Raw genomic sequence first — 112,313 nt, 5'->3', positions numbered from 1 at the left:
CTTAAATAGAACAATTTTCTCAGAGTGGACTTTTGGACGACAGCAGCTGGAACCAACCAAAACCTATTACAGACTCACTTAACAGGTACAATTCCTGTCCTCCAGTTCACCATCACTGTCCTCAGCTAAGTGGACCTGGATACTGACTTATTCCTCAGTCCTTATTCCTTCAGTCTGTGTCTATCAGAAAAGAGGGTGAGACTGCTGGGGTCTCCTCTGCATGATTTTCCTTCTGGAAAAGTGCAGTGTCTTTTCGTGCATATCACATACTACATGCTTTTCAAGACAGGGAATGATCACTGCTGTCATCTGACAGACAATGATGTAGACTAGTTGTGCAAGTGCACATCACTGTTACACACACAAGGCCACACTTTTGTACCACAAAAAATAAAACACAAGCCATGTATAGCGCAGGCAGACACCATGGCTAATCCCAGCTGTTGGGTATTGATGGCACCTGGCCACAAGCTTCTTTATTTTATGTGAAGGATCAGGCTGGTCCAAGAATGGTGAAGTCACATATAAGCTGGAAAATTATCTTTCCCTTTCCCAGTTTTATACAGAGCACTGCTGTGACAGCATAAATGTGGATGAGCTGCCAGCGAGCTGATCTAGATTTCTCTTTCACTACCACTGAGAATATTCCTTCTGTAATCTCATTCATTTCTGATAAACTTCTTTTTCCAAAAGTGTATAGGCTCCAGCTGAACAATACTTTTGTACTAGTTCTTGATATTGCAAGGGCAAAAAAATGTTGCCCTGATTTCTTACAAATAATTTTTTCTCACCGTCTACAAGAAAGCAAAAGATAAATACAGCACAACAGTCCTAGTCAAAGGCCGTATTTGCATAAAATTAAATGAGCTTTTTAACAGCCATCAGACATAATACTGGTTTTGAAAACAATTACGCCGTAGGGTTGGGATCCTTCAAATTCCTGCTCAGATGAAGAAAAACTGAGATGGTCCAGTGGGAAAAGCAAAGATACAACTAATCTTGGGTCCTGATAAAACTTTCTGTGCAGGTCAACAGTTCTGTTCTTCTTGCCATATATTGCCCCCTTATGGACAACAGGTGACCAGAAACAGCAACAAAACGGATTCTTGAAAAAAACCACCACTATTATTTATAAATTATTTATTGGAAAATACGTGTTTCTTATCTCCAAAATACCCAGATGGAAGATGGATTACTGTAAGAAGTAGGAAGTGGAGGCCAGGAGAGTTGTTGTGAGTACAGTGCTATTCCAGAGCAACTTCAATGGCTTGGATGCTGGAACAGGAGCCTGTGCAAGAGCCTGGTGACAGTCACAGTGACACAAGGCTGTTGGAAGACAGAAGCAGAGCCCGAAATGACCATTGCAATAGGAAGAGCGTGAAAATCCTGAAGAGCAAATACTCTGAACTTAGGTAAGAATATACAGTTACACCATGCATAGAGTGGTAACAATTTGTTTTGCAGCTGTTTTTGAGGAATGGGTCTGTAGGTTTTTTCAGTGGATGATAAGCTGAACAGCCTTGTGCTATTGGACAAAAGGCAAACATTTTATGGGAGTAGATAAACATAAGTTATACTTAAGGAAAAAACTCTTCCTGACTCCGTACTAGATTGCCTACATTTCTTGTATTAGGCAGTAGATCAGTTGGAGAACATACAGAGAAGGAAAAGTTACTTTCAGAGGTGTGGAAAATATAACTTCTGAGAAAACAGAATAAAAATTGTATTTAAGCAAAGAAAAGATTGAGCAGAGACACAATAATGTAAAAAAGTATCTGCAAACTGGAAGAAAATATATCTTTTTGCATGTCACTTGTGAGAAAGGTCACTGCTTCTATCATAGCAAGGAACATTTACATTTGGCACAAGGAAAAAGTCTGGAGCCACATGGAACATCAAGTACCAGATTGCTTGTCGGAGAGGTTACAGAATTTAAAATCTTATTGGACAAAAGAACCTCCTGGAGCAAAGTGATGATGAATTCTGCACACCAGCCTTCAAGACTGTGGGCCTAAAAATAGCTCTGAAATGTTACCACAGAGACCATAGAAGATGCTGGTTAACAATGCCTTAACATTTGTAGAAGGAACTCCAAGCCAACTTCTTAGTATTTACTGAAAGGACCCTAAGAAGTGGCAGAACAATGTAAATCACACATCAGAATGGATCTATTAAAGAATAATGAAAATGACAGAAAAACTGAGAAGTGTGAGATAAGTTAGTTAGGATGCTATCAGAGATTTAGAGGCAGTTTTTAACACAGAGAACATTTGAAACACAGCTGAGAAGCACTTTTTTTCCCTTTTGTCTCCTTTTTGTAGACAGTGTCTTGTTTTCATGGCAGGGAAAGATGCACTAGGAGGGAAAGAGAAAGAGCACGTATTCTTTGCCCTCCAGAAAAGGTGCAAAGTATCAATGGGAGCCCAGCTTCAGGCAGTACTGATAACCCAGGACAAGCATCTCTTTGCCAGTCATCCTGCAGCTGGAGCATACTCTGAATGGACTGTGTCAGGCATCTCTGGAAGGCTTACTTACAGATTTGCAACAGGAGTCCTGCTGTCAGAACCCAGGCAGTAATAACCTCATTGAGGAAAGAAGTAAGCCTTCTTTATGTCCCCAGAGCACCAGGTGAGTCTGCAAGGCAGTGGCCGGCTCTTGGATGTGCTTGGTTGAGATAGTGACACAGAATCGTGGTGTGAGGAAGGAAGCCATTGGTATCTTCTTGGAGATGAATGTGCTGAGAGCCACTCGCTTTACAGTTTCAGCTCTCCTCCTCCCTCCTGGATGAAAGTCACAGCAACCAACTCCTGGGCTGCAAGGATTTGCTTTCTCCTGAAGAAGCTCTTGGTTGCTAAGCAGTAACTATGTGGGCATTAGACCTCCACAAAATCTTGGGGATCTGCCTCACCAGAATGTCATGGTGAAGCTCAAACATCCCACTGAGATGTGATTACATGCAAAGTTTCCATTATATAGTGCTAATTTTACTGCAACAGCTTAAATTTTTTTTTTTTTGAAGGGGTTAGAGAAGAGACTTTTGTTGACAGCTTGGGCAGGTGGATTCAGCATGGTGATCAATAGTATGAAATCTAGTTGGAAGCCAGCAACTAGTGGTGTACACCAGGGCTCAGTACTGGGTTCAATATTTTTCAACATCTTTATTAATGAATTAGATGATGAGGCAGGGTGTACCCTCAGCAAGTTTGCTGATGACACAAAAGTGGGAGGAGTGGCTGATATGCTCGAGGTCAGGCTGCCATCCAGAGGGACCTTGACAGGCTGGAGATATGAGATGAAAGGAACATCATCAAGTTCAACAAGGGGAGTTGCAAAGTCCTGCTCCTGGGGAGAACAAGCATCAGTATAAGCTGGGCACTGACAGACTAAGAAGCAGAAAAGGAGCTGGGGGTTCTGGGGGTCCGTCAGGACTGTGGACCTCCGCCTGGAGCGCAGCCTTTGTGCCGAGCCTTGGCTGGCAGGGGTGCTGTGGGTCCCGCACGGCAGCTGTGCCGTGGCTGTGGGCACCAGTGAAGATTCCCAGCCAGTTCCTCTGTCCTCCCTGACCACCTCCTTCAGGTACCCTGTGCTAGCTCGAGTTGTGCCGGTTGTCTGGGGAGAGCGGAGGGGTGGGGGGTCTCGGACGGTGGGCAGTGTCCCTGGGGGGAGCCGAGGGGGGCACGCAGGTGGGGAGGGCAGCCCTTGGAGCTGGCTGTCCCACGGGGCTGCTTTTGCTGCCACTTTTCAGCCGGCAAGGAGACCCTCTGGGAGGCCCTTGCCTCCCCTCTCCCACCGCTTTCTGGTGCTTTCTTTGTTTTTCTGTTCCTAGCACCTGGAAAGTTCTGAACATGTCTCTTGGCAGGACATGGCATCGGGAGCTGAGGAGGCTCTGGAGCAGAGTGCCTCTGCTGCGGCGGCCGCCACCAGCCAGCTGCAGCGGGCAGACAACCCATGCTCCATCTGCCTGGGCGAGATCAATAATGCAGCACGCATTGATGGATGCTTCCACACCTTCTGCTTCGACTGCATCCAGCAGTGGGCTGCCACAAAAGCTGTGTGCCCGCTCTGCAGGCAGCCTTTTAACCACGTCCTGCACACGGTGAGGGCAGACGATGACAACCAGGAGCACGTGGTTGGTTTGTCTGCCCGCCAGCAGAGGACCACGGCCAGGGAGCGGGTGCGCAGCAGATCCCCGCAGCGGCGTTACCACCTGCGCCCAAGGCCCACCACTGACGAGCCTGCAGCTGGGAGAAGGGGGCCTGTGGGGAGGAACCGAGGGGCACGAGGTGGCACAGCTCCAGGGCGCTCTGATGCTGCTGCCCGGCAGGCTGCAGGGGAGAACCCGGCGGATAGACCCGTCCTCCGCTACGACCTGCCGGCACTGAGAGCACGGCTGATTAGTTTCATGGAACTTGAATAAAAATTAGGTTTATCTTTAGAAGCTTTTTGGGGTGTGTTTTTTTCAAAACCAAAGCACAAGGCATTGCAGGGAATGCTTTCCAGCCTCCCCACCTCCCCCTTCCAACCACAGGGGTAGAGCTGTCTAAGTCCCTTGAGCCCTGTCCCTGCTGGGTCCTCCTGCTGGTGCCTCCGCACCCAAACGGCCCTGTCATCCTCCAGTCACAGCCCTCTGAGCCTTTCTCTGACACTTCTCCTCAACAGCAGCCCAACTCCTCCAGCCCCAAACACTCTGGCTGTGGCTGGGAGGCAGGAAATGTCGGAAACACCCCTTACCTTGAGGGTGACAGAGAAATGGTACAGGTTGCTCAGAGAACTGGTGGAGTCTCCATCCTTGGAAATCCTTAAAAGCCACCTGGACATTGTCCTGGGCAACCAGCTGTAGGTGGCACTGCTTGACAAGGGGGTTGCACTAGATGACCTCCAGAGGTCCTTCTAACTTCAACTAATTTTTTAATTCTGTGATTCAGGTGATGGAGTTGTTAGATTGGTAGATCTTTGGGATTCAAGAGGAAATGGCATCGTTTTACAAAGTAGCATATATAATGAAAGATACAGACCCAACTCATTCGAGTTACTGAGTAAACCTGGAATTATGTGGCTCAGAAACATTACCCTGTCTTCTGCTGTTCTGCTTGGATGTTCCACACAGCCCATTTTTCCAAAAATGAAATACTCTTCCTGTCCCCTCAACCTGAGTTACAAGAACTGGTGTGTGGCATAAAACTGCCCACATACTCATGAGGTGCACCAGGATCATTCCAGGAGTGAGATCAGAGAAAACAGTATTTTAAAAATTTTTCAGTCCTTCTTGTGAAGCCACACTTGCATGATGTACTCCCACACATGCATACTTTGTAGACTAAAGTAGGAGAAAGTGAGAGCGCTTCTCACACTGCTGCAGTCACTGAATTAGACACTTGCAAAAACAGAAATCAGTGCTGTCACTACAGGCTGCAGGAGAAATGAGACAGAAAATGTGATAGGTGCTATAGCTGCTAGTTTGCTTACTTGTAGATGTTACTGGTTGTAGATGTACAAGGACACTGCAAGCAGAGTATAAACATTTTAAAAGTGAAAAGCAATCATGTACTGGCTAACCCATGAAAGGCAGGTATGATTAAACAAGCTATTGGGTGACTGTTCGTATGCTTACCACACTCATGAGCCAATAAAACAGTCTTTGCTAGCCAAGCAGGCATCATTCAGGACGGATGGTATACCGTATACTCGGGTGCTGTACCAGAGCTGGCCTAGATTCATGGTACGAATTCTCTCCCACCTTGGAGAGAATGGGGAAGTTCATAGTAGGGATTACAGAGTGCTAGCTGCACACAGAAAGTCAAGAATTTCCTTATGAAGAAGTTTTTCATTTTAAAAAAATGCCTATTTGGCAAAGCTGGACTGTGCAAATTTCAGTGAGACTTGCATAACAGAATTGCACTTTTCCAGAATTACAGCAAGAGACATGTAGCTGTGAAATTACTGTAAGTCAAGCGCACATCACCCTTAGCTACCACTTTCAGCTGCAGTTAGGAGTTGTTGCTTTGTGGAGACCAGCTGTTTCATGTGCCAGCACATCCTGTACTCTTTCTGCCACCTGATTTGAAACTTGCCATTCTGTCATTCCTGGTTTTTTGTTCCCCTCAGGGTTGAAGCTAGGGGCTGAGAGGGGTGATTTAGCAGTTTACTCTGCTGCACCTCTGCAGGGCTAAGAAAGTGCAACTGCACTCCAGCATCACAGTCCTTTTGGGTGGCTCCCTTGGTGACAGTCCTGAGGAAGCTGGCCCTGCCGGCAGCATCTGTCTTCTCGCCATTAGCCTCATTGCTGCAGTTTCATTCTCCTTTGTCTACAAACCAGACTGGAAACCTCAGCCGAAGAAGGTGATGAATCAAGGACAGCAGTTCCACAGCTCTCAGCTGGGCAGGGGAGGTATCCAAGGAACCGGACAACATCAAGCCATAGTCTGGGAACTGTCGCTCTGGATTCATTTCAGTGCCACAAGTCCAACATAACATTTGCTTTTCCAGTGTGTACCTATGTGATCACTGGATTCATATACAGTCTAATTAACTGTACATTAAAAAGAGGAGTTAGACACACTGTTAAATGTCTGTTACAGATTGACAAAAATAAGCCTCTGGTCCTAACATCCATTTCTCTCTTGCCTATTCACTCCTTTCTTTGTGCAGAAAAAGACAGCATTCACATCTTCCTCAGGCTGTGACTCTGTAACATGTCCAAGCTTTTGCTTCCCTGTGCTAACATCCTGCTGTCTACACGTTGGTGGGGTCAGTCATGGATTTACTGTTTTGTTGGCATCCTCTTAAGGGTTACAGACACGTTACCTTTTCCTTTAACCCATTGCTTCATCGTCTTTAATGTCCTCTATAACCACTGCACTGCAGGTAATAGAACTGCCTTGCAGCTTCAAGACAGTGTATGAGCAGAGCATGTGTACCACCTCAAAACACAGATACTTAACTATAAAAGGCAGATAACTATTTTAAGCTTGGAAAGTTGCATCCAACCTGTTTAATTCAAGATCAAAACTGTATCAACTAAGGGAAGAGTTTCACTAATGTGAAGATCTTAAATTATTTCTAGTCTTGTTTGAAAAACAGCAGTGTAAAACCAGTAACGACAAAGACAGAGCTCTGTATAAGTGCTTGGGATTTCTTGTCACTCATTTTGCTGTTAGCAGAGATCTTGCTTTTTTTAAAGATGAGGAATATACTACAAAGCAGCCAGAAAGCAATCTTTTGGTAGCAGAACAAAAAATGCTTCCTTGCATTGGGCTGGGGAAGAGGCCTTTTTTTTTTTTCCTGCTAAATCAAATGTGACCTACCTACCTTTATCTGTTAACTCAAGAAGAAGATGTACCTCAGGCACAATTAAGACCCAAAGTAAGCCCACGAACATTTCTTGCCGCAGAAGTACTGTTCAGATACACTCTAACTGCTGCTCTCCTTCCGTGGGGACTCCCAGGATCCAGCAGCCATGGAAGAATAACTGGAAGAAAAGCTGATGGCATTTTTCCACCATGGATATGCAGGTGTCCTGGGAATCCCACACTTCAAGGGTTGTCTGATTCATTGCTCTTTAATTGCCAAAACAAGTCACATGTGATCAGCAAGCCAAAACTATTCAGGCTCCACTGAACTTAAACATGTGCAACAATAACTGCATTGCTGTGCAGCAAAGCTGAGTCTCACTGCATTGCAATCACAGAATGTAGCATGAATTTCTGCTGGAGAAGCATATAATATATATGGGCCTGAGCAAAAAAAATGCAATTTTTAACTTGGACTCAGTGACACAATAGGCTTTTTTTTTTTTTCAAAACCACTAAGAAATGCCACAGTTTAACTTCCAAAATCTGGTTTTATACTTTAGAGAATAATGCCCTTTCTGCACCTGGGCAGGCTATTATTATGTATTCCTGTGTAATTCTGCTGTGACTAAACCACAGAAAACCTTTTACCTATTTCAGTACACATTCTTTGAAAGGAAAGCCCTCACTTGGTACATTAAATACCAATACAGATTACTCCCTAAGCTCTAGCAGTCATTTAATAGTTATTTACACTGATAGTTGCATATCTAGCACATAATATTTTTATTACTATGTGTTTCAGACAAAAAGCCCTTCATGGATAAAGAGAATGATACTGCTAGCCAGCGTGGGACACCAAGGCTGTGCTGGAGTAGCATGCAAAGCTACCTCCCTTGGGACAAAGTATGCAGGGTTTAATTAGTATATGTTGGGGGTTTTTTTCTGAGGGCTGTGCTTCATTCTACAAGTATCATTTGTCAGTAATTTATTTTTTTTTAAAGATAGCAGGAAGCGGACAGACACATACTTAAAACACAATTATAGCTTTAGGCTAAATAATCTCTGTTAATTTTATTTCAAAATGTAGTTTGCGTTGTGATGAATATGAAAATAAGAGTTGTGGGACTACATATGCCCTGTGCCTTCTGAGCCGGGCTCATGAAGTGATGTGAGATAGACTTTTACAACCTCAGAAGACTGGGCTATATAAAGGGATGCTCAGATAAAGGGTCTCCCTTTGCCAGCCCCAGGATTAAAAGCCAGACTGGCTTCTTGCCTGCTCAGCAGAAGCCAGTTCTGTCCTGTACCTGTTGTGGCTGGGGTCCAGCTCTCCATTCCTCACTACTCAGTAGTGTGGTAACAGTCTGGCAGGTTGACATTCAGCTGACCGCTGCATTAATGGTTTATGACAAGCTATGGGTGACTTTCATCTCTGTTTGCAGCACTGTTTGTTCAGGGTTGAGAACAGTATGATTCAGAAGTACAGCATCTCTGTAATACAAGTCCTGAATAGGAAGGTGTCATTTCTGCACAGGTATTTTCCAGAGTGAAACTGCACTTGAAATGGTGCATTTTCCAATTGTTGACAAAATCATTGCGGGTCTGGGGTAGACATCTGCTCCATTTCCTTCCAGCTTTGTTCCTGTAGGAAGTGCACTGCAGGGTGGTCTCTGGTCAGCAAATGCTACTTTCCATTATCACAGAAAATTCGACAAACTCAACATGAAAAATGAAAGTACTTTTCTAGTTCAATCTCCCTTCCACAGCACGTGGCTGGAAGAGATGGTCTCCCTTACTGGTTGTGTGACTATCTGAGCATACTGAGCTTCTTGATAGCTGGTAAATCCATCAGCAAAATGACAGTAATATAATCATGATTCCACCACAGACTGTGATTTTTCAAATCCATTTTAAACCTCACCATGGCAGAGGTCCTATTTATTATTCTGAAATGAGGATGAATCAAAAAGATCATATTTTCATATAATTCTTAAATCCGTCTTTACATACCTATTAAAAACTCTGCAGTGCTAATAGAAATCAGATTTCACATGTGTATCACAGACAGTATCACAGTACTGTGCATTTAGCAACAGTTTATTGGTACTGTGCCCTGGTGGGTCTATATCTTAAAACAGGCTTAGTGATAACACGTAATTAAGTTCCACAACAGTAGTGGTGAGGGGGAGATTTTTAATATACCTATGTATGAAATAAGGTGGCACTAGACCATTTTCAGTACAAACAGTTAAATTTCAGTGACATTTCCCTTTTTAAAAAGAGCTAGGGCAAGGGCAAAGTTGTGCCTGCATGCATGCCCTGCGTTTTGCAGACACATTGCCAAGTTCCTCCACCTGACGTCGCGTGGAAGCATTAAACTCTCTCTCTGCAGCAGAAAGACCTAAGCGAGGTTTGTGGATCAATACTAGTGATAATAGCAATATTTCAGTTCAGCACTATTTTGACAGTAGAATTAATGTTTCTCTTCTTACAGTCAGGCCTGTATTCTTATCTCAGTGCACAAGGGTTTATGAGCCTAATCTAAAATCTGCTGAAGTGAAAAGAAATTGTTCCTTTTAATGCAATCTGTTTCAGATCAGTCCAAATATTTATTAACAATATTTACAGTGCTAGGCATCAGCTTTTGTACTTTCAGAATGAAAATAACCCCTAAAATTATTGGTGAACTCTTTTACAGTTCTTTGTGTAACTCGTAAAATGTACTTCTATGTAATTCTAAGCATGGAATGATGATTGGACTGTGTACACAAACCACACAGCCCTGTCAGCATTTGCACAAACTCTTAGTTATTATCAGCCATGCTAACTAACATCCCCTGCTGAAAAATAAGTCACGCTGTTTTTAGGTTATTTCTAAATGCTAAACACATCAAGCACAAGAAAAATACAGTGACTGGGAGTTTTTTATCCTCTAGGATAATGTTACAAACTACTACAGCCAGAAAAAAATAGATGAAACAAGCCTCAAAATGTCAATTAATCTGAATGCAAAGTTGTACAGACTGCACTGTACATTCAAGCGTCTGGGGAGAGTTATCTTCTGGAAAGTGAATTCCTGAACTTTGTACCACTTTGTGCCCATCAGGCAAGTAAAAGATCACAGCAGACGTATCTCTAGGCTTTCCAAGGGCAGGAGAGTTTGCACCATGTATTGTAAGTCCTAGCAGCTGAATTGTGGCTTTCAGGATTTGCTTTCCTCACTAATAGGAATTTTTTCCCTATGCTGAATCTTAATTCTTGTAAATTGTTTTTGTTTAGTGTGCACTTTGTTCTGTCTCTCTGGACAAGATACTCTCTCTAGGCATTTCTTTGTCTGACATAGCTGAATGCAGACCAGATTTAGACATTCAAATCAGTACTGTTTAGGCTCTTTGAGTGACAGTTTCGATTTAAAATAATTTATCCAGCTTTCACATAAACAGTAAACACACTTTTTGATACTGCCTAATCTAAAAGCTGAACCTTATACAAAAATTAGCAAGAAAACAGTCAGGTCGGTTTTTTTAAAATTGAACCAAATATTTCTAAGAATGAGGTGCCTCCAATAAAAACATTTTGCCAAGCTCAAATGTTGCAATAGTACCTGAGTAATAATGCATTGCATTAGATGAGGCCTTCGCTTTTCATGTTAAAACCGCTATTTACTAATAAGCAGTTACCTTTGACAAGGCAATTGCTTCTTACCTTCATTGAAAAAGCAACCCAAATAATTTCATGTCATTTTGCAATCCTTCTCACTGGCTGCCCTCTTGGCAATACACCACATTGGTGTCCTTGAACAATTCCACACTTGGGACAGCAGTGATCAGGGTGAGAATGCAGGTAAAATTGCCCCAAAGCTGGGATTTTTCAGATTTAGCTCAAACCACCACATTAACCTCTCGAGACAGCCAAACCTCTGGCGAGCTGTATGGCTACTGGAGCCTGAGGAATGCACCCTGCCAACACCACTGACCTGCCTCTTAGTTTATCACCATCTGCTCTGTGATGCAGCCTGCCTTCTGCCTCCTTTTCCTCCTCAGCCTTCGTGATAACACTACCCTCAATAGCCTTTCTGTCTTTCTTTCCAATTAATTCTGGACCTTTTTCTCACCATCCTGCACACCTCTACAAAACACTCGCTTGAGTCAGCAGGTGACCACTTTGCTTTTTCATTCCCCTCTCTCCCTAGCAAAGACTCAGAACTGGCACTCTTTAATTGAAATGCCAAGGAGAGCTGTGGCTTAAAATAAATGGTCACAGGATCTTGTTTATCTTGCCTCAACCATCCCGTCCGAGCCTGCTATGACAGCGTGGAGTGTGGCTCCTCTGGGACATCAAGCATACAGCAGGCTAAAGCAGCAAGTACATGCCTTGATGGTGTTAAATCATAAATAAAATAGCAGCAGCAGGCACCTCCTCTGAGCATAAAAAAGCAGAAGCCTCCCTGTAACTCATTTAAGTCCTCTCTTCAGAAGCAAACCCTCTCCGTTAGACTCCTGAAATCTGCTTTACTTCAGGGAGTACAGCTCTTCAACCAAGCTCAGAAATTAGTCTGGCAGTGTAGTCCCCTGCGGCAGAAATCTCCAGAGCAGGCACAGCATGAAAAGCATTGTTTGCCTGCCTTAATTTCCCCCCCTCAGCATTCAATGCAGTTCGGTACCACTGGCACTTGTGCGTTCAGCCCTTGGGGTAGGCGAGAAGACAGCCATACCACCAATGTGTGAAGTGCTTGGGAAAATGGTTTGAAAAAGACAAGGGGGAAAATCAGCATCCCACTTCTCTGCTGGCACCAGCCACTTTTAGCCTGCTTGTGTTGATGGCCCTGAAACGCTGTGCCTTGCTGGTTCTAGTGTAGATAACAGGCATGAGCAAGGCAGATGCAGGGAAATATCCACAAGCACGAAATTAGGAGCATCAAGTCGGTAAGTGTGAAGGTAAAAAGCAGTGATGGAAAAGGGGTGATCCACAATAAGGTTGCTGGCAATCTGACTCTTCTCTAAGGTGCCAGGTGGCAACCTTCCCTTCACCATCAAAACAACCTAGCCAACAAATTTGAGGATGAAAGATATAGGGAAGACTTTTACCACTACTCTCAAGTTCCTCATACATGTATTTCATGAGCACCTGTTTCCAGGTAAGATATTTACTGACACAGTTAAGTAGCTGTCTGTTAGTCTGCTGTGAACAGGGTAGGTATATGTTGCATACTTAAACTTTACAGGACTGATATGAAGACTAGTCTGGGACTCACGCATTTTGGAAACATGCAGACTTCTAAGTTCTCAAGTTTTCTTAATTAGTGCATTTAAAGAAAAGAGTTGGCAAACAATAACACAAGATATATTAAACTGCAGAATGGTTCAGTTGTTGAGATTTTTGCAGTTTTTCAAACATGTCATCTTAGATTCAGGTTCTGATTGTCCTGGCAAATGATGAAATGATGGCTCTCGTATATTGCAGTGAGAGATGCATTTATTTTATACACAGGCTCATCATCAACTTTAAAAAGGACAGCTAGCACTGTCATTATTTTCACAGGGAAAGTACATTTCCCCCCCCTCTTAATGTTAATTTCTAACAAAACTTTTTTTTCCCTTCAAAAGTACGGCTGTGTATATCACTAGGTGCACGCTCTATCTGAAGGAGTTGATTTTCTCTCCTCACTCAGGTTGATTACGTGTCTGAGCACTAACTACCATTGCTGATGATGTGCGGGAGAGCTGCGTGCGTGGCATTCATTGGTGAAGACTAGACATCCCTCCCTCACACCCCCTTCCTCTCCCTGTCCACTGACACTGTAATTGTCAGTTTTCCTGAGAGTGTGAGGCAGGGGATTAGCTGTGCTTCACAAACTCCGGCAGCTCCATGCCCGTGTGCAGGGTAAGCGCTCCAGCCTTCTCCAGGGCGAAGGCTGGGTGAGCAGCATCAGTGAATTTGTGCCTGATGGTGAACAGCACCAGTCCTCTCTCTGCATTGAAGAACAACAGTCTCCCACCACTGTAATCCAACAGGATGCCGATCCTGGTTGGGTGTTCTGTCACACGAACATCGCTCATCACACCAGTGTGAAGAAATCTGTACAGAAAGCTACAGGAAAATGGAAAGCAGAGTACAGTGAGCCTCCTCATGGTGATTTACCAGAAAAAACCTGCCACTTAATTCCCACCTATTAACAGGTGGCCGCATACAGCAGCGTATCATGTGGCAAAAGCATTTTGCTCAGTACATAAGCAAAGTGAATGTGGCATTGCTTCAAAGCCTTGCCTGGCATGCTGATGAGTCCTTTCACTTGGCATCTTTGGACTCTCAGGATAAAAGCAGACTTGCTGTAATCATATTCATCTATATCTTTCTTATTACATGTCTTTGTGGGGATTTAAGCATGAGCTCTGCTTTGGCACAACCCTTTGCATCTCAGATGTTTCATTTAGGCAGTTATGTTCATGTATCTATATGACGTCACACTGAAAAAGCACACTTGTTTAGATCAAGAGCACCTTTATGCCATTAACAGGGTTATGCCTTACAAACCTCCAAGCAGCCTTACACTGGCCTGCTGAAGACTACTCCAGTGCCCAGCAGTCCTGCCACTGTGGCAGGTGGGTGCCTGTTGCTGTGGAGAACAAGGCATGAGAAGGCATTCCCTAGGGAGGCTTGACATCTCCTGCAAATGGATATAGACTCTAAAAAGACTGCATTTATGGAAATAAATAAATTTGCTGGGTTTTTGTGAAGCAGTTCAGGATATGAGCCTGGAATGACAAAGCAGTTGCAAATGAGTTTTTTAAGTTTTATTCACTGGCTGGATGAAGGGCAGTAAATTGGTCTGTTTGAGATTAGTTTTATTTCTCAAGATGCTTTATAAGATTTTTTAATTAAGAAGAGGTCTAAAGTTCCCTTGCAGTTGCCCTTTTCTTATTACTCAAATTTGCAGAAAGCAAGCAGACAGATCCTTTCTGCTCTCATGATTCTTGAAGCTGGCCAGCTTTATTTACAAGAAGTACAAGTGACCTCCCAAGCAGCTAGGCTGACTCAGCTTTACCTGGTTTGTGTAGGACAGCACCGCATGCACCAGGAGGTATCACTCAGCCCCAGGACACTGCTCCGTGATGTTGCCTCGTAGACAATCCCAATCCTGTAGCTTCTGCAGGCAGAGACAATGGTTTCCCAGTAATGACATCCTCGAGCAGGCAGCAGCTCACCCAGGACTGAAGGAAACCTGTTTGTGGAAGAGGTGTACAGTAAAGTGAGTGTGGTGGTAGACCAAGCATAATGTGCTATTTCTTACAGTCATGTCATGCAGCTGCATCTAAAATTACTAACGGGTTGCACTCTGTTCTTCTAACTGCAGGGTTTGCTGTGGGTTAGCCCTGGCTGGCAACTAAGCCCTACGCAGCCACTCGCTCACTCCTCCCCAGCAGCGGGATGGGTGAGAGAATCAGAAGAGTGAAAGTGAGAAAACTCGTGGGTTGAAATAAACACAGTTTAATAGGACAAACATAAAGAAGGAAAATAATAATAATAATAATAAAAATACAAAACGAGTGATGAACAGCACAATTTCTTATCACCTGAAGTCAATACCACACAAGGCACACAGCTGCCCAGCCTCCCAGCCCACAACACAGAAGAAAAGCAAGACAAGGAGTTCATTCACCACTGCCCATGGGCAGGCAGGTGTTCAGCCATCTCCAGGAAAGCAGGGCTCTGTCACGTGTAAGGGTGACTTGGAAAGACAAATGCCATCACACCAAGGTTGATGCTGCATAAAATCCCCAGCTGCTGTGCAAGACCCTCAGATGCTGCACAAGACCCCCAGCTGCAAACGGGACATGACATCGTATGGTATGGAATACCCCTTTGGCCAGTTGGGGTCAGCTGTCCTGGCCGTGTCCCCTCCCAGCTTCTTGCGCTCCCCCCGCCTTCTCGGCAGTACGAGAAGAAGAAAAGTCCTCGACTACATAGCAACAACTAAAAACATCAGTGTGTTATCAACATTGTTTTCATCCTAAATCCAAAACACAGCACTACTCCAGCTGTCAGAAAGAAAATTAACTCTGTCCCTGCTGAAACCAGGACAGGGTTTTATCAAACATTTGAATTTCATTACTGAGAGTCATTTCATCTTTGCACTGATATGGACTCATCTTGAGGACTGAAAACTATGCAACTTTACCAAAAAGTATATGAAGGCAACAAAAGGTGGAAAAGGTGACTTTGGAGGCAAAAACCACTTCATATTTAGCAGGATTTTTCAAACTAGAAAGCATGGCTGTTTCAAGTAGACACAGTGACAAACATCTTGTGTGCATTCAGCTGTAACAGTAAAAAAAAAATTGCTTAAACCAGAAATACATAATTACCTTTTAAGAAGTCATATCAGCATGGCATAACTTATACAAGTGGACCTGTGCTTGTGATGGGACTGATATCAGTATGTCAAAAAAAATAAATCACATTTGCAATGGATGGAGCTAGTTGGCTACAACCATTCTAACATATCCCAAGAGCATTTCCTAGTTCTCCAGAGCCACAGATGCTTTGGAAAACGTTACCAATAATGCCCTTAGTACAGGAGTGAAGTAAAACGATGGATTACTTCTATTCACAGGGTTTTCAAACGTAAGCCCACAAATCTTGCCTTTTTGGGGCAGCAACAAGTTGTTTTGAGACTGAAGTGCTCTGAAGGATTAAGCAGTGACCATGGACTGAGGCAAACCCAGCAGTCCCAGTAGGTACCACTGCCTTTGACTTTCTGGAAGGTCCTCAGTGTGACACTGAACCCTTCCCAGCACCTATATCAATGCTGCTACTGGCTTTATTGAGATATTGCAGTGTTTGAAGGGGGGTGGGGGTGTCAATCACACAATGTTCAGGGGCTACGTGACTGAAAAGATTCAGTTTTTCTACAAAATTAGTTAGTGCCATGTGAAAGCTACCTATAGGTAAAAATAAGAGTGAGGAACCCATGCTGAACCCCACAGGGTGGTCATGCTCGTCTTACTGCTACTCACCCAGTGAATTTGGCTTTCTCAGGAAGGCAGATCACCGTTGCATTGGAGGAGATTTGCAAAGCAGGATGGGCTGTGTCACTCAGCAGGCGAAATCGAGTCCCTGGTACAATTCATGACAAAGAAACACCAGTTCTGAGAGGCTGGCAGCATTAATGCAGCATTAAGATGAATCATAAAATGTTAAGCAACAATTACTGCCATCTTAGCTGGACAGAGTTGTGTCTGCTGGTAGGTAGGAACAGCAGAAAATTGGGTGCAATTGCAAGGACTCTCCCAGGCTGTGCCTGATTGGGATGGCACTCTATTATTCAGAAATATAACGAAATCTTTGGTATTCAAGAAGGTTGAATACTTTCCAATCAAGTGGTTTTTCAAAATAGCAAATTTGAATTTTGAGGCTGGTCTGGAAGAACCATACATGATTTAACACTATTTATCTGTAAACCTTGAAGTTTAAATCATCCATTACATTTTAAAGCTGCTCTGCATACTTCCTCATCCCTGAAACTCAAAGTCCATATGGTTTTAATTGCAGGGGTTTTTAAAGATCATGGCATCTTTTAACAGAATGTGCTCTGCCAAACTCAAGCAAACTGAGATCCCTGAAGAATATTTAATCATTTCATATCTCTGACAGAATCAAATGTTTTTGCTGTTGAGGTCACATCAGTTTTACATTGACATACATCTACCAACTTCAAGAGAAGTAGTCCTTGATTGTACTAATTTTAAGCAGATAAAATACAATCCCCTTCATCTCAATAACTTGCTTACTCCCATATCAGAAATTTCAGTTATGACTTCCAGAACAAAATACCATCTTTGGCCTCTTTGCCCCTCCACCCATTGTTTTGACATCAGAAAATGGTGATCTACCTTTAGTTGAGATGAGAGCTGCTTCACTTTGTTCACTTGTCCCAAATGGGTTGACAGCCCTCAAGTAGAAGAAATAGTTCACATTGGGTTCCAGGGATACTTTCATTTCAGGTCTCTTAATACCAGCAAAAGATCTGTAAATTTTGAAGATTTTCATACGTGAAACTGTATGCAGATATCCATACCAGGACAGAATAATTTATGCAAGGAGCTAAGCCACCTAACAATATTGTTGACTACTGAAACAACAGGCACCATAGAGCAACTCCAAATCAGAAAGGTGAATGCTGTTTTCACAAACAACTGGGTTATGTAGGACCTTCAGCATTTTACTTGAGGGATCCTTATTAATTTGACAAATTTTCAGCCCATTGTTCCTGTACCACCTTCTCACTCAGTGCAGTCATGTGGTGTAATGCTCACTTCATGTTAATTTTGCTGCATAAGTCATCACATAAAATGCAAGCAGCAGAGAATCAAATTCTCCTCCACCTCCTGTAAAAAGGCTGCATTACAAAATGAACAAGCTTCTGAAGAAAAAAACCTTTGTAATTAATTCAGTTGCACGACAGTGAATGTGCTTGTTGTGTTTGTACTGATCCAAAAGAATGGATACCCTTATCTGAGACCGCACAGAAACTGCATTTCTTGTTATGAACTCCTTGTTCACAAATTGTTCATCAACAAAGTTTTGGCTCTGTCTCCCTCATAGTGCTGTGAGCTCTTAACAGGCTGTTTTTGCAAGAGGCAGCAGCAGGGGAACTGCCTTTGCACAGTGTCCTGCTTTGACTAAGTCTCCCCTTTGTGGTGCCTCAAAAGCTCCAGCCCTCACATCCTCCACTGCTGATGTCTTGACACACTGCAGGAAGGCGAGAGTCAGCACCCACTCAATCTGCTTCACAGGCACTTTGAAGTACCAGTGAAAGCACTCTGGATGGCTAGAAAGATGCCAGTTTTATTTTCTATATTGTCAGGAGTACGAAAGATTGGCTTAACAAATTCTCATACAACAAATCCTGATTTTCCTCATTTTTGCCTTGTACGATAAAAGCAAAGCTAGACAGCAGATACCCACTGCATTGTACACCTGCAGGCAAAGACTGTTTACTTGTATAAATTAGACCATTGCCTCCCAGAAATGCTTACAAGAATCTTCAAGGTGAGTATTTAAACTTTCAAGGGCAATGCAGGTCTTTTGAGATAACCCCTCCATCCTCTGCATTGAAAGACGATCACCTCGATAGTGTGAGGAAGGGCTGGATGCAGGAGTCTTGCTCTGTTCTCCAGCAAACTCACAAACAGGAGACGTGGCTTTGGAGTGCAAGGCACTTTCTCTTCCACCTCAGGTTTGAGAGTGAAGCCCAGGATGGTCTCCCTCCTCCAGGTAATGTCCCTATGGGGACCTAGATTAAACAAATTACCTTTTCCAGCACTAATTACTGTGGCTCCAGAGGAGGTAAGGCAGGCAAGTCAGCAGTCAGATCAGATCATTGCTATTCATTTCCAGTGACTGTTTTTCTGCGTATGTCCCACCAGAGAGCAGTATAATCTGAAGAATGATCAGTGCTCATCCATCAGGATTTTTCACACGCCTGTCTCTGCTGCATTTATCACATGAAGGTAAAATCCCACAGCCCTGCACGCAGCAAATTCCTGCAAACACCACATACAGCGCTGCATCTAGGACAACGGCATCCTGAGGGAAGACTGGTGTATCATCCTTGTCTCAGTACATCCTTTTGTACTGAGACCTGTCGTTAAAAGTGATTGAAAGCATTGAGAAAAAGCACTGGAGGCTCCTGTGACTTTTTTTTCTTCCTTCTTCAATTTGAAAGAATTTCAGAGAGTTTGGGGCTCTTGTGTGATCGGGGGGGGACATGCCACCTTTAAGAAATGTGTTACATTAATGCTGGAACTGACACAGTAAACAGAAGCAGGTTGCTCAGACAAGGTAGCAATTGCACAATTTGCGTCAGCCTCATGAACCACAAGAGCACTTCAGCAAGGCACCAGGAGTTCAGCAGGCTGGTTGGTTCTTACTGAAAGGTTCAGGGAAGAGGTGCAACCTGATGAGTTGCCTGATGAGAACCTGAGACCTTTAGACTTGAAAGAGGAAAAAGGCTCATTTGGGTATAGGGGACAAGACAAAAAGGAAAGATGAGCTGAAGTAAAATCAAGATGGGAACAGAGCAAGGAGGCATCTATAAAAGAAGTGCGAGGAAAAAAAAAAAACCAAACCCCAAAAAAACCTGAAGATGGAAGCAGAGGCATGGGAAAAAAGTGGGCACCTAAGCTTTGAAGAAATTTGTCCATGCTTCCTAGACATGTCTCACCCAATCTGTTCCTTAAAAGCACCATCCTGACATTTTTGGTGTGAATCTGAAGCACAGACCGCTAGAAAGAAGTTTTGAGCCAACAGTTACAAGTGAGATGAAGGGAGGATATGCTAAGAGATTTATCAGAAGCTGTTTGTGCACATGTAGATCAATGTCTTTTAAGCACAGTGATGCCCTCTATATGGCTTGCTCTTCTGTCTTCTGGAAAATGTCATGTAAATCAGTGTCCTTCCAAAGAAATTAGGAGACTTTCTTTTTCACTGTGTGCTATTTAACTGATGGTCAGTTAATAAAACACAACATTTTTTCTAAGTCCAAGTGGACAGGTACATTCTGGTCTAATGAGTAGACCTGGGGTATTCATATTCTGGAGTCTGGATCACAGAGCCTGGGTATTCAGAAAAGAGTTTGGGTCCTGCCAATTGCAGAATAGGGTCAGCCATCAAAGTTCAGGCTTGGGTATCTTTTAAATCTGAAATTCTCCAAATCAGAATTTGGTTGCATGTTTAAATCTGAGAGCGATAGCATGCCTCTTTTCAGCTGTAATAGTGAGACAGAAAAGTCTGGAGTTTAAGCAGATCTGGTCAGTAAAACAGTGATCAGATTTTCGAATAGCATTCTCTGCTTGGTAATCTATTTTAGCCAGCTTTAAGCTGCCTAGGAGTAAAAGCCCATCAATTTTAGCTATGATTAAGGCTTAAAAAACAGTCCTGCTGCTGCCAACTAATGAAACAGAATATGCCAACAAGAAGACATTTAATTTGCAAGACTCTGAGCCAGCTCCAAGCTCACAAGAGGCTGCATGCAAAGAAGAAATAGATCTTGCTATAGTCTCTCTGTTTAGAGGACAGGTGAAGGAGGAAAGAGAATACTGAAGGCTCCCCAGCAATCACTGTAGTTTGTCATGCTTCAGGCTGACCCACTGATGAAAAAGCAAAGATGAGGAGAGGGTATGATTACTGCTTAGCTTACAGCATACAGGTTATGCACAAGAGAACAGAAGGGAAAATGCATCCTGACTGTGTTGGGGGAAAGTCTGTTTCATTTCCAAGTTCTTGTAACAATCATTGCAGCTAGATCTTCCTTAAGCTCACCTAAAGTATTGAACAATGTAATTTTGGTCATGAAAGAAAGAGAAATCCACCTACAATATTTTTTATGTCACCTATTTTTTACTTTAAATACACCTGCCCACTTTATACATGATTGGAAATGTAATAATGTTATTACGAAAGCACGAGACATCCTACCCTTTAGCCTAAATGTTATCATATTTGCACTGTCCCTACAATGCCTTGGTATCATGATACAAAATTCAGTGTATAGAAATTCAAGAAATATTTGAAGTCTCAAAATCCAGCCTCCAAATTTCAGGTACATGCTATTCAAAGCAGAACAGAAAGGTGTTACATGTTTCTTCACCTTTAAATTGCCAAGGGATATTATAGTAGCAGTTGTGTGTTAAAGTTGTGATTTTCCTGGGTTTAGGGATATCTGATGCTGTATTTTGGTGCATGTTTCTCTCACCAGTATCCTCATTTATTTCAAGGAAACAACACCTAGAGGATATTTTTTTAATATTTGCATGAACCCAGCAAATTATTTGCTTTGCAGTGATTCAGAACGCCCTCTGTGCCATAATTGTCATCTCCACCTCCAAGATCCCACTGAAAAAGCACCTCCAAACCTGTGCTGGTACCACCAATGTGGAGTTAGAGCTGAAAGCATGCAAGCTTCTCAAGACACGTGCAGAAGCACACAGAAGGGTTGTACCATGGGTGGAAAAAAGCTCTTGGACCTAAACATAAAGAACAAATAGCTGTGAGTTTGCTCCCAGCTGTGCTGCATGCTTTCTTTCCTCTCCTCTGTCCCAGGTCTGGCTGTGTTGGGGTTAGATCACCAAAGTACCACCTGCAACGGTCCTTGTTGCTATCTGAGATGGCAAGCTCGGCGCAGCCAGAGGGAAGGAAGATTCCCTGTTTTTCACACCTTGTTTCCTGAGCTGGCAGGACAGTCATGTGAGCAATGCAACAGGAGGGAGCCTTGCTCTCCTTTTTCCAGCATTAGACCTGCTCTATGAGTAGACAGAAAATTTGGGTTGCTAGCAATGCCAGTCTTGCATTGGCAGAGCGGATGACACTCAGTTACTTCCACTTTTATGAACTCACTGCATACTGTACTAATTTCTGCCTCCCCAAGTCTTACAGATTTCTCATGATGTGATACATGGTTTCCATCTGAACAGCCCACACACCTAATCCCTGGACTACATTTCTCACAGTTTTCCATCTTCCACCCACAGCTCCATTGACTTCTCAATAAAAGGAGGCTGAACGGCGAGAAAATAGCAGAGCTCTGGAAACTGAAGGAAACATTTCAAAGCCTCATAAAGATTCTGGAAACAGAATCAACCCAGGAAGTAGCTTTAAAACCACAGCAGCAGGGCAGGGACTCATTGTTGCAGAAGATTTAAGATGGTTTTATACGAAATTATGTCCCTCAGGTGGCAAGCTGGCAAGGAGAGAGAACCCAAAATATAGAAATTTTTTTTGTGGTGTTTAGAAGGAAACTTTTTATGAGGAGTTATTTTGAGATGTTCTTCAAATTCTCTCCCTGGGGAGCTGAGACTGCTCCAGGACTGCTCCACGGACATCCTTGGAGATTTTCAAAAGCCACCTGGGCAACTGGCTTGAGCAGGGGGGTTGGACCAGATGACCTCCAGAAGACCCTTCAAACCTCAACCATCCTGTGGTTCTGTGACATGTGAAAGGCTACAGGGGGCCAGCCCAGACCAGGGCGTCCACACACATCTCCAGCTGTTTGATGGGAGTATTTTTCCCTGCCTGCTCCCTTAGCAGTGTCACTTGCCCTGGATGAGCTCCCAAAACAATATGTGCAAAAGCAGCGTTGTGGAATGGGATGGATAATGCTGCCTTCTCCAGGGCTTCCCTTGGATGTCCTTCCCCCACCTCTACTTTCCCACTGTGCTCCCAGCAGCACTTTTAAGAAATTTCCAGGGTTGCTGAGATATGTGTTTGAACTCCCACCCAGGGACTGGGAAATGGCTCAACTATGGGGCCACTGCACGCAGGGGAGGCACAGGCTGGCTGTCAAAGGTTCCACGCTTGGCAGGTCTCCAAGATAACTGTTGCTCAGGAAAACTGTGGAGGACAAACTCCAAGCTTTCAAGAAAAGCAACCAGAAGAAACTACAGCATTCCCAGGCCCAAACACTCCTAAGGTGTGCACAGACACAATTTTATTCCACCTGATATAGGTACCCAACACAGGGAGCTTAGAGTTTCTATTGAACTTCCACAAGGCAGCTTCTCACTTTATCATAGAATAATAGAATGGGTTGGAAGGGACCTCAAAGATTGCCTAGTTCCAAACCACCTCCACTAGATCACGTTGCCCAAAGCCCCATCCAACCTGGCCTTGAACACTTCCAGGGAGGGGGCATCCACAACTTCCCTGGGCAACCTGTTCCAGTGCCTCACCACCCTCACAGTAAAGAATTTCTTCCTAACATCTCATCTAAATCTACCCTCCTTCAGCTCAAACCCATTACCCCTCATCCTATCACTCCATGCCCATGTAAACAGTCCCTCCCCAGCTTTCCTGCAGGCCCCCTTCAGGTACAGGAAGGCTGCAATAAGATCTCCCTGGAGCCTTCTCTTCTCCAGGCTGAACAACCCCAACTCTCTCAGCCTGTCCTCAGAGGAGAGGTGCTGCAGCCCTCTCATCATCTTTCTGGCCCTCCTCTGGACTCGCTCCAACAGCTCCATGTCTCTCCTGTACCGGGGCCCCCAGAGCTGGACGCAGTACTCCAGGTGGGGTCTCACATGAGCAGAGCAGAGGGGCAGAATCCCCTCCCTTGACCTGTTGGTCACGCTGCTTTTGACGTAGCCCAGGATCTGGTTGGCTTTCCGGGCTGTGAATGCACATTGCCGGCTCCTGTTGAGCTTGTCGACCACCAGTACCCCCAAGTCCTTCTCTGCAGGGCTGCTCTCAACCCATTCTCTGCCCAGTGTGTAGCTGTGCTCGGGATTGCGCTGACCCACGTGCAGGACCTTGCACTTGGCCTTGCTGAACTTCATGTGTTTCGCACGGGCCCACCTCTCCAGCCTGTCAAGGTCCCTCTGGATGGCATCGCTTATATCAGCTACATAAAGAATTGATTTCCAGTCCTAACTAGTACCTTGGGGGCCTTGGATGGGAGTAATATAGGCAGTATGCTCCATCAACCAGCGGGTTCTTTTTTCCTTGGCTTTATGCAAAAAAACCCCAGACACCCCCCCCCCCCCAAAAAAAAACCTAAAAAAAAAAGATCTCCATCAAGGAAACATCAAGTGCCATTATAGAAGCTTTTGAGGTTAATCTCAAGGTGCTGCTTTTGGGAAAGGAAAGCAGAGCATTGCTTTGAGGGAAAATAGGTGGTAAAAGATGGCCTTTGACATTGTAAAAAGAGGTCTGAGCCCTCTAAATGCAGAAATTTAAACTACAGCAATTCTGAGAAAATTCATGATTTTGTCCTGTGGGAATTTTTCACGCTTGCAAAGTAAAAGGCCACCTTTTACCCACAGGGAGGCCAAAAAGTCAAATGTGACTCAGTATAATTATAAACATGTTAGATTTTGCACAAGCTCACTTGAAAAAAAAGAGAATGGGTCAGTTCCGGCAACTTTTTGCCACAGTTAGCAAGCAAACTGCTTGGTGTTATCCACACCTCACTTACAGATTACAGAAACTAGCACACTTTCTGGTTCGGTTTTGAGAAAAAAGAGGAAATTCCAGTTAACAGCAAAGAAACTTGAGGGTGAACACAAAGCACAGGTTTTGAGAGCAGGTACATTATCCCTGACCAACAGCGACTTTGGCAGGCTGACAGGGACCTGATGGCCTCATGAAATATGTATGAAACGGAGCAGGTCATGGCTATCCTCTGAGAGGCAGGAGAGGTGGTAAAGACCTCTCCTTATTGCATTAATAAAGCACACTGGTACTGCGTGGGAAAAAAGGTCTCCCAACCCCACAGAAGTTTTTTATTTTACTTTTTAACCTACTTTTGTAAGGAGCAAGGCACACACAATTTCACTGTCGTACTTGTCTCCTAGAAACCTGTGAACCCTTTAGTTCACTTAAGTAATTTTGACTGCAAGGGGTGGAGTTCCTCCCTCTCTGCAACATCTCCATGAAGTCCACGTGAACTAGCCCCAATCAGGCTCCCTGGGAGGCGAAGACAGATAAACTCAGCTGGGCTGAGGCTCTTCCATAAGGTTCCATATGGCAAGTCACTCCACAACTCCCAAAGCTTCTCAGGCCTCTGCAACTGTATTTTGCTGGAAAGTTGTTGTCATTGTTTTTAGAAAAACAAACAAACAAAAAGCGCAAGCCCCAAGGACATACACAGCACCACATAATTTTCTCTGCATTTCAACACAGTGCATGGTTTCACAGCTCACTGGTGCCTACATCCCTCCTTGCCCTCTCCTCTATGCAGCACAGACAGCGTAGTGGAAACCAGAGAGGGTCTGGCATAAGCAGACACCCCAATTTCAAAGCTGCTCATTGGGTTGCTTGCTCTTTGACCCCTGTACAGAGCCAGGCAGCGCTGGGCTCAGATGTGCTTTGGGAGAGATCTGCCCACACATCCAGACAGTGCAGATGGGTCACATTACTGGGACACCTGTATGATCCTCACTATGCCCCAGGCTGGCTCCCATCTTGTTCACCACAAAGCAGAGAGCAAACAGGGCCAGGGTCCTCCATCGCACTCCTTCCTGTGAAGCTCAGCTGCCCTCCCCTGCCCTGCCTGGGGCTGTGGCTGTGGCAGCTGCAGGGCAGGGATTGCTTCCCCAGCCAGCACAGCCCTGCAACTTCTGGTTGATTGCAGACAGCACAATGTCTCCAGGGTTTTGACCCCAAATGAAGGGGATTGCCCGGTTAAGCAGAATAAAAAGGAAGTATTTTTATGTCTCAGCCTAATCTCATAGATTAGTGCCTGTCCTGTAAATTCCTCAGCATGCAGAAGCAGATTTCTTCCTTGCACAACTGAAGGCAGAATAATCTCTTGCATAACGACACACAGTCTGGGGGATGCTCATTAGCCGCTGCCTAATCCGACCGAGTGGCGCTTGCGACCGCAGCACTGACCTGAGACCCTCTCCTTCTGGTGAGTGCTGTCGGCAGTACTCCAGGGTGAAGGACTCCACTGATGCTGAGCCAGCGTGCCAGCGGACGGTGGCCATGTCCCAGCACACCATGCAGTCCTCGGCCTTGATGATGGGGACAGTGGGCGCTGGGGACACACGGACACGTTAGCTGTACCGCAAGGTGGGCTCCAGCAGCTGGCCAGGGATGCTCATGAGGGAAAGGAAGAGTCACCTCCCCAAAAATCCACGGGATAGATAGTTTTGCCCATCCAGCAATGACCTTTTGCTTGTTTGTGTTTCAATGGTAGAGGGCTATGTCATGGGGAAAAAAAACATGCTGGGAAAGTCACTGTGAATATTTGTGCAGTTTTGCACATTCTTAGAATGCTCTTGTAGATTTTTATGCCTTTCCTTAAGCACATGTTCCTCATTTCTACCAATCTTCAAGGAGCAGAGCACCAAGGCAGTAATGCCTACAGCTCTCCCTGTATCACCTCAATCCTGCCCTCAGCAGTCCCTGCATAAACTGCATCAGAAACACATGTGCTGCTGCAGAATTGATGGGGAGATGCTGACTTTCTGCTTAATTACGCCCTGTTTATTTTTGCAATGCTAAGATTTGATCCTCTAATTTCTCTTTTTTAGAGCCTCAGTTCAAGAACTACAGGCCCAACTGCAAGACAGAAAACTGAATGTAAAGTAGTGCACTGAATGAAAGTAATCAAAAGCTATTGTGTGAAATTGCACATCCAACATCATAGGCTGAAAATGGATTAGTTGTATTGACTTTCTCTTTCTAGGGAATAGCAACATAAACGAACCTTACAACCTCCTGTTGAAACTCAGAAACAGTCTTAATACCAATCCTTAGAAGAAAGGTTATTAATTAAAAAGACATCACAGAAAGTTGTTTTGCTTTTAAAGAGATTTGGTTCCAAACAGGAGGCCTTAGACAAAAGTAGAAATTAGATAATTAATGACAAGATAATCTTATAGAACTGCAACCATCATTCCTGATGCATTCTGTTTTGTAGAAAAGGAAAGAAAAACACCTACCAGTACATATTGATTTCCTGGTTTAGTGAAAATCAGGAGGTTAGCAGTTCAGGTTAAGATGTACTTGATGTTTTACTACAGGAACAGCTAATCTAGGTATTCAGCAGAAGAAAGAATCTGTGGGATAGATTCTCATCTGGTAACCCATCTGTGTGGCTCCCTTAGCAATAATCCTTTAATTCTCTTCTGACATATTTGAATGTCTGTTTTTAAATGCATCTGCTTCTAAAGAATAAAAAATTAATAGCTAAATCCCCTAATATATGCATTCAGCAACTGACACACATACCCACATTTATGTATGTGCAAATAGTCTGTCACAAGACATCAAGCATTTTTTTTTATTTGAAATTATCTATCTGAAGAGTAGATGGAGTCAGCATACCAGAAAAAGTTGTTACTCTGCTTCTGGGATTTTTTTTAATAAATTAACTGCAGTTAAAATATATATCTGATTTCCTGGTAATATTTCAGCATTCATATAAGTGATCTTGTAAGAGGCAAAGAGCTGAAAAGGGTAAGTTCTTACTCTGTCCCTCAGATACAGGGTGAGAATCACATAGGTTTTGAACAACAGAAGAAGGTGCATTCACTCCTATGTCTTTAGAATTGCAAAGAGCCTTCATCTGGAGATCGGTTTGAGGGATACTTGCTGCCTTCAGCATCATTCCCTTGCAGAAAATACTGCTTGGAAACAGCATGTTCCCGAGGGGAGGGGAGGACAGGAGACGGGAGGTGCTGGGGAGGATGCTGCAGCAGCACCCACCTGCATTCCCCACAACTCCCCTGGCCCACTGCCAGTTCCATGGGCACACTCCTAACAGGGAAACCTTGCAGGGTTCCCAACACCTGGAGAGGCACAGCTTTGATCCACTATTAATGTGTATGCTCCTGTAACTGCATATACCAACAAATTATTTTCTTGTACACGCAAACTTTTTTTTTTGAATTACTGAAAAAAAAACCACCTCTCTAAATTCTTGCTGCTGAGTTCACTGTGCTTCTTGAAGAATAAAAGTACTCTAGCTTTATATCAAAGTAGCTGGGCTCACACCAAAGAACTGTTTTCCATTACCAGTGCTCATCTTTCCACGTGTGATGTTGAGGGGACACAGTGGTTTTGCATCTGTCAGTACTCAGCAGTGTCCCCACAAGTGCATCTGGGGCTTGGTGCACTTCAGACAGTGTTCACTGCAGCTTCAGGGAAGGTGTTTAATGAGCCTTTATTTGATCTAGTTTATTTGTTTTCTTAAAGAAACAGGCCAAAGGAAGGCATCAAAGACTCAAGGAAATTAACTTCTTCAGAAGACTTCAGTTTTGGGAAAAAGAATGGTAAGCTTGACACCAAAAGGCAAAGACAGTTCTTAAAATATAATAGCTTCAGAGGTGAGAACTCTTTATATTACAATTTATTAGCTAGTAATAACACATTAGTATTTGACCATTTTGCAGGAATCTGCACCATGATCACAATTACATTGTTGAGGCCATAAAATTTGAATTTCTCCCTTGAATTCTCTGAAAAGTCATCTTTGCTAAAAATATGAATAGCAAATTGAATACCAAGGAGAATTATCAACAAATTTGAAGTCTGGTGGATTAAGAAAAAGGCTTGAAGTTGTGGTTGCTGCCAAGTGATTTCAACAATACACTCAATGTTGTACAGTTATTTCATTATGAAATTGTTAAATACCCTTGTCTGTATTTTGTGACTGTAAGAACGGAATGGCTGTTCTTATCCTGTAGCACTAAAAAAATTGTCTGGCAAGAGGGCCTCAGACACAAGATGCTTCACCTTGCTCATAATTCAAGAAGCAATAGTTTTGTCAATACAAATTATTAAAGAAATCAAAGCTCAGAAAAATTAATCAGTCAAATGAAGCTCATAAACAATACTCATCTAATTACTCATCTGGATTTATAACAAACAGCAGCAGAGCCTCTTAACCACACCTGAGATTCGTGTCCCACTGAGCTAGGCACACCATGTGACCTAGGTAAAGCAGGCCTTCCCCTGAAAAGTTAATAATTTAAATCAATGCAATGTGGATGTATTTGGGAGGATGGCAGAGAGGCAAAAACCGCAGCCATCGTCTCATTTTCCACAGGAGAAGCAGCAGCAGGGAGCAGCTGGGTGGCTTTCCCAGAGCTGCCCTGGAGCATTGCAGCGCACGCAGAAGAGAAATTCATCACATGCTGCCCCAATGTTCCAGTCGCGAGGCCTGGAAATGTCTTCAAGTCTAAATGCCTTCAAGTTTCCTCCCAGGAGCAACTATGCTGCTATCTCTCAGCAAAAAGAGAAATGACCGCGAGTTGCCTACTATCTGCCAGATGGGTTAATGAAGCAGTTTCTTCTATTTCAGTAACATTATGGACTAGAATTTGTCTAAGGACCTGAAGCTTATAATAATCAAAAGCCAAAATATGTACGTACCTGTTTTAAAAATGGCTTTTTCACTGGGTAAGCTACAGCCTGTACCATTCACAGCCATGACCCACACACTGTAGCAGCGATCCGGCTCCAGGTCCTCCAAAATGCAGTGGCTCTCCTTCACTGTCACTCTGTACTCTTCCACCAAAGCTAGGAGGAACACACACATACATCGGATGTCACGCTCACATGTTGCACTGGTGGAGCCTACAACTGTGCCTCTCGACTAACATGTAAAAAATTTTTAAAAATCCAGGAACCGTTACTAGCCAACATCTCCATATTTTACTGTGACTCAGTTTTGACAGAAAGTTTCTGACATGCCCTTGAGTTGAGTGCACTCAAACCCCACTGACAGCAGGGGGAGATTATGGCCCTCAGTCCTACTAAGGACTCAACTGCAAATTTTGGACATACAATCAGCAGTTGTCAACCTTGGTTTCACTGCTCTATAACATAACAATTTCTCACAATAGACTTTAGAGCCCTGAGCTACAAATTAGCCATTACAAAAAGCCCTTAGCATCCTTTAGCATGCACACACATGCATTTGTGCAGAGCTCAGTGACTTTATGATCAGTCTGAGCTTTTTAATGAATAAGCAATTCAATCCTCTTTTCTCAATTTCATACTTAACATTTGAAATATTTTGTAATTTTGAAAAAAAAGTAATTTTGAAAAAATCTTTGTCTACATGTGGAAATACCAATTATCTTTTCCTGTCATTTTTTTTATTAGGACACATTTCCAAAGTACATGCAGGGCCCTAAAAACCTAATGAAGCCCGTCCCTTTGGGACCTCTAACTGCAGTCCCCTTGAGTACCCACAGGGCAGCACGGACACATCCTCTATGAAGGTCAGGCTGCTTCATAAAAGGGCGCCCTAACAGGGAAATAGTCACTTCTCAGCAAACAACTACCTGGAACTTTACTGATCATGATATTTATATTGCATTTTGGAGGACAAAGGGGAGGAAAGGGTATAGCATCTACCTCCCACCCTCCTCCACCATTACCCATTCTTAATCCTATGCATGATGTCTTCACAGCCTCTCTTCTTTCTGCATCCTGGGCCCTGCCCTGCCATTTGGCCTCCCCTCTGCCTACCCCAGACCAGAGCAGAAAGGACTCCTGCTGTCATGAAGGCAAGACCTTACACACCCCCTGCATCTTTGCTGGCTTGTGGCTCCTCCATACAGTAGACTTGGAAGCAGTCAATGGCGTCCCCATCGTTCACAGCCCAGTAAACGGCAATAGAGGTGCTGGTGGCTGAGTTTGGTTCCTGAGGTAAGACAGTTGGTGTCTGTGGGACTGAGAGGAAAGTTGACGGTTGTTATTCACACTCCTGCATTTTCAGCCAAATTACCTACAAGTTCGTGAGGCAACCTGGTTACTTATTTTCACTCAGGTTGCTTATTTCCACAGAACAAGTACAGCAAGTACATGAAATATGGATAATACTGACGCAGTTCTGGAGCCATAGGTCCTCCTAAATTAGGAACAGAAAAGTTAGTTGCTCAGCATTGGAATCTGTCCATTTCCCTCACAGTCTGGACAACGCAAGATCCAGTCCTAGTACTGGGACCACCTGAACACAGCACAAAGCGTGTGCCCGTGCCCTGCCCAGTTCTTGGGGTCCTTCCATATGGAGCAAGACCATCATACAGATGAGTCATGGCATTGCTGCTCATTTCTGACCACTGGCAAGGAGGGTCCCAGGGCTGTGGCAATCCTGGACACACAGAGCTGTCATACAACTCCAGTGATCCTTCTCCTTTCCCCAGGAGACCTGCTACCTTCAGTCACAGGGAGGGCTCTCCAGCTCTACACTCCACTTTCAAACAGTGTGTCAAATCCACTAAGACTGACAGCAGGAGGGATGTGTTTTAGGTAAAGGAAGGCTCAGAGCTCCTGCACTAACAGCCTGAGGAGCAGGAGGCTTCCTGCAGCCTTGGTCCACCCCTGCCCAGAAGTGGGCTCCTACTTCAGGTGCACTACCAGGTGCTCTTGCGTGGCATGGTCATTTTCCCCAAAGACACAGTGAATCCTTGGGGCGCAGGTCAACCTGAGCTCTGCCAAAGCACCTGAACCTCATGGGATAACCAGGAGCATCCTTCACAAAGAGTGCTTCAAAGATCTCCAAGGTTTTCCAAATTTCATATAAACTTTGTCTCCTGATCGGCAAAGATCCATCCCTGATGAGATATTGTTCCCCTCTACGATTATGGCTTAAAAGAGAGGGATGGGAAAGAAAGAAGCAAAAAGCCCCAAAAGATGCTCATTTTAAAGTGATTGCAGGGAATGAAAATATATGGTTCTATTTCTTCATCCAGTGAATTTCCATATTGCATGAATTCTCTTAGAATCTCAGCAGAAAGCTTTTGCTTTTTTTCAGTTATCTTCCCAGTAATGATGATGATGATCCCCTCTGGTATGAACAAGGCAAATGCAGATGCTGGCTGTTTCCTTATGATTTATACAGAAAGCTACCAGTACAGTGGGATTACATCTGCTTCTATTGAAAAAAAAAAATAAAATTCTTCCATTGCTAAAAACAATCTGCATTTGTCTTTTGACTTCATCTAGAGTTAGTCAATTTAAAAATTGATCATCTTTAGGAAAAGACTTCCTTTTAGTGGACCCAGTGGGGAAACCAGCTTTTTTTTTTTTCCTGTGAAGTTGCCTAGAAACTGCTATTTATGATCACAGAAACCCCACAACTGCAAGAATTATTATTATGCCAAATCTGAACAGAAGCTAGCTTAATGAATGAAACTTCTGAAAAAAGTTATAGATCAAAATTCAGTTTGTTAACATTGAGAAACATTTGATTTCTAATTTCCTGTAGCATTATATGAAACAAACTTTTGAAAGGAAGTAATTTCAAAGCAGGAAGTTGAACTATTCTCTTCAGAAACAGAACATTTATGTGTTATCAAAGTGCTAGTCCCTTTTAAAATTAATTTTAGTCAAAAAAATGAGATATTTTTACCCCAAGTTTCACTAAATCATATTTTTCAGTATAAAAGTGTGACATTTTCTCATCAATTCAGTTTCAATTGAAGTGTTGTGGTGTGAGGAAGCTTCTCCTTCATGCTATCTAAACACCATGGCCCCCAGGAGAAAAAATAATAATCCCAATTATTTTAAGGATAATTACCCCTTTCCAATGGAATGTGAAATAACATTTCCTTGGCTTTGTGGACTTGAAGAAGGACAGCAGTTACATTCCTCTGTGACTTTAATGGAAGACTGTTATAATCAGCAAGGGTCCTCACCTTCTGGTATAAAAGTGCAGGACTCACAGCAGGCTTTGGAAATAATAATTTTTCAATTTTTCAATTTTACCCACTCCTCTTGTGGCACGGCCTGGGTTCCAGTATGCTCAATGGCATGCTGCAAGGGTTTTTTATGCTTATGCATTTGTTAATGGGGTGGCTTAAGGAGGCAGAATTTGATGGAAAAGGGCTTTTCAATAGTGGATATGGAAAATTTGGAAATGCAGAGCATTTTGAAAGAAAGATTTTTCTGAAAGTAAATAGAAAATAAAGTTCTATTAAATTTTTCATAGCCTATGAAAAGACTATGCTTTCTGAAGGAAAAACACAGTCAACACACTGGAGGGAAGGGATGCCATCCAGAGGGACCTTGACAGGCTGGAGAGGTGGGCCCGTGCGAAACACATGAAGTTCAGCAAGGCCAAGTGCAAGGTCCTGCACGTGGGTCAGCGCAATCCCGAGCACAGCTACACGCTGGGCAGAGAATGGGTTGAGAGCAGCCCTGCAGAGAAGGACTTGGGGGTACTGGTGGTCGACAAGCTCAACAGGAGCCGGCAATGTGCATTCACAGCCCGGAAAGCCAACCAGATCCTGGGCTACGTCAAAAGCAGCGTGACCAACAGGTCAAGGGAGGGGATTCTGCCCCTCTGCTCTGCTCATGTGAGACCCCACCTGGAGTACTGCGTCCAGCTCTGGGGGCCCCGGTACAGGAGAGACATGGAGCTGTTGGAGCGAGTCCAGAGGAGGGCCAGAAAGATGATGAGAGGGCTGCAGCACCTCTCCTCTGAGGACAGGCTGAGAGAGTTGGGGTTGTTCAGCCTGGAGAAGAGAAGGCTCCAGGGAGATCTTATTGCAGCCTTCCTGTACCTGAAGGGGGCCTGCAGGAAAGCTGGGGAGGGACTGTTTACATGGGCATGGAGTGATAGGATGAGGGGTAATGGGTTTGAGCTGAAGGAGGGTAGATTTAGATGAGATGTTAGGAAGAAATTCTTTACTGTGAGGGTGGTGAGGCACTGGAACAGGTTGCCCAGGGAAGTTGTGGATGCCCCATCCCTGGAGGTGTTGTTGGATGGGGCTTTAGGCAAACTGGTCTAGTGGGGGGTGTCCCTCCATGGCAGAGGAGTTGGAACTAGGCAATCTTTAGGTCCCTTCCAACCCAAACCATTCTTTGATTCTATTATTCTATATGTGAACTGGAGAAACATGGCAAATTCACATGTATTTCATCAAACAGCTTCAGTCCAAAAAAAAAAAAAAAAAAAAATCAGAGTGTGTCTGACATTTGACTCCAGTATGTGATAAATGATATACTCGAGGTGTTCAATTCCAAGTAAAGTTTCATGTAGGCGTTTACCTCTATTTTCCTTCAGGAAGGGTGTAATCTTGGAAAAAAAAAAAATTTTTCTTTACTGATCACCAAAGTAAAAATCACAATAACAACTGAAATACTCGGTAGTGGAAGTGAAGAATGAAAACCAGGTATTTTAGAATGAGAAAAGAAGAAAGGAAAAAGAATGAGGAGATTGGAAGGTCACTTGCTAGTGGCCAGTCATTCATTTCCAGTTTGCCAAAGCAAACTAGCCTGGAGCCATTTGGTGTTCAGCAAACACACTAGCTAATGCAAATCAAATGGACAAGTGGATCTGAGCAGTTTGGGGAAAAACATGTTGAAGTGACTTGTGGTAAAAGGAAATGACAAAATGGGTCTGTCCTCCTGGATGACCTTGCCAGTAGGTAGCAGCCCAGGAAGAAAGAATGGTTGCACCCATGGGATGGCAAGAGGGAGTTTAAGAACTAAATCAAGATACATAGCACATTTGCACAACTAAGTTAACTACGGCTGAGAGTGGGTTACAAAAAAGATCTTTTCATCTGACTTCCTAAAGAAATGAGGCTGTCCAACCTTACCTGAGAAGTTTTGAATGCCACAAGCAAATTCATAGAAATCTGAGACCTTAACTTCCTTGTCAGAGATACTCAGCTCCTCTAGGTCTAATAAAAGTAGGAGTGTGGACGAGAGTGACAATCTCCTCACAGTGACACAGCAGTCTCTCTGCTCCACACCCCTGTATCTTAGGGAAATCAATGCTCTAGTTCCAGTGCTCAGCGACCAAACACGTGAGAAAGAGGCATTACTTGAAAAGCCAGAGAGTGACTACAATGGTGGTGGTGTGCGTGATGGTGAATGGGAGATCACAAAGCATGACAGTGAGATGCAAGATCCCAAACCAAACCTTCTCTTGAGAAAGAAACACTGGAGTGAGACCCCATTCGAGGAAAATGAATCCACAAAGTGGTGCTGGCAAACTCTTGATTGACATCTGTCCAGATCCAGATAATTTCTATAGGTATATGTATGGGCAGAGCAGAAAGCCCAAACAGGCAGGCAACTTACAGGATATGAAATATCAAATAGAGATGAATAAACCCCTATATCATGTGTAATTTTCACCACTGCCCTTTGAAGCAAAGGCTGTTTCCAGCTACAGCTAAGCACTTTCCCTTCATGTCCCATGGGGGTTTCAGGTGCCACTGTTCATGTGGCACAAGCCCAGGGACCGTGGCCGTCAGCCGGCCCCCTGCTCTCCTCCCCACACCAGCAATGCTGGAGCTGCCCCTCTGGGAGGAGGAGAGTTCAGGAGATCCTTTGATTGCCTCTTCTCTGTCCCTGCCTGCAAGAGAACAGCAACTTCTTTAGCCCTGGGAGATTTACAGATAGAGACCTTCTGCTAGTCTGAGGTATGGATATATTAAATGATGCAAGAATCCCCCACTTCAGCATTTTTCCCTCTGTTGCTCATCTTAGTGTCCTACTATAAGCCAAACACTTGTGCACAATTAGACTTCATTTTACATTCAACTCTGATTGCTAATTACATGGTTTGCAAATTTATACTTCTCAAATAGATTCTGTTTTTAGCTTCGTAAGATTTCCAAAGCATTGCCAAAATGTTAGATTTTGTAAAGACAATATTCAGAGATGCTTACCAGCCACATGTTTTAAGGAGTGCTGGTTGCTTTGTCCTGGACTGTCTGCATAGTGCTCGAACAGTGAAAAAGCACTGGGCACCTTTTCTAAAGACAGAGTAGTATCCATTGCAGAAAGTAACCTATTTGGAAAAAAAGCACATAGCTGTAAAAATACCTTGTGACACCACATAGTTGCCAAAGGCCAGAAGAAAAGACCATGCAATGTATGTTTCTTTAAGTATTTCCCATGAACTTGTGGACAACATGCAAGGAGAAGCTGTTTCCCTGATTTTGAACATTTAGAGCATACTGTGATTTCAGATCAGGAGTGCAGAGAGAATGCACATGGTCTGTATACACTTGACACATAAGGATTTGAAGTTCATAGCAAGACTCCCAAAAGCACTGGGATTCAGACTTACTAACGCAGTGCCTTTAAAGGTTACAAACCTTAGAGATAAACTACAGCAGCTGACTCCAGAGATGTAATGTAAAGCAGCTGCTTGTGGCAAGCAAAAAAACCCCAAAAACAAACATGAAGAGGAAGATGGATTCCACTTAATTAGTCCATATTTGCTGAGTTCATTATAGGAAAAAACCCAACATACTTTAACTCTGAGGTAGAAGTAGCTTCAAGGAAATGAAAGTTGTTTTTTTTTTTCCAAGGAAACTGAATTTTACCTTTCTCCCCTTCTTTTTTTCAGTCACCAAAGTAGTTAATTATGTATAATCTTAACAAAGCACAACAAATAAAAAACTTATTTTCTTTAGAAAAACAGGCATTGTTATATAGACATGTTCTTAACCTTTTTCAGGTGTTATCAAAGTAATAACCAAACTCATGCATACAGCAGAATAAACTCTACATTTAGTGCATAAGTTAACAAATAAAGACCAAAGAAAGCCTTGGAAAATCATTTCATCACATTATACCTGCTCTATTCTTATGCAATAAACTACATGCAGATACATATGGCCAGACTGTCACATTTTGACTTAGAATGGGGGAGTACAAGTGTTTAGTCCTAATTCTGCGGATTAATGGGAACCATGAAGGGCTGTTTGGAACATTCACTTCAGACCACTCTCCTGTGGTTGGAATTTGACCACCAATTGGAACCCTCATGTCATTGTTATACATCAGCACGTGTATCGCTGTGATGGCTGAGGCAGCACTGACAAGGGTATGTTTGTTGTGCACCACGCAACACCCAGGCCCTTTGGGCAAAGTCAGTGGTGGTGGTGTGGGCAAAGCAGGTTTGGGGGCTTGCATAAGAGAAGCCTGCAGCCAGCCTGTCTGAATATTTATTGTTCACCTTGGAAAATTCATTGGGGGAACATAGGCTTATAATTGAACACTTCTCCTATAAAGGCTGGGTCTCACCAAAATGACTCCCTTGAGAAAATCACACATGGCAGAGAACTGTTTCCGACTGCGTATATTTACTGATATGTGCAGGCAGGCCAGGATGCAGCTGTGATGAGGCAACAGCCCTCTAGCACATCCTGAATCAGGTAGTACCAATGAAAAGGTATGGGAAAACATCAGCCCATAGTCTCCTGGAAAGCTTTTGAAAGCTACTTAATCTCATTTTTTTCTGGAATTGTGTTCAGAAGGATAGCCCAACAACTCCAGCCATGTGAGTGACACTTTGCATTATAACCTTGCAGAGACCAAGTAATACAGAACAGGACTAGTGAAAAAAGAACATACCAGTGATGACTAAGAGATGGAAGCATGGTCAAAATGTTTTTTTAGTATATGTGTGTATAGTAACTACTACAAGGAACATCTGTTTAAAAATGTCTGTGTGGAGATAGATTTAAAATTGAACTGACATTTTAAAACGCTACTTGTTTAATTGATGTATTACAGAACATGTGGAAAACACTTCAAAACTAGTCAGTTACAGCAACAAGTATAAAACCTCTTCTCATAATTTCATTATTTCAAGGTTTATAAAAGTAGCTGTGAATATTAGCAGCGTGTTTTCAAAGCTTGCAAATACTAAATGAAGCATCCAGAATGCCAGGCACAGTAATCACTAAGGTGCACTTAAACCATAGTTCATACCTTTTATTCAATTCTTTAGATGACTAAAGGAGGGAAAAAAGAAACAAATTTAACAGTTTTCAAAACCCTGAAAATGTTGAAGAGACATTCATCTAACAGCCTTGCTATTCTCCACAGACATAAAATACATAGAGCTTTATTGACTTGATGTCATCTGAGATACTGCTCATTCACACCAGCAGAATTGGTTCCTTAAGAATATTCTACTTCAAAGCTCTGGCTCAGCAGGCTATTAGAGTCTCAATCTGGTTTTAAACACCTGAGGGGTCAGTTTTCAATATCCAGGTTTAAAGACCAGAGCACAGTCAGATACTTCCTTAAACCAATGCTTTTACAGAAAGAAACCACTTACACATTAAGAACACTTAAATCCAAATTCGGGCTGAAATCTCCTTAATAACTTCTGGTTACTAGAAACTGTGTGAGATTTGTACTTGTGGAGTGAGAGTTTCTCGCATACTCCATGAATCTTCAGCTAACTTTTCCTGACTTGTGGACAGAAAAGTTCCTGTCCTCTATCGCTAACAGAAAGGGGCAGGGATTCTAATAATTTTCCCACCCCACAAAAGAATTTCAGCTAACAAAGTTATCTTTTTGCCAAAGCACTGATCCAGCAACTCACAAAGTTCAGGAAAATAAGATATATTTCTCATTCGCCCCAAAATGGCCAATCTCCTATGGCATTCACTTGGTTACAGGATATTAAGACATTGCATAGCTTGGAGCAGGGGAGAAAGCCAAGTATTACTCCACCATTTCCATAAATGCTGATAAATCGACTGGGGGCTTGTATTTGGAAAGCTGTTTTACAAATGATCAGTCTTTAGACAGTAATTTGAACTTTTCATTTCTTGCATCCCAGCATAGTTTCTCTGCAACTTCCAGACTATATGCTAATTCCACAACAGTACAAGATCATTGTCCCAGAAATCCCACCTGCTTCAAGACTGCTTATACACTTCTATAAAGGAGAAAGCATCACAGCTCACTTATGGACAAGTCTTGCAGCACAAGAACAATGTTGAGGGACCCAGGCCATTAATGATTAACCTGCAAGACCCTCTGACACCAGCTTACAACTGACAACTGTATGAGCTAGGTAACTCACGTCATGCAGAGTCACAAGGGATGTTTTTTACACCCAGAAAGGACGATTACAGACATGCACCTCACATGCACGTTCCTACACCTAAGCCAATTGCTGTGGGTTAACCCTGGCCAGCAACTAAGCACCACACAGCAGTAAACATTTATCGTGCCTCAGTAATCTGAATGTGTAACTACTGTCTGTGTCTGCTCATTAAAAAAAAACAAAACAACAAAACAAAAGAACAACCTCATAACTCAAGAACAACTCTGTTTCTGGTACAGATAATTTTCAGTTACACTTTCTTGTTTCACCTTTATTTTTCATACAGTAAAGTACCTTTTACTATAAAATTCTTACTCCTCAGTGAATAATTAATTCTAGACAAAGTGACTCTTGGCCTCCTCTTCACAAAACAAAACAGAACTATTTTAATGTCATAAGACATGTTTTCATCCTATGCATCATCTTTGCAATTCTCTCTGAGCATTCACATGACAAAAGCAATGATCTAGCAGTTTCAGAGTGGAATAGCTGAGCTTGCAGGATTTAGCTATCTTAAAAAAAAAAAGAAAAAAGGAAGGTAAATAACTCATTCTCAGCCTAGGTACTGTGTAAGTGCTTTCCTAACTAGTATCATAAAAACTACAATATGAAAGCCATTTTTACTTACATTTAGGAAAACAAATCCATCAAGTTCTTCCATTTCTTTTACTGTTGTCTCCAAAGTTTCCTTCGCTGAATCAACAGTTTGCTGGAAGTTAACCATCTGCTCATACAGGTACTCCATTTTCATCTTCTTCACTTCCTCAAAGTTATCTGATTTCTCATCATATTGTGCCACCACTTTCTTAAGCATCTCTTCGTTCTGCTTTTCCAATAACTCTGCATTTTTCTTACAGTTTTCCTGCAAAGTAAAAACAGATGTAAATTGATCTGCTGAATAAAATTATAACATTTTATGAATACACAGAAACTCAATTACCCATACATGAGCCATCCACCAGACTCCTTCTGTCATCCTGAGAATAAGAGAGCTTTATTTTTGTAAGCAAGCTCATCTGGGAGAAATAGCGCTAGAGAAATACATTAAAAACAATGGTAGATTTTTTTTTTTACCATGTTTAATTGTAAACTTCTATATTTAAGCATTGAGACAGGAAGTATGACTACAACATAGATAAATATCCATACTTTCAACTGAAATTAATGCAGTCCTCAAGACTGAGAGGGCCTTAAGAACTTAGGCAATAAGAAGTTACGACATTGGGCAACTAGTTTAGCTGCTTCACACTGGATTCTAAATAAACACACAAACAGTTTGAGTTTTTTATAAGCATAAACAGAATTAAGGGAACTTTTTCCTCCAGTGCTTGACAGTCACATATTCCACTTTGCAATAATGTGCAAAAAAAGCAATCTTTGTCTTCCCCTAAAGTTAACACCTTCCTGTGGGAGCTTAGTGGAATCAATGTGTCCTGGTTTTCAGCTGGGATACAGTTAATTTTCACAATAAGCTGGGAGGGGACATAGCCAGAGCAGGTGACCCAAACTAGCCAAAGGGATATTTGATAACACAATGTCATGCTCAGTATACAAGGGGGGAGCTGGCCAGGGAGGAATCATCGCTGCTTGGGGACAGGCTGGACATTGGGTTTCAGGCGATGAGCAAATTGCACTGTGTATCACCTGCTTTGTATATTCTTTTATAAGCACTGTTGTTATTTTCCTCTTCCTTTGCTGTCCTATTAAACTGTTCTGATCCCAACCCATGAGTTTTACCTTTTTCTTCTGATTATCCTCCCCATCCCACCAGGGAGGGGGGTGGGGGGAGGAGTGAGCAAGCAGCCACATGGTGCTTAGCTGCCAGCTGGGGCTAAACCACAACACAATGATGCTACAAAACAAGGCAAGCATATCTTAGAAGTAATTTTGTAGGGGGAAAGAAAACTAATGCAATAAAACACTAGGCTTACCTCAACAGAGTTAAATAGTGATTCAATATCACTCACAAACTCTTCAATCTTCATCGACTTTTCTTCCACTGCTATTAGCAATTCACCTAAGTGATCCTGAAATTTAAAATGTTTCAGTAACATAAGTATGTTATTTTATAAAGATTTTGCATACAGCTTATTTTAGGTGAATATTTTTGTTTTGCCATAAGCCACCATTGAGCTACTGCTAAATTAAGTTCAAGTATCTCCCTGGCTACAAAGACAAGCACAGAAATAGCAATTGGAATGGTCACAAAACTGTTTCCAAAGCAAAAAAAGTGAGCTCAGTTCAACAAGTAGCTGAGTGTCTCTACAGGTTGTTGAACACTACAAACTCTAGTGCAGTTTTACTAGAGACTGAGGGTATTCAGAGCATCATGAGGGTCCTTGAGAAACTGCAGGAACAAGCCCATAAAAAATAAAGCAAGGCAGATAATTATGAGGCTAACAGATTATGCAGTGTTGTGATTTTTTAATTAGAATTTTAAAGATATTTCCTATAAACCAGAATTCATCAAAATCACTGGTTGAATTAGATGCAGAAACAAAAGTAGTCCAAGGGACAACAGGCAACTCAGACAACTCAGAACTTTTTCTTAGTCCTTGCTGACCTTTTGTGAAAGCAAGCTGGCCATCTGCTCAGGTGCAATTTATAATTTATAAAAATATTTAGTTTTAATTAGCTGGCATAAATTTAAAAGGAAGGTTAACTTCCTTTGTTAACAGGTTCCTATTATGGCAAATGTCTACAGCTAGATCTGTTGAAAACTAGCATGTCTTTCCATTCATTATAAATGTCACATTGAACTGTACAATTGAAGGCTCACTTTATAAATATTTAGGGCCAATCACCAGGATTCAGAGGCAAACTTCTGTTTGTCAAGATAACCTATAAAATCAGACAGATGCCACCCATAGCTTATTTAATTTACATGAAGCTATGTTCCTACAGTTAAAATTCAGGCAACAAGCATTTTCCTATCTTAATGTTTTCTCAGCAATTATACAGAAGTAACAAGAAACATACAAATGCCATTTCAGAGTAACCTGAGTCCTAAGTGCTAGAAATCATGTGAAGCCAAGCGTGTGTTGTGGCCAGATTTAATACTGGCTTCATGTCCATGCTCCACAGCCAGGGAGTGATATCATGGGACGTTTATTTGCGCCTTAACTTGACTCGCTGTAACGTAGGTACATTCGAGGCATGGCTGGGGTCTGTGACTTTATTACTGACTTACTGGTGGCTAATTGTCACTTCTAAGTCAAGCATCAATGGCCATATATAAAAAGTAACTCTGTTGTCATACATTTGCACATCATGGACATAAGTTGTAAATACTGATACTTGAAACTGCCACATTGACTCCTCCTATTTTTAATTTATCTTTCTTGCATATGAGTTAACATAAAGATAATGTAAATACTGTTGATACAAGCCCTTCTAGAATTTTAATGAAATTACACAAAATCTGTATTACCATCAACTGAACATGTGCCAGGAAAGAGACCTCACCTTTGAGATACTGGGGTGAGATTAAAGAGCTGGTAAACAAGGAAGGAACATCTGTATACTTCTACATGAACAAATCTGATATGGTAAAAGTGAGACATCACATGCATACTGTTTTCACAAGCAGAACTGCAATTTAATGAAGAATAGCTTCTACAGAAACAAAAACATTTTCACTAGTACTGGTCACAAAGGACTAGGCTACTGAAATGGAGGGTATTTTTATCTATCTTTTTGAGTGCTACAACTTAGAGATAGTGGGAAGAAGTAGGACTTGCTAAACTCTGACCTGCGCTACAGCTAAAACACTACTGGGACAGATGAGCATGAACTGAACAGAAAATGAAGTTTCAACAAAACTGTTAGTGTAAACTGTACAACTAGTCTAACATCTCCAAGCAAGCAAAAAAACGTAACTGAGATGGGGAACAATTTACGATGATACTGGTCCCCACATATGGAGGTTTCTATACCTTGTTAAGTGAAATGAGCTGCTGTTACTAAAATTTTCTTTCCACAGAAACAATACTCTTCCCATTTCTTCCCCTACGCATACAAACCAGAACAAACTTATACAGGTGAGCAGGCTAACAGATGGAAAGTCTGGTAAGAGCTACATACAAACAAGGTCATTCAAACCTATGAACAACTAAAAATATCAGCTTAGCAAGCCTAGAACTCTAGAGAATACCTTAATAAGATAGTCTTCCTTCAATATCTCTAACAGGTGTTTAGGAATAGTTTTTATTTTATAGATACTGTGATTTAGCCTCTGGACTGCTCTCTGAAGCCTCTCCCCTGACAACACAGGAGGTCTGGAAAAATTGGCTTCAGTAGCTCCTTCCCTCAGCCACATTAATTCTTACCTTCATCTTGGTTGCAGCATCATCTAGTGTTGTGACTTCATGGTCTTTATGTTCTCCAAAAAGCTTGTCAATAGCAGATATAGGGCATTTGCAGTGGTAACAATATGTGTCCGCTTGCACTTTCTTCAGTTCTCTTTGTGGGCTCTCAACTTGAGGAATGTTTGTTGCTGATTTTTCAGGATACATCACCACAAAGCCTGAATCTTCAAGCTCAATAGGTGTTCTTTGCTCTGGCTCATTAACAAATTCATAATTATCACCAACATGCTCAAAAGAGTCCCTGTCTTCAAATAGTAGCTCCTCATGTGTGAATTGAGATGATATTTCATCTTGCAATAGTTCTTCTTGCGTAATCACATCATAGTCCATTGACTCAGGAAGATCTTCATAAACATCAGGGTGCTGCTCCTCTCTTGAAAAGTCTGGCTCCTCTGTCTTCTGAATGGTAGGGACATGTGAAAGATTTTCCTGGGTATACTGATCATCTTCACTGTCTTCAACAGGAGTACGGACACATGGGACATATTTTTGCATTTTGGGAATTGCTCTTATTTCGTGCTGTTCTTCCTGCTTATTAGTAGCTTCTTGATATGCATCTCCCTGATAATCCACTAGTTGACTAAACATTTGATGACTAGATTGGTCTGGCAACTCCTCAGATGTTTCTACAGGTACATTTTCTTCTTCTCTTTGTTCAGTGGTATCACTTCTTGCACCTGAAAGAATTTCTTTGCTTCCAAAAGGAATAGCATGTATTGGTTTACAAATTGTTGCTTTAATGTCACTGTCAACCTGGACCTTCTCTCTCTCCACAACACCCCTTTCTGGCAGAACCTCAGTTATGATGCACTGAACATCACCAGCCCCCTGCTTGTGTTTGTCCTCTGATCTCTGAACTGAAATTACTCTACTAAAGGACTCATCCTCTGACATCTGATCCTTTTGAGGCTGTATGGCCTTACTTGGAATTTCATCTTTAAGAATGTATTTTTCAAAATATATTCCTGTTCCATCATCTGTATCTGAATTTCTACTAGGGAAAGATGCATTAGAATTACCACTTTCCTCATCAGAAGGAGTCTCATCCTTTGTTTTTTCTCCTACTGCTTCTGCATAGAGGTCCTTGTATAAAAATGACAGAGCAGGTGGCTCCTCTAGAAGCTCTGGATTAACTGCAGCAACAGTGGTAGGAAACAACAGAGATCGTTCTAGCACTCCTTCTTCTGAATCAAAGAGTGGGGTCCCTGGTGACTTCCGTTCATCTTCTACATTTGTAACCTTTTTACTGCTTATATCAAGTGATTTTGGCAGAGGTAAAGGGTTTGGAGCATCTGCATAGATCTGCATTTTGCTTTCTCCTTTCACAGCACCATAAAAGACTTCATCCAGATCCTCAAGTAATGAAAACTCCTCTTCCAAAGTATCTACCTCAGCACTTTCTTTAAAAGAAGTGGCTTCTTCCACAGGTTCATTGGGATCTTCTGTCACAGGAAACAATGAACTTGGTCTTTCAAAATGTGGCTTAATTGTGGATTTGTCATCAATCAATGTATATTTTTCAAAATAATCCATATCAGCCATACCATTATTAGGATCCAACACAGAATTATTGTTTTCTGGCAACATGGGATTTTTTTCTTGTGTTTCTCCACTTTCCTCAACATCATCATTTTTTACCAATTCTTCTAGTTCATGGCTTGCAGGCTTTTCCAACACAGAGCCTTCTGAAATTTCTGTGGTTGTTCCAGAAGCTAGGGCTCTATGGCTATCGTCAGCTAATTTTCTTTTAAATGAAGGATTTGTTTCCAAGTATTCTAGTTTATCTGGCATGTGTTTACTTTCTTCTTGATCAACAGAAGAAATATGTGTAGGAGCATGAATATTGAGTATTTCATAACCTTCTGAAATTATATTAAATAGATCTTTTTGTTCAGTAGGCTCTGGAGCATGCTGACTGTCTTCTACAGAGCTTACATGTTCCATTTCTTCCTCTTCTTCTCTCGGGTAATGCTCAGGCCCTTCAGGCACTTTGTCTACCTCTGGATGTTGCATTGCTTCCATTTTTGTAGGGTTCCCAATCCTAGTTTCATGCTTCGGAACTTTTTCTGGACCTGGATTATGTCCTCCCAGAGATGGTAAATCATACCTTTGTGCTCTGTGACTAGTTTCTGAGGACACCCTGTGGGAAGTTTCACTTGACAGTGAATCAGAAACTCTAAACATATGTCCTTTATTCTTTGTAGCACCATGAACTGTAAGTTCTGTGCAACTTCCAGCTGGGAATTGTTTTGATCCAAAATCAGAAGTTTCATTTGGAGAAAGTTGAATTCCTTGCCTGTCCACTTCTGTAGCTCTTATTGGACTAATTGAACGAGCTTTCACCTCTTCTGCCAGCCAGCTAGCTAACCCAAAAGATGAAATATCTGGATTCTGCTTTTCATCAGAACTAGAGCTAACGGACTTCATCTCTGCTGAAGGAAGGCTACCCCATTCACCAGAATAATGCTGAGTTTCATAAACAAGATCTGATGAAACAGCTCCCAGATGCTCTAAGGATGTATGCTTTTGGTCTGCAAAATACGGTTGTATTTCATGTCTATCCTCTTCTTCAGTATAAATGCCTGAAATTATGCTAGATTGCTTTCCAAGCATGCCTACTACATCAGATACAGATAATGGAATATTTTGTTTCTCTTCATCATCACTGAAAAGCACTGATACTGACTTTTCAGGTAATGTATCAAAAGGTACAAATGAATCTGATGACACTGCTTGCTGCTCTGCTACACCAGCCACCTTTGACTCTGCGGTCTCCAACCTTGGCATTGTCTGCACATTAGGTTGTATTTCTCGCTTATCGTGCTCAGCAGTGAATTTGGGGGCACTTCTTAGCTGCTCTGATGACAAATATTTTGTGTCCAGCAAATGATCTTGAGATTCTTGCTTATCATGGTCTTGTGTGCGCATTAGAGACATACTCTCCAACTGCACTGTTTTCAAACTTGCTGATTTAGATGAATAGAGCTGAATGTTCTGCACTTCTTTTTCATCATGTGGTGGAATTACATGTTCACACTCTGATTGTGCAGACTGGGGAGTAAGTGGCTGCATGCTTTGCTTTTCTTGTTCAGCAAGGGACCATGTGGGAACCAAATACTCAGAGGCTGGTTTTGAATAAGGTGGAATTTCTTGCTGACATGTTTCATCAGGTGAATAAAATGGAACTGAAGGTTCAGACTCCAGTTTTGAAGATACAGTTAAATAATCTTGACTTTCTAGAGTTTCTGCTTTATCTGTAGAATATGATAAATTTAATTGTTCAGATTCTAATTGTGTAGCTGTGTGGAAGTAATGCGCAGTCTGTTCTCTCTCTGTTTCAGGTAAAATTACATGGTCAGTCTCTGTTTGTGCAGAGACAGGCAAATGCGGATGAATTTTTGTGTTCTCTGCTTGTTTTCTTGCAAAAAAGAAACCTGATGCAGGCTGGGCAGTTTCTGTCTGCTCTGTTTTACAGTGGGTGTAAGATAAATCTAAGTGCTTGGAGGACAGGCCTGCAGTTACAGGTAAAGACTCTGGACTTCCTTCTGGTTTTATTTCAGAGACAGAATGTGAAATAACCAAAGGTACAGACACTGTTTGTTCAGTAAGAGATGAATATGGTTGGCCTTCTGCTTTCTTAGTGGCAAAGGATAAATCTTGTTGCTTAGTTTCCAACTGAGCACTTAGAGATGAAGTAGCCCCAGTGTCTCGCTTCTCTGAAAGCCCTGCTCTCAGCAGGGCTGTTTCATGCTCTTCTGCCTTGTCAGTAGGACTTAATAAACCTGATTGTTCAAAGTCTGGTTGTGCAGTTCCCTGCTTCTCAGTTTTGCCAAAGGTATATGATACAGAAGGTGTTTCTGGTTGCTCTGTTTCAACAACAGAGTACTGCAAATTAATGCACTGCAGTTCAGGTTGGTCCCCATCCCTTCGCTCCATTTCACCCGTGAAATATGATGTCTCTGGATGCTCTAGCTGGGCAGTCTGTGGTTGCTCTGCTTTGCCATTGGAGTACAATAAATCTGGCGGTTTCATTCCACAAGTCTCTGCTTTGCCAAGAGAATATGAGAAATCTGGACGTTTTGATTTTACTTGTTCCATTTGCAACTGCTCTGATTTTCCTGTGGAATATGAAAAATCAGAAGACACGAACCCTGTTTGTGCAGTTTCCTGTTTTTCTGTTTTGCCAAGTGAATGTGATAAATTGGGTTGCACTAAGTCTACCGATGAAGCTGGTTTCTGCTTTTCTTTACCAAGGGAGTGCAAAAAGCCAGGCTGGGTCATTCTTTTTCCCTCTAGTTCATCAAAGGACTCCAAAAGATCTGGCTGTTGCAGTACTTTTTGGGCTGGTTGTGAGCGCTCTGATTTGCCAGCTGGATAGGATAAATCCATTTCTTCCACCTCTGGTTGTTCAATTTCATGGCACTCTTGTCGTCCAGTAGAATATGACAAATCTGGATAGTTTGATTTCTGATGCGTAGCTTTTTCTTCTATTTCTCTAACAGGGTAAGATAGCTGTGGATGTTGCAGCTCTGGCAATACCATTTCTTGTTCTCTTTTGCCAGAAGAATACAACAAACCTGTATTTTCCAGTTCACCTTGCACAGTTTGCATTTCAACTGTTTTTCCAAGGGCATACGTTAAATCTTGTTGCCCTAAGTCCATTTGTGTTGCTTCTTGTGACAGTGTTTTGCAAATGGAATATGATAAATGAGGAAGTTCCCGCTCTGGACGTGCCATTCGTTGTCGCTCTGTTTTTCCAATGGAATGGGGTGTTACAGGCTGCTCTGATTTCTGTTCTGTAATCAGTGGCTGCTCTGCTTTGTCACTGGAATAAGACAAATCTGGATGCTCAACCTCTGGTTGTGCTGTTCTTCGCCATTCTGTTTTGCCAGTGAAATGCACCAAGTCCTGATGCTCTGCTTCCATTTGAACAGATTGTGGTTCCTCTGTCTTCCCAGGGCAAGATGATAAATCTGGTTGTCCTAACCCAAGTTTGGTGGTTTCTGCTTGCTGTGTTTTATCAATGGAATATGATAAATCTGAATGCTCCAATTCTTGTTTTGCCATTTCTTGTTGATCTTTGTTGCCAGAGGAATACAGGAAGTCTGGGAATTCCCCTTCCAGTGGGGCCCTATTTGGTTGCTGTGCTGTGCCATGAGAACTCGACAACATTGGCTGTTCCAGTTTCAGTCGTACTGTTTCCTCTGGGTGTAATGTATAGCTTCCCCTCTCCTGTTTGATCTCCAGCTGTGCACTTTGCTTTTCCTCACTAGCAAAAGAGGACAAATCAGGGTGCGGTACTTTGCCCATGGCATCTGGGACATCTGGATGTTCAGACTCCAGTGGGGCAGCACATGATGGCTTTGTTTTGACAAAAGAGTGGAACAAATCATGTTCTTTAAACTCTGGCTGTGTTGTTTCATGAGGTTCTGCTCTGTCAAAGAACAACAAATCTGTATATTCTGATTTTGCTTGGGAATTTTGCATTCCTTCTGCTTTCCCCATAGAGGACTGCAGCTCAGGGTGTTCTGCCTGCATTTCTGCACCTTCCCATTGCTGCTCTTTGCTGAGAGATGATGAAAAATCACCTGGCTGGTTCTGCTCTGGTTGAATATTTTCTTGTCGCTGCATTGTGTCAGTGGAATGCCAGAAATCTGGATAATCCAAATCTACTTCAGCCATTTGAGATTGCTGTGTTTCACCAATTGGACATGATAAATCCATTAGTTCTGCCTCTGGTTGTATGATTTCATGGTGTTCTAACCTGCCAGTAGATAAACCTGAATGATTCAATTTTGCATGTGCAGTTTCTTGTTCTGCCTCAGTAACAGAGTAAGGTAACTGTGAGTGTCCCAATTCTAGCTGTACTTTCTCTCCTTGCGCAGCTTTTTTAAAGGAATACAGGAAGCCTGGTTGCTCCTTTTGACCAGTTTGTGCTTGTTCTGTTTTGCCAGGCCAAGATGATAGAACTGGTTTTCCTAACCTCACTTGTGTAGTTTCTTGTGTCTGTGTTTTATCAATGGAATACAATATACCAGGATGCTTTGGCTCTGGTTTTGCCATTTCTCTTTGCTCTGCTTTTCCACTATGAGATGATGTATCTGGAGCCCGTACTTTCTCTTTTGCAGCTTGTGGATGCTCGGCTCTGCTGACAGGCTGTCCCTCATCGGAGTGTTCCATGGCTGTATGCTCCATCCCTTGCTGCCCCACTTTGTCAGCGGGGGATGCTAAGTCTGTGTGGCCCAGTTCCAGCTGGGCAGGTGGGGGCTGCTCTGTTTTGTCATGAAAATACAACACATCTGGCTGTTCCAACCCCAGCTGGGTCGTTTCTTGCACTTTGCTGAAGGACCATGCTGGACCAGGGTGTTCAGGTTTCAGCTGTGCAGTCTGCAGTTGTCCTGCTTTCAAAGTGGAATAAGGCAAGTCAGGATGTTCCTGCCCTTTTTCTGCCATTTCTTCTTCTTCTGCCATACCCACAGAATGGGCTAAACATGGAATTTCAGCTTCTGGCTGAACTGTTTTCTGTTCTGCTTTTCCAAAGGGGCAAGTGAAACCTGTTTGCTCTGATTTTCGTTGTACTCTCTGTTGCACCTCTGTGTTGTCCAGAGGATATGTCACATCAGCGTGCCCTGCCTCTGGTGGGGCCGTTTCATCATCTGGCCTGTCAATGGAAAATGATAAATCTGGTTGTTCCAAGTCCTTCTGGGCATGTTTTAATTGCTCTGTTTTACCAGGAGAATGTGATAACTTTTCTTGCTTTAACTGCTGTTTTTCTCTGCCAACAGAAATTTTTCTGTTTTTCTGATCCAACACTACTACTTCTTGTTCGTTTGTCTCATCAGTGCAACGTGATAAATCAGGATGCTTCATTTCCCATTGTGCAATTTCTGGCTCACTTGCTTTGCCAAGGGAATATGTCAAATCTGGAAGTTTTGACTCCATTTGTGCAGTTGCTGGAGAAGCTCTTTTTCTGGCCAGTTTAGGCAATTCTTGATATTTAGACTCAAACTCTTGAGTTCCTTGTTCTTCGGCTTTACCAAAGGAAAATGATAAATTTGGATATTTTGAATTCAATTGTGAAGTTTCTTGCTGGGTTTTTTGGCCATCAGAACATGTCAAATTTGAGTATTTAGATTCCACTTGCATACTTTCATCCTGCGCTGCTTCACTCAGGGTTCTTGGTGATTCCAAATGTTTTGATTGTCCTTGTGTTTCTCCCATGGAGTATGAGAGCTCTGGATGTTCTGGCTCCTGCTGTACAGTGTCACCTGGTTTTGCTTCACCACTGTCACATGAAAAATCTGGATGTTCCATTACCAGTGGTGCAGTTTCTTGTTGCTTCAAATGAAATGGTAAGGTTGGATGTTTCAACATTTTTTGTTGTTCAGCTTCGTGAAAGGAATATGACAAATCTGGATATTCTGAACTCACTTCCATTTCCAGTGGAGCTTCTTTTCCAGTGGAAGATGGCAAAAATGTTTGCTCCAGCTCTAGATGTACTATTTCTCGTTGCTCTGTTTTGCCAGTAAAACTTGAGAGTAACGGTTGAACTGATTTTTGTTGTGTCATTTCCTCCTGCATTTCTGTGCTTACATAGAATGTCTGTTCTGGATGTGCTGGTTCCGTTTGCATTTCTTCTTGCATTTGTTCACTGAGAGAATATGGTAAAGATGAATGCTCTAACCCTGTTTGAGCTGTTTCTTGCTGTGCCAAATTAATTTGGTCTGTGACCTGTGGCTCTTCTTTCACCCAGGTTTCTGACAAACCCAAATACTCCGTTTTCATAGCTTTTTGTTGAGCTGTTTTCTGCTGTCCTACTTCTTCCTGTACTATATTTTGTTCCATTCTGCAAAAGGAATATGAAAAATCTGGCTGGGCCACATCCAGTGGTGTGGTTTCCTGTTCCTGACTACCAGCAGTGGAACAGGAGGGAAGTGACTGCTCCTGCTCCACTTGTGCCATTTCCCAGGTCTTTGCTCTGTCAGTCAAATGTGAGGAGCTCAAAGATCCTGACTCCACCCCTTCTTGCATTATATCTCCAGTGGTAAATGAGAAATCCCTATTTTCTGAAGCTAGTTGTACATTTTCACGTTGCTCTGCTTCACTAATGAAACATGATGGCTCTGGACCTTCTTTTTGTACAGCTGCTTGTGCTGTTTCTCCATGGGAATACGGCAAATCTGCTTGCTCCAACTCAGGTTGCAATATTTCCTGTTGTTCTGTTTTGCCAGTGGAATATGTCATCTCTGTCTCTTCTGTCCTCAGCTGTGAGGGTTTATGTTGCTCTTCTTTTCCAGCAGAATATGACAAAACTGGATGCTCTGACTGCAGTTGAGTGGTTTCTCCTCGCACTCCCTTGGCATGGGAATACAGCTTACCTCCAGGTTGTGAATCCTGCTGCACAGGTTGTGGCTGTTCTCTTTTGTCACCAAAATGTGACATAAGAGAATTGTTCACATCTACTTGTGCCAATTCTTGCTGCGTTGTTTTATTTGTGAGATACGGTAAATCTGAATGTGCTGTTTCTAGATACCCAGTTTGCTGTGTCTCAGCTCTTCTGATGGAATCAGATATATCTGTATGTTCCAACTGGAGTTCTGCAGTGTTTTCTTTACCTGCTTCTTCCATAAAACATGAGAAATCTGAAGGTACCAGTGCAAGCTGTGCTGTTTCTTCTTGCTCTGCTTCTTCAGGGGAGTAAGACACTGGTCGTTCCAGTTCAAAAGGAACAGATTTTTCTTTCTCTGTTTCTTCCCTGGAAAATAAAAACTCCTGACGTTCTGTTTCCAGCTGCACATTTTCTGATACCTCTGTTTCTTCCCTGGAAAAAGAAAAGTCTGGATGCTCCATCTCCAGCTGTGCCATCTTTGATTCTACCACTTCTCCTCTGGAGTATGAGCAGTCTGGGTGCTCTGTCTCCAGTTGGGCACTCTCCAATTCTACCACTTCTCCTCTGGAGTATGAGAAATCTGGGTGCTCTGTCTCCAGTTGGGCACTCTCCGATTCCTTTGTTTCTTCCCTGGAAAAAGAAAAGTCTGGATGCGTCATCTCCAGCTGTGCACTCTCTGATTCTTCTGTTTCTTCCTTGGAAAATAAATCTGGATGCTCTGTCTCCAGTTGTGCACTCCCCAATTCCTCTCTTTCTACCTTGCAATATGAGAAATCTGGATGTTCCGTCTGCAGTTGAGCGCTCTCCAATGCCTCCGTTTCTTTTGTGGAAAAAAACAATTCTGGATAATTTGTCTCCAGTTTTGCGCACTCTGATTCCTCTGTTTCTCCTCTGGAGTATGAGAAATCTGGGTGCTCTGCCTCCAGTTGGGCACTCTCCAATGCCTCTGTTTCTTCCTCAGAAAAAGAGAAGTCTGGATGCTCTGTTTCCATCTTCGTTCCCTCTGATTCCTTAATTTCTTTGCTGGGATATGAGAAATCTGGATGCTCCATCTCCAACTGTACACTCTCCAATTCTACCACTTCTCCTCTGGAGTATGAGAAATCTGGGTGCTCTGTCTCCAGTTGGGCACTCTCCGATTCCTTTGTTTCTTCCCTGGAAAAAGAAAAGTCTGGATGCGTCATCTCCAGCTGTGCACTCTCTGATTCTTCTGTTTCTTCCTTGGAAAATAAATCTGGATGCTCTGTCTCCAGTTGTGCACTCCCCAATTCCTCTCTTTCTACCTTGCAATATGAGAAATCTGGATGTTCCGTCTGCAGTTGAGCGCTCTCCAATGCCTCCGTTTCTTTTGTGGAAAAAAACAATTCTGGATAATTTGTCTCCAGTTTTGCACTCTCTGATTCCTCTGTTTCTCCTCTGGAGTATGAGAAATCTGGGTGCTCTGTCTCCAGCTGTGCACTCTCCGATTCGTCCATTTCTTCCCTCGAAGAAGAAAAGTCTGGGTGTGCCATCTCCAGCTGTGCACTCTCTGATTCTTCTGTTTCTTCCTTGGAATATGAGAAATCTGGATGTTCCATCTGCAGTAGGGCACTTTCAGAGTCCTCCATTTCTCCCCTGGAAAAAGAGAAGTCTGGATGCTCTGTCTCTATCTGTGTTCCCTCCGATTCCTCAGTTTCTTTGCTGGAATATGAGAAATCTCCATGCTCCATCTCCATTTTTGCACTCTCTACTTGTTTGGTTTTTTCAATGGAAAAATCAGGGTGATACAACTCTACTTTATTTACAGCTGAAGTTTTCCGAGTTTCTTGTGTTTCTGTGTGAATAGGATATGATATGCCAAAATATTTAGAATCTATCTTCTCAGGAATAGGTAAGTTTAGTTTAATTCCTTGCTCCTCAGTTTCTGTTTGTTTCTTTAAGTGAACATTTTGGGTTTCTGGTGGTGGGGTCTTTTGACTCTCTGTTTTTTTAACAGAATACAATAGATCTGAATGCTCAGTTTCTGACTGTGCAGTTGTTGATGAATGACACTCAATTTCTTGCTTCTTTGTTTCCTCTACAGAATGTGGTAATAGCATGTGTTCAGACTCAGATTGTGCAGTTTCTGATGACTGAGGAATAATATCCTCTTGTCTTGTGTCAGATAGAGTGGAATATTTGGATTTAGCTGATGGAGCACTAGGTAAGTAAGACTGAACTGCTGACTTTTGTGCTTCCCTCTCAGGATGTTCTGATATGGATGCTGTAGGCAAGATAGGTTGGGTACTTCGTCTACCTAATTCCTCACAAAAATCTGCTGAAACAGACTCTAGTGCAGAATTGGGCTGAATTTCCTGCTCCAGTGGTTCATCCAGAAGATCTGACGCTGTCAGCGGGGATTTGTCTGGGTTCTTGTTTGCAATTTCAGATGAAGGAAGCGGCACTTGTTTCTCTGATGTAGCATCAGACTCTAATGAAATGGAGGTTGATTGCTCCTCTATTGATGTCTTGGCCACAAGTGAATAACTTTGCTGCTTCTTGGCTTCTTCAGAAGGGCAGCACTTCAGTGACTGTCCTGATATTTGATTTGGAATCTCCAAAAGAGGTTGTCTATCTTTTCTTTCTTCATGTTGAAAAGCTGTTTCTGCACCAAAGCTCAAAAATCTGCTTGGTTTATCTTTCATTTTAATGGGTTTAATATTTTCAGATGAAACATCATCTTTAATAGTAAGGCGTTTTTCAAGAGGTGTTGTTAGTGAAGAATAGCTTTGATTTGCATGTGCTGTGGGTTGCTGTCTTTGCTCCCTTCTCCTCTCCGATGGTGTTTCAAGATGTTTACTTCTTGCTCTCTGGAAGGTTTTTGGAAGTGTTGCTCCTGGAAGTGATCTGAACTTCTGCAATCTTTCTTTGACTGGTGTTTCAAGGAACTCTTCAGAATCTCCTGAAACGGAGCTACTTCGCTGGATTCTGTTTTTTTCCAATATTTCAGGGGTTGGCTCAGTCCCCCCCAAAATTGAGTTGAACAGCTGGATTCTAGCTTGTACTGGTCCTCCAAGGATCGGCCCTACTTTTCTCAGTCTGCTTTCTCTAAATATTGACCTTATCGGAGCACGTTTTACTGGCTCCTCTGCAATGTTCTCTAGATCATCTTTGTCGTCCAACATTTCCTCATCTGTGTCTTGTGCTTCCACCTGTTCAACGTTCAACACAGAGCCCTGCACATCTCCTAGAACAGTTCTTGGTTCCTGCCTCTGCATTCCAGAAGAGTCACGTTTCTTACTGCCCTGGCCTCCCTTCAGGTTTGTAGCCATCGGCACCCTATTTGAAGATTTACGCTTCCTTTTCCGAACAATCTTACCTTCATCCATAATAAAGATAACTTTTCCTGGAGGAGAACCTACTGGTGAACTTTCCATACTGTAAAGATCAGAAGTTGTACTAGTTTCTGAGGCCCAGGGAGTAGAAGATCTGCTTGAGCTGGTTTCCCAGGTTATCCCACTATCTTCACTTTGAACTGTTACCATAGAAAAGGAAGGGTTAGTCATGATGTACTGCAGCTTGGGTTTCACATCTTCACTTTGGATAAGATCTTTTAAACTAAGAACAAAAAAATAAAGAAAGAGAGAGAACAAAAAGCCATAAAATCACACAACAAATTAAATTATTTCAAATCTAAATTTTTGCATTAAAGCAAACATACTTTTCAACATTGTGTATAAATTTTGAAACATGAGCATAAGCAAAGTCACATATAATCTGATAAATGTATTTTAGATGAATTTTTGTAAAGCTGCGTGTTGCAAGGTTAGTTAAATGAAGGGGAGGTGTTTACATGCTCTTGACAGTGCAGGAAAAACAGTCTTTGATTTGACCTTGTTTTGCCAGTGTGAGATGGAGCTGATTCTGGGGCTATTCTCCAGTGCGTGGTTATCTTACAGTATAATTTAAACTTTGCATTAAACAAGGTTTCAATCTCTCTCAGTTAAAAGAAAAAAAAAAAGTCTGGAGAAATGTTTTCTAGGAAGCTTAAGAAAAAAAAAGTCTTAGAAATAAGAGTGTAAAGAATAGCAGAAGCAATTAAAAAACATAATATTTTTTGAAAATATTTTTAGGGTTACAATAGTTATTTCAAAAAAAGCATAGAAAAGGTAATCATAACACTCAATCCCCATATTTCTTGAGTAGACAGTAGTTCATTTAGGGAAATCATGTTGGTAGCTGATAGAAAGAAAGGCAGAGTTTTGCTGGCAAAGGCTTCAGTAGAGCAGAAGTGGTGAAGTCTCTGTCACTCTGACAGGGCAATTCTAATCTTAGCCAAAAAAACCTCCCCCAAACCAGCACTCAAATACAAAACCTCAGCACGTACAGCTGATTATCTGCCTTGGTGTAGTACTCTCTAGCAAGGCTAGCTTCCTAAGGTAAGATTTAAAGGTTTGAGGGAAAGGCAAAGTAAATAAATCTATACCAACTTTGCTGTTAGCTTTTCCTTTGCCAGTTTCATAGCTTAGCATTAGGTTGACCTTAGCATAGCAAAGTAAAATAAAATAAACAAAATAAAATAAATCAATAGCAATAGTACTGAGGAAACATTCAGGTGTTATTCAAGTCCACAATAACAGATGCCTAATTTTTTTTTTTTTTTTTTTAAGATTTTTCAAGTTCTAAATAACCCTCATATATTTTTTAACCTACTTTTCTGCACTACCTGGTGTTAGTCAATAAAACCCCTTGTAGAACAGAACTGCCACTTCAGCTGTTATTAGTGAATAAGAATGGGCTGCCCTGGCCCTGCCTATACAAAAGGCTTGAATTATTCACATCATTGTCTCATTTCCAAGGTCACAGTCACAGTCCATATTCCTCTACAGTGCAATGAGGTGGTGCTTTATATTTGTAAGACCAGAATGAAAGACACATAATTCATGCATTTTCTCCCAATATACTTCCACATGCCGCCCTAGTTTTACAAACAATTTGCACACTGCACAGTACAGCTGAAAGACCTCTCTCTAGTCAGAGGAAGTGTCTGCCATTACAAAAAGATATTCACGACATTTCAGCTCCATAAATGCAGATATGAAGTCATTGACATCCAGGGAGGAAAGCCAGTGTTGCCTTTTTTCCACGTAGACATTTCACACACAATCCTGTCAGCACCCATGCTGTCAGTCTGTTACTTTCATGCTAGGATATTGGCTCAAACCTTTTATAATTCTTGAAGACACTGACAAATTATTTTATGCTTCCTGTCATAATAGCTCAAAACAAGATTTTTCTTATCACCTCTTCCAGCTTCTCACATTCCTCTGCTTCTCACCATGACTTCCGTCCTGTGTCCACTGGGATTTCAGGTTTCTAGTGCAGCCCGGCAAGCTGGGCACACATTCCCTTACGTATCGTTCCAGGGAACAGTTTTCACCTCCACAGCTGCTGGAGCAGTCGTGTTCAAGACATGCTGAGTGAGGTCCATCCATCTGTGCTACACCACCACTGTCACAGAGAAGCATAGCTAGACCATCAGCATTCTAAAATCCTCCAGAGCCTCCCTTCATGTGCTTCACATCAGTCCTTGTCACTCTGGTATCATCAAAACTTGTTGCTGTTTGCTGCATAACCCCTTGCTAGCTGAAAACAACCCAGATAAAATGACCGAGATGTCAAGCTGTCGTGATGGCCTGTACTGACAAGACCTCTCATCCCCAAAAGGCTCTTACTTGAACTCTGCAGGCACACTGCAGGGCAGGTGGAAATTGGTACTGGCCAGATTGTCTTCCCAGTTGAAGGATATATTTTGGTTTTCTGTGTTTGTGGTTTTTGTTCTGTACCTTCCTGTTGTTTCTGCCTTTACCATGCTGCCCCTTTCCCCTGCAGCAAGCGGTATGGCTCAGTGAGGTCTCTGCCTATGGCTCTGCATTTCCTAGGGCTATAGCTCATCCATCTCCTTCTTCAGGGTAAGAGAATTAGGAGCTAAAGAAAGTCACTATTTTAAACCCAGCCTTTCACTTGTTAACCTGCTGCCAACTTCTTTCAGTGTTAAGGATGCCCCTTCTGGCAATTCAGGGGCTCATGCATCTGTCCAAATTAAAACAAATAATTATCTAAGAGCAGTAAGACTGATGCTTGGGCTGCTACAAAGCTGGTTTTTATTAAAAGTAGCTGGGAACCAGGAGTTGGGCCAGTCTCAGACATTTTCTTCCATCCTTGATGCTTGCAAACACCTGGGAAGTGACACAACTGGCTGCGGTGCTGGTCTCTTTTCCAGATGTTAGGTCATGGCATGGCCTGGTGGCATTGCCAGTCACAGCTTCATGTGCTGCTTTGAGAAACTGCAGCATCCCTGGAGGCCTGCCTTCCTCCTGCATTCTGCCTTCTCCACTGTACAGGTCGTGGAGGGAACAGATCTGGGTGGGAAACTTCCTTTACACAGTGATTTAATCACTTTGTTGAGACCTAACGGTGAACTTCTCAAAGTCCAAGTGCTATTTTAAATCCAACCTGCAATCTAGGCCTTTAGCAAGGACTCAGTTAATATTATCTAAAAGGCTGAAAAAAACATGGAGTGAAGTGTATTTCCCAGTTTGCCAGCTGCACCTCTCCCCACTGCAATGCCTTGACACTTCACCCCATTCAGCTGGTCCCAGTGCCCGGTAGCTCGAGCCTCTGCCGTGCCGTGCAGAGCACTGGAAAGCCTCCACTTCCCGATGCTCTCGCCTTCCCCACGCGTACGCCTGCAGCCAGCGATGGACAAACAGCCCTGCCAGCCCCTTCCACCCCAGCCCCAGGCAGGCACTGCCTCATCTAGGAAACTAAAAATCAAACTTTTCCTTGGGAAGACAAATCCCCAGTGCTCTCCTTCCCACCCTCCCATTTGCCATTATTCCACTCTCTTGCTTTCCTGGATACTGCAGCATCCCCCACGTGGCAGGCAGCTCCCTTCTCCACTTTGCTTCCCCTTTCATTGCTTTCACCACTCATCCTAAGCTAGACTTGGCTCTGAAGCTTCCACACCTCTGATCTTGTGGAAGGACTGCTTCATTAAAAAAAAAATAAAAAATCCAGAAATCCAGGACCTTCTCCCCATTTATGGTCTTAGACTATCACTAAATCAATAGATAACATCAGCCCCATACCCACTCCAGGCAAACCAGCTACCTGGAAACACATCTAAATTGGCTGCAGAGCCATTTTTATGTAACGACACACAGACACATCCAGAGACCTTCCCACTGCAAAAGGAAATCAGCTGGGAACAGTCCAAGAGACAGAACCGTGTCAGAGCAGCTCACCCATCACATATTTGTTAGAGACTCGGATATTCCAGTGGGTACATAAACCAGTTAACCAGTAAACTATCTTCCTATAGCTAGACTTTAATCTCACTGTTATCAATACAAAAATTAAAACCTATTAACTTCATACTCATGTTTGCCTTAAAACACACAATGCATGCTTTCAAAATATTTTCCCCATTTAGATGATTAATTCTACATGGAGCTAGAAACAAAAGACATCTGCCACAATCTGCCTATGTCAGACAGTAAAATGCCCAATGATAAGAAAATACTGCATGAACCCTCTGAAAATCAGTGGGTTATTTACGCTGGCAAGGACATGATACCGTATCACATCTTTACAATAGGTTCTGATGCCCTGTGTTAGTCTCAGTACTTGCATAAAAACTTACGTTAGGAAACCAAATTATTTAAAGTTTGCATCAAAAAGGGTAATAAAGATATGAAACCTGAACTTTTCTGCTTTTTATGTGCATGCATTATAGTTTTGGGGCAAGTTGTAAGCTCTGCTGCAGCTTTCGAGATTTTTACTCCCTGAGGCTGCTGCAGAGGAACCAGTGTGGAAGCGGAGCAGGTCCGTCAGGGCTCAGGAGTTAGTGTCCCAGGGAAACACCAGGGCTCTTCTGCTCCTGTCACACAGGCACCTGCTGACCTTGGCCCAGACATCTTGCTGCCTAACTGGCTTATAAAATAGGAATAATGATATTTAGCATGCTTGAAAGGTGGAAATACGAACCAATGGGTAACTTCTTGCTGACTGCAATGTTGCACAACCTAGTGCTGTTCAACCGCATGCAGAGGAGGAAAACAAAACCAGCAGAGAGCTTGGCGTTGTTAAAAATAAATCAATGACGGAAGGGCCCAGGACATGCTGTCTACAGCCAGGTTTGCATATTGGTTACATCTCCTCTAAGCTACGTTTTCAAAGCACACACACACACAAATCTGTTCTGCAGCGGGCTTGAAAACCTGTTTGTCAACAAATAATTAGCTTACAGCCTCAGTAAGAACATCTCAGGGGCTCAGCCCGGCTGTTCTAGCTTAGCCAGCACCTCCCAAGAGCTCCTGTGCTGAGTGCCTGGGCAGAGAAGGCCATAAGCTCAACAACCACGCTGACATTTTCAACAACAAAATTTAATTAGTTAAGGAATCAGTTTTATTTAACTTCACTAAACTATTGCTGGGTGTTTGGTGCAGTTACCATCTGCGCCAAACCCCAAATTTAACATCTCCTTTAGCCTAATTAAACTAATCAAATGGATTAAAATATACTCAGTTACCACTGAGCACAGCTGTTAAAAAGCCTCTACAGTAGACTCTGACCTTTCTTATTAGTAAGACAGTTAAGGATAGAGATGAATTCTGCAATTCTTAATATAACCGAGAGCTAAAGGGAATGGTTGCTGTGATTTAATTAAGTGGTGAGATGCAATGCCCGCCTTTCCGTTGCAGAGCCTGCCAGCCAGAAGCAAGACCCAGCTGTTGGGAGCCGCGAACAGGCACCCATGGAGAAGCCATTCTCCCAGAGCAAGCAGTAAATTAACTGCAAGGCTACATACATTTCCCTCCCTTTAAGGGAAAAGTTAACCATTCCCACTTATGTTTTACAATTTGAGTTTTATTTATTTATTAGCCATTTAATTGCAGATTGCTTTAAAAAAATAGTCAGTTGTGGTTTATCTGTCTGCACTGAGTAGCTCCCCTACACTGACTTCTGCTGGTTTTCTCATAGGGTTGCACCCATGTGCAAGCGACATTTATCAGCACATAACCCCTCTCTCTGCCCGTACAGGACTGAAGAGTCAACATCTCCCTCTGGAGAAAAGCAATGTTACACACTGGGGGTGTCCTGTCCCCCCAATTCTTTGTAAAACCAGTTCTCTATTCACTCTGCAAGGTTGTTTTCCTATGGTCCTGGGCTACATTTCCCTGTTTGACTTTCGTTGCCGTAGCATCAGCATGGGTTAGGCTGCACAGAGCCTACCCACTTCTCCTTTGCTGTCTTTTTCTCTTCAACTGTCCATCAGCAATGTTAGAAAACACTTTGTCAACGCAGGATGGCTCCACAGCACTGAGGTTTTAGGAAGGATACGACCCAAATTTCTTAAAAACCTGGTTTCTGGAAATCCCTTAAACTGTCAACATCATTGCCTTCGGTTCTTCCTACGGTATCCACCCAAAACTGATAGGCTTTACTCAAGCCAAGGAGGAAATCTGGTGACCCGATATGCACCGCGGGACACTCTGGCCTCATGGTCTCTTTTTGCCACCACGAGCACTAGCATGGCTGCACGGAGGAGTCTGTCCACATGGACCGGGTTGCGGACGCCTCCGCATCCTGCGCAGGACCAGGGCCACGTGCTGGGCGTCAGGCCACTGTCACGTTTGTTAATTTTCCTGGTGGTAGGAGTGCAGTATTAGGACAACAAACTCTTTCTGTGCAAGAGTTATTAAGGGGGGGAAAAAAAATCAAAGTGATAAAATATTCCCCATTGCACCCCAAAAATCAGACACAGAAATCATGACGGGCAGTGGCAAGCATATACAATTTTTTTCTTTTTGGGGGAAGAAGAGATTGAAGAGCAAGCGACAAGCGGGAAGGGAGAAAGGGCTGTAAAAAGGAAGGCATTTCAATGTGCCATTTTAATCTTTGACCATTTTCTCCCTGACAAGGAAATCTGCAGAGCATTTGAGATTGATATGTGACAAAGAGGCAGCCAGAGAGGGAGGAGCAGAGGGAGATGCCACTTGTGCTGGCACACCAGAGGATCTTTAAATAGAAAAGCTTTCAGAGAACTCGGGGCAGGCGCTCACTGCACAAAACTTAATTACAGCCATACTCATACAAAACACCCCAATTAACAGTCCCGTCCCCCATTGTCATGTGCGATCCATCATGTCCCCCCTGCCCCCCTCCCCCCTTTTATCTGCAGCAGTTGGGGAAGGGGGAAAAGCACCGAAGCCAGCAACAGGCCCCAATCCTGTCGCCCCCCTGACTTGTGCTTTGGGATGAAGCTGCCAGCTCGCCCCGAGGCTGCGAGTCCCTGAGAAGGCAGTACCTGTTAGTCAGCTCCTCTGCTTCCTCGGGACCCACAGCCTGCTCCTCCTCCTCCTCTTCTTCCTCCTCCTCTTCTCCCTCTTCTTCTTCTTCATCCTCTACGAAGGACGAGCTCTCAGACGCCCTGTCGCACTCAGCGACACGGTACCCCTCCATGCCCTTCCCAGCTCAGGCCCTCACCGGTGATTTTTACCCCCGACCCTGTCCTCCCCAGGGTTGCCTGAAGCAACTGTCATCCCCAGCAGCTCTCGCTTCTCCTGACTCAGGGCAGTCTTTAAATAGAAGGCAGCAAAGTGACAGCACCGAGTCGCTGCTGGTCCTACCCTGGGTCCTAGCACCAACCGGGTACCGGGACACGTGGCAGAACCCGACGGCCAGCCACCTCTCCAGCTGCTCGCCCCCTCGGCCTGCCCGCCACTGCTGATGGGCTGTTTTGACAGCAGAGACTGGGCAGCCGGGCAGCAGCAAGCAGGACAGGGCTGGGGCCCCTGCAGACCTTCCCAAGCCACCTCTAGCGAATTTCAGGTAGACTGCACAGATGAAGTGGAAGGAGAGTTTTCTTGCAACCATCAAAAAAGGCACATTTAGCACGTTCAAAAGCAAGTTTCACCCCTGAGCAGACTGGGGGACCCAGAGTGCCTCAAATTTAAGCTAGAGAAGTCAAATACAGTTACTAGTGGATAAGCTTAGGATGCATGCCTTTAATAATTAATACCAAAACATAAGAGGTATCAGATGCACTGCAGTTTTTAACAACGCACAGGGAATATATCTGAACCCCAAAATTTGTTGATGTGTTAAATCACAGCACATTTCAAATATCCTCTTTGAGTGGACTTTCACCAATTTTAATTTAAAGCAAAGACAAACTAAATTACCATGTAGGGTTTAGGTTAAGCCACATTTACCCTTTATTATTCTGCATTTCACAAAAATGCAGTGCTTTTCACAGACAAAATGGAAATATTTCCAACCTGTACTAGCCAAAGTAACAACTTTTTTAAAAATTTTTTTTTTTTAGAAAAGGAGAAGAAGCATTGACACTCTGATTCTAAATAAAGAACCTCCAGTTATTTCAGGTATAAAACATTGTATACACAGTATGACTCTAATCCCGTCTTTCTTTTTCTTCAAATAAATAGCTGGTTATAAATCAATCGTGAACTCTTCCTAGTATTATACATACAGAAACACCCAAGCAGGTATTTCTGAGTACAAGCTTTCTCTGCAATGCTAAATTAAAATTGTACCAACAGATTCACTTGAAGTAAAATATTTCCTAAACAGTATGTGCAGATAAAACCTGTCTGGCCTCTTGTACCACTGAGAAACACAATTTAAAAAGTAAGGATATAATTTCTCCAAGAAGTGCACTTGAAACCGATATTAACTTAAACTCCAGATTTCATCATGAGACAGTGTACACAACACAATGAATTTAAGGTAGAGGACTTCACATTCTTTACACATGGAGGACAAGAGCATTACCATCTTCTAGGAATGCTTATATATGAATCATACATATATTGCACAAGTTTTGACCAGTCTTCAGCACAGCAAGAGGAAGGTGATTACCCTTTTACCAGAAACTCTTCAAACTGTTTCTAGACCTAGTGCTCTCCCTTCTGTACTTCTGTGGTGGGATGACCCAGGCTGGAGGCCAGGTGCCCCCCAAAGCCACTCTGTCACTGCCCTCCTCAGCTGGACAGGGGAGAGAAAATATAACAGAAGGCTCCTGGGTCGAGATAAGGGCAGGGAGAGATCACTCACCAGTTACTGTCATGGGCAAAACAGCGTTGACTTGGGGAAATAAATTTAATTTATTACCAAGCAAGTCAGAGCAGGATAATGAGAAATAAAACCAAATCTTAAAACACCTCCCCCCACCCCTCCCTTCTTCCCAGGCTCAACTCCACTCCCCATTTCTCTCCCTCCTTCACCCCCAGCAGCACAGGGGGACGGGGAATGGGGGTTGTGGTCAGTTCATCACACGTTGTCTCTGCTGCTCCTTCCTCCTCAGGGGGAGGACTCCTCACACTCTGCCCCTGCTCCAGCATGGGGTCCCTCCCACGGGAGACAGTCCTCCACCAACTTCTCCAACGTGAGTCCTTCCCAGGGGCTGCAGTTCTTCACCAACTGCTCCAGCATGGGTCCCTCCCACAGGATGCAGACCCTCAGGAACAGACTGCTCCAGCGTGGGTCCCCCACGGGGCCACAAGTCCTGCCAGCAAACCTCCTCCAGCATGGGCTCCTCTCTCCACGGGGCCACAGGTCCTGCCAGGAGCCTGCTCCAGTGTGGGCTTCCCATGGGGTCACAGCCTCCTTCCAGTTGTCTCCACCTGCTCCAGCATGGGGTCCTCCACGGGCTGCAGGTGGATATCTGCTCCACCATGGACATCCATGGACTCCAGGGGGGCAGCCTGCCTCACCATGGTCTTCTCCAGGGGCTGTAGGGGAATCTCTGCTCTGGTGCCTGGAGCACCTCCTGCCCCTCCTTCTTCACTTGACCTGGGTGTCTGCAGAGTTGTTCCTCTCACATCTTCTCATTCCTCTCTCTGGCTACAATTGCTCTTGGTGTTTTTTTGTTGTTGTTTGTATTGTTTTTTTGCTTTCCCTTCTTAACTATGTTACCCCAGAGGCACTACCGCCGTGGCTGATGGGCTCGGCCTTGGCCAGCAGCAGGTCTGTCTTGCAGCCGGCTGGCATTGGCTCTGTCGGACGTCAGGGAAGCCTCTGGAAGCCACCCCTGCGGCCCCCCTCCAGCTACCAAAAGCTTGTCACACAAACCCAGTACAACTTCTCATATAACTTAATTTGACCTGTAAGTGGACCAAAATAGCATATTCTTTCCTGCTCTTCCTACAAGCATCATACTCCGTAAAATCGAGGGGAAAATTTGTATCAAAACACATAAGGATTAGAGAAAACAAGACAAACACAACAAAAACAAACAAACACTACAAAAAAAACGTGAGATAACCTAGAGCAAGCAGAGCCCAGACATTCTCTGATGGACTTTAATTTAACACCAAACATACCGTGAATTGAGTCCAGTGACCCAAGATCAAGCATTGGTTTCAAATAAGCATTTGGGATGGTATTAACAAACACTAACTTCAGGTTATCTACAGAACATCTTACATCCTTTCATCATGGCATCTCCCAAATAACCATGTGACCCTTCAAGTCTTAAAAATGGTTTATATTGAATTCTTTGTAAGGGATTTCTTAAAAATAACCTCTTGTACTGTCAGAACACCTTAAAGTACATAGAGTACACTTAACACAATCACATTTCAGGAGAATTGAAAGGAAGAGAGCTGGAAAAGAAACTTCAAGTTTCACAATACACAGCCTATGCCAGTTCTGGCACAACTGTTACTGAACGGGAAGCTCTCACTAACATTTGGTCCTCCCCTACACCTCTGAGCCTGGTAGTTAAAAGCACTGCGAGAGGACTAGAGTTCCTAAAATCTTAGACAAGACACTAGTAGTTTCTGACACATAATGGTGAGAAGTGACAGACAAACCCAATGCCAAAATGAGTTGTCAAAACTAGTCCTAAAATAATGAACAGAGCTGAACTAAAGCATATTTATTTCAAGGCAGTAAGAAGCCTCAGAGAAGTGAGCCTCTTGCACACCTTGGTCAGCCATGAAAAACACTTTTTACCAATGGTGTCTCAGAAAAACTTCCTGCTAGAGTGTATGCTAAGGGATAGGTATGTGAAGGTTTTTATTTTGAAGCTGAGGAGAAGAGGAAGCTTCATACTAACAAAGATTTACGGTAGCCATTAGTGGATTTCTTGCTCTGGATACCTGCCCAGAGTAGATGAAAATCCAGGTCATTAAACCTCTGAAGAAGTTCAGACTATGCAGAACTGAATCTGAAGTCAGATAAAGTTCAGCTCCTAGTCACTCTCCTCAAACCATTTATTTCATGGTATTTTATCTGAAGTTTTCTGATGAACATTGCAGTCCACCATTTAGCAAACATTATGTTCACTCACCGTTGTTACACTTGTCTGGCACTTCCATAGTAAGTGGTGCTGCTCGTTTGCCTTGACAAGAGAATAATATAATATGACATCTGGTGAAATGTGTTTTCCAAACCTCTCAGATTGTTTAATATGCAAAGGCACTGTGACTTTTCATGCTCTTGCCAGATTACCCACTAGCTTCTTTTGCTATAATCTAGACCAAGTTACACCACCTTGCACAGCTAACAGAGCACATCACTGGGCAGTTTTCTGTTGTTAGAGAGGATGCGACAAACAGGCTTGTCCCCAAACAGTTAGGGAAAACTACCATCTCTGATTATAAGTTTAGCTTATCAGAAGTACATAAACCTGAGGCAAAAAAAACCAAACACACAACAGGATTCTTCTGAAAGACACAAGCCATTCTGGTTACAGATCTTGACTTCTATTAAAAAGATTGCTGAGTTAGTGGGTGAATTTTTACAGAGTTGCATGGAGGTACTACAATTTAACTATTTTAAAACAGTAAGGAACAAGCAGTTTCAAACACAAAGCAGTAATTTAAGGTGTGAGATATGTTGACACCTTAGGTGATGCAATGCAAACTTGTAAGAGACAGACATGCATAAAGTTTTATGCCTCACATCCAGCTCATTTGAAATACGTTTTTGCCGGTTTTGAATATATATGTCACTTCCTAGTTATCCTGCGTTGGCAAAGTTTTACATTTTCTAGACAGAGATAGCCAGCACCTTTTTAAAAAAAAAAAAAGACCAGCCCTCCTCTTTCCACAAAATCCAGCTAGGGCTTGTAGAACATCCTTGAATCCAGACAGCATTCTGTACTAAAAGCTCGTGCTTCCATTTTACATAAAGCAGGTCAAAATGAATGTTTCACTCAGAACAACTCTACCATTTATAAAGAGGAAGGGCAGTGAGGGGGAACATACACGTGGAGTGAGAACATGTTAGTGGATTGCTAGAGTCAGATTAAAACAGAAAGACTGTTTAAATTGCAGAAGGAAGCTGTTTTACAAAGCAAGCCAAGATCTTATGTAGACTGGACCATGCAGTGTGTAGTCACTAACTTCCTAGCAGGCAAATAGTTTACAGTTTCTAGAACTTCTAATTTGTAAAACTTGAAATAAATTAGAACTTAAAAGTTTGCCCAAGAAGAGACAATGCTTGTATAACGGTTTTCACAATGTCAGAGACAGCAATAGATGAAACTTTTCGCTGCACACAGATGCAGCGCAGAACAGCCATATAGAAGTTTATGATTTGCAATAGGGGCCTTACCTTTACAGGACATTTCCTTTTCTACTTAATTATAGGAAATACTTTAAATATGCAGCATATAATAACAAACTGGAAAAATAAGCTGTATCTTCCATATATAAACTTTATTCCACTGGATGCCATACAAAATATTAAACTTAAAAAAAAGAAAATATAAATCCGACATCAATGGTAAGTACAGTTTTAACAATTAATTGGTCTTCAATAACAAATATATGAGACACACAAATTGTGCCACAGCAGGTCTAAAAGAGGGTTCACAACTCTTTTTTGGAAAAGCTAAAATTTCCTACATTACTTATTTAAATTCAATTTACAGTAGCTGACTAGTTTATAAATATTTACACAAAATCAAAATAGAAGCCCAACTTATTGTAGCAGTGGTAGAGTTGTGGGGGTCTGGTTTTTTTGGTTTGTTTGGGGGTTTGTTATTCTTTCAAAGCAGACATCACTACTACTTCAAATATGTAATAGGAAGCACTATGAAGTACCATGCCCACTCTGTGTGAATATGAAGCAATTATGTATATTGATTTGTTCTTTGTAGTAGAACTGTTGCTTGAAAGTTCCAGTTTAGATTACAGTTCTTGCTATCCAGAACAGTACCAACCATAATCTAGCTTAATTCTTATAAATTGTTGCTTGTTGTTCCATGTAAAAGGCAAAGAAAACTGGAAAGTGCCAAGTTGAGCAAAAGTGCTTACTGTAATGAAGCAGATGTAAAGCAGGGGCTGTCTGTTCATCAAGAAGTGGGTACTGTGCACAGTGCCTTAAGGATATAGTCAGACTTGCATATTGTTTAGCTCTGCATGTCTTTATTTCATGGTTAAATGTGTCTGAATTAATGATTACACAGATTATGGAAACAAGACAGTATATTCCCACAGATTCCATAAAATGAATTTGTTCTTGTGGTCTCTGAGTTTCTTCTAGAAGTCAACAAAGCAAGCATTTTCAGAAAACATACCTCTGAATGAACATCTGTATTAACAAATGTCAATAATAAAATATGCAGTCTTTCTTATAAACATTTTCTTAACAAGAGTTGACGGAGAAAAAGGTCATAAAAAAATGGGGTAAACAGCCTCTTACTTTTGATACTGTTCTTTATTTCAGCAGGATTCAAAAAGAAGAAAGGGAAAGAAGTTGGTTATCTTTTCTGTATGGTTGTTCTTAAAGGTAATATGCGGTTCAGGTCTTTCTTTTCTCGTAATATCTGCCAAGACTGGGGAAAAAAGTACAAGGTTTTAAAATGCTAAGTATCTTTGCCATTAATACTTAAATACCATTGTAAGCAGTACGCCTCACAGATCCACAAAAATTCTTCCCCTTCTTGAAAAGAGAGGGGTTTTGGTGGTGGTTTTTGTTGTTGTTTTGTGGGGGTTTTTAAGGGAACAAAAAAAATCCAAAAGGTGCATAAAATGCAATGAACTATTGAGGAAGGTACACTGTTTCAAGAAGAGAGTGGATTTGTGAAGACTGAGAAGTTAACATTATTTAAGCACTACATTGATATTCTGACTGCAAAATAATTGTCTCAAATTCACACGTCAAAGTTCCTGGTACAAGGTGTTATACTCTGACATTTCCAGAACTTAACTGTGTCTTTAAAATAGGTTATTTCAATTTTCTTCTGTATTCTAGTGTGAATACTAGGACACATCTGTCACGCCATGAATCTGCAAACAACTGCAGCGACCCTCTTGTCTTTATGCAGAATTCATTTAAACCACAATGTGACATGAAAAGCACAGGAAGAATAATCTCTCAAAGGCAGTAAGACAGACTCCTTAGGCTTCTTAAAAACAGTGCAAGATAGTAATAAGTACTTGAAGTTTTAAGCAACTGTCATTCCCTATAGTTCCTAGTAAAGAGAAGATTTTTTTCAGGGCCATAACACTCTAGTATATTGGCTTCCAGACAGCTGGGATCAAACAACCACTTCTACTTTTTTCAGGAAACTACACAGGTTTGAAACCAACTTTGTAATTGAAAACTCTGAAAAGAGAAGTTCACTCTGATTTCACAGAACAGTGAGAGAGCCCAAACTACTTTGTAAACAACTGCTTTAGCAGATTCACAAAATCAAGTATTTTATGTGAACATGTGAACAGCTCAGTATTTTGTATGCCGTTATGCTACCATAACAGAATTACAGAAGCAAAAAAGTTACTGTCTTCTGACTATGGCAACACCTTATAGCATTTGTTTTGTTACAAGTATCTGGCATTGATTTCCTTTTTGCTGGAGAAGCCATCAAGATATTTAAGAACTTGATTAACTGGAGTAAGCAGGAGCCTCCCATGACAGCGTAACAGGGGAATCTAACTGGTTAAAGCTGGAAGCTAGTTCTGCACACTAATCCCTCATCATAACTACATTACAAATAGTCAGAGATCTCAGAAAACCTAGAAATTGAGCTGCAGTTTCAAATGCAATGCCTATGATAGGAGGCAAGGATAAAAGAGAGTTGGTAGCAAGGATTTTTTTAAAAAAAAATGACATTTAACCGGCTTAAATCTTTGCTTGCTTCAAAGTGTCCTTGCCTCCTCCACTGACTGGAGCGGTGAAAGCTTCAGTTTGAACTACTCATGTTTTAAAAGTATGACTTGGTCTCCCTAAAGAAAATTACCAATTAAATTCAGTTGTCAAAACCAAGCAGAAAACTATTGGTGGCAATAATTATAAAAAAGGGATATTAAGAAGTATAAAACATTGTTTATTACCAAAGTCATGTAGGAAGTAATAATGAAGATAAAGTTGTAATTCTAAAGCTATTAACTATCATTAGAATTTTACACACAAGAAAAGCTAAGACAAAGGGTTTACTGTTTCAAGTGCCCTTTTCAGGTTAAGCTTGATGCTTAATGGCAAGATATTAATAAATACTCTAACCAAATAATTTTCCATATTTTTAAAAAAAGACATGTCTATTATTTGTATAGTACACAGCATAAAATTATGAACAACACAAACATCAGAAACAGGCAGGTTCAATGATTAGCATTTGTATAACTATCTTGAAAACCAAAATGACCAAAAAAAATTAAATAAAATGTACTTTTTACCTTCATAAATTCCCCTTTGATAGTATCAAACTTCTGTTTTTCATGTACTGCTCTAGCAGTGTTTGTCCCATCAAAGGGTTCTGCAAGATCAAACATTAATAGTATTAAAAAAACCCTAGAGCTAGGCTGTCTTCACTGAGCAAGTAATCAGACATTACATATTCAACATATCATTGCTTCCCAACAGCTGATTCTACTTCACTTCTCAATCTTTATTTGTGTATAACATTCATAAAAAAAAGCCCCAAACCCTGAATGGTGTAATAGTATATAATCCATAATAAAGTCAGGTTATTATACCTATTGAAGCACAGTATGATTGTGCTGAACTTATGCATCAGTATTTATTTGTTACTGCTTAATAGTCTGTGATAACGTATCAGAATATAATTTTGCATATTAAGATGTTTTGAAACTTACTACACACGTGCCTCTTGGAACTGTGCACTTTAGATTCATCTCATTCAACAGCTTCTCAGTGAAATATGAGTACAGTAAAATATTTACTATAACTTTTTATATAAGATGTATCAACTGCTGTAAAAATAGATTTTATCAGTTCATACCTATTCTAAAGTATCTGTTCATAAGTTAATCTGGGGCTTCTACCTTCTAACAGACTACAAGTTTATGTGATGCTTTCCTTTTTTTTTGCTAACATAATTATTATTTTGGAACCTTTTTTTTTTTCTTAATTGAAGTACCCCTTGCTACTGATAGGATTGCCAATGTTAAAGCAATAGATACTAAAAAATTGTGATGCAGAGACTATGCATTACAATGTGCTACAAAACAGACTTTTATAATCTTTTTTGCCTTATTAGAGAACTGCTTAAGTAACACGGTATATTTCACACTGGCAGACTGTATGAAAGTCCTTAAGGGCCACAGAACCACAGAAGTATTTGCTAGATCAGGCAGCTTTTTTGTTTAGTCGGTTATGAATTGCTTTTATTCAGATAGGGACATACAGTAAAATAAAGCATTAAACGCACATCAGAAGGGTTTATGCCATTATGGAGACTGAGACTTAAAATTTGGAACATGCTCCATGGCACTGGATTCTTATTTCTGCAAGCTGTTTAAATCCACAAAGAATTGTTTTATGCCATACATGTTGTATTTGGCAGGTTTCTAAAAGGTTTCTCTTCAAACTACCTACCAAGTTTTCAGGGGACATTTACAGGCAGATTTATTTTACTTTAGAATGCATCATACTTTTAGATTGGAACAAAAAATGGCAATCAAATGAAAAGCTACATAGTCCTCTAAAGTCAGTCACATAATTTGACACAGTGACCTACTGTCACTAAGAATTCCATGTCCCTTACCATATGAAGCAGAAAATAATTTTTTGTATGTCTTAAATGTGATGTTAACTCTTTCTGTAATAATAGGACCTTTATGTCCTTTCATATTGAATCAAGAGATATATATTTTTTTATAGCAGTAAGAGCAAAACTGTACAATCTTCTGAAACTGACAGTGGGAAAAAAAGGTGCTTAAGTCACAAAAGCTGACTCACGTTTTCCCTTATTCTTCCTGCATATTTACTGTCAAAAGACAAACTCATTCCTTAGAGCACAGCAAGAATAATTTTGCAATCAGCTACTATTTACACCAGTACATTTTCTAACCATCAAGACAGTGAGAGTCTATAAGTTATTTTGTTCACACATAGAGATGAGGATATTAGAAAAAGTAATACAACAACACTGATGTTTGAGGGAAAGACTAAAGGGGATCATCTTTCCAAATGAAAATACAAGACATCATAAAACTTCAGAACTGCTGCAAACCAAACTCTGAGGAATTATTTAAAAGTACAAGCATGAATCAGGTGCAGCTTAGATGGCTTCTGCTCCAGTTTCCCTAAATGACTATCTATTTAATCGCCGCACAAAATTGCCATGTATCTAGCTTTTCTAAACCACATCTTTTTTAACAGGAGAGTGTATGATATTATTTGATATAGACAAGATTTAAACTGAAACCAGAATAGTCACTAGCAACTTAGAGCTTCTACAAGGAATGTTCACAAACACAGCTAAAACCAGTGTTCTCTGTATCCCCATAATGGCAATAGCCTGCCAGATTTTAAACTGTCAGAAAAGAGCATCTCTACTGTATTTGTATTTCTGCTCTTAGAAAAACAGGTTAGAATCAGTCTTAAGGCCAATAAAAATTAAAACAGAACACATTTTTTTCTTTGAGTGAGCCTAAATGCAGTGCTACATGGAGAATTATGGCAACTTGCAGGCATAGACTTGTATAACCTATAAAATATTAAAAAATATACAAAATACCAATTACTGAAATTTTGGTCTGCTAACTGGAAAACGTGACAGAGACTTGGAAACCAGAATATGTTGACATGTTTAGCTAGCTTTTAAAAGCTGCTTCTCAAAGTACAGAGAAGTTTATCTACATGCTTTGTTAAACTAGTTCAGCTTAACAGCTGTTATAAGCCTACTTTGTGCTGAAATAGGAAATTTAATTTTTCCCTTCCAATTTAGAAGTAAAAACTTGGCATGTGAGGCTAAAACCCACTCTTAATAAAGTCTTGAAGCACACTGTAACAGGAAGGAATCAGATGTGCCACCTATAGATAATTTTGCTTTTTTTATTAGTGCAAATGCAAGATGTATTCTTAAGGAAAAAGTTGTATGTAATCAAGCCCATTTAATGCAAATTCTAAAAAGCCTATTTTGTATGCTGACATTCTGTTTTCAAACCTGATAGAAAAAACCCCTAATTATTCAACCACTTTTTAATGTCATAAAAAAAAGAGAAAAAAAGAGCTTGAAACACACAGCCCCCTTGTAACACAACAGATCAGCACCATGTGACAGCAGCAGACACAGCTGCCCAGCATTCCCACCTCCCACATTGAGACCAGAGCCTTGGCAATGCCTGCACTGCTCTATCCCAAATCACTTCAGCTGTGCAGATACTCTAATTCTCACATTCCTCAACTCAGACTGCAGAGTCAAACATGCAATCATCTTTCAGTGTTTTTTTTTCCCCTATGACTGGTAGTTGATTTTTTCCCCAGAAAAGTCAAATAAAGAACGGGAAACCTATCATGTAGCTCCACACTGCTGTCCATATGATTACAGCCAAGTTGGTGAGCTCTGGGCCACAGAATAACTAACTTCGCCAATGGGTAATGATTCTCTGCACAGGGTAGCACAAACGCAAGAAATTATGTGCACGGACACATGGGTGCACTCCCACCCCAAGCAATCTTCAGGAATGTCTGTCCAGCCACAGGGCTTCTGCTTTACCTCCCTCTTCCCCCAGCAAAATCTTCCCACACCATTTAGCTCCTGTCCAAGTTCCATTTCTCACTTATCCTCAAACTTCAACCCTTGATATCCTGATCCTAATAGTCTCCATTTATTTACAGCTGGGGCCCAAGACACCTCTCCCATTTCAAACATTCCCTCTTCACTCCAGTGTCCTAAACCACCTACTTCTAATTCTGCCTCCCATTCCGCCTTGGTTCCTTATCCATAGTCCCTTGTCCAACCAATTCCCTTTCACCTGCTGCATTCTGATTCTCACTCCCCTTTCTTATCTCTTTGTTAACTGTTTCCAGTTACGCAGCACCTCTCAGTCCCGTCCCTGCTTCTCTTTCCATTCTCCTAACATCTCAATCCTTCTCTTGATCTACTATCTTTTCTTTCCCTCGGTCAAGGTTCATCTCCTACACATGCTAACTGTTCACCTTCTGCATGTAGATTCCCCACAGCGGCTGAATGGCAGCAAGAGCACATGAAGCAGGTCCCTATATAGTGCTACTGCCCAGTTCAGCCAAAGGCTGAGACCTGCAACTCCAAAAGGTAGCCTAGGTTTACCCTCCAGTTCTGGATGGATAGATAATGATGAGAGGGCTGGAGCACCTCTCCTATAAGGACAGGCTGAGAGAGTTGGGGTTGTTCAGCCTGGAGAAGAAAAGGCTCCAGGGAGACCTTCAGAGCAGCCCCTTGAAGGGGGCCTACAAGAAAGCTGGGGAGGGACTGTTTACAAGGGCATGGAGTGATAAGATGAGGGGTAATGGCTTTAAGCTGAAAAAAGGTAGATTAGAATTTAGATTAGATGTTAGGAAGAAATTCCTTACTGTGAGGGTGGTGAGGCACTGGAACAGGTTGCCCAGAGAGGTTGTGGATCCCCCCTCCCAGGAAGTGTTCAAGGCCAGGTTGGATGGGGCTTTGGGCAACATGGTCTAGTGGAGGGTGTCCCTGCCCATGACAGGGGGAGTTGGAACTAGATGGTCTTTAAGGTCCCTTCCAACCCAAACCATTCCATGATTCTATGATCATACAGTCTCTGCAGATACTGTACATTCACAAGCCAGTCAGAAATAGTAGCCACAAGGGGATCAACATATGCATAATCTAGTTAGTCACTGTTAGAACTTGCGATGTCAGAGCATTTCTGGGACAAGGAATATTCTTATAGAGGAATCCGAGTATGTGCCCGTTGTGTTTTTTCAGAACTCAATCTTGGCAAAACTGACGACTATTTTTGCAGAGCAGGAAAACACACACTACTGTCATAAAGTCCATTCCTTGTCAAAGTCCTAATCCCTGTTCCAACAGTAACAGGGCAATGAGTGCTCTTGAAGAAAAGGTCAGGAGAACTATTTTTAAACACTATAGAACTTAAAGCTTCCTTCTCAAATGTTTTTGGTGGGACTGTTTCCAAAACTATTTACATTGGTTAAACTTCATTCTTCTACATAATCATATTACACATGTGCATTATTAATACACAACCAATATAAAGTCCAATTAACAGATTTATGTATTTAGTGTCTTAACAGTTAAAAATTATAATGCAGCTTTACATTTTACCTTCTACACAAATAAATTTGTTTCTCCATTCAATACCATCAGGTCTTGGAATAGCTTTGGCCTCACGAACTGAAATCATTTGATGGCTCCAACTAGGGAAAAGGAAAACAATTTGCAGAACTTTAAACTCTTGATTCTAGATTAATAATATCAGTTTACATTAAAAAAAATGCTATGTCATAAGCCTGGATACAACAGTACTTTATAATAATGAGTAATTTAATTAACAGTCTAATCTTCATAATTCACTATGTAAGAATAAGGAATGATAGGTAGGAAACAAGAAAAATTATCCACAACCAACTTTATCTGCAAAACAGAGTATCACAGGTATCCATGAGTAACATATATTCACAACAGAGTAATTTTTTCAAGTAACAACATCAACTTGAATATGGATGCCTGCATTTATTTCTAAGTTCAAAAGAAATTACAGCCTTTCAGAATTTTCTGTGGAGAGAAAAAGAATGTAAGGAGTTTAAGTGCAGATGAAGTCACATACTGCATTCCATTTAAAAAATATTCAACAGTATATAAAGATAGCTTGCTTTCACCAGGACTGCTGGCCTGTAAAGAACCTATTATTAGAAAGCACTAACACTTCGTATATACTCAATTTTATATCTCCTACAAGCATAACAGAGCAACAAATCAAATACGCGTTTGAAGATATTCTACCACTTTCTGCATGCTATTTTACAACAGCAAAAACCACAGCAAATGAACAGACTGAAACAGGAACAGCAGGCAGTTTACAGGGCAATCTTTACAATGTGCCAAGCATCTTTATGATCTTTATGATACCTGGCACAACAATGTGCCAAATGTAATGGAAGCCAAAGCAACCACTTGCACTTTTATGTTCTCAACTACGCAGCCAGTTTTCAGTGCTTTTAACTAAACATGGGAACTACCATATTAGCCCAATGCCTGGATCACCAACAACGCATCACCATACACCCTGACTGAATGGGGCTTAGAAATAGCTGGGTAACATGCTGCTAGCTGTACTGGTGTTATGCACACCTGATGTGATCTCACTGAATCAATCTTTTGACATAATGCAAAGAGAGGAGCTTGGCTGGATGCATTGACCACCTGCAGTAAATCTGTAAATATCAACTGTAAATCAAAATACAGTCTATAATTCATCAGTTAAATTTGGAAGAACTCTGTGCTCCCTAGGCCAGAGATCAGCTGTCATTAACTCCATTAAGTCAGTGGTGGTAAGACAGTTTACACCAGCTAAAAATCCATGCCTGTAATTCTACAAATGATCTTGGATACAACTCATGAAAGTGAGCTGTTTGAATAACTGTACTTCCATAGAACATGTACTTTATTCTTCTATTTAAGAATATGAATAGGGCCTATTTCAAAAAGGTGCAGGACGCAGCATATGAAGCACAGTTTAAGATACCTCAGATTACTTATTCACCCAGTGCTGTGTATATTTAGATTTCTCTTAATACATTCTTTAGAAAATTAGTACAGATTATGATAATTTCTAGCATTCAATGCAACTGAAGCTTTCATTCTAACCCATCCTTCTCCCTCTCCTTTATTCCCATAGTAGACTGCTTTTGCAAGAATTAGAGATATTGTGCAGCACCAAATACTTTCCTATTGTGTCGTTTTAATAAACTATCAACACAAGCTTAACAAGAAATTCAGATGATTTCCAAAAAAAAAAAACAACCCACCACAAAAAAAAAAAGACAAAAGCAAAAAAACATGTGACTAGAGCATCAAAGAAACTTGAACTGCAGCACCAGAACATTGGTCATGAGCAGAAGCTCACAGCTTGACTCTTCTGCTTTTTCTAAAAGTATATTTAAGAATCAGAGAGATCGAGGGCGGGGGGGGACGGGGGACGGGGACGACTTCAAACATGTAATTCTTCTCTTGACTTCTTTTTCTCTAGGTTATACTTGGCTTAATTACTCAGCAAAAAATAAATGCATTTATAATACACTGGTTTAGCAAAAAGCAATGAAAAGTATGTAATTGCTAGCTATTTAAACAGCTTTTTATTTAAACTTGAAAACAACTACTTTATCTAATAGTCTCATTAAACCTTCACTAATACAGCCTTGGTACCAAAATCAGCCTGAATTAGAAATGAATAACCAGTGGCAATTTATGTATCAATTTTAACCATTTTGGCTTGCACACAACAACTTCATTATTGCCAACACAAAAGAAATATTCTCTGCATACACACTTTCAGTCCATAACTTAACACTAATCAGTTAAACAGCTATTTCAATTACCAGCTACTTCTGGTGTCACTGCCCACATTAGGTATGTGCTCCTCATGGAGAAGGCAAGAATTTGAAAGAAAAAGACCAGGCATTTCCAGGAGTAAATGTGCATGAATACAGTACAAATAGATCAAAAAGCTTATGTTTTCCAGAGCCTTTTCAGAAGCCAAAGCCACTTGCATAAACACACTAAATGGGTACAAATTGCAAGCATATTTAATTCAATATAGTATTAAAAAGTGATCCCTTTATTATATGACCAATTCTATCCTGAAGAGAACTGTAAGCAACTGTATTCTATGTTTTATCATGATAACGTAACCAATCATTTATCATGTCCACCAAATACAACTTAATCAGTGAATAATCTTAAACAACTGCTACATAAACTTGAAACAACAAATTTAAGAGAAGTACAATCCCAAAGGACAAGCTCTAGATTCCCTAGCAGTAACTTCAGGGGAGCAAGGCCTTGCTTCAAGGTCTTGCTTTGTAAAGAGACAGCCAAGTGAAAACCTGCTGCCTTCACTCACAGCTGCAGAAATGAAATCAGACACTCTCACCAGGGGGCCTGATAAACATGGACCAGTTTCCAAATACTTTCTTTTGAGAACACCTCCATACATTTTTTACTTGGTCACATTCACTGCATGATCAGCAGACCTTTGATCGTTTGAAATACTTAAAGTTAAAATGGAGTTATAAGCATACTTTTAGCCAGCTGTATCATACAAAACATTATGCAGACTTGAACTGTTATGGCAAGCTAATTACACAGCCATGTCAGCAAATCAATCTTTGCCATATGTAGGGTGTAAGTCCAACACATGCAGCAATTTCCAAGTCACATTTCTGGAAACTTATCAAGGGGGATAAAAATTACTTCTTATGGACACACTGAAAATCCTGGAGTACAACTGTGGAATGTGCACTGTATAAATACATGGTCATCAGCAATTTTCTGAAAGAGCTTATAGTCTAAATAAAGCAGATTAAACGCATAAGTGAAAAAACCCAACCAAACCACAGCACAAGGAGATAAACTCATCCATGGCTGCAGAGGTGCAGGTTCCTGTTTCTTCCTTTGTGCCCTACTCTTTGGGGCCATCCTGTCCTTAAATATTATTTAACATCAAATAAAATAAAATGTATATTTTAACTGAAATACCTACTGGCCTTTGCTAGACTAAGGGCAAAGTTTAAACCAATGTATCTCCATCTTCCTGACCAATACATGTAACATAGTTGATCAGTTAAGCATTCCAGGCCGGTGGCATCAATGACTTAGTCTGTCCAAAATTATGATCTTCACACATCATCTGATCATTCTTGACTGCATGCTGTTCTTTCATCAAAACAGATCCTGTGTGTCAAACCTGTTAGTGTTGTGTCCTACTCCATAGATAGGAATCTACAAAAGTCACTTTTATGAAAATCGCAGTACTCTTTAGTAATCTTTTCATTAAGCACAATCCAGTTCAATAGTGAAAGTTCACTAGCACAGTACAGATCATTTAAATGTGACCTAACAGTCACAGTATCTAAAATATAATCTCAAAATTTCTCTGTATGAAACCACTAGTAAATATTTACAGGGGAAGCAAACACTGAAAAAAAATTATTGATTACAGCAATGAAAATATTCAAAGCATTCAGGAGTAAAATACTAGTTCTTCCATGAAAAGGAGCACTAATACAGCCCTGTGTTATTTAACTCTTATCCTCATTCCCACCTAGAACACTGTTTCCATCGGCAACCTCAAAGCAAAGATAACAGGTAACTGTGGACAGTGTGACACTGTACTTGTTCTCATCGGGTGCCTATCTCACACACACCCCTGTGTTTAAATACTATGTTCTGCCCACCTTTTCCCCAGCATAGACCTTAATTAGGGTTTCTCTTCTCCAGCCAATTACCAGTGTTTATGAAACTATAGAGAATTTTAGTATCTTCAAGACACACACCCTGCTCCTTTCAAACAAGATTTATAGTTGTCAGGGATACATAGATGGTCAAGTAAACAGTACACATGTAAGTTATCTTTTTGTAGCAGAAAGTTAAAAATAATATAGGTTGTGCATTAGGTGTATCATTTCCTGATTTCTCAGCTATGTAACATTTTCAATACAGGAATTGGAATGGCTGTTTTTCACAGGCTGGTTTGTTGGGGGGGGGGGGGGGGTGTTTGGGTTTTCTTGGTTGTGTTTGGGTTTTGTTTTTATCTTTTTTTAAAGAGAATATCACCAGTCAAATATTTAAATACTTAACAGGTCCATAACACTGGAAAAAATAAGCCAGATATTCTTTTTTTGTTTGGTTGGCTGTTTTTTAAAAATATTTTCTTCCCTTGTCGGCAACTATCCTATCTTCATTGTCCACTTTTTCAGGCTTTGTTTTAACCAGAAGCTCCCCTGTACTTCTGCGATTAAATTTAGGTAACATTTTTTCCTCATTTATGATAATCATGAAAAACAATATTCCAGGATTACCATCAGTTCAAGTACTGATATTGCAGCATTGCTAGTCTTCATATTTCTTAGTATATCCTGCATGTCTAACAGCAGGGGAAAAAAAAGAGTCTTTCTGGACCAGCTACTGACTTATGCAGAAATCTGCTCTGGACTATGTTCACAAGGACCCAAAGCAGAGAAGTCAAATTAGTTATTCTTCCTGCATTTGGACAAGATTTCCTCCGCTAGTTTGCACAGGCAAACCAGAAACTTCTTCCTTAGTGGAAAAGGCATTTACTTTCATGTACGAGAAGATTAACAGCTCATTATACATACAAGTAGTAAAGGATGCATCTAGCGTCCCACACAAATTTGGAACGTGAGGTATCTCCTCCAGCAGTGTCTTCTAATTTACCTCTTTAACAAAGAGCACCTTGCCAGCTGAAAAGACAGTTACTTAGGAGAAACTTTTAGGACAAAAGACCATTCCTTTATCTGCAGAGATTGTTGAAGGAAAATCCTTTAATGTGAAAAATCAGGCTTAAGCATGCACAAAGTGCAATTCAGTCGTGAACTGCCACAAGCCATATGGATTTAGCTTATATATTCCACATGTGGTGCACACCCTAGTGATGTTTTCTTTTAAGGATTTCATGATTGTTCACTTCTTACATTGAAGTAAAACATGAACACTTCACAAATTATGATGAGTATCCAGCAGTTATGCATTTTTTTCTCCTTCCAGGAAATGGATATGATGCACATACACAGGACAGCAACAGGTATGAACCAACTGCCTCAGAAAAAAAATTCTTTAGAAGATCTTTAAGATTATTGGATTACAACCATTTGATATTTTATATAGACAAGCACTTTTTCTAAGAAATTATCAAGTGACAATTTGGCAAAATGTTTGTAATCTACAGCTTTCTCAGATGCTCTCACAACTTCAGCTTCTTCTCTTCTACAAGAAAATCCAGACACCAAAATCAAACTCAGATTCTAGCAAACCAACAAGGTTACTGAACCAACTATGTATTACAGAATTCTTCAGCAGGTGTGTCCTATATTGATGTATATTACAGTCAAAGTAAGGAGCCATTTGGTCAGTTCCTTCCATTGACTCAGGGTGACAGAAGACAAGCACAGCTATTAAGGGCCAAATAATTCATATCATAACCAATACCTTGAACTACAACTAAGAATAGATTATTCTCACACATGAATAGGCAGTTTTAGAACAGTATAACATAACAAACCCCAGCTATTTTTAAAAGGATAAAGCTCTCTAACTTCTTGCAGCTATTTTAAAGGATAGAATGCTTGGCTAAGCAAAAGATGTCAGACACTCTATCAGCATTCCTGTTGTCCTTTTGTCTTTTCACCCATTTCCTGTCAGTTACCACTTCTGCCTTACTGTTATTCTTTCTCTTCAAGGGTTATAAAATGTTGATGTATTGAATAGAAAGTATCAAAAAGCTTTGCATATTCTAAAACACTAACATGAGCTTATTACTTACTCAAATTCTGTGGCATAATATTTGAAGAAGCCTATTAGCAAATCTCCAAGGCTTGATCCATTTTTTGAGAGGTAACGAGGAATGGTACGTGGTGCTTGATGAACGAGATGCAACTGCATAGTAGGATCAAAAGATTCCTGTCAAAATAAAACCAGAGAGTATGTATATACATACACACACAGAGCTTTAAATCTAGGTGCATATATTTTTCACAACAGAAAAGCTGCCTATCATTTGCTTATTAGAAGTTCAAGGACAACTTAGAAGCAAAGGACTATTTCTCTTGTGCTTCTCTGTCGGGCACTAGTTACTCCCCCTGATTTCAGGTAGAATCATCTTGTACCGGCGCATCCGAGACCATCCCTTGCCTTCTGTTTGTTAAATAGTTAAATACTGTTAAAAGTATTTTAACACGGGATAATCTCGGAACTGGACTTGCACTTATGTGCTAGTAAAACCACGTGAGCAGAAGCTGAGTAAGGTAGCCTGCACTGAGCTGGCTGCAGCTGAACTGAAACAGGGTTGGTGAAGCTAATGCACTTATCGCCAAGTTCCCATAACTGTGGTACAAAAGCAATCCAAAAGGAAGGCCTGACTTATTTTTCCCCACTGCACAGAGTTAAAATTGCATATGAAACCCACTGGCTCTAATATGAACCTGCATCCTCCCACATAATGAGTTCAAAGACTGCAGCAGCACCTCCTCTAGCCAACCTATCTGAAAGAATAAAAAAAAAAGAAAAAAGAAGAAGTTATACAAAAAACCTGAATACACAGAATGCAGCATTTAAGCTGAAGTGTACTTTTCTTCAGGGGCAGAGGGGGGGAAGAGAATGGGGGGGTCGAGCAGGGAAGAAGGGGGAATAAAAGGTCGGGTTTGCTATAAACAAAATTCACTACTGCCAGCTTAAAAAGGAATCTACATGAGACTAAATTAACATGGTTTTAGATCTGCTATACTGTTTGGATGTCCATTGCATCCTTTAGGTTCTTCTGAGAGACTGGGGTACATGGAGGACAACACATCTTCTCTTGCTAAAGAAACAATTTTCAAAACCTAGTAATACCAGGATATTACATTTTACAGCTGTGTTGTGTATGTAGTAGAAAATGAACCCAAGATTCACATAAAGAAATACATCTGTGTAAATTTAGGAACCTACTCATTCACTACTGCATCTCCCCTCCCACTCCTTTGTTATTTTAAAGAGTAGTATCAGGCATGACTCAAACTTTATAGTACTAGAATATCACTGGAAGCACTATACACTGTAATACTATTTCCACATTCACAGCTGGCAGTGCTTCCTCTAAGAAAAGTATGGTTAGCAATCAAACCAGTAGGACTAGAAAGTTTAGGGCTCTCATCCTCTTTTGCCAATTCTAGCAAAACCTCCTGGAACCTTGTGCGACACCTTCTGGGAAAAAAGGCCATTCTTCCAGCTACAAAAAAAATTCATGTCTTGTTCTCACATGATACAACTTTCCGTATAAAAAATTATTATAGTTAGCAGAGCTCAGAATTTAACAGTTTACAATGCAACAGAACACAAACAAAAACATGGAGACAGACAGACATAAAAAGCAGATATGCAGCATATGAAGATCTAAAATGGAAACAGTTGTTCCTGTGTTATACGGTATATGCAGTTTTAACCCCAAAGGTAATGAGACAGGTACTAGAGTGAAAGTCACTCCTTGCCCATTCCCACAGAAAGTTGTAGAAGAGTCACAACAAATGACTTTAGTATTAGCAGTATAACAGCTCATGAGGAAATGGACATAGGGAGGAAAAAAAGAATGAGAACAAGGGCTGCTGACATCCAAACAATACAAAACAGAAGTGCAATGAAACTACTACATCAGGTATCTACTAAGACTAATCAATAAATGTATGGAGGCAGCAGACATTTCTGAAAAGGAAAGTGATTTTTTTTTTAATTTTTTGAATGTTGAAATGCCTGAGAACTTCTCAACTGCAGGAAAAATCTGCCATGACAGTGAGGTTGGCATACTGAGCAGCTAAAAATTTAGATACTTTGGGATATTATTTGTCACGATAATAAATAAGCTATTTTTGTTAACACTATTACAAGCTTAGGAAGAATGTTGCTTTTTTCTTATCAATCTTGACCTTAAGTACATTTTATTTATGCTTTATATATTGATCACAATTAATTAATTTTATTAGTGTTTGTACATCATTTGAGTAAGATAAAATAAATCAACAGTTATACTAGTAGCAAAAGACAATATATCAAATATAGCTGTAATAAAACTTACAGCAAAAAAAGAGAATACATATGTGGCTGTGTGTGCATGCTTACATCCAGAAAAAAGCAAAAGAACAAAAAGGATATAAAATATAACTTTATCCAAATATATTTTTGCCAGTAAGATTTGTTTAGCAGTTAATGAAATAGGAAGTTACAAAACCTTGCAGAGTTTTAAAATCAGAAATCTGTATTTTGAGAAGAGTGATTACTGCAGAAGCATAGTGCAGATGAAGGCATTTTTCAGGATATTTAGTTTGTCTGTTTCTTTACAGAGTTTGCAACTGATCAAAAGTTATGTAAGCAGCAGTGATAAAACACTCCTAATTTGAGGAGCAGATATATCACATTCTATGACTCCTACCCATGGCACAAGAGATAAAATTCCTGACCTGCATTAGAAAGCAATTTTCTAAATCTTCATCTAGGAATTAAAACATAATTTTAGATTGCAGAATTGAAGATGTTTATTTTTTTCCAAAAGCAAGTTCAATTTTGTGAAGCCTGCAGTTCCAAGTTTTACCATGTATATGACAAAGGTCAGGCAAATCAAAGTTTTCTTTAATCAGAAAGCCATTTGCCCTCAAAAAATAAATGCATATTATTCTATACAAGTGCTCTAGTACAAACGCAAGTTACAGTCTATAGCAGCTAATAATTTAAAAACCCAACCACCTAGTATAAGAGAAACACGTATAAGTAATTCCCATCTCCACTTGTTTTAGTGGTTATACCACTATGAAAATGACTCTTAAAAAGACAACTAAGTATTACAAAATGAAAAGCATGACTGAAACTACTTTTCTGGAAGAAAATATTTTTTTACACTCACTAAAGCAAACTGTTAATCATATATTTCTGATATTGTTAGTCAACGTATTTTTATAAACACTGAGTTGCTGACCACCACATGTAGAAGGAAAAAAAAAAAGTGTTTCATCTTTCTGAAATACAGAAAATTTGTTATGGAAGAAATTGCTATTACCACGTTAGAAAGTTTTACATGTAAAACCAAATTAATTATTACTTAAAATTGGGTATGACGAAGATTTATTAAATCTTCTGTCAAGATATATCAATATGTCAATAACCAACAATGTAGTTTGTTTAAGGTCATTTCTAAAAGCAATCACTCACAGTCCAGTGAACAAGAGCTCGGACCAGCTACAGGATACCTAGGCTCATCTTTTTGCTTTGCCACAGACAAGCCATGAAAATCCATTAGCCTCAACCCGCCCCCATTCACCTATTGTAAAACAGGGATAACAGGACTTTTCTTCCTGCCAGAGGGAACTGGGGAATAACTAGATGAACAGAACAAGGTACAGCTTATAGACTCTGCACATAATGGAGGCTGGTAGTAATAGAGAATTACAAAGCACCCTTCATACTAGCTTAGTTTCACTTAGGCCTTCCCTGTAAGCTTTCCCTTCTTAACTTGCTCTAGAAGGCAAAAAATTCATCTTTATTTAAAACTAGTCCCTAATTTGCTTCTTGTGTCTTTGCCTCGTGCCATCTTAAGAAATGAAAAGAAATTCAGGATCTGATTGAGCTATACATTAATTCAAAACACCCCAGAAATTGGTTGACTGATTTCTCAAGGAAACACTAGCATTCAGCAACATGCTTTATGTTCAAGCTATATAATGCTTACACATATTCTCATTCCACCTTGCACACTGGAAAACAAGCGTACATCAAAAATATCTTTACATTTGAGTATCTTGATGTATAATGAGTTTAACTCTGACTGTATAAGATTCTTCCTTCAAAAAAGTTTACTATGCTGACATTACCACTGTATCTTGCCATTTTTGATAAGTATCTATATTCGCACACATAAAATAGCCTTCTCTAGTCTTAGTAATTAATTTTTAACTCGTGTTTATACTTTAAAAAAGTGCAACTTGAAGAGCAAAGCAAATTGTGTCTGTGCAAGGACTGACTCCTATGCATGAAGGAGCTACAGTAATCACCATCCCATCCCATCTTCTGACCCACCTTTTGCAAGACATGACTACTTGTGAAGCTGAGAAAGCAGAAACAAAAACGTGCTCATGCTAGAGTCCATAAAGTTCACGATCCAGAGCACTAATAGAGACCCACCTCCATCTGGATTTCAGGTGATACACCAGGCTGCTCTGGAACACGTTGCCTTCTGACTCCCAGTTGCAGCAATGCTCACCTCTGGCAAACACACAGGCAAAACAACCAGAAGCCATAACGGCCTAAGCCACCACAGGTTCTCCAGAGCTCATCTGCAAAAGTCCTGACTTGGAGGCAAGTTCCATACAGACTTCAGAACTGACCAACACATTTTGTGGGCTACTCTCATCTACCCCATTTGGCTGCAACAAAGGAAGCCCCGGAATCCAACCCTGCACCTGATATGGTTCAATACTCCCTCTAAACTAGCAGTTGCAAAACACATCGGCTCGGTGCCTGCTGGAGACTCCCCCAAGGCAAAAGAATGCACAGGCAGGCAGATCTGATGGCTTTCCAGGACTTCTCACACTTCACATCTGCAGTAGGGATACACTAAGGCACAGAATCTGCCTTTTCTTCCTCGCTCAAGATGTTTCTCTTGCATGGCACCTACCATTTAAAACCAGCAGTTTCCTTCAAAGTGCAGAAGTATTTTTAGGCTGCAGAGAGAGCTGCAGATTTGATTTTGAAAAAAAACCCAGATTGTAGGTAGGGTGGTTTGTTTCAGAAGGGGAGAAGCAGTATTAATGTGTAGTATGAGGATGGAGACACAGCTTTGACCAGCTACAACCACAAGAAAAATGTATAGTTGCTTTGGATACTGACATTTGCCCGTGCTTTGTAATTATTACTGCAAGCTACAAGACCATAATTGTTTTGGTCTATTTCTCATTTTCATTTTAAATTTCTTTGAAATATCAGTATTCAGAAATAGCCTTCACAATTTTTAAACACTTAATTATATTCCTAATGAAGACAATAGACCAAAAATATATTTGCAAATTTCTAGCATATTTTTTAAAATCTTAATCCATAGTTTTTATGATTTTATGTAAGCATGTATAAAAATATATTTTTATTTTATTAGCAATCCTAGAATATTTAGTGCCTCCTCCAAAGGCAAGATAACTAACAACAAAAATCTATGTTGAAAGAGGGTAAAAAAAGTTATTCTTACAGCATTGTTCTAGAAACATAGGAACCTGCAAGTGATTTACCACTTTCACATGACCCAAGATAAAACCTTGCATTTAGTACAAATTCATTAGATTTTTCAGCTTATGGCATTGTATACTTTTGCTTTAATCATTTAAGCCATTAATATTTGTATAGTGCTCTGAAGGTCTTTACATAGTTCAAACACTACAAATATAAATGTTTGCATTATCATTACAAAGGAGTAAAAAGTTACCAATTCTTACAGTTGTTTTCTTTAAATTACATGCTACACAAAACTTAAAATACTACAGCATGTGAGCTTTAAGCAAATGTGATTAGCAAATTCAAAAAATCCATCAGAAAAAGCTAAGTGTACAAATGAAAAACAGCTTCAAATGCTTTCAAGCACTAGCAATGAAGAAATTAGAAGGTATATAGTACAGTAAAAAAAATCAGAAGAAAAAATAAAGACCATAAAAATTTAGTACAGGTATGCCTAAGCAGGTTTACAAAATGGAAATAAAACTGCAGTGTACTATAGCTCAAAGCTTTCTTCTGCATCTCGATCATCCTAATTACCCAAAATGGCTGACACCATAGTATTTTTTCCCTGATGTACAGTGTCATCTAATATTCCCATTTCAGCACTGCAGGAAATATATGCAAAAGAAAGATGGTTTTCTGATACTACCTCAGCACAATTATTAGCAACATACCAAAAAAACCCATACAGACAGGGGCACCAACTATCAATAAAGAAACATTTTTAAAGGGACATGTGAGAAGAAAGGTAAGGAGGAAGGAATTCAGGAATTTCTCTAAATAAGTTATACAATAGAACTATTCAGCAATAGCTCTTTTGTCCCCAGACAAGTATTTAGGAGGGTAGCTCTTATTTCTAGGTAATCTTCCTTAGATTAAGTCTCACTAATTACAGTCCTAACTCTGCAGAGGATCAAAGCATACCAATTCTCAGAGTTCTCTGGAAATCCATAGAGTATGATCTGGACATAAATTCCCCAAAAAAGTGTTTTCTTGTTGGACTGAAGCCCAGTTTTGTGAGGTCTCCAAAGTCTCCTCTGTAAACATGTATCATTCACTCTCGCACCCAGAAATATCAAGCAACTCAACAGCTGTGGGAAGGTATGGAATTCCAAAACATCACAGTTGGATGCAAACCCCACTACTTAACATACTAAGGAATGAGAATCAGAAAGTTACATATGACACTGGCTTATTTTCAAGCCAGCATAAAGAGAATTAGGTCAGCAGCTCTCATTAGCACTTGTTTCCAACTGTGTGTGAAATCTTCTCATATATAACAATGTTTTCACTAAAGAAATGATCAAAAGCAGCAAATAACCTGTTTCCCGCTTTTGTTTAGTGTATCAATGACCAGGCTTACAGACTGAGTTTAACTTAATCCAGAGACATTTAAGAATTCATATATTTCAGATAAGCAGCTTCATACATATATATGATTAATAAATTCATAAAAAACACTTACTGGGTAAATTTTTTGGAGGGATGGAAGGATGGGATCAGGTAGGGCTATAAAAAAAAAGTTTAAAGTTGCTGTGATTCATGTAATTCACAGGAAACAACATCATATCAACTACACCAAAGGGCTGGACTGAAATTCCATCTTAAAAACATCTATCAAGAAAATAATTTTGTAAAATAAAAGTTATTCAGCAAATCTTTCTATTACTATATTTGGTATACAGTAGTATAAGAAGTTAATTCAGCTAAGGGAAGCTGCTACTAAGATACTACTATTTGTAGAAGACATGAAAAATTCTACAGCAGCTGGGATTGACTTCACTTTTAAAATTCATGTTAATTCATGGCTATAAGAAACTCATTCAGATTGCCTAAAGGAAAAATCAGAGTTTCACTCATTTTTTTCCTACATCTAAACCAACATGATTCTATCACAGCAGTGGAAGTCTCCAGATACTGCAAAAGCACACGTTCTTCAGCTGCAAATATTACATACAGAGTCTTCAAAAGCAACCTAAAGATAAAATGGCCAACACATTCAATAGGCGTTACTACCAAAATCCCCATAAAATACTTAAATACAGTCTAATTCAGTTAGCTGGTCTACTAAACAGCAAACAGGTTATAAAGATTATGCAGACAATGATACTAACAAACACAAAGTGAACTAAACAATTGTTACTTTTACAAAAGTCACAGATGGGGAGACCATCTATTGCACAATACAAGTAACAGGGAAGAACCTTATCTCCCAGGTTAGGTGGTCCTACAGATAGAAGAAAAAATCCCCGAGCAGTCACATGCCACTCAAGCCTTAGGGCAGTACTGTTACAGCACTGCTCATACTAAAGCTTCAACATCACATCTCCAGCATTTTTAAATTTTTTTTGTAAACAATTGGTCTACATCATTCACTAGGGAGAGTGATAATTAAGTTCAGCACACAGGACTTGGGACTGAATTCACCCTTCAGACAAGGTCTTACAGGGGATCAGATGTTACAGAATCCGTTTTCCATAGGGACTAAGAATGAGAACAGCAGAATTCTAAGAACATGCTTGGGATATCTTCAAACACTCTACTATATTAACTGGCAGGACTGCTAAGAATATGATCACAGCTGCTTTAATAATATTTTTATTTTGTTTGTGGGTGTTTAGAAATATGCAAGAGCATCTTATTTCTGCAACATCTTGGAAAAATTCCAGTTCTCTGCCATGCTAAAATAAAAGGCAACAAAATCTGAGCAATACAAGCAATCAAGATATTTAATCTGCGTCTGTATGCTATACTAAGAGGATGGAGTTAGTGGAGTTACCACTTACCACTGGCCACATGATTTTTCCTTTTCTTACTGTACAAGATAGTTGGACCTGTTCCCTGGAGGAAAGTTCATGTACAAGACACTCATGTATCTATAAAATAAACTCAAGCCACATTAACCTTAGGTCTAAAGACATCCACACAAGTATAAGAATACGGAAATGGATTAAGTAGTAAAGCAAAGAAATTTGCATAATGAAGTCAGGGACACTATTTACTGCAAAGGGAAGCTTTTTTTTATTTGTTTCCCTCCCCAGTAACATCAACAAAAGCATGTTAGAAATTCTATGACTAGGACACAAGCTACTTTCAGTAGCTTTCCATGCCTGTAACAGAAGTGGCGAGAGAAGGTTAAAAACTGCATGAATAAAACATCAGAATCTAGATAGCCGGTGCTACATGCATTTCCAGAGCCAGACTACACTTCAGCCTTTTTTTGGCAGAAAAGGCTGATGAAGCACAGGTAAAAGGCTCTTCTTTGGCCTGAGGACTCCTGATCCTTCCCAGGCAGCTAACTGATCACAGTTTTGCATGAAAAGGATTATTTGAACCTTTTTTCCTCTTCTCTAGATAGCTGTGGCAGGTGCTACAGATGACTACAACAAATGCCCTCATGTTTGCAAGGTCATCAACCTTTTGGCAAACCTACACATTTATACTTCCTTGTAACTCCTACTCTCTTCCCTTTTGTGCATTACTTTCATACACAGCTCAGTAATTGGCTATCCATGACTGCACGCAGCACCCAATACAAGTCTCTAGAGTAACTGTGATACAATGAAAATAGATTTGGAGAATAAATTTCCAAGTGAAAAAGTCCTGTTTCCATTAAAAGTGTAACACTAACTTATCAAATGCTTATCAAGTCACTGTTAAGATTGTCACTAATTGCTAGACAATGTAAAGATACTACTTCTCGTCTCCTACTTGTACTTCACCTTTGCATAGCAATCTTTATACACCCTGTAGTTCCCAACATTTTCAATATTGTATCTAATAATCATTTTGGCATTTTTAAGTTCATTGTCATTTCATCTCCTCCAAATCAACATTTTTTGCTTGCTTTTTTTTTTCCTGGTGTGTATTAAGGATCTACATTGAAGTACTCAGTCACCTACAGCATGGCAGAGAGCGCTGTGACAGACTTGGCCACATTTTCTTTTCTTTCTACAGACACAGAAGAAATCTATGGAATTCCACCATGTTAGGTATAGAGAAAAAACCAAACATAGTCACTGCATAGACCAGTTTATATCATACTGTCCTCATGACTGGTACATTAACAACAAGCACACAGTATGGGCATCAAACAATTCAGAATTAACCCAGCCAAATGGATCACAAATACACAAAACGCCTTCGTAGGTCCTCTACTACAGATACTGTTCAGCTGAAAGAAAGCCACCAGCTTGAATCAAGTATCATAAAAAGCTTTCCACCCTAGTACAGAGTGGATATAGGGTGATTTTGAAACTAATAAGTAGTTGGCTACCCATTCTACAGCAAGTATCTACGTTCCAGGCCAAACAAGCTGTCAGAGGAGCTAAACATTGTTTCTACTTGATTTAAAAAAAATAATAAATTAAAACCTACACAAACTGACAAAGGGGAAAAGTCTAAAATGAGAGCCTATGCAATTTGTCCACAGATACATTCATAAAATGTTAAGAACCAGCTGTCATTAAAATAACACGAACAAGAATAATCAGCACATTACAAAAAAAATTAAAAGTATAGAATGAATACAAGCAGCAAAATACACAGTCTATACATGAACTGATACGAATTAAATACTTCTACAGGCATGGACACTTCAGGGGTTCCTTGCCTTCCTTTCTGAAGCCACTTATCTGCCAATAAGAACCAAGAGACTCATACTGAGCTAAATGATTTCTTAAATGATAAGCCTTAAGTCTTAAGCAAGAATGCATACTACAAAAATCACAGACACAGACTTCTAATGAGAGAAAGAAATAGAGGGGATAGCCTCATTTCAATGTATTCCTTGAAAATACTTCTGGACTGCATGGGTTTCTTGAATTCTTAACAGGGATCCTTAGTTTTTCAGGTAAAGCTCTCCAGCTCCATGCGGATGTTCAATGTTTCAATATATTGAAGTCACACGAAAAGACGCTGCCACTGGCAGTCAGATATCCCAACTTCTAATGGTGTTCGACATCTGTCACCTTACAGGAGACAGTAATCAGTGGAAAAATCTAACCACATGGTAGTGCATTCTTGCATGTACATGTCCCCCATGTTCAGTCCTTCACTCACTAGAATACAGAAAAATGACCCCACAGCATTTGCTGTCCCTTTGAATATTCTTAGGGGTTTCCAAATAAATAATAATAAAAACCCAAACCAAAAAAACCCAAACCAAAACCCACTGAAATTGTTATGTTTAGGTTTTTCCCTTTGTTAATGGGCATATTTCTGTTAACTAGCGCTTGAGTTTATTTTATAGTTATACAGTGTCCTGCAGGTACATTGATTTTTATTTTTTACCTTTTTAAAGCTGGTAACTGTCTCCAGAGAAGAGGTCCACTTGTTAAAGAAAAATGCAGCCCTAATGAAATGGAGTAAATCCACTTTTTTTTCCTGATTTTTCTGTGTAGAAGACCCCTGCTAGTGTTTAATTTCATTAAAGAGTAAAACTACACAAGTATGGACTTAGCAGAGACAGTTTCAACAGACAAAAAATACTTACTCTGTAAATAGTGCAAAACCATCAATACAAGACTATAGCTGCTTAAAGTACCACGACTGGCATCATTTATGTCGTGAAAACTTGCCCATTTCTTAACAACAAGTACTAGTGGACGAACTCGATTCTCAACTGCAAGTAAAATAAATATATCTCAAAAAAAAAAAAGCACATTTAACTAGACAGTAATCAACCAACATTTGAATGTCGTCAACATGATACTCTTGTATTCTAAGGTTACCTTTTGCAACTATTTTATAGAATTCACTTAATTTTTCTACAACTACTATCCATCTTATAAAAATCAGAAAAAAATTTACATTTGAAAATAATCTTTTGAGTAGTAAGATCCACAGACACATTACAAGGGGTATGCCAGGTAACTTGCAGATAAGACAAAACTGGATGCCTCAGTCAGTATAGCAATGTCACATTCTACTTTTTAAGTTCTCTCCAGTTTTTGTACTAATTGTCCCTAAATTAGCTTGCTGCCAGGACAGACCACATCTAATTTATTTTGGTTTTTTAATCTTTACTTAGGGTATATAAACTTTGAGAGCAGGAAGAAGAATTCTCCTGGTTGGAAGACACGGACCTCATTCTTAAGTTCTCCTCAAGATCCATGAAAGCAGAAACCCCTGCATACAAACATTACTTTTAAATTTGCCTTGTCCTCAATAGCTTTTTATGTAGGTGAGGTGTTAGATACAATAACTCATTAAATCAAGACACATGCTTTTTGTAAGGAAAGACATAAATACAGTCATATTCCAGGTATGATCTTCTGAATTTCTGGGAATATAGACAGCCTTCTAATTAAGGCAGCAATGTGCTGTAGTGAGAGGTCACTCACCACCACCTCCCAGGGACTTTGCAGCGTTATTTAGTATTTGCAGTGTTATTTAGTATTTGCAGACATATAGAAGCAGATCATTGGCTCAGTCAGGTGCCTTATGATGGCCTTACAATGCCGTACATGTTCTGGAGTATCTTTTTCTAACGTGACAAGATTGTGCAAAGTTTTCTATTCTGCACGTCGGGACAGGAATATAGAAGTAAATGCTTCATACATGACAACAACAAGCCTACAAGAGCACCACTTGGGGTACTCTCTGTTATTCTGAGAATCCTATCAAGCATGTGATTTTCTCACAACCTGTTCACAGTGGTTCAGTGTGCATGCCCCTGTAAGAGGTACTCTTTCTCCTCAACATGAATGTCCTAGACCTGAAGACCTCTCAGAAAGAACCAGACTCCTTACCACCAGTCACCTCATTCCTAACATTATTCACCAGTGGTTGAACTAAAAAAAAAAATGGCTATTAACTGCAAGATGCAGAAGAATTACTGAACAGACATCATATGAACACGCATTAACTGAAATTGCATTTTTCTCTCATGGAAAAAACCTAATAGGCTCTAATTCTAAATGGGACTCTTTTGTGTGCGTCACAGTAGAAAAGGTCTCTTCCTAGTTGACCTTTTTCTGAGATAAGATTTTCAGTCTGCTAGGGCCTGTAATTAGTATAAAACAAACTTAGTGTGCAACATGGCCAGTAAACTTTTCTGATATTCTTTCATTAGTCAACAAGCTACCCCCTCAAGAAAACGTTCAGTAATGTCATTGGCTCAAAGGTCCAGCTTCCACTAATTGAAAAACACCTACCATCAATTGCTGATTTAATTACAGACATGCCTCCTTAGGCAAACAACTGATAACATAACAGCATAGACTTCAGTTTCTAGCTCTGCTTAATCTACCTATATTTGTTGTGGACATTCTTGCCACATTGTCTTTGATGTTTTCTACAGCACCTAAGCACCAACACAGAAGGGCTGATTTCGAAAAAGACACAAGAGCAACCACAGAAATATTTGAGTATTTTTTTATCATGCTCACCAAGATAACCAGTCTGTCATTTGCCTGAGCTTCTAATTTGTTCTAATGGAACAAAGAGACCCATACATCTTCCACGCTGAGAGATAATTTGATCTTTTTTTCCTCTTATGCAAGGTGAAGCCCTTCAGCCACAAATTTAAGTAAGCAGGCTAATACTCTTAATGCTATACACTCCGGTTGATGTGACTTCTAAAAGTATGTACAGACACTGTCTGGTAACAGTCTCCATTAACTTTTGTTTGCCTTATGTCACCTGAGACTTTTCTGGTCCAGAGAAGACAAGGCAGACTATGCTTGATATAGTTTGCCTATTTAAGAAGGTCTAGCACATTAAGGAAATAATCTTTTCAATCACAAGTCTCCCTTAGCTACTAACTCACTCCTTGACCTCAAGAAAACAACAGTATTTATTCATCAGGAGACATAAAGTTAATTTTGCTAGCCTTATAAAAGCGGGCACCAAGGCACAACAGAAGAAAAGGTTGGACACTAGGACCCCTTCCCACTGCTCTTTTCACATCTGCACTCTTGTCTGCCTGTCACTGTCTACAGTGACTTGCTGACACAAGGGAAACCTGTGGCAGAAGTTAGGAACAACTATATCAACATCAGACTCAGTGAAGTGACTCCTCACCTGAAGCTGTGAATGACAAAGATTACTTCCCTAGCCTTTTCAAGCTTGGAAGGAAAGCCTTCTTCAGGTGTATGCCTTCCTGGATGTTTGAAGAAATTACAGTTAATCAGCTGATCCAGGACAAGTCGTAGACTCTCTTAGTAGTGTGAATATGGAACACTGAAACTGCTCTGACTGAAATATTAGTAAAAATTAACTAGTAAAGGTAACTTCTACTGATAACTTCCTACCCTAAAAAGGAATTCCTGTATGCAAAAACTGAAGAAGGTGGTAAAGGAAGAACTAGAGGTCCACTCCTTATGTATTTATTTGCCAAATGACATAGTGATGCTAAGTAAGAAAAATTTAGTTTAGTACTAAAGAGTCCTGTTCTTGCTACTTTCCCTTCAGAAGTCTGTTTCACAAAGTCTCCCTAAAATGCAAACTACTGAAGAGATATAAATGAGTTTTGTTTGGGGGTTAGTATAAAAACTGAAGCAGTATTTTGAATTTTCCAAGAAAAAAAACTCTGTACCAGCATACAGACACAGCTATCTATCAGCGGCTGTAAGGAAATATAGAAACTGGAGATTATACCACTAGATAATCATTAGTATAAAGATTTTGTTTTCTGCAGAATACTGAAGCAGCCCTTGTAGCAGATATGTGGACCTTAAGAAGGATCTTTTTTATTTTCTGATTAAATTAAAAACATATCTAGCTGATACATCAGTTTTCTCCACATATCTAGAGCAAGCAACAATGAGTTATCTTAAAGCTATGTAATGCAGCTCACTGGGTAATTATATATAGTAACCTAATATATTCAACTGAATTTTAATAGTCTATCAATACCAAAATACAAATTTAAAATGCCAAGGTTTATAGAAATAAGAAAATACATTAAAAACTTACTGTATGCATAGGTTCTCAGAAGGAATGTATTTCTTATTCCTACAACATTGTTTACATTCAAGTCAAACTCCACACAGCTATTGGGGAGAAGAAAAGAAAACGAATCAAGCATCATGGTATTAATTTTCAGAATATTTATTACCTACTTAGTGACAGAAGTAGAGAAATGTAACTTTAAGATAATACTCTAGAAACTTTCTTGAAACAAGAGTTTTGATGCTGTGATTTCTACTCTAGTTTTGCTTATAGTACTTAAATTGCTTATAAACTTCAATTCCATTGTTATAAAAATGTAATTGTTGTTTTACTTAAAGAATACATGTAGATCCAAGTTTAGACCATAGGACAACTTAATGTATTAAATATGTTTTGGATTTTTAATAAATCTTTCTCCTAACTAGACTTGCACTACATGATTTATTATGGACAAGTCCTGATGCCAGGAAGGATCCTCTGAGGTATCAGTTTAGGAAATCATGCCAATGAACTGAGAAGGAGAATTGGAAGAGGTCAAAAGGTAAGAATCTCTTTTCTGCAATGATGGTCACAGATAATCAGCAAGCACTTTGAAATGTAAACTGTTTAATAGTAAACACTGCATGTTTTGTGATAAAACAGTTTTAGTAACTGTTTCATGCTGTTAACAGCAAATAGGAACAAGGCTAACATGCACTACCTTATTTATTTATATTGCACCTTGCACCAAAGTTTGAATTTCATATTGCATATAAAGCTTAACTATGTACAGTACTCACGAAACAATATTAATTCATAGTTAAGAAGCAATAGCAAGACTGTAACTCAAAATAAGAGCTTATTATTCACAAAGAAGTAGCTTTACAGGTATTGTACAGGTATTTCCATTTTATATATCCAAGTCTCATTCACATAGCATTTGTTTGCCTGAATATTCCTTTGTATTTTCTTGATTTATTGTAAGGGGAACATGGGCCTGGAATCACTAAACTGGATAACACACATTACAAAAGGGTTTTGACATCATTAACTACATTAAAACATTATTTGATAAAAATACTAGATAATTTTAAACCTAAATTAGTATGAAGCATGACTTTTTAGATGTTTTAAAAGCATAGTACATAATAGGACAGAAAATAAACAAGCTTGAGCTACTGCTTGACAGTTTTAAAAATAAGCATAAACACCAGTATTAATTGTATGTGCAAATGTAATAAAGAAATACGTCAGGCTGCATGTGTAATTCAAATTAACCCCAATTGACAAGATTACTGTTTACCAAAAGCTGATTAAGCAAGTTCTGTTGCAGTTATGTTGTATTTTTACATGCATATTTAATAGATGTTGCAATTATGACAAGTGAAAAAGGTTTTGTACTGTTTGGACTCAAGTTCTACCAAAAGCACTAAAGAAGAAAAAGAGTCAACTGCACATCAAATGTAACTGAAGAGGAAGCTTTTGTATCCTCTGTAGTACAGAAGTCTTGTTAATTAATCAAAGGCTTGTCTGGTAGCAGACCCAGCATTGGAGGTATTTCCTGGGAAAGACTAAAAAAAGTTAAACAAATAGATAATCTTTAAGTGCCATGGATCTTCCCGTATTGTTATAGAGCTAAAAAATCCTTCAAGATTAAAAAGAAAAAACACAAACTGAAAACTTTCTCATTCATCAAATCAAAGTAAGTGGGAAATGTCAGTTTTCAGCTATATATGGACCACTGGCAACACATTAGAATCCAGATGTAGAGATACCACCCACTGAATTCTACCATCTTCTCCCAGCAGCAGGGCATCAAGAAAACTGGCTTTCACAGGAAGCTTGTCACATTTCATTTCTGGTTTTGGCTAAAACAAGTTTAGAGCCCTGACTACAGAATATCCAATCCATTTTTCAAGACCTCTGAAAAAATGAATGAGTGTGCATGAATTTATACATATGATCCTATCAAAGACAGAGGCCGCTAAGATATTGAAAAGAGACAGATAGTTAAATAAAAAGACAAAACATGAGTGCAGGTGACAGGTTACATAAGAGAAAAAAATAACTGGAAAGAGAAGAAAATTTAAGAATACCCCAAAACCCCAAAGTGCTCCCCTCTTCCAAAAAGAAAAAAAAAAACAAACCACAAAACAACAACAATACAGGAAACCAGATGGTGAACAGTACTGTTTTTTCCTCTGAAAAAATGTAATGAGCAGCTTCTAATCTAAGATTATTATACTTTGATTTAGTAGGAAATAAAGAATCTTTAAATCCTGTCTGTAAGGTATATGAATATCATGACTGCTAATTTTTTTTTTTTTTTTTTTTTTGCAAGTGACCATAGTATGGACTACAAATGCCTACGAAAAGACTTCTATACTTAGCATTTCTTTTTGAAGTTTATTTTCTGACTTTAAATTGGAAAAAATATTCTTGCCATAAGTCCATGTTATATTCAATATTTGTTCCAGGAATTTACCATTTAGTGTATTTATGAAAAGACTAGTTTTGTTATAGGTAAGCAAGCCATTTAACCCAAATTTTAGCCTGGTAAGTGTAATACTTTGAGAAAGCATGAGAGAACTTTCTGTACTGGTAGAGGAGAAAGTTACTGGATAAAAATTATTCAAATTTTTAAAAGGTAGGCAAGTATACAGAAGTAAATATGGAGTTAGGATTTTAGGTTAATACTTTTTTCATTTACACCTAACAGGTACTATATAATAGCAGATGCAAGAAAAATCTTAAATTGATATTTATCAGTTCAAATTGTAAACATGATGGACCCAGTTCTATCACAGCAGGGTTTCTGCCCTGTGATAAACGCATACTGCAATAAAAGCACACTGTGATATACTTCTATAAAAAGAGGCCAGAGAAGTGGGCTGGTTTGTTTTAAAAGACAGACTTACAGGCAGGATAAGATAGTTACATACAATAGAGTTGTTCAAAATCCTATTTACAAAGAATAGTCAAGCTATGTTATTACATGAAGGTGATACAAGTTCATACAAAATCTAAGCCCATAAATATAGGAAGATTAGAACATTACTTCAAGTCCCAACCAATTTGAGTGCTTTGAACAGTTTCTTCCTCCACCAGATACTTTTATCACACACAAAAAGAAATACATTGCTTTCTGTCCTAGTACATCCCTCAATTATTCATTTTCATGTCTTCATAATGAAGATACAATTAATACAATAATATACAACACATCCACTTCTCTCCAATTACTTCCTCCTTCTGAAAAAAATGGTCATAAAATTAGTACCTAACACTGTGAATAGAACATGTAATACTACTTTGTTAAACACAGAATACCTCCCTAGAAGACAGCAGAATATACTCTTCTAAAATGAACGAATTTTTTTTTAAATCAAGAAAACGTCATCACAAGAAACTGAAGTTTGTTTTACTGTTGTTTGTATAGTGTAAACACCGTGAATTAGTCCTTAAGTAGCTCAACAGTTTGCACAGCAAGCAAAATTATTTTTCACAACAGTTTTAGTCCCACTGTTGTTTCTCTGTCTTGAACCATTTGTCAACTGGAGTCCACTATGTACAGATAACCCATAGAAACACACGATGTATTGCTACTAATTCACATCACAGAAACTAAACAGCATCTGAAACAGAAGAAGTGTTTCAGACCATCAAGGAACTAAGCTGACTGCATGCTAGCTGTACAAATTTGCAATACAGCTGTAGGACAATCCAAATAAACAAAGCATGACTTCAGTGGGACTACTCATATGGACACTACATACGATTATTTTCCCATGTTAGAGTCTAAAAAATTATGTTGAACAGAATACTTGCCTCACTTTATCCCTGAACTTCACTATTGGCACTTTAGCTCGAATCAGCTGAGGTCGCTCAATGTAGGTTGCTGAAAGTGGGAAAAAGATGCAATTAGGTTTCATGTAAGATGCTGATCTTATTTTAAGATCCTAAAGTGGAGTCATATTGACTGATTTATAGCAAATAGCAGCTTATTAAGTTTAGCAAGAATATTATCAGAAGAGTTGTGCTAAACTAAGTAACCTTTAGCAGCCATAGCAAAAATACAATGCAGGAAAATGTGTAGAAAAAAATGTACTAAACATTAGAGAAAAACATTAGTGGAAGACTTTTCTGTGGGAAATATATTCAAGAAATTTGAACACAAGGAATGCAGTTCTACAATGCTTTCACTGAGCAGTACTTATAATAGAAATCCTCAGTAGTTATAATTAAGGTTCAAAAAGAAGGGAGCAAGAACATACCCATGCAGGCTGGCCAGACACTTAAGCCCAACACCACGTTGTAGTAACGCACACATGATCAGCTGCGTACTATTTACTTATGTCTAGTTTGCTTACAGCTGAAATTATGCATTTTACTGATAAAAAATATTAACTATTTTCCCACTGATCATGCTTAAAGCTTCCTTTAAAAACTGTTTATTTGACTGATAAGTACATACCAAGAAATACATTTCCTATTGAATTGTTACTGAAAACAGGACACCACTTTCCATCAAAGAGTGGATAAGCTTTGTTTGCCTTCTACTTTAGTGGTGACAGGACATAAAATAAACACACAATTACAGGACTGAACCTCAGATGATTATCCACACAGTGCAGACACACAGGCTCAATGCCAGACTATCCAAACCCAAATGTACTAAGCTCTGCCAGACTCATACAGTGCCACCAAATGCACCTTTGCTCTCAGCTACCCAAAACTGTTGCGTCAGTCCTATTGTCTGTGATTTCCCTATTACTGACAATATCTCAGGCTACTTTTAGTAGTCGTCCATAATCCTGAATAAGACATGCACCCAAGAAAGTAATGGAAGAGACAAAGAAAAGCAGAACCTGTAGGTTACATGATATGAATTTGGGTACAAAGCATGATTTTAGTAATTTCTTCTGTTGCAAAACCAAGGACCACTTGAATTTGCTCATAGGTAACATTATACATTTTCCCATTGCTTCTATAAATTAACCTCAAATTAGCATAAATAAGTATTACAAATCTAGAAGTAATACAGACTAAAAATAACCTTAAGGAAAGGCTGATCTTCACTTTTTTGGGGAGAAAAAAAAAGAGGTATTTCTATCAGTTTGGATAGCAACCTTGATTAAACAGCGTCATCTCTATTGCATTTGGATGACAGGTTTGGTAAAACCCTACTGTGTAATATTCAACTGGGTGACACAGAAGTCTGAATCCAGAGCCATGAAGAATCTAAGAGGGTACAACCCAGCACAGGATGAATTTATTGTTGATGTTTGGAATTCACTCACCCACCTGCATAGTCCTTTAAGATCATTAGAGTTCAAGTTCCCTTGCTTGTCCTAGCTGTTGGATGTTCCCCACTAGACAATCGTTAGGTGGATTCCACTCTGATATCCTAGTCTCAACACTACTGCACCTCTTCGTATAACTAAGAGAAAACGAGCTCTTTGTTACTTATTCTGATAGTAAACACCAGTCGACCCACTACTGCTAAATTGTTCCTCAAATGAATCCTGCCTAGAAAAATCTGAAGAGAGTAATTCCTTTGATGTTTATTCTCAGTTGTTCGGATTATAACTCTCTTCCATATGTTGTAACAGTTATCACCCCAAATTCATGTTTCACATTTCTAAAAGACATTGGCTTGAGCATACGGTTCTGGGAGAGTTAGCCAATATTATGAAAAATAGGTATATGCAAGTATCTGAACAAGTGAGTTGAAAAGTTAGACATACTCTGCTAGTCTTTGAAATAGAAGATGTATTACCACTATCCTTACATCCCTCCTCTAGGAGAAACACAATACATGCTTTTAAGACTAAGAAGTGCCACAAAAACAGTGAATAAATATCAGAAGCTTCTTCCTACTTTGTGACTAGACTATTCAAAAAAAGAACACATCTTCATTTCAGTCAGTATTCTAAATGCAGAATCACAATGTTTAGACTGCATCTAGATCTGATGGGTTCAAATTACTTGCTCACACTTGTTACCTTTTGCAAGCCTGAAACTGAAATAATGTGGAGCTTAGATAAATTTTGAATCCACTTCCCAAATCTCCTAGAATGAAACGCTAATATGATAATCACAGTTAACTGTATACAAAGGATAAAAGAGATGGCACTTAAAATTCTGAAGATTATTTACCTAAAAGGAAGACAAATTGCACTTGGAATGCTTCCTAATTTATCAAGCAATCATGGAATTAAAGTGAAATAAGCAGAGAATCACACTCTTCTTATAGCCCTTATTTTGGAATGTACAGGAACACCACAGAGTGCAAAAATAAAGAGGAAGATGTTAGGAAAGGCACAGCTAGAAAAAAAACTTCACCCAAGTTTCTCAACTGAAATTATCTGGGAAAATGTTAAAAAAGCTCTAGAACATTACCTATACCACAAATCAGTTCCTTATTTCTTTTTGGCCTTTAACGCTTTCACAAAACCAGCCCAAGAACTTTGTTCTAAATAACATCTTGTCTTTTCTCCCCCTTCTTATTTCTCTTACATCCTGGCACATGCTTTGTTAGCTTTCACATTTGGCCCAAACCATGTTTATTTCCATTCTCTTCCATGAAGCAAGGAGTAAGTTTAATGACAGCTTACATGCTTGTTGAGAACAGGCTGCAGTCTTTCTTCAACAGAAGAAAGAAGGAAGGAAATACTTAGCTAGGATTGTCAAAGGGGATTACCTTATAGGATAGCACCACAAGTACTAACTGGACAGCACAAAACTTGAAAATAGTGATCAGAAGAAGGTTCATACCTTTTAGGTTGTTAAAAAGCACATGCAACAGAATACAGAATACTGTTGGAATGAAATTGCAATTCTTAAGAAGCTTGGTATAGACAAATCTTAAGCTTGCTTGTACACGGCAGCAGCATATATGCACTGCTAACCCTTCAAAAGCTGCAAATCTAGAATTCTGGTTCAAGCTGAAGTAATGACTAGAAAGAATTAAAATTTCTGGAGGCTTTTTCTTTAAATGTATATATTTGTAGATCCCATTCTTGAAGATTAAACAGCAGCTGACTTCTGAAGACAGGTATGAAGTCACTTAAACTGTAGTATAAGTGATCATCTAAGAGGTCTACATACCACAACTAGGAGAGTCTGACAGGAGTGGTAATATCAGCAGTGTTTTGTCCTGCCTAATCTTCCAAAGAAGATTTTGATTGAATGAAGCTGACCAAAGGCACTTACAAGGTAACAGATAATTAGGAAAGCATCAAAAATGAGCAATGGCACAAACAAAACCCTTCAGGGTTCACTCCCATGTGATCATCACGTCTTTCTGATATTCATATTCCCTGACAAACAAACTTGTTTTATTCTAAAGCTGTCACAGAACACAACCTCTCGGGGAAAAGAAAAAAAAAAAAGAGGGTGATAGTTCATTTAGATGCTCCCTTTCTGATCCCTGTAAACACAACTATTTTATCACTGTGCTCCTCAGAAAGCACTGGAAGGACTTCCATCCTAGGCAAACCTAGGATGGTTCTGGACTCCTTATGCAAACATCAATATACAATAGTAATAAGCCATTAAATATCAGATGCCTATTCTGTGATAGATCTATCAAGAATCTCTTCAAGTGAGCTGTTGAAGTCTGGGTATGCACCCTTGCCAATGAAGAAATTTTGAAGTCTGCATTTAAATGTATGGTTTGTTCCTTTTACTATTGCAGGACTGTTCAGAACAGCAATGTAAGAAGTGGCAGCAAAGAATATATCACAAGTCTGAGAAATAGGGCAACACAGTCATTGATATCAATATCAAGACCCCAAACAGGGTCTTTTACAATTCACAGGATGGTACAAAAGCCTCTTCGAAGTAGGAGGCTTTCACATTTAAGTCAAGAACTGCCCATGTGAATTCTTCATCTGAAGGGAGTCTAAACAACTTGTAAGAACTGTGAATTCACCTGTTTCTCCTATGTGTGCTGGAACTGTCAACATTTAATATTGTCTTCACTAGGTGCCTAAGTTAATTATTTCACTGGTAACAAGCTCCCCTCTCCCCCCCAGAAAAAAAAAATTTAAAAAAAAAATCAATTCTACAGAGTCTATTGTGAGTGACATCTTATTTTACAAATTCTCAAATTCTTAGACTATTGTCTCTGGAATGCACTGCAAACTAAAAGAGTAGTAAGAGTTCACTAACAGAGGTTTCCCAGAGAGAAACCAACTTCTTCCCTGCCAATTCACAAAGTCATTTTAGATGCTACTTGTTCTTGAACTCCACAGGTTTGCAAGGCAAACTTTACATTTTTCTAACTACTATCCATCAGCACCAAGATAAGTAACATTACTAAGTACTTATAGCTTTTCTCCAAACAATACTGTGATAAGAAGCTAGACAAGATGTAATTACATAAATTAGGTACAGCTGTGCATCAATACTTCTTCCAGAATTGCCAACAATCTTACCACCTCACTGTAGTTGGGAACTTACAAAGTTTAGTACTGAAGAGTTTATGGACTAAGCTGAGTATATGCCTTGCTTCAGTCTTCTGATTTACCTGAAATATGATATTACAGAAAAAAGTTAGTATCTCTCATTTAGAAGTTCCAAGCAGGCATGCTTTACATTTCAAATAAAATTAATTCTCAGAATAAGACATGAACATGTATACCAACACATTCCACAGCCTACACTTAGTGCAGCAAAAGCCAGGCAGAACAATTCATATTCAATATGGAAAGTAACTATAAGACATTCACAAACCACAGAACTGGATGAAAACCTAGCACCACATTCACAAAAATGTCCTTTCCTTCTTTTTCAATGACGCTTCAATGCTTTCAAAATTATGCTCTTTGTTACGTCTTTTCTCCCAACCTAAATTCATAAACATTTTCTCTCACCAAAAATACTTGAGATATTTTGCATATCAAATTCCTTCTTATGTCCCTCACTAAAAATAGTGGCTATGAATCCAAATAATGAAATAAAATGTTGTATTTATTAAAAGTTTCCTGCATCTAAAATGAATTAGACTTCTCTAAACAACTTTCTTCATGATTCTAGGCAGTTTACTTTTCTGTTTTGCTGTGCTTTTTTCACTTATGGGATGAAGGTAACCCTTATTTTTGAATATTTTGTTGGGTTAAATGGTTTACAAAGTTAAATTTGAAGCTTTATTGGGACCACAGTACATAGCTATTATAAGCGCAAAAATATGTTATTAAATCAAAAGGATTTGACCACTTGTTTCTCATTTTAGAATACAGCCTTATAAAACCACATAAATTTTAAAAACAGACTTTGTTTTAATTTCATATGCTTTAAATGACTTACTGGTTCTTCTTTAACTACCAGGCACAAGTCACCATCACTGCTACGAGTGCCAAACCCATTCAGTGAGGACCCAACCAAAAAGAGTCTGCTCTCTGTAATACAAGAATCACAGAATAAAAACTGATGTGACATATCCTAGTTTAAGAAGAAGGCAGGAACACAAACCTGAAGAACACTAAAACTGATATTAAGTAATCAAATTGAAAACATACGTGGAAAAATTCGCTGAATTTCTCTCTGGAGTTCTGTTCTGCAGAGCTCTTTTCTGTTCAAATCACAAGTCTGTTGCTGACATGCTTGAAACAATGCCAAAACCTGCTGACTTAACTTGACACACAGAGTCAAAAAGTAAAGATATAAAGAAGTGAACATTCTTTCCTGCCAGAGATGTAAATTACATGAAACATGGAAGACTGCATTAAAAAAAATTAAAATATCCAGCATCATTTCACACAACCTATTCCACTGTCTAGAGTTTTACCGGACTTGAATTCATATTGAACAACTCCTCAGAAAAATATTCTGCAAAGTTTTTAAATCTAAATTTGTTCAATATGTTATAAAATGTCTGTACACAGAAAATAATTTTTGCCTCATCAGTATCTGCAGCCTTTCAGGGAATTTCACTCAGCAGTGAAAGATCAGAGATATCTTCTGCTGACTTTAATGTCAACAGTTTGTCTATCAGTAAAAGGAAGGAAAAATAAGTATTAGAACTGATTTAAGTTAGCTTTCTTATTTTATTCCATGCAAACTATTAAAGTAGTTGTAAGGTCTTTGGTGGAAGACATTATTAACTGTTTCTCTTTCACAGCACTTATATGCTACAATCAACAGACATATTTATACTAAAAAAAGTCTTCTGTCATGTTGGTGCAGATAAATTATGAAGACTGATTAGCCACATGTTTGGGGGTTTTAAAATAAGAAGGAAAAACACAGTTCCAACTCCACCCTCCACCTAAAGAAGACATTCTCTTCAATATTCCAGAACAGCTAGGACAGTAACTTTATCTCCTGCTGAAGAGAGGCATAGGACATCTTTACAGGTCCAATACTGTATTTATTCAGAATGGGCTTCTCTCACATTACTAGGGTGGGGTGGTTTTATTTTTCATCAGGATTCTCCCCATCTCCAATCACATCACAGATGGACCATCCCTCCAATTTCTACTTCCTGCAGCAGACAAATAGCTTTCCTGACATTAATATGGAAACCAAACACCACAAGCAAACACCTCCCCTACCCGCCAAAAATGCTCCAAACCCAAACACATCCAAGGAGGCTACACAGGACCATAGCAGCAGCTACATTTATTGATATTCCTTCTAATGACAGCTCAGCTATAGAGACACCATGACGCTGTCAAAAAACCTCGCAGAAATGTTTGTGGTCTTCCACAGCACCATTGGGCCCTGCCTACTCAAGAAGGCAGATGTAAAGCACAGGCATAGAAAGATAATACCTTATCTTTGGCCACAGGGAGAGTGGTTTCTATAGGACGTGGAAACAAACTATCTTGCAATGGAGGAACACATGAAGTTAAATCTGGTACGTAATGTGCATGGAACAGCGGAGAATGAATTGATCCTGGGAAGGAATATCTACGTTCTTCTGGCAAAGGCACTACTTGGTTAACTACAGTTGTTTCACAATGATGTGAATGAAATCGCTGTCGTTTGACATCCTCTGGAATACTTTGTTCCCTTAGTCTCCTAAAATAAAAAAAGAGACAGTAATTCCTCTACTTTGCAAGCTCCAACCTATGATTAGAAGTGCTACAAAGTACAAATACCAATGATTAATTATGTGACTATTACACTAAAAGCAAGTATTCTACAGAACAAAACGTATGCCCATCCTGGATATTAGGTGAAATAAACTTGGAATGGAAAAAGAGAACACACAACTGCAAAAGTGCAGCTATACTTGAAGTGAATTGGCGCAACTGCTGTACAAGAGCATCCGTATTAAGCAATTGAAACAAATGGCCAGTTCAGCAGGACAGCTCAGAAAGCTGGCCATGCTATTTTGGTGGTTACGTACTTTTTTTTTTTTTTTAAAAAAAGGATACATACAGACTATATAAGGGTACTTTTCTTTTAAATCAATGTAAGTGCAGCAAGAAGTTTTGTGAGTTCCAAATACCCAGTGATGAATAAGGTTATTTTTCTCCCCTCCCCACTACTGAATTTATCACAACAGCCATTCAAAGAGTAACATTTGTCTGTCTTAGACTGTAAACTGTGTAATCTAGGCAAAAAAGAAAACACTATTCATTTGACAAGTCAAAATGATTGTATTAAGCTACACAGATCATAAACCTAATGCCTCACTTTCAAACACTAGTCTCTATGTCCTCAGTAAGTCATTTGCCACAGGAATTCAAATATATTTGAAGAGACATAGCGATCTTACAGACAGCCCCTTGGCATGTGAATTCTTCATTAAGAAAATGTACTGAAAGCTGAACAGTGGTTGAATACTGTGGTCCATCCACAGTAATGAGTAAGAGAGGACATTCATGTTTTCTTTATACATCAAGTATTGCACAAAGTTAACCAGTATGGGGGTACTCATACATTTTTTAATTAAAAAGCATGAAATCGAATGTTCATATGAATTAAATATTAATAAAACTACAGTCATTTCTTGTAGACAGAAAAGCCGGCATGAAAACAGTTTGGGGACCTGGACAGATAGTAGTATTAATAATAAAAATCTAACTGAAGACACCTGAAGTCATCATTTCAGTTTTCAAGTCTGAAAGAAGTTCTGATAACATTACCTACCTGCAATCTTACAGGCAACTCAATGTAACGTTAAATCAAAACATAACACTGTTTCAGCCTATTTTGACTGAAAAGAACTTGGATGAACTCGTGTTCAGCAAAAACACTCTTGTGAAGAGTCGACTCAAGAACTAAGGATTAACTACTCGACTGCAAATCTCCTAACATAGCACAGCTTTCCATAAACCAGGCTGGACAAGATGAAAACATGCATGCAGCATGAAACCAGGAACTTTTAAATTTATGTGATAGTTATATACTCAACTATAACTCAATACCATATATTTCATTGTACTTATTTTCTCATCTGTTAAACCTGGAGGAGAAATACAGGAAATAGTTTTGAAGATAGATTACATAAATTCTGATTCACAGAATTATTACAAACACATATCAACTACTATTTCTGAACTGATAAAAGTGATTTTTTTCTAGAATGTTAAAAGAAAATAAAACCATGTGTTCATCTGAAATTCCTCTTTGTTGCAACTAAAGTAACAAAGGAAGTTAAGTAAATTCACGTAAGTTTAGTTTTTTGAAAAGTAGAAAAACTATGTTTCCATAAAATTCCTCTTAAAAAAAGAACATACATATGCTTGAATTTAGCACTTTGTACTTGAAAAATAAAGCATCACATAATTAGTAAAATCATAAAGTTGCATAACAAATTGATATTAGACAAGCTTCACCAAGGGTATATTACAACCAGAATTAATCACATACAAAGAACTTACTTTCTTCCTCGGAATGATGCAGGGGCATCAGACAAATGTACTGGACTGCCATTTCCGTAAGTCAGTGACTGCGGTCTACCAGCTGGAATAGTTGCAAGGTTCCCACTCAAGAGAGCCCTGGAAAGACTACAATCCATAACTGTTATTCATATGATAATTAAGATGCTTTTTATGGGTTGAATATGAAACTCAGCAAGTCCTGTAAATTTTTTCTTAGAAGCAATACATCTGTCCTTTCTATCTAAAATTAAGAGCTATTTCAGTACATAATATATTTTTCATTAAAAAAATAGAAGATGGTCACTCTTCACAGCACACACATAAGAAGAGATTTGCAAACAAATTAAGGTACTGTTAAATTTAAGAACCTAAAAGTATACTATCGTGTCTTGAAATTTAACCCCAAGAATAAATGTTTCTTCCCCTTCTCATCTCCCTCCTGTTTTCCTCAGTGAACAAATAAAACTGAAGATCTTCAAAGCTGAATTGTGGATTATTAATTCTAATCAGTGCAACAGAGCTCACGAATTATGCATAATGGAGGAGAACATTAAAACTTGCATGTCACCAATAGAATTGATACAGCTCTGTTTTGAAAAATAAGAAGGTGTCTGTGTAAAGTTTAATGCAGTTTAATGTTGAAAACAGTGAAAAACATCCTCCATAAACAGAAATACTTCTTTCAAAAGACTCTTTTTCAACCCAATCCCCATTATCAAATCTAACTATACTTACACTGCATTCTGAAAATTAAACTGAGCATCAATAATTTGCTGGTGAGAAAGAAAAGTAGGTGGTATATTTAGAGGAAGTTTAGTAAAGAAATTACTCTGTTGTTGATGTTTTCGCAGGAAGGGTAGACGACCTAAGTTGGAGGAATTTGGGAACATGCTCCCTTCTACTTGAAGTGAACATGTATCCTTTTACCTACATTAAAAAAAAAAAAATGAAATTAGGCAACAAGAAATACTGTTTACCTTTTACACTCTTGGTTTAAAAATTCAGATAACCTAGAATACATTTCAATAAGTTGCATAAAAGAATTGTGATTGTGGCCTAGTTTTACCTCCTTTCAGGAGAAGATACTAAATAAAAATACTATATGCTCATAAGTTTCACAATTACTACTTACTTTATGTATGTTTAAAAATTAATTTTTATTTGCTCCCTTCCATTTTAAGTTTAATTTTAGAAAAATTCCATGACACAAGAGTTTTCAACTGAAGGAAAAGTAACATATTACAGTGGAATATGTTTCTTATTTCAAACATTCCACAATGAGGTACACAATATATGAGAAGAAACACTTGACTACATCATAAGAACATGAAGATGCAGCTGATCATGAAGTAAAAGTAAAATTAATTTTTCATTAAATGATATACAAAGAAGCAGCCAAATTATGACAGCAATTGGAAAGTAATCTACTCATGCTTTAAGAATATCATATATATATATAATGTAATGTTTGTGCTTACTGAACAGATTCTGTGATAGAAAAAAATACAGGTTTACTATCTTTTAAACTTAAAATTCATTCTGGCATATCTGACTGCTGTTTGATCTTGTATCATTACATGCATTATACATTAACAAAAAGGTTGGATGAAAAAGAAAATCTTGGTCTCTACAATAGGTTAAACTGTGTATTGCATCCATTTTGCAAATCATCAGTGTTCTACCTTAAGCTCAACTTAAATGTTGGAAACAATAAAAGATCAGACTTCACACTGCGAAAAAATTATCAAAAGATTTTTAAAGCCAGTTATCTGTACTATGCATATCTCTTAGTGCAGTGAAAACCTGACATTATTTTCAAGTTTCTTAATTTGTTTTTTACTTTAGTCTTAAATAAGAACTCTGCAAACAAAGAAGATGTGTCACAGACACACACAGTTGGGCATGATTGATCTCAATACTCAATTCCCTGCAATACAGGGATTCAAATACAAGAAGAAGAAGTTTTTAACAACTTGTAACTGGAACACCTAGAAATCATAAAAGCAATAGCAGTATTTCCCTAATTATTACATAAAAACCATTTTATCAACCCAATGGTTCAATAATACAATTGAAAAAAGTGCTGACAGAGCCATGCCCCAGCACAGAAATCCTATCACCACACAGCAGTCTGGAATAAAATTAAAGAATCACTTTTAGGTTCTCTCAATTACCACTCAAATAAATAAATAAATGCATGCATTAAGATACATTAATAGATATTCTCTCATAAACTTAAATAAAATCAGTTACCCCTAACTTTACGACAGTAAGGTCTCACATAGCCTTGAAGCCTTTCACCTACCACTACGGACTGTTGTCATGTCACCTACTTGGCCAGCCACAGCTGTCGCCACAGGAAGCATTAGCATGGAACAGAGGCAAATAAATAGAGTCTATTTGCTCAGGTTTGACTTCGTTCCTTACTTCCTGTGATGACAACCTATGCTACTGAAAACTTGGTACTACCTACACAGACCTCGCTGTGCTAGCTCCAAGAAAAAGCTGTCAAGATTAATGCTCTGACATTTTTTCTCTTTTTTTTTTTTGGGGGGGGGGGGGCACAGCAGCACAGGGGACAGGGAAGTATTATGTATTAGTAAGTTATTTTGGGGATGTTTACTTTCAATTCCACTAAAGAAACAACATAGAATTGCATGATAAGAAAGCCACCTGACATTTAAATTTAATCTGAGTTATATTTACATGCAGTCTAAACTTTTCCATTTCTAGTACAAGCAGGCGATATAACAACTATTAACACACCTCATTCATCTCTAAGCAGCCCAGGCACTCTTAGCATCACACACAGTACACATAAGCAGTTTATGGATATAATTTATCAGTAACAGAACCATGCATCAAAGTTCAAGATTGAGTTGCAAAGGTAACACGCTCTCTTTAGTCTCCAGAGTTGTAAACACCTGAAAGAAATGCTGTAAATACCAGAAAAAAACAACGAAGGAGCTACCTTCCCAAAAACAAAACAGCATAGTAACACTGCCGTCCCACTGTGGCTACAACAGCATTTACCGCCGCTTTCAGTACAAATTACCTTGGCGGAATAGCCAGGCTCTCCAAAAAGAGCTTCATAAGCGCTACAACTCAGGTACACTTGCCCCAGTGGGCACTTTCTCCAAAAAAGCGTGTACTTTTGGGGAAGCACACAAGTAAATGCCGGTACACCTCCCGTACAGGCCAGCCCAAGCGCACAAAACCGCTCCCGCAGCGACCGGAGCGCCGCCAGCCCCCCACCTCAGCGCCCAGCGGCCCAGCGGGAGGCGGCCGGGGCCACCCTCCACCCAGCACCCCCCACCCCCGGCGCCTCTCCCCACAGCAAGAGGGGACTCCCGCACCCCGCCGGGAGACTCACGCCGAGCCTGAGCGGAGGCAGACGAGGCAGGCCCGCAAGAGGCACCAAGGAACCCCCTACCCGCAGTCTCCCCGCGGCGGGACGGAACGAGAAGGAAGCGGACAACAGCTCCTCCAGCTGAGCGCTGCCCTCTCACCCGGATGCAGAGACGCCGACAGGAAGCAGCCACTCCACCCAACTCCCACACCACTTCTGCCCCACTACGCGCCGGCTCGCCCTCCCCTTAGGAGGGAAGCGAGGCGCGTGCGCAGGGGCGCAGGGGCGGACCTATGGCGGCGGGGGCGCGGCGCCGTGTGGCCGTGAGGCTGTGAGGTCGTGTGGCCGAGGCAGCTGCCCGCCGAGGTGCTGGGGGTGCCGAGGGGCACGGGCGGCGCCTGGGCGGGGCGGGGATACGGGCCTGCGGCCGCCCCGCTCCTGCGCCGCTTTGTCAAGCGGTGGCGGCGTCAGCTCGGCCCTTGGGCTGGGGCTGCTGCAGCATCATGTCTCGGTATAGGCAGAAACCGAAAGCCCGGCCTCACGGCCTGTGTTTTCTCTGGTACCAGGTGTCATGAGTCGCAAGTAGCTTCTCTAACAAACATCTGACAGCCCGTCGGTGCTGAGGAAGGAATAAACAGCAGAGGTTACAGCT

General features: G+C 40.3%; 2 protein-coding genes across 4 annotated transcripts; both read right to left on the bottom strand.

Annotated features, from left to right (window-relative positions):
* Nucleotides 1-12,747: 12,747 nt before the first annotated feature.
* CMYA5 (cardiomyopathy associated 5) lies at nucleotides 12,748-61,951 on the bottom strand. The gene is made up of 13 exons (XM_075740376.1): nucleotides 61,703-61,951; nucleotides 42,945-54,948; nucleotides 40,548-40,643; nucleotides 39,245-39,478; nucleotides 37,485-37,507; nucleotides 35,429-35,550; nucleotides 30,324-30,473; nucleotides 29,166-29,312; nucleotides 25,677-25,821; nucleotides 17,186-17,319; nucleotides 16,310-16,409; nucleotides 14,338-14,514; nucleotides 12,748-13,382 (listed from the first exon to the last, which is right to left on the bottom strand). The coding sequence occupies exons 1-13, from the start codon at nucleotides 61,855-61,857 to the stop codon at nucleotides 13,130-13,132; spliced, it is 13,740 nt and encodes a 4,579-aa protein (XP_075596491.1). The 5' UTR covers nucleotides 61,858-61,951; the 3' UTR covers nucleotides 12,748-13,129.
* Nucleotides 61,952-67,511: 5,560 nt separating this feature from the next.
* On the bottom strand, nucleotides 67,512-111,896 carry TENT2 (terminal nucleotidyltransferase 2). 3 transcript variants are annotated; one of them, XM_075739266.1, is made up of 16 exons: nucleotides 111,746-111,816; nucleotides 111,368-111,463; nucleotides 109,142-109,239; nucleotides 108,313-108,438; nucleotides 106,252-106,501; nucleotides 104,998-105,112; nucleotides 104,786-104,877; nucleotides 103,940-104,006; nucleotides 99,302-99,371; nucleotides 95,519-95,595; nucleotides 92,094-92,222; nucleotides 88,065-88,108; nucleotides 81,141-81,277; nucleotides 74,906-74,997; nucleotides 70,047-70,126; nucleotides 67,512-68,203 (listed from the first exon to the last, which is right to left on the bottom strand). In XM_075739266.1, exons 3-16 carry the CDS (start codon nucleotides 109,225-109,227, stop codon nucleotides 68,129-68,131), a joined length of 1,440 nt encoding a protein of 479 aa, XP_075595381.1. In that variant the 5' UTR covers nucleotides 109,228-109,239; nucleotides 111,368-111,463; nucleotides 111,746-111,816; the 3' UTR covers nucleotides 67,512-68,128. The 3 variants fall into 3 exon arrangements, with proteins under 3 accessions (XP_075595381.1, XP_075595379.1, XP_075595380.1); XM_075739264.1 differs by lacking the exon at nucleotides 111,368-111,463 and having other exon boundaries at nucleotides 111,686-111,896; XM_075739265.1 differs by lacking the exon at nucleotides 111,368-111,463 and having other exon boundaries at nucleotides 111,746-111,895.
* Between the last annotated feature and the right edge of the window lie 417 nt (nucleotides 111,897-112,313).

Source organism: Balearica regulorum, chromosome Z, assembly GCF_011004875.1.
Source record: "Balearica regulorum gibbericeps isolate bBalReg1 chromosome Z, bBalReg1.pri, whole genome shotgun sequence".
In the NCBI taxonomy this organism is placed as follows: Eukaryota; Metazoa; Chordata; class Aves; order Gruiformes; family Gruidae; genus Balearica; species Balearica regulorum.
Note: the sequence above shows the minus strand (reverse complement) of the source record. Positions and strands in the feature narration are given on the sequence as shown.

Coding starts and splice junctions, on each gene's coding strand:
- TENT2 (XM_075739264.1), bottom strand. CDS start 109,227: ATGTTCACTTCAAGTAGAAGGGAGCATGTTCCCAAATTCCTCCAACTT. Junction 88,109..92,093: donor GGTTTTGCACTATTTACAGA/GTAAGTATTTTT, acceptor TTTTTTTTATAG/CCCTACCTGATCCCATCCTT. Junction 74,998..81,140: donor TATTATGCCACAGAATTTGA/GTAAGTAATAAG, acceptor CCTTTTCCCTAG/TTGGAGCCATCAAATGATTT.
- CMYA5 (XM_075740376.1), bottom strand. CDS start 61,857: ATGGAGGGGTACCGTGTCGCTGAGTGCGACAGGGCGTCTGAGAGCTCG. Junction 39,479..40,547: donor CACTATTTAACTCTGTTGAG/GTAAGCCTAGTG, acceptor TTTACTTTGCAG/GAAAACTGTAAGAAAAATGC. Junction 37,508..39,244: donor ATGGATTTGTTTTCCTAAAT/GTAAGTAAAAAT, acceptor TCCCTCCTTTAG/TCATCTAAAGAATTGAATAA.